This window comes from Diadema antillarum, unplaced genomic scaffold (genome assembly GCF_040938485.1).
Source record: "Diadema antillarum isolate AM-2024a unplaced genomic scaffold, OU_Dant_1.0 seq00001377_RagTag, whole genome shotgun sequence".
NCBI classification, from domain to species: domain Eukaryota; kingdom Metazoa; phylum Echinodermata; class Echinoidea; order Diadematoida; family Diadematidae; genus Diadema; species Diadema antillarum.
Window position 1 is genome coordinate 303,717 of NW_027272137.1, and position 121,896 is coordinate 425,612.

The window sequence follows — 121,896 nt, forward strand, 5'->3', positions numbered from 1 at the left end:
TTCATGCAGTAGCAATTCGCATTCATACCTAATGCTAAGATGCAAGAATATCCACTTCAATAATCCTGTTAGTCAGTACGTAAAGCCCTTAGACATCATGGACCTAACCATACATTTGGAATTCATTACCGATTTACCTCGAATATGCACTCTTTCTGATTTCTTTAAAAATGGTTTGAATGTAATATTATGAGTCAATACATAATGATTTGAAAAAAATATATAGTGTGCCAATGTGTGTGTGTGTGTGTGAGTGATGTTTGTCTATATTGAATTGTAACAGTTATTTTCATTGTAATTTAGATAGTCTAACAAGGATGGCTTTTTAGGGAGAAAAGGTTGCAGTTGCCAAAGTGCCAACCAACACGTTATTGTAATGATATATTTGTGTTAAAAAAAAAATCATTTCCAGATTAATGACATTAGCTATTACACAGATCATATCCGAGCTAAAGCAAGACAATCTTGGTTTATGTATGGGCGATGAAGGGGCAAGATTATCACATTACAGAAACGAAATATTTGCTTGGATTTATAACTGACTCAGCCCCTCGTAAACTTTTGATTTTTACAACGAAAATTTTATCCGCACAAGATCTTAATTTTCTTGAGAGTACAATTTTCATGTTTAGAATTCGTAGCAATTGTCTTCCTTAACTATTTCATAATCGTTTCAATCAACAATAATTGATTTATATTTTTTCTTTTATCAAATGTATATATAGTATATTGGTGTTAAGCGCTTAGAATCTAATTGTAATATAAATTCGTCATATTATTGTTATTATTATCATTATCATCATCATCATCATTATCATCATTATAATTATTACACTACTATTTCACTTTAAATTGTTCCATTCATGATTATAACACTTATAAACCTCAAACTATTCATTTCCCACTAAACCGGATTTGAAAACGCTTTGATGAAATAAAGCAAAACTTCTCTCCCTCCACTATATATTCTTTTCTCCTTGCCTTGTATCAGTCATCCACTTTTCTTATAGTTTCATGTGAATTTGTTTGATAATCGTTTAAACGTAAAAATAATTGTAAGGGATAATTTCTGAAAAGTCTCTCGTGTTCCTTTTCCATGATCTAATATTATTTAAGACGTATTATGATAAATGTATTTTGAAATTTGTAACTGTTGTTATCATGCCTTGAAATGGAAATACATGAATGAAATCTGGAAAGATAATTGAATAAAATCTCATGTTCGAATGTACTGATCAGACTTTCCGAAAGTTCGAATACGAATTATAAACTTGTTTTTGCTTGTTTCCTCTTCGATACGAAGGTGTATTTTTTTTCCTCCCAGTGGAAACTATTCATGGAAAAATAATATCATCAGAATGAAACCAATGCCTTTCACCTATTGCGAAAGAATGAATAGTCACATTCGACATGTAAAGTGCAGTAGGCAGTATTTTAGAGTTCATAAATCTCCCGCTCGGATTCGGTGCGATATAAAACAAAACATGTTAGCACTGTTTAAAACTCTTGTTTACCACAGGAGTCTTCAACTTGATTTAGCACCTGTAACATAAGTTCAAATAAAATGTCCAGCGTGCAATTTCTCTCCTTTTTTCACAGAGGGTTGGTCCACATAGCGTATGATGGCAGCTATATCAGAATGTATAATCTCTGGAATGAGTTTTCAGAAAGTGCTTGGTACCCAACTGTACTTTTTATTTACATATAATGAAGTGTTTAGAAGTATTACTTGCAATCACCACCGCCAATCATGAGCCTGCAGAGACGTGACTTTCTCTATGGCGATTACTGTCAACCAGCTGCTGCCATTTGTAAGCAATGAGGGAATGATCAGATTAGCCTCAGATTTGGCACACTCATTAGGCAAATTCTAGCCATGATTATTTATATTTACCAGTACCAAAGCCGAGTGTTTTGAAAAGCAAAAAAAAAAAAAATCAAATCAATGCAAATTAAAAGGAGAAAACTCCGCAGTCCCAACTGGACACAGCACAGCATGTGGTGTTTTTTTTTTTCCAGCATGATACACTCTCCAAGGTCATCAACGCACACGCGCACGCATTCTACTCACACACCCACACACACACACACACACACACACGCACAAAGAGTGAGAGAGAGAGAGAGAAAAAAAAAACCTCTCTGCCTATTTGACTTTTGCACACAGAATTTGATAAGAGGCGTCGAAATGAAATCCCATTAAAGTGTGATGACTGGCGCTCTGCTCCGATGATCGAAGAATTGGTGCTGCGAATGAGACAAAAGGGGGAGAACGGGGGCTCTTGTAGGTAATTGTTTCAACCAATCTAATTCGACATGCTTCGATGCTCTTTAAAACAGAACGTCCTCTCTGCCTGTGGATATACGACCTCTGATCATCAAGGATGACAATAATATACGAAAAATGACAGTAACCATGACCTGTTTTTTTAATGCATCGCATTTTACTGAAATTATCGCCTCTATAATTTAATTACTTCCGCCAATATTTGCGCAGTTGACGTTATTGCGATTGAAGTTTCTTTTCGCAGTAGTTCGTAAAGTTTCAGGACGCTAAAGAGAGGAAGAGAAAGAGAGAGAGGGGTGGAGAGTTAAGCTGCAAAATCTACAGCTACAAAGATATAAAGGTGTTTTGGTATAGATTAAAATAAATATGAATATAACAGACGAGCGAAGACTTTAGCGGACCACGAAAGGCATATAGTAGGACATAACCACACCTCCAAAATCCTCGTGAGTTTGTAATTCAAATATGAACATTCCCATGACATCTTTTTTTAAAATAAGAATTCATATATGTTCAATATATGAAGTGAATGACTTTATAAAAATATATATATGTCTTTGAGAGAGTGACTACATCATGACTCTTTAAAAGTCCTTGAAGGGTACACAAATTTATGGCGGGAATACTAGACTACATTCTGTACAATCTTAATTTGAGTTTGAGCCATGGAAAAGTCTCGGGAGGAAACAAAATTCTAGCCAGAAAATCTCTTGAACATCTCCAACCTAAGTTACTTTAGTTTGTGATCCATGATTTCGTTTGGCTTATTGTTACAAAATATCTGAATTTGATGTGATTATGTGTGGAGAGGATGTAGAATGTGAATTAAAAGCAGTTTTAAAGAAATAAAAACCTTTACATTATCTTGTCTTGACTGTCTCTAGAGTATATGTCTGTACATTATTTTCCAAAATGTTCGATAGTCCCCAAGCTATTAAAGTTCAGTCTTTATACTCCCTACTCTATATGTAATTTGTATTCTTTACTATCATCAGATTTGCACTGTATACCACATGTTCCTGTGATAATGATCAATACAAATGAAAGATGTTCCCTATCTATACGTTCCATTTCTTTGCATGTCACCTGGTTTCAGCGTTCGTGTAATTGCTAGATACAAAAATTAAGCATTGATAGTATAGACAGTAAGTAGGCCACACTTTCTAGACGTTGTCTGGTGTTAAATATTTCACGGATTTCTTTGTGCGACCCTCAACTATCCACAGTATATACTTCATCATGCATTTATCCCACGCCTATATTGTTCCCAACTCCAAACAAAATGATCAATTTTAAATAGGAATGATTTTCAGATGGGGACCTACAAGGTTTCTTTCTCAATCTGATCAAATCTTAAATAGATTTTTTATATGTATTTAATTAAATCATGATCATATTCTAATATAATCTGTTTACAATTATTTGTAAATATAACAAATTATTTGATCAGATTTTAAGTAAAAATCCCCCAAGTCCAAATTGATTTTTTACAGTACACATTGTATATAGTGTGGGATCAATGAATTTATCTTCTCCATAATAATTTCATGGTCCACAGCGCTATTTAGCCATTACTCTTCTATTCGCTATCCCTTATCGTATAGGCAAGTTTTGATCTGCCATTATCAAACTAATGCTGTTTATCATTTTGACACCTCACCTTACGCGCGAAGTGCTTTCGTTGCTGTTGTTTTTTCTAGCCACTGTACATTCTCCTGCTAATTGATATATTACAGGATGCGTGACTATCTCTCAATTACCTATGCACAATCCGCGGCTACCCTACATGCGACAACTTTATGAATTTCGTTTACACGTAATTTCCTGTACAAACACTATTGCTTGTAATCAATGAGGCTTCCGAAAGCAGCCAAAAATAGGAAAATCCAACCAAAGCAAAACGAAGTAACTAAACCCGATAAAAAGAAATAATGAATGGTTTCACTGAAGGTCTTCTTGATCCCGTGTTTGTTAAATGGCATACGCCAGCACCTAGACACTCTTGAAAGCCCATACGAGCTGTGCATCGCCGCAATCATACTCTGGGGTTATTTGCATGGATGTCAGGAATGAATTCTTGCAAGATGACTTCAAATAATGCAAGAAGATCCAGTGCTTACCTACGAACCTTTGCTTACAAAATTATTATTCAGCATGAGTTTGCGGTCGACATTTGCCCACATTGGACGATGAAAAGTCCACCTTTCCTTTTCTTTCTTTCTGCTATATCCAGTTTTAATTAGTTGTTCTCGCTGTGTTTCATGTCGTTGGCTGGAGCATGAAGACTTGCATCACATCGTCAATCAATTCATCCCAACTTGATTTTTAATGTCAAGGTTTTGAGCAAATATCAAATGTGTTCATACACACTATCAGTGCATTTTGTACATTTGTTTCGCTTATGTATGTACATTATGTAAGTATCTATATATCCATGCCCCCCAAAAATGTATATACAAACATATAGGTACCTACATGTCATTTTGTATCTTGTATGTATACATTCATTCGTATACGTAATTATATATCCACGTTTTATATATGTGTATTTATGTGTATGTATTGCATGTACATTTTCTTCAGAATTACGTTGCGAGTATAAAAGGCCTTTAGTTTTCTGACCGTAGATAACGAATATGCAATAGCGGCGTGATCAATTGAAACATCCAACAATTCACTGATATGAATCGTCCTATATAGTACCAGGTATATAATAATCTCGTCTCGGAAACATAATTTGTCTTATCTGGAGTGTATAACAACCCAAGAATGTACATCTACATCACTCAGGTATTTTCAATAATAGCATGAAACCATTGATACTCATCTTTTTGCAGAGATATATATATGTATATTTTCAGTGTGTGATGATGTCCAAAGGTGTGCCAAGTGCTTTTTTTTTTTTTTTGCATTGGCGTTGGTGGCGTTTTGTCGCTTTCCAGACGTTTACATTCCTACGAAGCATAATGGATACAAAAAAAGAAAATGAATGTTGCAAGTGAATGGTGAAAGCAAATACTTTGTGCACGAACATCTGATATACATTTTACTGTAAATGTCTCCCCCTCACGCATTTATCCATTCAGATACACCATTAAAATTTTATACAAGGCTTCAAGTATCTCTTTACTTTTTTCTTTTCGTGGGATGAGTCCATTTATTTCTAAATAGGTGCCTGAATTAAATCAAAAGGCCTACCAATACACAGCTGAACATTGAAAGTAACAATAGTGGTGTGTGTGTGTGTGCGTTTGTGTGCGTTTGTGTGTGTGTGTGTGTGTGTGTGAATCTGAATGGATACAAAAAGTCATGAAAATATCTAATGTACAAGTTACTTTTAAGTAATACGGACTGATAATAATTCAGCTGTACAAACAAATGATTTTGAGATGCGGTGAAACAATGAGCATCCTCCCATTCAAAAAGAAATATTAATAGTGAAATCTTCCATTCATTTTGTTTCCTTGTTTTTTTCTTGTCTTGTACATTCTCTCTGTTGGCCTAGAAGCGGTCGCATAAACACACATCAAGGAGTTATCAGACATAACTCCTTGCACACACACAAAATCAACTGCCGGTAAAGACTCAAAGAGACTATGCAACGCAATGCATGTTGACTTGTACTGATTCATAATATCCTAATTATCACTTATGTGGTAAAATGATGTCTAAAATGTGCCATATATAATTTTTTCAATAAATTTTCAACTGTTTTTCTTCATTTTACTTGGATACGCCAAGAAAAAAAAAAACCTTGTAAACCAATATTCTGTCTGTGACATAATCTGTCAATCATTGCTAAAGTATCAATATGCGCAACAAAGATATTCGAATGCACCTGTTTTTTACGGAAGTGAGCAGTACTTGCATGTTTCCATATAACTAATATAATCATGATGATTATTATGATTAACAAAGGACATTGAAGTGACATATGCATGTGCATTGCATAGGACCTTCAACCTTCGTGTCGGAAGATCCGACCTTTCACGAGACGGTTTTAGAATACCAAGTAGGCTAGATATTAAGCAACAACAACCAAATATCTACAGTCTATTTCATGATGACCTTACAATAGATACAAGACAAGATTAATCTGTGCGAGATCACGCTCTTTCTTGACTTGTCCATCAAATTAATTTACTTTGACGTTTACTCTTCGTGTCTGTATATCTCAGTCTCCTTCCCTTTTCCCCTCAGGTATTGGAAGCATTATGCAGTTACTATACAATAACACATGGACCACACGTGATCACTTACCAAACATAAATACACACACACACACACACACACACACACACACACACACACACACACACATAATCTTAACACAAGTGAAGCTACACTCATTAGCATTTTGTTCCGTGATGACCAAAGAGCATCACTCTGTTTCCTTTGGCGCCAAGGCACGCTGCACACACGCACGTTCTCCAGTCTGCGCGGCAAGGTGACTTGTTTGAGTTCATTCAAACGATGACAATTTTCGATGGTGCCATTCTTGCTTCAAACATTTCTAACATTGATCAAATTTAGATGAGAAACAGCAAAATCAATTTTTCTCACTTTGTTGGTTTCTGTGTTTTAACCCGACAGATAATGCACGATATAATAGTAAGAGATTAAGTGTATTTTAACGATATGGGTCTTCAGGCCATGAATAATACACTCGTTTAAATCTAGCAATACGTTATAAAATACACATTACACCTACAGTGGGTCACAGTGGAACTCACATGCTGATGCATGGCTATAGCTCCCTCTCTTCGTTTGTGATATCTGGCACTTAAAGGGTCATTCCAGACGATTTTCATAATTTCACATCATGTAGTAGGTAAATCAACATCTCCATCTATAGATTTGTTGAATTTATTGTCGTTCTTGAGCAGAGAAACAATACTTTTAAAGAATTTAAACAAATTACACTGAACAAGGATGATGACATACGAGGCTCACATATTTCAGAAATGTAGTAGTGTAGTCCATTACAATACCGCTTGCTTGCAAGTTCACCTGTGTATGATGCTTTCTTCTTCTGTTCTGCTTCCATAAGCCCCAACTCATGCATTCTTATGCTGACTCTGCTATGTCATCATCCCTGTTCATTGCAATTTGTTATAAATTTCGAAACTCTTCTTATTCTTCATCCCGTTATCATAAATTCTTAGACTCTGTCCTCAGTATAACTAATTTATAGTCATTCAAATGTACAAACCTCAACATCATCCGGAGGTCCCCTACAGGTGAAACTTTCACGACAGTGGCGGATCCAGAGGGGGCGCACCGGACGCGCACCCCGTCTTTATTTTATTTTTTTTAACAAAAGAAATAAAAAGAAAAAAATTGGGGGGCTCGTGCGCGGGTCTAGGGCAATTACCCCCTGGGCAATTACCCCGCACCCTTCCCCTGGCCCTAATCCTAATCCTAATCCTGAACCTAACCCTGACCCTAACCCAAACTCCTAACCCTAAACCTAACCCTAACCCTAATATTTACTCTAACCTTACCACTAACCAGTATTTGGCCGGGGGGTAATTGCCCTCTGGGGGTAATTGCCCGGATACGCTCGTGCGCACATTTAATTTTTGTAAAGATGCCTTCCCTTTTACGGAATTCCTGGATCCGCCCCTGCACGACTTAGCCACTTAAATCTTTTAATGATTTGATTTGATTGAAAGGTATCTTATCAAAAATCATCCATGGTGGCCCGCAGGCTGAATTATGGACGTTTCAACATAAAATGCAAACTACTAACTATTTTTCTAACGTGTTTGACTGATAATTTTGAAATATTTTACTCAAAGATTAATATCAATTTGAAAAAATACAAAAACTCTATCATGTGCGAAGAAGGGGGTGGGGTGAGGATATCCCCCATTCCATACCCATGCCTGTGCGTAATTCCTCCCCCCCCCCCCATTATAGTAAATTGTTAGAGGCATAACCAAAACAAGCTTATAGTCAAGATATTCTTTTTTCCATAACAGTTCCATAACATTTATTCGGCTTTGATAGTTTCCCCTCACTCTTACAGGACAGTCAACTAATTTTGTAAATGGACAGACCTTGTCTATTTGGAGAGCAGTCAGTGTCAGTAAACAGTATAAATGATGTTTCTGTGATATCAATGTGACTAACAAAAGACATGGCGAGGGAACATGCAGTTATGCTGAGTCGAGGGGAAGGTGCATTCCAATGTCTTTTGTTAAACATTTCAGTACTTAAGCAATGATTGACAGATGAGGTCATCTGAGGAATATTGGTTTGGAAGAATTTTGTTTGTGTGTGTGTGTGGGCGTTCCCAAGTAATCTGAAAAAAAAAAATAGAAGAAAAAAATCCTTAAAAGTATATGGAATGTTTCTCGTTTCACCTCAAAAGTGATGTTGAGGGTATCATAAATCAACACAGATCAACATGGATTTGGATTTCAGGAGCCCTTTAATCGTGGATTTAACGAAACTGATTTGTGCTCTCATATTCAAATCACCTCCAGCTGTAATTGTTCACTATTCAGCTATTACTCATATCAATAACAGTGTTAATTGATGTATAGTTTTCGAACTATTAAGGATCAAACATGTCAAAAGTTGGAAATGTTTTTTTTTGTAACACCTAATATACGCATTGCTTTCTTTGCAAACAGTTATCATTCATTACTTTTATTTTTTTTTTACTTTTCAGCTAGATGGGCAAGTCACAAATCATCATGAAATAAAAGGTGCAAACACGCCCATAACATATCTAATCTAGCGGTCACAACGAGGTATGAGAGTACACGGATTCCTGCATAAGGCTGAAATAATTGCTGTCTGAGGGTAGGTCCTATACCACGTGATAGAACACGCGTTTCATGACAACTGATGATGATGTATGCATTTGTTAATCTAGAAGTCATATCGAGATATACGGATTCCTGCATAAGGCTGAAATAATTCCTGTCTGAGGGTACCACGTGATAGAACACGCGTTACATGATCACTGATGATGAGAAAATAATTGCAAACAAGCGAGCGACATCATGTTTCATCATGACAACACGTGCTCAATGATCAATTCTCTTTGATTTGCAGAGTGATCTCAGACAAGGGTTGAACTTTTTGCCACATAGAACAATTATGGTTAGTGGGCTCTATTTTAGGCATGTTATGAAAATGACCCTGAGGACAGGGGTACTTTTTTCCTCGGACATGACTTGTTAAATAACGGCATATTATAAAACCTCTAGCTAGGAGTTCCGGCTCACAAGTTTCGTATTTACAAATTTCCCATGCTCCGTGCTTTCGGATGCTATGTAGGCCTACATACGAATTATGAAAAGCATCCTTTAATAATCGTACAGTGTACCTATAAAGGATGATTCATACATTTATGCTCACTATAGCATATTATACGAATAATTTATGAGTTGTGAGTGCATAGGGCACGAATATCGCACGAGGCGCGAGATAAGCCACTGGTCTATTCAACAAGGCGCGTAGCGCCGCGTTGAATAGACCAGTGGCGAATCTCGCGCCGAGTGCGGTATTACGTGCCCCAATGCACGAACAAAATCATAAATTATTCGTTTTATACAACACCTTGTCCACAATCACAGCACTAAATTAGTGACTGCTAACTCAGGAAGGCCCAAAAATAAATGTAATAATTAGGCCGAGAATTGTAAACCACCCTGTGTACTGCTTTCAAACACTCGTCATGATTCGACCACACAGTCACAGGAATCACAAACTCCGCAGGGTCTATACCCATTGTACGCTAACGTTAGTTAGATCGAGTTAGGCCTGACTGTTAAGCCTACCTGAGATGTTGGTAGATCTAGTACTAGGTCTAGACTTTCTCTATTTCCGAAAATAATTTTGTATAAAAACACAGAAAAATAATCAAATTACGGTTTCTCAACTTGAAATGAAGTCTTGATTTTGGGATCACTGTGGTCCACGTAGCAGATCAGAGTCAAAACTAAAAACACGGCAGTAGGTAGGCCGCAATACATGCAACTAGCTAGGTAAAGTAGCTGCGCGTACACAGTACACACGTACACGTTAACGTTGCAGTACTCCGCCGCGACTGGTCTGTTTATACCGGCAGCGCATCGCAGCGCAGCCGGCCAGCACGTACTTAATGTAGTTCGCTGGCGCTTTGCTGCTGTGAGCCACAGAACATTGTGAGCGGCCATGCATTAGTAGCCCCCCACGAAGCCGTGCTATAGTACCTTCGAGCCGTGCAATAGGCCCATGCCAGAGGCCTATTGTATGGCTGTCACAAGTACTCTCAATGAGTTTGGTAGGTATTTTCTATTGAATGTCATGTGACATGTTCTTGGCCAATCACAATTCGACATCATTCTGAGGTGTTGTTATAATCTTCATTGACCTTCATACATGAACAGAAACCAACACAACAATAATGTATGAATGATATTTGTGTCTGGACCGTCTTTATCTAAAACAACAACCAGTCGTCACGATCTCATCCCAACTTTCCTCTTTTCTCTCTAGTACACACACACACACACACACACACACACACACACAAACATTATCTCTCTCTCTCTCTCTCCAAATTTATATAGATGTTTATATGATATACATGTACACGCAAATGTAGATAGGCATACATGCATATTGTATGATAGAGAGACAGACAGACAGAGAGGAAGAGACACACGGAAAGACAGAAAGATCTATGGAATTAGTAAAAATTATACTCATCAACAATAATAAGTTTCATCGATGAAATCCAACATGCAATTATGAACATAAACACGCGAAATTACATAGGCCTGCATTCATACATAATTATGTATTTTATATGCATACATATTATACAGTATGAATGTGTATAATATAATACTGTATGTTGTGTTTGTGATATCTGTATGTGCATGGATGTATAATTAAAATTATTGTCGCTTTATATTCATACCGCCTTGCTTGTGGTTACGAAAACGGGCTCCTGCAGAACTCTGGATCTGATTGGAAATATCGCAATTTGGCGCTTCGCGTGCTTTCGTCCTTTCCTAGCAATCGTTTACATGACATGTCAGTGGTTATTCAAGTAGCTGGCGTTATACAAAAGCGATTTCTATTTGTCTATATTATTAACCTGATACTTTAATTACTATAATACTTTACATTGTGCACACATATATCTGAGGTTGGTAAGTTTAAAACACTCACTTGTAATACTTAAGTGCAATCACATTCGATGGTCACTCCTACTACGAACACCTCCATGTGTACAATTACTGTCCTTATGAATGCTATGTAGCATGTGTAGCTCTGTTTATACTTTAACTGCTAATTCACATTGTACCATTACACATATCTCTTATGTTAGTAAGTTATCTACAAAATATTTACAGTATCAAGTAATCACAATGGTCATTTGCTTCTATTACGCCTCCCACTAACCTAGATTAAGAACATATGTATTTTTACAATTGTTCTGAATTCAGTAATAGCCAGTACTTTTTTACCGTTAATTCCCAAATTGCCACAAAACATATAATTGTTTCCTTTATTTTATTTGATCATATGAATACAAGATCAAAATGATCAACTAACAGCTGTTTTACATTGGGGTGCGGCATGATATAGTTTTCTACATAGGGAATTACAGTAAAGGAAAAACACGAAGACATTTTGGTGAAATCAGTAACTCAATATCTTACATCTTACACTACGAAAGAGTGGTCAAAATCGTTACGTTGTTTTGTGCTCCGGCTGTTAGTATCTATATGCTATAGGAGGACTTCCACGTAAGTATTGTAGGTGCTCCTACATTATTTGCATGTTGTGACCCAATGAATACCTGTAAATTCATCTTCCTGTAAAAAAAAAAAGGCAAACATGGTAAATTATAATATATTTTCGCGCTTCTTCTAAACATAAGAAAAAATTAGTTTATTCCTTTAACCGTGAACAAAGTTAATGATTTTGAACCTTTACGACTTAGATTCCAACTTTTATTGCATTATTTTTTCGTTGATTATATCTCAATTGCTGTCCGTCTGTCTATTTTTTTTTTCTCTAAGTGTCTCGATTTTTCTCACTTTTCCCTATGTTCAAATCTCCCCTCGAAATTGACTTGTAAGATTCGTAAGCAACCATACAGGCATGGACGCCAAACAGCGCGGTTAAGGGCTCGATAAGGGCCCCGATCAGGTTTCCAGTCTTGCGTCCGAAGTAGGCGTGTAGCTCGGGCCACGGCCCAATTTGCATCTCATCCAACAGCCACTGTGCAATGAAAAGCATAGCTGTGTAGATCAAGCACACTAAAGTCACTTTGACATTTTGCGAGCCTGTAATACTTTGCCTCTGTACAACCAGCAGGAAACTCGTCAACACCCACACAGAGAAGATTTGGAAGATGGCATAGACAATTGTCAAGAATACCAAAATGGCCTCGTCTGTCTGAAGGTGACCGATGCGAGGTAGCATCCCGAACCCTGCTACTAATCGGAAGATGTTGATGGTGAATATAGCAGAGCAACTCAAGAATAGAATGCGATCATGACCCTTGACGAGTTTGTGGAAAATGGACTCGTCATTCCCAGCTGAAAACATCGTCTTACTTCCAGTGATGACGGACTGGTGATGGCAGAGGAGTAGGAGCGGTACGCAAACAGCCATATCGATACACCATATAATGCAAAGCTTGTTCTTATGTGACAAAGCAGGGATGTCTGCATTCTCGATGAATAGGCAGAGCGCAAAGTAAACCCCAGTTAGAAACACAGCCACTATCAAAGTGCACTTAGACAGGTGTGGTGTTTTAACATTGCCAGAGTTCAACAGGCGTTGTTTCTCCCCTTCTGCACACCAGAGTGTTCTGACTTTTGACAGCTTTCTGGTGCTTCCCTGTAAGTAAATGCAAATTCTCTTGAGCAGCGGAACTGAGGGGTTTTCATCGTAGTGCTCGAAGGAGGGCCGAGTCTCGGTCTTTCTGATACAGCATGGTGGCAGAAGGGAGTTCCACAACTGCAAAAAGAGCCCTGCCCCAATGAGACAGCACTCGCCGTAAAACTGAGTCATAATGACTTCATCTTTTAGCATCACTTTTCCGTATGTTCCGTTGAGTTTGCACGGGTAGTCAGGTGCGTTGATCTGAGAGCCAAGGGCACCCGCAATGGGGTAGATAAGTTTGGTTCCTGTGATCCACATTGTGCATCCTAGGGTGAATGCTATGGGGTAAGCAAATTGTGCCTCATTCACGAACGCGGCGTCGTAGTACACATTGAAGAAAGCCGTTGCGACGATTATCAACAAAACGTACGCAATATCCAGAAAAAGCTGGTTCACGAGGGAGATTGTCAGAATCGCCGACTGTGATGTATCGTCTTTGAGGCAGAGCAAAACACCGATAATCTGAATAGGTATGTTCAAGACACTAATGGTTCCGAATAGGTACATCACATTTAAAAGAGATTTGTGTGGTCTTGAGTAAAGAGAGCTATGCTGCCTTGGTTGGGGTACCATAATGATATACGAGTCTTCTCTCACTGTCGAAGGCGGGGATGATGTTGGGGTATGGTTGTCAGGCGCCAAGGCATTTACAGGTGAGTTACAGGTCTCACTCATTTCTTGGGACACAGTAATAGATTGGGTTGATTCGGAAAGGAGAGGCACAGATGACGTCATTATAGTCGATGGCGAGTGGGATGGTCTAGGAATGCTTGGCCGGTCGTTCTCCGCGGAATCAGCAGGAAGTAGTGGTGTCGTTGTAGATTCGGTGAGCAGTCGCCTCCCACTGTTCTCCAAGCGATCTTTCTGGCAGCCCGGGTCGGAAACGGTCTGATATTCGGATTCCGGGATGAGACCCAAGGTTCGGGCACAGTGTCGGCACTGCACGGGCCAGAAAACGCGTTGCTCTCTGTGGAAGCGTTCTCTGTTACGAATAGTCCAGAGGACGAAGGCAGCAAAGAGGAGAATGCTGACGGTGAGAAACCCTCGGGAGATAGCGTAGCTCAACTGTCCCTTGGTGGTTGTGTCTTGATTCCCGCTGGGTGAAGGGAGCACGGGCAAAACAGCGAAGACAACGCCTATGCCGACAAACAGACACCAAAACAACAAACTGGTGTAAGTCGTTCTCTGAACAAGTACGTCTTTCTTTCTGGTCGACTGCATTGTAGTTGAAAATCTACGCTGGACTGTTTGAGAAGAAGTCGTTGGTCTTGAATTGCTATACTGCTCTTTGTATCCGTAAGTCTGATGTTAGCAGAGAATCTCGTAAGTTTGTGACTCATGTTTGATAATTCTCTTCTTTTCAACACCCGATATGCCTTTTGTGTAGTCTTCAGAAATCATCTTCTACCCTATTTTGAGTCACACGCCACGTCGAAACCAAAAGCAAGATGTAATTCATTATGTGGGCTTCCAAGATTACATTATTATGCACAGCGGAAAACTCTTAAGTCACTTTTATGGTGTATGAATAGAGGGAAATCACCCGTTTCCTCCTGAAATCAATTGAAAGTTTCAAGTGTTTTTCCTTTAAATCACGACATGGCACTTCTATCTTTATGTCATTTTTTCATTCAAAAGAAAGTGTGGAATAATGACAGAGTTGTACATTTCACCAGTTCATCGACATTAGGGCGGAAACGACTTTGATGTGACAATTTATATAGAATCACATTTACAATTTGTGTGTTTTCGTGTGTAAATAGACAGAGGATTATAGGACAAAAACCTGGAGCACGATTATATGCGAGGGAATTCTGAATGTTTGGTAATCAGAAAATGGGGTGGGGGATTCTTGTATTAACGAGCCTTCGTACGTATTTCAAAGGAAAACCTTATTTAATTTTTCGGATTAACGAACTTTCGGAATGGAACAGCTTCGGAAAAACGAAATGTAACCGCTAAGAATGGAAGAAGAAAACACTTTGCAACGACTTAGTACTTATACACATACATTGATATGCACTTCGTATTACATTTTTGCCATCTATATGCAATCCAATATAATTAGATTACTTAGATTTAAAAAAATATGCTCAATTTCAGACAACAAGGTTGTCTCTCCCTTACCTTATCGCACAATTCTTCGTGTTGATCAGCTGTTGATGTTTACGTTATAAAAATAGAAACTCCGCAATGATAATGCGATGAGGTGCGGATGCGGGATTCCATGAAAGACAGGGATCATCTGATTGCCAGCTAGTGACAAGTGAAAACTGGACGCACGTTGTAATGTTTACATCCATATACCTTGTTCATGTCAATCGCTATCAAAAGATTTATTGACCGATGTTCTATGTAGCGTTTGTATTGTACAGCATGTTTGGGGTTTTTTTTTTTCTAAACGTGTTTCCACCACCCTGCACCACCCCGCACGCTTTCCCCTATTATTTGACTTTATTATGAATTATTATAAATCTTCATTAAAAAGGTATGTACAGTCAAAATGAAATTTAAGATGTTAAATATCATACTTCTCCAGAGTTGCTTTCTGTGTTTGAAACAATATGATAATGATGATTATAGTTATTATTGTATTACGCTGAATATTCATAACTCTTTTCAGAATACGAATGGTGTCGACCATCACTCAATTTTACAACATAATTGATTGAAGAAGCATTGGTAAAAAAAAAATGGATGACTGTTGAAATCATTGTGCTTCCAATAGATTTGTCAAATTTGAATTCTCCAGATATCTCTCTCTCCTTTTCTCTCTCTCTCTCTCTACACATAGGATCTATTATACATATATACACAGAGAGACATATATATATATATATATATATATATAGAGAGAGAGAGAGAGAGAGAGAGAGAAGGATTTATGTATGCATGTATATACATATTATATCAAAGCAAATTGCAAAATGACACAAATTGACAGGGTAAAAAGAACGAGTGCTACAACACGCATTTCCCATAGACACCTCTCGAGACTTGTCCTCAACCAAAAAAAAAAACAAAAACAGATATCAATATAGATCGTATAGGAATTGCAGTTATGGGAATTTATCATAAATTCATTGGAAAAATTATATGCTTGAAGTATCATTATATGTAGACCATCCCCCTGAGGTAACAAATGCATTTTTCTTCAAATTTCTGATAAACATGTGGATAAGATGTCACAAGGAAATAAAGTTATTACATATAAAAGGGTGTTCATAATACTCATTCATCCAATTCTTTTCAAAGTATTCCACAAAAACTGTTCATTGTTCATTGGAAATCGTAATATTGATGAGGCTAATACATTTTTGATAGTAATATCTTCAATCTTTTTACCCTTGACCTATATAAAGCACCGACTATATATAACCCCATCCCATGTTGTATCATAAATTGATATGTTTACTTACCATTAATTTGCATATTGGTAATTATAGTGCTCATTTTATCTATGACGCTAAAACTTATTTACCAATTATTGATGTTTCTTATCATTAACCAATATATTTTTTTTTATTTCTTTACAAGTAAAAGTTGATAATGTCAACAAATTTTGTAATTCATCTTATTAAAAAGACTAAAAATTGTTTCGTTTTAAATTGAAGATTCAGCTACGTTAACATTTGCAGTATATGTCAGTAAAACAGAAAATGGATTATTCATTACGCAATTAACAATTATAAGAAAAAATGTCATTTGTTTTCTTCAAGGTAAAAATCACAAACATAAAATTAGTAATCTATGGATTACTCGAGGAATCAAAAAGTGAAAAAAAAACTCCATGTATTGTACGTTTTTAATCCATCTGAACAAAATTTCAATGAAAAGAACCAGTATTGTAACGATCTTAACGGTGGAATGCGAGCATCGAAAAACTGAATTATTCTAAAGAAGTAGAGTGTTCAAAAGGAAATTTATATACAACCTGGAATATTACAAGAAAAATTGAAATATACAAAGAATAAGACAAGTAATTAATTACTTTACACTTACATATACTTTGTACAGGTACGCCCACTGTTCTCTACAAACATATTTAAATCCAAACTGAAAACGTATTCTTCTCCCATTGAGGATGACATAACTGCAATCCAAAATGATCAGAAAAAATTGTTCCTTCTCTGGTATGTGTTTGCTTATTGCTTGTTATCATCTTCCCTGTTTTGTTAATGTAGATTTCTTTTTCGAAGCGCCATGAGCAGCGAAAGGACGACCTGTGCGCTACTCACAAATAGCCACTATTATTATTATTCTTTAGGAAATTTGAATATTAATGATAAAGAAATGAGTAACCCGTCTAAAACTGCAAGAGTGTTTATTTCTTTTTTAAACAAATGTAAGTCATGAATTAGCTTCCAATAGAAGTTGTAATAATCAGCATTTGACACATCTCTCAGAACCTAATCAAAATACGATGTGTTTTGTTCCACAGATTCATATGAGATGAAAAGAACCAGCATTGTAACGATCTTAACGGTGAAATGCGAACATCGAAAAACTGTATTATTCAAAAGAAGTAGAGTGTTCAAAAGGAAATTCACATACAACCTGGAATATCACAAGAAAAATTGAAATATACAAAGAATAAGACAAGTAATAAAGTACTTACATATACTTTGTACAGGTACACCCACTGTTATCTACAAAAATATTCAGATCCAAACTGAAAAACGTATTCTTCTCACATTGAGGATGACATAACTGCAATACATAATGTTCAGAATAAAATTGTTCCTTATCTAGTATGTGTTTGCTTGTTGCTTGTTATTATCGTCCCTGTTTTGTTAATGTATATGTAGATTTCTTTTTCGAAGCGCCATGAGCAGCGAAAGGATGACCTGTGCGCTACTCACAAATAGCCACTATTATTATTCATTAGGAAATTTGAATATTAATAATAAAGAAATTAGTAACCGTCTAACACTGCAAGAGTGTTTATTTCTTTTATAAACAAATATAAGTCATGAATTATACAGCTTCCAAAAGAAGTCGTAATAATCAGCATTTGACATATTTCTCAGAGCCTAATCAAAATGCGATTTGTTTTGTTCCACAGATTCATATGAGATGTTTGGAACAGAACAAGTTTTAAAATCCAAAAAGATCAACAGGATATTGTGGCATTGATAAAATTTTCAACAAATAATTTTTGTTACGATTTTACTATCAAAACAATCATTAATTCATCACTCTCCACCATAGTTGTTGTTCTGATTTATCAAAAAAAGAACAAAGGCCATTTCTGTTGAAAAAATATGTGATCCAGTACTTAAATGACAAAATATCATCTGATTTCTCTTTTGGCATTTATCATGGCACCAACACATAAATAATCGTCGTCTTTAAAGGGACGCAGTCCTCACGAAATTTTAAAAAATATGTTGTTTTTGGTACCTCCAATCAACTACTTTCATCAAAAACAAACTTTCAAATCACCAAATAAGCTCGCACATTTAGGTTAAAAAAGTGTGACTCTGCAAATGAGCAAGTCTTGGCGGAGAGTCATACGTCATCGATGCACAACTCTTTCCAGCGGTGTTCTGCTCGTCATCCCTAGTCATTTATAAATACATGTTTACTATTTATTTTTATATTAATTGTATATATAAATAAGCTTGAAATATTTTGTTTGAAATAATAAAACCACATATTGTCACATTTTATGAAAAAATCAGATATGATCATTTTGAACACTTAAATTGGTTTTCTGAGGCACGGCTGTCAACTTGAGAGTAGGGCATCAATGACGTTGCACCTTTTGGCAGGCTCTTACACGATCGCTTGCAGGAATTATTTTTTAAAAATCGCGTACGGAGACAATTTTTGATGTCCACGCGTATAAATTGGTGAAAGGTTATATTTTTTACTCTTCTTAATTATCAGTACAGTGAAAATCTCAGGACTGCTTCCCTTTAATAAGTAAAGGAATGGGAAACGTATACTATATAAATTAAACCAGTTTTTTTTTCTTTGCCAGAATATTCTTTTACCATACGTAATGCCTTGATTTAACCCTATATTCATTAAATATGCAGTATTTTAGGGAAGTTGTTCTAAGCCAAACTAAATCATTATGTTGCATTAAGAAAAAGAAAATGGTAAAGATTTGTACACGATCGCCTCATATATTACACACGAAACCTCTATTGATTCATTTGAATATTACGTGATATAGTGGGGTAAAACTCATTTCAGTACAAAAACCAGTTATTTCAGGCCATCAGATGTAAATACACTAGGGAGAGCGAGTTTTATCTATAAATATCATCAAAAATGTTTTCCTTAATTAACATTTCTTAGGGAAAAAGTTGATTTCACAGAGCAAGCGAATAGCAATATCAAACATACGGAAAAGTTTTTCTCCGAATATGTTCCGTCAATGAAGCTGAGAACCATTCTAGAGCAGTTTGTGTCAAGTTCTCATGATGTATGTACGAATGTCGTGTCTACCATTGCTAATCTAAAAGTACAGCCAGTTATGTACACAAGTACATGCGGCGAAAATGCAAACAATGCAAATTTTCCAATAATCATGGAAGAAGTGCTTCCAAGGAGAGTTGATATAGCGGTCTTGAGTTTAAGATTTCTTTCCTGAATTTCTCCTTTCTTTCCCTTTCATGCCTCTGCTGTGTGTATTTGCCAATAGTTTTTATGAGGACCTACCCCCAAACGTTTTTGATTTTTTGCAGGTTCCCCAACATGTTATCTTAAGTTTGGCGTACTTTAGAGTCATTTTAAGTGTATTCTGTGATTTTTTATATCAAATATTGAGTGGATGTTTGATGAATGGATGTATGCTACAATTCTGATTCGTAGAAAACGTAGAGCTAAGTCATGCATCAAGGGTGCGGATTTGCCCCCAAAGATGCGCCAAACGTTCGTGAGAATGTCTCAAAAAGGTTTACGGTTATATCGTGAAATGATCGGAGAACTTCGTGGATTTGGCGAAACATATGCGAGACATTCTTCAAAGTTTCAGGGTCTGTTTGGGGTTTCACGAAGATTTAGCGAACATCGCTCACGTCTCGCGAAGTTCTTGAGCATAATATGTATAAAGGCTTTAAAGACATTTTCGAGAACAAATCACGAGCAAATCACGAACCAGCGGGCAGAAAAGGTTCGCAAAAAAAAAAATGTTTGAAATTCTCGCAAAAGTAAAAATGATATCTACGAACAATTGACGACGCTTCCGAACCCCCGCGTTCGTTTGGCTATCTTTTGAAGACTAAAACACGAATGTTGGATTTTGCCATTCTCAAATCGTTCTTGTGCTTCATGAAATCAGCCCTTCTAGAGCTTTCTAATCTTTCGTTCTAAAGGTTGTCCTACATAACCCTAAATTACCTGACCGTATATTCATCGTGTAGATGCAACACATTACGCTCTGTCCAAAATTCTATTTAAAATGGACTTGTAAGATTCGTAAGCAACCATACAGGCATGGACATCAAATCAAATGGTCTTCGGACCAAAGAACCTTCGAAATAACGAACCTTCGGGATAACGAGCTGTAACCATAAAAAGCCTACATCTTGAGACATGCTCAGGTGCATCGTGCCCCTGTATAAAGCTGATACGGACAGCGTGCTTTCAGTTCCGCGTCGACATTTTCTGCAGTGAGTCCACATGGCGCATCCTTCTTGGTAGTGCCATATTGGATGCTGAAACAGTGAATGATGAAGAGACTCAGTGCACCCTTTTATATCATTGTGATTATCCGTGCGTTCTTCCAATTTGACACACGATTGTCTTGCTTAACACTTCCGTGCTCCTTACGTTTCATAAGTACGATTTCTGAAAACGTACGCTTCACTTGCAATTCACGTACAATTATCCCACTCATTGTGTGCGACAGAAGTAAAGGTCTTACGTGCTCCTTACTTCTTCCTACTTCCAAAAAGGCGTACATACCACTTGCGGGCCTCACTTTTTGAGCAAGACACACCCACTCATTAAGTACTTACGACATACTTCCCCTCCGATTTAATTTTCACCCTGCGACAGCTCCACGCCTGACAGGAACTCGAGTCCGCACGATCTCTAAACACGCACGACGGGATGTAAGAGAGGCTTTACCAATGAGTATTAAAGCGCACGCAGTGCGCACTGCGTGCGCTTGCATTTTACTTTATCTTGATTGGCTGAAAGCCCACAACCAGTCAGAAATTCAACATGTCACATCTCTACGATTGGCGCCAAGACCCAGTCGTACGACTGGAAACTGGCAAGACTGTGACGTCACACTTCCAGTCTTAAGGTCGTACGACCAATCGGATCGTACAGTGTGCGGCGGGCTTAAGATAAAGTTAATCATTTTTTGTTTTCTCCGTGTTTCTAAATATCTCTATCTTTTCTGCATTGGTTTTTCAATAACTTTTTTGGTAGTTCCTTTTGAAACTTGCTCTGTAGATGTTGTCCATAAGGAGTCTGTGTTTGAAATTTCGCTGCGTACATCCTCTGTTTCTCATTGAAAAATACGGCCTCACAGGCAACAGCTCTCCCGCTGAAAGCAGGCTTTAAAACCTGTTTATAGATAAAATAAAAGACTCTTACAAACGCAAACGTTCCATTACACATACATCTGATAGAAATAAATTTCCAACAAAATATCTAACCTTACAATTACATATCATGTTACGAATGCACTAACAATCCTGTTTCCTTTACTATATCTATTCACATATTGCCACAGAACACATTGCTGAAATTGATAGATTAATGTCTGATTTTTAACAATTTTAGTGCCTCTACTATGTGCATCTACACTTGCGGCAGCACTATGGTCGTTCCTACGCTATTTATATGTTGTGACCGACAGAACACAATTTGAACGACAGTCAATGCAGATGCAAAATTGTTGTTCTTCCGAAGAAAACAAAGAGTATTTCTGCTCACCGTTGAACAAAATTGATGATTGTTCACTTTATTGACTGATTGAAGGAGACGGTGTAATTTTCATGATATTTCACCTTGATGATGTCTCTTTTTTCTCATGTCTCATGACTGTCCGTTTGTCTATCTTTTCTCAGATTCTCCATTTTCTGACCTTTCCTTCGTAAGGTTATCCGAGATGCATTACCTTCCCTTATGTTCAACACGAAATGAAACACTTCACGCTCTATCCAAATTTCTCTTCGAAATTGATTTGTAAGATTCGTAAGCAACCATACAGGCATGGACGCCAAACAGAGAGGTCATGGGCTCGATAAGGGCCCCGATCAGGTAACCAGTCTTCCGTCCAAAGTAGGCGTGTAGCTCGGGAAACGGCCCAGCTTGTACCACATCCAAGAACCACTGCGCAATGGAAAGTACGGCTGTGTAGATCAAGCACTGTAAAGTCACTTTGACTTTCTGCGAGCCTGTGATACTTTGCCTCTGTACAACCAGCAAGAAACTCGTCAACACCCACACAGAGAAGATTCGGCAGATGGCATAGACAATTGTCAAGAATACCAAAATGGCCTCGTCCGTCTGAAGGCGGCCGATGCGACGTAGCATCCCAAACCCTGCTACTAGCCGGAAGATGTTGAGGGTGAATATAGCAGCGCAACTCAAGAATAGAATGCGATCATGACCCTTGATGAGTTTGTGGAAAATGGACTCGTCATTCCCGGCTGAAAACATCGTCTTGCTTCCAGTGATGACGGACTGGTGGTGGCAGAGGAGTAGGAGCGGTACGCAAACAGCCATATCGATACACCATATAATGCAGAGTTTGTTCTTATGTGACAAGGCAAGTGTGTCTGAGTTCTCGATGAACAGGCACAGCGCAAAGTAAACCCCGGCCAGAAATACAGCAACTATCAAGGTGCACTTAGACACGTGCGGTGTTTTATCATTGCCAGAGTTCAACAGGTGTTGCGTCTCCTCTTCTCCAAACGACAGTGCTCTGACTTCAGATAACCTTCTGGACCTCAAGTAAATGCAGATTCTCTTGAGCAGAGGAGCTGAGAGGTTTTCATCGTAGTACTCAAAGGAGGGCTGAGTCTCGGTCTTTCTGATACAGCATGGTGGCAGAAGGGAGTTCCACATCTGCAAAACTAGCCCTACCACAATGAGACAGCACTCGCCGTAAATATGAGTCATGATGAGTTCATGCTTTACCACCACTACTCCGTATGTTCCGTTGAGTTTGCACGGGTAGTCAGCTACATACACCTGAGATTCAAGTGCGTCGGCAATGGGAAAGATAAGGTTGTTTAATGTGACCCATATTGCGCATGCCAGGGTCAATGTAATCGGGTAGACAAACCGTGCCTCATCCACAAACGCGGCGTCGTAGTACCCCGTGAAGAAAGCCAGTAAGATAGGGATCAATACAACGAACGCAATATCCATGAAAAACTGGTTCACCAGGGACGCTTTCAAAACCGACGATAATGACTTCTCGTCTATGAGGCAAAGTAGTACACCGATAATCTGAATAGGTATGTTCAAGATACAAATGGTTCCGAATAGGTACATCACATTTAAAGGAGATTTGTGTGGCCTTGAATAAAAAGAGCTATGTTGCCTGGGCTCGGGCAAAACTAACGTGTCTTCTCTTACTGCCGAAGGCGGGGATGATGTTGGGATATTGTTGTCAGGCGCCAAGGCATTTACGGGTGATTCTGTTCAAGCGGTCTCATTCATTTCTTGGGATACATTCATAGATTGGCTTGATTCGGAAAGGAGAGGCAGAGATGATGTCAGTGTAGATAATTGCAAGTGGCATTGTCTCGGAATGCTTGGCTGATCGATCTCCATGGAATCAGCAAGAAGTAGTGGCATCGCTGTGGACAGGGTAAGCAATCTCTGCTCAGCGTCCCTCGAACGATTTTCCTGATAGCCCGGGTCGGAAGCGGTCTGACATTCGGACTCCGGGATGAGACCCAAGGTTCGGGCACAGTGTCGGCACTGCACGGGCCAGAAAACGCGTTGCTCTCTGTGGAAGCGTTCTCTGTTACGAATAGTCCAGAGGACGAAGGCAGCAAAGAGGAGAATGCCGACGGTGAGAAACCCTCGGGAGATAGCGTAGCTCAACTGTCCCTTGGTGATTGTATCTTGATTCCCGCTGGGTGAAGGGAGCACGGGCAAAACAGCGAAGACAACGCCTATGCCGACAAACAGACACCAAAACAACAAACTGGTGTAAGTCGTTCTCTGAACAAGTACGTCCTTCTTTCTGGTCGACTGCATTGTAGTTGAAAATCTGCGCTGGACTGTTTGAGAAGAAGTCGTTGGTCTTGAATTGCTATACTGCTCTTTGTATCCGTAAGTCTGATGTTAGCAGAGAATCTCGTAAGTTTGTGACTCATGTTTGATAATTCTCTTCTTTTCAACACCCGATATGCCTTTTGTGTAGTCTTCAGAAATCATCTTCTACCCTATTTTGAGTCACACGCCACGTCGAAACCAAAAGCAAGATGTAATTCATTATGTGGGCTTCCAAGATTACATTATTATGCACAGCGGAAAACTCTTAAGTCACTTTTATGGTGTATGAATAGAGGGAAATCACCCGTTTCCTCCTGAAATCAATTGAAAGTTTCAAGTGTTTTTCCTTTAAATCACGACATGGCACTTCTATCTTTATGTCATTTTTTCATTCAAAAGAAAGTGTGGAATAATGACAGAGTTGTACATTTCACCAGTTCATCGACATTAGGGCGGAAACGACTTTGATGTGACAATTTATATAGAATCACATTTACAATTTGTGTGTTTTCGTGTGTAAATAGACAGAGGATTATAGGACAAAAACCTGGAGCACGATTATATGCGAGGGAATTCTGAATGTTTGGTAATCAGAAAATGGGGTGGGGGGATTCTTGTATTAACGAGCCTTCGTACGTATTTCAAAGGAAAACCTTATTTAATTTTTCGGATTAACGAACTTTCGGAATGGAACAGCTTCGGAAAAACGAAATGTAACCGCTAAGAATGGAAGAAGAAAACACTTTGCAACGACTTAGTACTTATACACATACATTGATATGCACTTCGTATTACATTTTTGCCATCTATATGCAATCCAATATAATTAAATTACTTAGATTAAAAAAAAAAATGCTCAATTTCAGACAACAAGGTTGTCTCTCCCTTACCTTATCGCACAATTCTTCGTGTTGATCAGCTGTTGATGTTTACGTTATAAAAATAGAAACTCCGCAATGATAATGCGATGAGGTGCGGATGCGGGATTCCATGAAAGACAGGGATCATCTGATTGCCAGCTAGTGACAAGTGAAAACTGGACGCACGTTGTAATGTTTACATCCATATACCTTGTTCATGTCAATCGCTATCAAAAGATTTATTGACCGATGTTCTATGTAGCGTTTGTATTGTACAGCATGTTTGGGTTTTTTTTTTCTAAACGTGTTTCCACCACCCTGCACCACCCCGCACGCTTTCCCCTATTATTTGACTTTATTATGAATTATTATAAATCTACATTAAAAAGGTATGTACAGTCAAAATGAAATTTAAGATGTTAAATATCATACTTCTCCAGAGTTGCTTTCTGTGTTTGAAACAATATGATAATGATGATTATAGTTATTATTGTATTACGCTGAATATTCATAACTCTTTTCAGAATACGAATGGTGTCGACCATCACTCAATTTTACAACATAATTGATTGAAGAAGCATCGGTAAAAAAAAAAATGGATGACTGTTTAAATCATTGTGCTTCCAATAGATTTTTCAAATTTGAATTCTCCAGATATCTCTCTCTCCTTTTCTCTCTCTCTCTCTCTACACATAGGATCTATTTTACATATATACACAGAGAGACATATATATATATATATATATATAGAGAGAGAGAGAGAGAGAGAGAGAGAAGGATTTATGTATGCATGTATATACATATTATATCAAAGCAAATTGTAAAATGACACAAATTGACAGGGTAAAAAGAACGAGTGCTACAACACGCATTTCCCATAGACACCTCTCGAGACTTGTCCTCAACCAAAAAAAAACAAAAAAACAGATATCAATATAGATCGTATAGGAATTGCAGTTATGGGAATTTATCATAAATTCATTGGAAAAATTATATGCTTGAAGTATCATTATATGTAGACCATCCCCCTGAGGTAACAAATGCATTTTTCTTCAAATTTCTGATAAACATGTGGATAAGATGTCACAAGGAAATAAAGTTATTACATATAAAGGGTGTTCATAATACTCATTCATCCAATTCTTTTCAAAGTACTTCACAAAAACTGTTCATTGTTCATTGGACATCGTAATATTGATGAGGCTAATACATTTTTGATAGTAATATCTTCAATTTTTTACCCTTGACCTATATATAGCACCGACTATATATAACCCTATCCCATGTTGTATCATAAATTGATATGTTTACTTACCATTAATTTGCATATTGGTAATTATAGTGCTCATTTTATCTATGACGCTAAAACTTATTTACCAATTATTGATGTTTCTTATCATTAACCAATTAATTTTTTTTTTACAAGTAAAAGTTGATAATGTCAACAAATTTTGTAATTCATCTTATTAAAAAGACTAAAAATTGTTTCGTTTTAAATTGAAGATTCAGCTACGTTAACATTTGCAGTATATGTCAGTAAAACTTATGGATTATTCATTACGCAATTAACAATTATAAAAAAAATGTCATTTGTTTTCTTCAAGGTAAAAATCACAAACATAGAATTAGTAATCTATGGATTACTCGAGGAATCAAAAAGTGAAAAAAAACTCCATGTATTGTACGTCTTTAATCCATCTGAACAAAATTTCAATGAAAAGAACCAGTATTGTAACGATCTTAACGGTGGAATGCGAGCATCGAAAAACTGAATTATTCTAAAGAAGTAGAGTGTTCAAAAGGAAATTTATATACAACCTGGAATATTACAAGAAAAATTGAAATATACAAAGAATAAGACAAGTAATCAATTACTTTACACTTACATATACTTTGTACAGGTACGCCCACTGTTCTCTACAAACATATTTAAATCCAAACTGAAAACGTATTCTTCTCCCATTGAGGATGACATAACTGCAATCCATAATGTTCAGAATAAAATTGTTCCTTATCTAGTATGTGTTTGCTTGTTGCTTGTTATTATCTTCCCTGTTTTGTTAATGTATATGTAGATTTCTTTTTCGAAGCGCCATGAGCAGCGAAAGGACGACCTGTTCGCTACTCACAAATAGCCACTATTATTATTATTCTTTAGGAAATTTGAATATTAATGATAAAGAAATGAGTAACCTGTCTAAAACTGCAAGAGAGTTTATTTCTTTTTTAAACAAATGTAAGTCATGAATTAGCTTCCAATAGAAGTTGTAATAATCAGCATTTGACACATCTCTCAGAACCTAATCAAAATACGATGTGTTTTGTTCCACAGATTCATATGAGATGAAAAGAACCAGCATTGTAACGATCTTAACGGTGAAATGCGAACATCGAAAAACTGTATTATTCAAAAGAAGTAGAGTGTTCAAAAGGAAATTCACATACAACCTGGAATATCACAAGAAAAATTGAAATATACAAAGAATAAGACAAGTAATAAAGTACTTACATATACTTTGTACAGGTACACCCACTGTTATCTACAAAAATATTCAGATCCAAACTGAAAACGTATTCTTCTCACATTGAGGATGACATAACTGCAATACATAATGTTCAGAATAAAATTGTTCCTTATCTAGTATGTGTTTGCTTGTTGCTTGTGACTATCTTCCCTGTTTTGTTAATGTATATGTAGATTTCTTTTTCGAAGCGCCATGAGCAGCGAAAGGATGACCTGTGCGCTACTCACAAATAGCCACTATTATTATTCATTAGGAAATTTGAATATTAATAATAAAGAAGTTAGTAACCGTCTAAAACTGCAAGAGTGTTTATTTCTTTTATAAACAAATATAAGTCATGAATTATACAGCTTCCAAAAGAAGTTGTAATAATCAGCATTTGACATATTTCTCAGAGCCTAATCAAAATGCGATTTGTTTTGTTCCACAGATTCATGTGAGATGTTTGGAACAGAACAAGTTTTAAAATCTAAAAAGATCAACAGGATATTGTGGCATTGATAAAATTTTCAAACAAATAATTTTTGTTATGATTTTACTATTAGAACAATCATTAATTCATCACTTTTCACCATAGTTGTTGTTCTGATTTATCAAAAAAAGAGCAAAGGCCATTTCTGTTGAAAAAATATGTGATCCTATACTTAAATGACAAAATATCATCTGATTTCTATTTTAGCATTTATCATGGCACCAACACATAAACAATCGTCGTCTTGAATAAGTAAAGGAATGGGAAACGTATACTATATAAATTAAACCAGTTTTTTTTTTCTTTGCCAGAATATTCTTTTACCATACGTAATGCCTTGATTTAACCCTATATTCATTAAATATGCAGTATTTTAGGGAAGTTGTTCTAAGCCAAACTAAATCATATGTTGCATTAAGAAAAAGAAAATGGTAAAGATTTGTACACGATCGCCTCATATATTACACACGAAACCTCTATTGATTCATTTGAATATTACGTGATATAGTGGGGTAAAACGCATTTCAGTACAAAAACCAGTTATTTCAGGCCATCAGATGTAAATACACTAGGGAGAGCGAGTTTTATCTATAAATATCATCAAAAAATGTTTCCCTTAATTAACATTTCTTAGGGAAAAGGTTGATTTCACGGAGCAAGCGAATAGCAATATCAAACATACGGAAAAGTTTTTTTCTCCGAATATGTTCCGTCAATGAAGCTGAGAACCATTCTAGAGCAGTTTGTGTCAAGTTCTCATGATGTATGTACGAGTGTCGTGTCTACCATTGCTAATCTAGTACATCAAGTACATGCGACGAAAATGCAAACAATGCAAATTTTCCAATAATCATGGAAGAAGTGTTTCCAAGGAGAGTTGATATAGCGGTCTTGAGTTTAAGATTTCTTTCCTGAATTTCTCCTTTCTTTCCTTTTCATGTCTCTGCTGTGTGTGTTTGCCAATAGTTTTATGAGGACCTACCCCCAAAAGCTTTTGATTTTTTGCAGGTTCCCCAACATGTTATCTTAAGTTTGGCGTACTTTAGAGTCATTTCAAGTGTATTCTGTGATTTTTATATCAAATATTGAGTGGATGTTTGATGAGTGGATGTATGCTACAATTCTGATTCGTAGAAAACGTAGAGCTAAGTCATGCATCAAGGGTGCGGATTTGCCCCCAAAGATGCGCCAAACGTTCGTGAGAATGTCTTAAAAAGGTTTACGGTTATGTCGTGAAATGATCGGAGAACTTCGTGGATTTGGCGAAACATATGCGAGACATTCTCCAAAGTTTCAGGGTCTGTTTGGGGTTTCACGAAGATTTTGCGAACATCGCTCACGTCTCGCGAAGTTCTTGAGCATAATTTATGTCGAGGCTTTAAAGACATTTTCGAGAACAAATCACGAGCAAATCACGAACCAGCGGGCAGAAAAGGTTCGCAAAAAAAAATTGTTTGAAATTCTCGCAAAAGTAAAAATGATATCTACGAACAATTGACGACGCTTCCGAAGCCCCGCGTTCGTTTGGCCATCTTTTGAAGACTAAAACACGAATGTTGGATTTTGCCATTCTCAAATCGTTCTTGTGCTTCCTGAAATCAGCCCTTCTACAGTGTTCTAGAGCTTTCTAATCTTTCGTTCTAAAGGTTGTCCAACCAACCTATTCAATTCAATTCAAACGTTTTATTTTTCACTTCTTTCAACAAAATGTACAAAAAATATAGATTCGACATGCGTTTGAAGGAATGATACATAGATAGCCTAGATAGCATTATATGCCTACATAACCCTAAATTACCTGACCGTATATTCATCGTGTAGATGCAACACATTACGCTCTGTCCAAAATTCTATTTGAAATGGACTTGTAAGATTCATAAGCAACCATACAGGCATGGACATCAAATAACAAGGTCATGGGCTCGATAAAGGCCCCGATCAGGTAACCGACCTTGCGTCCAAAGTAGGGGTGTAGCTCGGGAAACGGCCCAGCTTGTATCACATTCAGCAGCCACTGCGCCATGGAAAGCACAGCTATGTAGACCAAGGACGCTAGAGTCACTTTGACATTCTGTGAGCCTGTAATAGTTTGCCTCTGCACGACCAGTAGGAAACTCGTCAACACCCACACAAAAAAGATTTGGAAGATGGCATAGACAATTGTCAAGATTACCAAAATGGCCTCGTCCGTCTGAAGGTGGCCAATGCGTGATAGCATCCCTAACCCTGCTACCAGTCGAAAGATGTTGAGGGTAAATGTAGCAGCGCAACCCAAAAATAGTATTCGATCATGACCCTTGACGAGGTTATGGAAAATGGACTCGTCATTTCCAGCTGAAAACATCGACTTGCTTCCAGTGATGACGGACTGGTGGTGGCAGAGGAGTAGGAGCGGTACGCAAACAGCCATATCGATACACCATATAATGCAAAGCTTGTTCTTATGTGACAAAGCAAGAATGTCTGCATTCTCGATGTAAAGACAGAGCGCAAAGTAAATCCCGGCCAGAAACACAGCCAATACCAAGGTGCACTTAGACACATGTGGTGTTTTATTATTGCCAGAGTTCAAGAGTTGTTGCGTCTCCTCTCCAAACAACAGTGCTCTGACTTCAAATAACCTCCTGGACCTCAAGTAAGTGCGGATTCTCTTGAGCAGAGGAGCTGAGTGGTTTTCATCGTAGTACTCAAAGGAGGGCTGAGTCTCGGTCTTTCTGATACAGCATGGTGGCAGAAGGGAGTTCCACATCTGCAAAACTAGCCCTACCACAATGAGACAGCACTCACCGTAAAAATGATTCATTATGAGTTCATCTTTTAGCATCACTTCTCCGTATGTTCCGTTGAGCTTGCACGGGTAGTTAGCTAAATAGATCTGAGAGCCAAGTGCGGCCGAAATGGGTAGAATGAGTTTGTTTCCTGTGATCCATATTGCGCATGCAAGGGTAAATGTAACTGGGTAGACAAACTGTGCCTCATTCACAAACGCGGCGTCGTAGTAGAACTTGAAGAAAACGGTTACCACGAGGATCAACAAAACAGACGCAATATCAAAGAAAAGCTGGTTCACGAGGGAGATTGTCAGAACCACCGATCTCGGTTCATCTTCTATGAGGCAAAGTAAAATACCGATAATCTGAATTGGTATGTTCAAGACACAAATGGTTCCGAATAGGTACATCACATTTAAAAGAGATTTGTGTGGCGTTGAGTAAAAAGAGCTGTGATACCTGGGCTCGGGCTCGACCAACGTGTCTTCTCTCACTGTCGAAGGCGAGGATGATGTTGGTATATTGCTTTGAGGCGCCAAGGCATTTACGGCTGATTCTGTTCCAGCGGTCTCACTCATTTCTTGGGACACAGTCACAGATTGGGTTGACTCGGAAGGGAGAGGCACAGATGACGTCAGTGTAGTCGATGGTTGGCGTAATTGTCCGGGGATGCTTTGCTGGTCGATCTCCGCGATATTAGCAGATCGTGTAAGCAGTCTCCGCTCACCGTCCCTGGAACGATCTCTCTGATATCCCGGATCGCAAGCGGTCTGGCTTTCGGACTTTGGGATAAGACCCAAGGTGCGGGCACAGTGTCGGCACTGCATGGGCAAGAAAACGCGTTGCTCTCTGTGGAACCGTTCCCTGTTGCGGATAGCCCAGAAGGCGTAGGTAGTAAGGACGAGGTACGCAACTGTGTATAACCCTCGGGAGATAGCGTAGGTCAACTGTTCCTTGGTGGAAATGTGATTCCCGCTGGGTGAAGGGAGCATGGGCAAAACAGCGAAGCACGCACCAAAGCCAGCAAACAGACATCCAAACAACGAACTGTTGTAAGTTGTTCTCTTCACAAAAACACTCCATTTTCTGGTCGACTCCATTGTGCCCGTGAATCAACGCTGGACTGTTCGAAGAGAAGTCGCTGGTCTTGAATTTATAAACTGCTCTTTGTATCCCTAAGTCTGATGTTAGCAGAGAATCTCGTAAGTTTAAGACACATGCATGATAATTTCTCTTCTGCTCGACGCTTGATAATGAGTAGATATTTTCAGAGATTGTTTGTACACTATTTTGAGTCACACGTCATTTCGATACCAAAGGAAAGAGGTAATCACGGTTTTTTTTTGTTTTTTTTTATTTCCGATATCAAACATTTATGCACAGAGGAAAGTTATCTGGTTACTTCTAATGGTGTATCAATTGGAGCGAAATCACCCGCTCCCTCTTGAAAACGATTTCAAGTTTCACAAGTGTCTTGGCTAGGAATCACGAAATAGCACTTGTTGCGATAAGCTTTCCTCGTCATTATTGTCCAATAAAAACATGAAAAGCTGACAGAGTTGTGAGTTTCATCGGAGTTGACTAAATTTAAAACGAGAACGAAGGTGATATGCCAACTTATGCAGCATAATATAATCATTATGTACGAATATAATCGTACATGTACGCATGAAATATACATACATGAAGCTGAATCTGACTATCAGTGACAGGTGGAAATCTTATACGTTTGGATTTTCATTTCAATATGCCGTCAAAAGATTTAATCGCCATTGTTGCATGAAGAACTTTCATTGTACCTATGTTGATGTCCATGCAAACATTTTTTTTCTCCGAATATGTTTCTACCACCCTGCATCACCTTGTACTTTTCAATCCTCAATTGTCACTTGTACGCTGGGCCCAATTTTTATATGCTGAATTTCAATAATTCCTTTCTGAATATGAATAGTGTTGATAATCATTTATTTAAGTTTCGTTACATAATATAATTGCAAAAGTATACGTAAAAGAATGACTGTGTAGAAGCTTTTTATGTTTTCAGATTGTCAGATTTTCGTTTTAGAATTTCATTTTCGGCAATATTATTTTTGAAACTTAGCTTAATTTTGATTCCCTGTATAAATTTGTAGGTGCATATATTCCTTTTAGATGATATATAGCAAATCAAATTTTTATTCTGTTAGTATTGATATGAAAGGACAACGATGAGGAGTAAAATGTAATTTAAGATAAGTAGGCCCTAAACATGTTACTATTGATAGAATGAAATTGCATTTATGGAAATTGAGAATAAATTCGGAAAAACATATTATAGAAAGATCATTACATAGACCATCCCCCCAAAATGAGACAGTCACTTTTTTTTTAATTTGAGATGATTTAGCTCAGATATCATTAGAAAATACGTATTTTTTACGTAATAAGTGCTTTAAAATAGATTTATCGCGTTCGATTATTTTGCACGTACTTCACTGAATAATATTCCATGTTCTATTACTTTTATAGTGTAATATTGATAACAATGCAAATGATTTTTTTTTTTTTTGGATAAAGATCTTCATATGCATTTCACACTTGTCCTAAGGCACCAACTAGGATAATCTATTTGGTGCATTTATTCATAATAAATCTATTATTTTAGGTATGTATAGTTACAGCGCCGTTTTTACTTATGACGGTATGGATCATGTCTTTAATGATATGCGGATTATTTACCAATATTGTTTACTTCTTTACAATCAAAAGTTGATGATATTCAGATATTAATTAAGAAATTTTAGATAAAAGATTTGAATACTGTTTGGATTTGAATGAAGATTTAGCTAATGAATATGGACATGATGCTTACAAAGAAAATGATGCTACTAAAGCTTATGTAGCATATGCCAAATCAACTGATATTGTGAACAAAAAATGAACCATTTGCTCAAGAATAGCAGCGTATAAATAAGATTAGGGACATCTCGATCACTCGAGGAATTATACGCCAAATGAAAAAGCCCCGAAACTGTATAAATTGTGCATTTTTAATTCATTTGAACAAAATAAAAATGAATACAAAAAGTATCGTAATAATCTTAATGATGAAATTCGAACATCGGAAAATTGTATAATTCGGAAGTGTTTTAAAATGTTGGACTAAATTTGAAAACAACATGGAATTATGATAAGATGAATAAGATAGTATATAGAAATGACTTAAGTAATTCGAAAGGCAATTAATTTGTATGATATCAAAACATATCCTTACTTCACCACTCTCCACTTGATGTTGGCCTGATTTATTACAATGAGTAAAGATAATTCCATCTGATAAAATAGGTGATCCTGCTCAAAATACGAGTCATCGTCCTATTTGTCTTTTGGCATCTACCATGGTACTATCGTCTTCTTCATTAGGTATTAAAGGAATTGGAATATCGTATAAATTGTGTCATTCTTCTTTCTCAGAGCATTCTCTTGTTGCCACATTCAATGCCTTGATTTAACTTTATATTCATAAATACAATATTATTTAGGGGATTTATCGATCATTTAGGGTTTTTTTTTATTAAAAAAGAGAAGGCGGTTACAATTTGCCCAAAATATTCATTTTGATATTTATTTGAATATTTTCAAGATGTAAAATATCAATACTTTAGGTAGCCATGTTTACGTATAAAGAGTATTACACAATGCACTGTAAGTATTCTTAGATGTTTCATTCAATAGCAATTTGCATTAATACCCAATACTAACATGTAAGAATATCCACTTAAATAATCCTGTTAGTCAGTACGTACAGCCCTTAGACATCATGCACCCGGTATTTACAATTTATTACCGAATTAATTCGAATATGCACACTTTCTGATTTCTTTAAAAAATGGTGTGAATGTAATCTTATGAGTCAGTACATAATGATTTGGAAAAAATATATATATATATGTGTGCGAATGAGTGTGTGCGTGTGTGAGAGTGATTTTTGTTCATATTGAATTGTAACAGTTATTTTCATTGTAATCCAAATCATTTAGCAAAGATGGCTTATTAGGGAGAAAATGTTGCAGTTGCCAAAGTGCTAACCAACACGTTATTGTAATGATATATTTGTGTTAAAAAAAATCATTTCCAGATTAATGACATAAGCTATTACACAGATCATATCAGAGCTAAAGCAAGCCAACCTTGGTTTATGTATATGGGCGATGAAGGGGCGAGGTTATCACATTACAGAAACGAAGTATTTGCTTGGATTGATAACTGACTCAGGCCCTCGTAAACTTTTGATTTTTACAACGAAAATTTTATCCGCACAATATCTTAATTTTCTTGAGAGTACAATGTTCATGTTTAGAATTTGTAGCAATTGTCTTCCTTATCTATTTCATAATCGTTTCAATCAACAGTAATTGATTTATGTTTTTTCTTTTATTAAATGTACATATTTATTGGTGTTAAGTGCTTAGAATCGAATTGTAATATAAATTCTTCATATTGTTATTATTATCATTGTCATCATCATTATCATCATTACAATTATTACACTACTATTTCACTCTATATTGTTCCATTCATGATTATAACACTTCTAAACCTTAAACTATTCATTTTCCACTAAACCGGATTTGAAAACGCGATCTTCTGTATTTCACAATGGTCCTATATTTTTTTACCCTTTTCCTATCAATTACAGCAGCCAGACTTTTAAACCATTTCAAAAATCTTTGTAAAATATCAGCTTGATGAAATAAAGCAAAACTTCTCTCCCTCCACTACATATTCTTTTCTCCTGAATAGCATTGTATCAGTCATCCACTTTTCTTTCTATAGTTTCATGTGAACTTGTTTAATAATCGTTTGAACGTAAAAATAATTGTAAGGGATAATTTCTGAAAAGTATCTCGTGTTCCTTTTCCATGATCTAATATTATTTAAGACGTATTATGATAAATGTATTTTGAAATTTGTAACTGTTGTTATCATGACTTGAAATGGAAATAGATGAATGAAATCTGGAAAGATAATTGAATAAAATCTCATGTTCGAATGTGCTGATCAGACTTTCCGAAAGTTCGAATACTAATTATAAACTTCTGTTTGTTTGTTTCCTCTTCGATACGAAGATATAATTCTCTTCCTCCCAGTGGAAACTATATTCATGGGAAAATAATATCATCAGAATGAAACCAATGCCTTACACCTATTGCGAAAGAATGAATAGTCACATTCGACATATAAAGTGCAGTAGGCAGTATTTTAGAGTTCATAAATCTCCCGCTCGGATTCGGTGCGATGTAAAGCAAAACATGTTAGCACTAAAACGCTAAACGCTTGTTTACCTGTAGCATAAGTTCAATTTAATAACGTGTCCATCATGCAATTTCCCTCTTCTTTCAAAGAGAGTTGGTCCATATAGCGCATGATGGCAGCTATATCAGAATGCATAATCTCTTGAATGACTTCTCAGAAAATGCTTAGTACCCCGCTGTACTTTTTATTTTCATTTAATGAAGTGCTATAAAGTATTACTTGCAATCATCACCGCCGATTGTGAGCTTGCAGAGACGTGACTTCCTCTATGGCGATTACTGTCAACCAGCTACCATTTGTAAAGCAATGAGGGAATAATCAGATTAGCCTCAAATTTGGCACACTCATTAGGCAAATTCTAGCCATGATTGTAATTTCTGTTTACCAGTGCCAAAGCCGAGGGTTTTGAAAAGCAAAAAACAAATCAAATCAAATGCAAATTAAAAGGAGAAAACTCCGCAGTCCCAACTGGACACAGCATGTACATGACATACTCAATAACTATCTTGCTCCCAAATTGCCCGTTGCGACCAGAGCGACTTTATCATGTAGGAATGAGTGATGAGTGGCCACAATACAAAGCAGTAATATTGTGTTCTCGTATTTTCCCTTTCCTTGTAACTTTTACGTGAGACTTACGTTACTCTGCCTAAAAAGGGGAGGGGGGAGGTTGGTCACAATATTATTACAACGTGTTCTTTTTTTCAGCATGATACACTCTCCACTCTCATCAACGCACACACGGACGCATTTTAATCACACACACAACACACAACACACACACTCAAAGAGTGAGTGAGAGAGAGAGAGAGAGAGAGAAACCTCTCTGCCTATTTGACTTTTGCACACAGAATTTGACAAGAGGCGTCAAATGAAATCCCATTAAAGTGTGATAACTGGCGCTCTGCTCCGATGATCGAAGAATTGGTGCTGCGAATGAGACAAAAGGGGGAGAACGGGGGCTCTTGTAGATAATTGTTTTAACCAATCTAATTCGACATGCTTCGATGCTCTTTAAAACAGAACGTCCTCTCTGCCTGTGGATGTACGACCTCTGATCATCGAGGATGACAATGATATACGAAAAATGACAGTAACCATGACCTTTTTTTTTAATGCATCGCATTTTAGTGAAATTATCGCCTCTTTAATTTAATTACTTCCGCCAATATTTGCGCAATTGACGTTATTGTGATTGACATTTCTTTTCGCCGTAGTTCGTAAAGTTTAAGGACGCTAAAGAGAGGGAGAGAAAGAGAGAGGGGTTGAAGAGTTAAGCTGCAAAATATAAAGCTACAAAGATATAAAGGTGTTGTGGTATAGATTGAAATAAATATAAATATACCAGACGAGCGAAGACTTTAGCGGACCACGAAAGACATAACTATCATAATTATAGTAGGACATAGCCACACCTCCAAAATCCTCGTGAGTTTTTAATTTAAATATGGACATTCCCATGACATATTTTTTCAATAAGAATTTATATATATTCAATATATCAAGTGAATGACTTTGTGAAAAATATATCTCTTTGAGGGAGTGACTACATCATGACTCTTTAAAGGTCTTTGAAGGGTACACAAATTTATGGCGGGAATACTAGACTACAATCTTAATTTGATTTTGAGCCATGGAAAAGTCTCGGGAGGAAACAAATTTCTAGCCAGAAAATCTCTTGAACATCCCCAACCTAAATTACTTTAGTTTGTGATCCATAATTTCGTTTGGCTGATTGTTGCAAAATATCTGAATTTGATGTGATTATGTGTGGAGTGGATGTAGAATGTGAATTAAAAGCAGTTTTAAAGAAATAAAAACCCTTACATAATCTTGTCTTGACTCTCTCTAGAGTATATTTCTATACATTGTTTTCCAAATGTTCTATAGTCCCCAAGCCATTAAAGTCCAGTCTTTATACTCCCTACTCTATGTAATTTATATTCTTTACTATCATCAGATTTGCACTGTATACCACATGTTCCTGTGATAGTGATCAATACAAATGAAAGATGTTCCCTATCTATAGGTTCTATTTCTTTGCATGTCACCTGATTTCAGCGGTAGTGTAATTCCTAGATACAAAAATTAAGGCTTGATAGTATAGGCAGTATCTAGTCTACACTTTCCAGACGTTGTCTGGTGTTAAATATTTCCGGGATTTCTTTGTGCGATCCTCAACTACAGTATATACTTCATCATGCATTTATCCCACGCCTATATTGTTCCCAACTCCAAACAAACTGATCAATTTTGAATAGGAATGACTTTCAGATGGGGACCTACAAGCTTTCTATTCTCAATCTGATCAAATCTTGAATAGATCTTTTAATATTTATTCAATTAAATCGTGATCATATTCTAATATATATGTAATCTATTTACCATAATTTGTAAATATAAAAAGTTATTTGAGCAGATTTCAATTAAAAATCACCCAAGTCCAAATTGATTTCTCCTTACAGTATACATTGTATGCAGTGTAGGAGTAATGATATGCACGGCAGTTCTCTTCTCCAGCGCTCTTTAGCCGCTGCTCTTCTATTCGCCATCCGTTATCATATAGCCAAGTTTTGATCTGCCATTATCAAACTAATGCTGTTTACCATTTTTGACACCTCACCTTACGAGCGAAGTGCTTTCGAGTTTTTTTTCCAGCCACTGTACATCCTCCTGCTAATTGATATATTACTGGATGCGTGACTATCTCTCAATTACCTATGCACAATCCGCGGCTACCCTGCGACAACTTTATGAATTTCGTTTACACGTAATTTCCTATACAAACACTATTGCTTGTAATCAATGAGGCTTTCGAAAGCAGCCAAAAATAGGAAAACCCAAAAAAGCAAAACGAAGTAACTAAACCCGATAAAAAGAAATGATGAATGGTTTCACCGAAGTCATCACGGTACTCTGGGGTTATTTGCATGGATGTCAGGAATGAACTCTCGCAAGGTGAATTCAAATAATGCGAGAAGATCCAGTGCTTACCAACGAACCAGTGCTTACAAAATTATTATTCAGCATGAGTTTGCGGTCAACATTTGCCCACATTGGACGGTGAAAAGTCGACCTTTCGTGCCCTTTTCTTTTTGCTATATCCAGTTTTAATTAGTTGTTCTCACTGTGTTTCATGTCGTTGGGTGGAACATGAAGACTTGCATTACATCGTCAATCAATTCATCCCAACTTGATTTTTAATGTCAAGGTTTTGAGCAAATATCAAATGTGTTCATACACACTCTCAATGCATTTTGTACATTTGTTTCGCTTATATATGTACATTATGTAAGTATCTATATATCCATGCCCCCCTATATACAAACATATAGGTACCTACATATCATATTGTATCTTGTATGTATACATTCATTCGTATACGTAATTATATATCCACGTTTTATATATGTGTATTTATGTGTATGTATTGCATATACATTTTCTTCAGAATTACGTTGCGAGTATAAAAGGCCTTTAGTTTTCTGACCGTAGATAACGAATATGCATTAGCGCACTGTAAAAACATCGGTGTTAGATTTAACACCACGGGTGTTAAATCTAACACCGATCAAACTTCAATAAAGGACAACACCGACAGGTGTTAAAAATGCACTGTGATGGTGTTGAGAAGTGTTCACCTGACACTTCGTGGTGTTAATTTGACACTGTACCTGGTGTTATTTTGACACTGTACTGGTGTTAATTCAAAAATGGCACCACATGGTGTTGATTTGATATTTGTTGGTGTTAATATCAATGGTTTAACACCCGTCCAGCTTCAATAAGAGACCACACCAGCTGGTGTTACTTTGGTGTAAATTTATTTTCACATTTTTTCAAAAATCTAGTATTTTAATGTAAAATTCTTGATCGTCTTGTTTAAATTAAAAATCAACAAGAAGTGCAGTTACTAAGAAACTCTTCAAAAAACAGTTTAAAATTTGGAAATGACACCCGGAGGTGTTAATTTAACACCATAAATGAGCACCGAAAATTTAACACCACCTCGGTGTTCACTATTTAACACCGGACTTTTTGCAGTGCGGCGTGATCAATACATCCAACAATGCCCTGATATGAATCGTGCTATATAGTACCAGGTATATAATAATCTCGTCTCGGAAACATAATTTTTCTTATCTGGAGTGTATCACAACCCAACAATGTACATCTACATCACTCAGGTATTTTTAATGATAGCATGAAACCATTGATATTCATCTTTTTGCAGATACATATATATATCTTTTTTTTCAGTGTGTGATGATGTTCAAAGGTGTTGGTGGCGTTTTGTCGCTTTCCAGACGTTTACATTCCTACGAAGCATAATGGATACAAAAAAGAAAATGAATGTTGCAAGTGAATGGTGAACGCAAATACTTTGTGCACGATATCTGATATACATTTTACTGTAAATGTCTCCCCCTCACGCATTTATCCATTCAGATACACCTTTTTATATTACAAGGCTTAAAGTATCTCTTTACTTTTGCGTTTCGTGGGATGAGTCCACTTTAATATTTCTAGATAGGTGCCTGAATAATCAAAAGGCCTACCAATACACAGCTGAACATTGAAAGTAATAATAGTGTGGCGTGTGTGTGTGTGTGTGTGTGTGTGCGTGTGTGTGCGTGTGTGCGTTTGTGTATGTGTGTGTGTGTGTGTGTGTGTGTGTGTGAATCTGAATGGATACAAAAAGTCATGAAAATATCTAATGTACAAGTAACGTTTAAGTAATACGGACTGATGATTTTAGCTGTACAAACAAATGATTTTGAGATGCGGTGAAACAATGAGCATCCTCCCATTCAAAAAGAGATATTAATAGTGAAATCTTCCATTCATTTTGTTGCCTTATTTTTTTTTTCTTCTTGTCTTGTATATTCTCTCTGTTGGCCTAGAAGCGGTCGCATAAACACACACCAAGAAGTTACCAGACATAACTCCTTGCACACGCACACAATCAACCAACTGCCGGTAAAGACTTAAAGAGACTATGTAACGCAATGCATGTTGACTTGTACTGATTCATAATATCCTGATTATCACGTTAATGGTAAAAAAATGTCTAAAATGTGCCATATATAATTTTTTCAATAAATTTTCAACTGTTTTTCTTCATTTTACTTGGATACGCCAAGAAAAAAACCTTGTAAACCAAGATTCTGTCTGTGACATAATCTGTCAATCATTGCTAAAATATCAATATGCGTAGCAAAGACATTCGAATGCACCTTTTTTTTTTTTACGGAAGTAAGCAGTACTTGCATGTTTCCATATAACTAATATGATCATGATGATTATTATGATTAACAAAGGACATTGCAGTGACATATGCATGTGCATTGCATAGGACCTTATTCAACCTTCGTGTCGGAAGATAACCGATCTTTCACGAGACGGTTTTAGAATACCAAGTAGGCTAGATATTAAGCAACAACAACCAAATATCTACAGTCTATTTCATGATGACCTTACAATAGATACAAGACAAGATTAATCTGTGCGAGATCACGCTCTTTCTTGACTTGTCCATCAAATTAATTTACTTTGACGTTTACTCTTCGTGTCTGTATATCTCAGTCTCCTTCCCTTTTCCCCTCAGGTATTGGAAGCATTATGCAGTTACTATACAATAACACATGGACCACACGTGATCACTTACCAAACATAAATACACACACACACACACACACACACACACACACACACACACACACACACACACATAATCTTAACACAAGTGAAGCTACACTCATTAGCATTTTGTTCCGTGATGACCAAAGAGCAGCACTCTGTTTCCTTTGGCGCCAAGGCACGCTGCACACACGCACGTTCTCCAGTCTGCGCGGCAAGGTGACTTGTTTGAGTTCATTCAAACGATGACAATTTTCGATGGTGCCATTCTTGCTTCAAACATTTCTAACATTGATCAAATTTAGATGAGAAACAGCAAAATCAATTTTTCTCACTTTGTTGGTTTCTGTGTTTTAACCCGACAGATAATGCACGATATAATAGTAAGAGATTAAGTGTATTTTAACGATATGGGTCTTCAGGCCATGAATAATACACTCGTTTAAATCTAGCAATACGTTATAAAATACACATTACACCTACAGTGGGTCACAGTGGAACTCGCATGCTGATGCATGGCTATAGCTCCCTCTCTTCGTTTGTGATATCTGGCACTTAAAGGGTCATTCCAGACGATTTTCATAATATCACATCATGTAGTAGGTAAATCAACATCTCCATCTATAGATTTGTTGAATTTATTGTCGTTCTTGAGCAGAGAAACAATACTTTTAAAGAATTTAAACAAATTACACTGAACAAGGATGATGACATACGAGGCTCACATATTTCAGAAATGTAGTAGTGTAGTCCATTACAATACCGCTTGCTTACAACTTCACCTGTGTATGATGCTTTCTTCTTTTGTGCTGCTTCCATAAGCCCCAACTCATGCATTCTTATGCTGACTCTGCTATGTCATCATCCCTGTTCATTGCAATTTGTTATAAATTTCGAAACTCTTCTTATTCTTCATCCCGTTATCATAAATTCTGAGACTCTGTCCTCAGTATAACTAATTTATAGTCATTCAAATGTACAAACCTCAACATCATCCGGAGTTCCCCTACAGGTCAAACTTTCACGACAGTGGCGGATCGAGAGGGGGCGCACCGGACGCGCACCCCGTCTTTATTTTATTTTTTGTCTATATTATTAACCTGATACTTTAATTATAACTATAATACTTTACATTGTGCACACATATATCTGAGGTTGGTAAGTTTAAAACACTCACTTGTAATACTTAAGTGCAATCACATTCGATGGTCACTCCTTCTACTACGAACACCTCCATGTGTACAATTACTGTCCTTATGAATGCTATATAGCATGTGTAGCTCTGGTTATACTTTAACTGCTAATTCACATTGTACCATTACACATATCTCTTATGTTAGTAAGTTATCTACAAAATATTTACAGTATCAAGTAATCACAATGGTCATTTGCTTCTATTACGCCTCCCACTAACCTAGATTAAGAACATATGTATTTTTACAATTGTTCTGAATTCAGTAATAGCCAGTACTTTTTTACCGTTAATTCCCAAATTGCCACAAAACATATAATTGTTTCCTTTATTTTATTTGATCATATGAATACAAGATCAAAATGATCAACTAACAGCTGTTTTACATTGGGGTGCGGCATGATATAGTTTTCTACATAGGGAATTACAGTAAAGGAAAAACACGAAGACATTTTGGTGAAATCAGTAACTCAATATCTTACATCTTACACTACGAAAGAGTGGTCAAAATCGTTACGTTGTTTTGTGCTCCGGCTGTTAGTATCTATATGCTATAGGAGGACTTCCACGTAAGTATTGTAGGTGCTCTCACATTATTTGCATGTTGTGACCCAATGAATACCTGTAAATTCATCTTCCTGTAAAAAAAAAAAAAAGGCAAACATGGTAGATTATAATATATTTTCGCGCTTCTTCTAAACATAAGAAAAAAATTAGTTTATTCCTTTAACCGTGAACAAAGTTAATGATTTTGAACCTTTACGACTTAGATTCCAACTTTTATTGCATTATTTTTTCGTTGATTATATCTCAATTGCTGTCCGTCTGTCTATTTTTTTTTCTCTAAGTGTCTCGATTTTTCTCACTTTTCCCTATGTTCAAATCTCCCCTCGAAATTGACTTGTAAGATTCGTAAGCAACCATACAGGCATGGACGCCAAACAGCGCGGTTAAGGGCTCGATAAGGGCCCCGATCAGGTTTCCAGTCTTGCGTCCGAAGTAGGCGTGTAGCTCGGGCCACGGCCCAATTTGCATCTCATCCAACAGCCACTGTGCAATGAAAAGCATAGCTGTGTAGATCAAGCACACTAAAGTCACTTTGACATTCTGCGAGCCTGTGATACTTTGCCTCTGTACAACCAGCAGGAAACTCGTCAACACCCACACAGAGAAGATTTGGAAGATGGCATAGACAATTGTCAAGGATACCAAAATAACCTCGTCCGTCTGAAGTTGACCGATGCGAGGTAGCATCCCGAACCCTGCTACTAATCGGAAGATGTTGATGGTGAATATAGCAGAGCAACTCAAGAATAGAATGCGATCATGACCCTTGACGAGTTTGTGGAAAATGGACTCGTCATTCCCAGCTGAAAACATCGTCTTACTTCCAGTGATGACGGACTGGTGATGGCAGAGGAGTAGGAGCGGTACGCAAACAGCCATATCGATACACCATATAATGCAGAGTTTGTTCTTATGTGACAAAACAGGGATGTCTGCATTCTCGATGTATAGGCAGAGCGCAAGGTAAACCCCAGTCAGAAACACAGCCACTATCAAGGTGCACTTAGACAGGTGTGGTGTTTTAACAGTGCCACAGTTCAGCAGGTGTTGCTTCTCCCCTTCTGCAAACCAGAGTGCTCTGACTTTTGACAGCTTTTTGGTGCTTCCCCGTAAGTAAATGCAAATTCTCTTGAGCAGCGGAACTGAGGGGTTTTCATCGTAGTGCTCGAAGGAGGGCCGAGTCTCGGTCTTTCTGATACAGCATGGTGGCAGAAGGGAGTTCCACAACTGCAAAAAGAGCCCTGCCCCAATGAGACAGCACTCGCCGTAAAACTGAGTCATAATGACTTCATCTTTTAGCATCACTTTTCCGTATGTTCCGTTGAGTTTGCACGGGTAGTCAGGTGCGTTGATCTGAGAGCCAAGGGCACCCGCAATGGGGTAGATAAGTTTGGTTCCTGTGATCCACATTGTGCATCCTAGGGTGAATGCTATGGGGTAAGCAAATTGTGCCTCATTCACGAACGCGGCGTCGTAGTACACATTGAAGAAAGCCGTTGCGACGATTATCAACAAAACGTACGCAATATCCAGAAAAAGCTGAATCACGAGGGAGATTGTCAGAATCGCCGACTGTGATGTATCGTCTTTGAGGCAGAGCAAAACACCGATAATCTGAATAGGTATGTTCAAGACACTAATGGTTCCGAATAGGTACATCACATTTAAAAGAGATTTGTGTGGTCTTGAGTAAAGAGAGCTATGCTGCCTTGGTTGGGGTACCGTAATGATATACGAGTCTTCTCTCACTGTCGAAGGCGGGGATGATGTTGGGGTATGGTTGTCAGGCGCCAAGGCATTTACAGGTGAGTTACAGGTCTCACTCATTTCTTGGGACACAGTAATAGATTGGGTTGATTCGGAAAGGAGAGGCACAGATGACGTCATTATAGTCGATGGCGAGTGGGATGGTCTAGGAATGCTTGGCCGGTCGTTCTCCGCGGAATCAGCAGGAAGTAGTGGTGTCGTTGTAGATTCGGTGAGCAGTCGCCTCCCACTGTTCTCCAAGCGATCTTTCTGGCAGCCCGGGTCGGAAACGGTCTGATATTCGGATTCCGGGATGAGACCCAAGGTTCGGGCACAGTGTCGGCACTGCATGGGCAAGAAAACGCGTTGCTCTTTGTGGAACCGTTCCCTATTACGAATAGCCCATAGAGCGAAGGCAGCAAAGAAGAAAATGCCGACGGTGAGAAACCCTCGGGAGATAGCGTAGGTCAACTGTCCCTTGGTAGTTATGTCTTGATTCCCGCTGGGTGAAGGGAGCACGGGCAAAACAGCGAAGCACACGCCTATGCCGGCAAGCAGACACCAAAGCAACGAACTATTGTAAGTCGTTCTCTTCACAAACACATCCTGCTTTCCTGTCGACTCCATGGCGCTCCGTGAATCCACGCTGGACTGTTTGAGAAGAAGCATTCGCTCCAAAAAATAATAACTGTCCTTTGTCGTGATGTCTTATTTTGGCAGAGATTCTCGTAAGTTTAAGACAGCTGCATGATGACACCTCATAGGATATGTAGGAATCTTCAGAAATCATTCGTGCCCTACTTCGAGTCATATGATCACTTCGAAACCAAAAGCACACTGTAACCGCATCCTTTGATGCGGAGTTAAGCCATTATGCACAGGGCAAAGTTATCCAGTCATTTCCAATGGTGTACATATTGACTGGAGCGATATCACCCCCTTCTCCTAAATGGATTCATTCATGACGTCACTGTGTTTTGCCTCCAAATTATAGCACTGCTAGTTTGATTTTCCGGTTTTCCATTAAAGTATGAAAAACTGACATTTCCTATTTTCCACCGGAGTCAATTGACTACATGAAGAGGAGGCAAAGTTGACATGCCAATACACATGTACATATTAAGCTTTTACATTCGTATTGCTATGCTGCGTTGATGATTATGTCGTATGCACGAACGTACAAATATATAGAAAAAACAGGCTCGAAAATAACTCCATTCTCTATTAGCCCAGAATATTTAAAATCTTTAAATCTGAAATGCTGGTAACTCGAGGAATGAAAACATGATCCGAAACAAAAGGAAACATAACAATCCCTTCTGAATCGTAAGTTCCGATCTGGCCAACAAAAGATAGCCTCATTGGAAATTTCGACTTTCATTTTTTTATAGTGCCCTCGGATCATGTCGAGCCCTCTGTAAAATATATGGTATGTAAGGTTCAAAATCATGTACATTGTATGAGGATCTGTTGTATCCCAGTGGATAAGACAGAAGACTACCAAACATGGAGTCCTGGGTTCGAGTCCCGGGTTCGAGTCCCTGGTTCTGCCCTAGGTAAGACACTGAATGGTCACTAGTTCCTCGGAGAGGACTCACGCCGTCAGACCCACTGTTGTTTACTTATAGACATGAATTTTCTCCTTGCACAATTAATCATGTGTGTTGTATGCATGTGTGATACAATAGGAGATGGGATATTTGAGAATAGAGGTGAGAGACATTATGAGAGAAAACAGCAGAATATAGTTGGCTTTATAAAGCGAGTAAAATCAAACATTAAAAAATGGTTACAGCTCGTTATTCCGAAGGTTCGTTGTTCCGAAGGCTCTTCAGTCCAAAGATTCGTTATTCCGAAGGTTCGATATTCCGAAGGTTCGATATTCCGAATTTCATTTTCGGATCAACAAATCTTCGGAATAACGAACCTTCGGAATAACGCCACAAATGTTCGGATTAACGAACCCTTTTTCACTTTCGGATTAACGAACCACTAGGTATAGGGAATTTGTGTGTTTCGGATTAACGAACCTTCGGAATAACGAATCTTCGGAATAGCGAACCTTCGGAATAACGAACAGCACCCAAAAAGTTACAGAATTGAGTGGATTTCACTCGACGTGAAATACGATAAAAAAAGGTACAAATTGGTACGATTTCAACATGTTTTCACAGAATGGGGAAATGCAAATTAGTTGATGTAATGAATATGTCATTACCCCACGTCCCTCCCTCCCATCATTCTGTGCACAAAAATTGAAAATCATTTTTGGCAGATAATTTTGAAACTGCAATCCCGTATCCCTAGTCATCAGCATTAAATTTATTTCTTTTTTATTCATTTCCATAAAAGAGTTTTCTTTTACATGCATATAAAAAGTGATATAAAAACAAGATAATATGCAGTAGTTTTATACCGCTGAACATGAAAGGTAACAAAAGAACAGAAAATGAGGTAATAAACTGTAATACGAACTGATAATTACGTTGGAAATGGAGAGATCCTCTAGAAAACAAGGAGAGGCTTGCAAGTAATGAACCCGTTATAAAAGAATTACTGAACAAATACATGTATAAAGTCTAGAAATCAGGGACGTAATATGAACAAAACAAAATAAGTAACATCGAAAGCAATATATTGATATGTAGTGCAAACAAAATCACGTAATAGATTACCCATTCCAGACAGGGTGTGTGCTTGTGTGTGTATTAGTACGGTGGGTGGGTGTGTGTGTGTGTGTGTGTGTGTGTGTGCAGTGGCGGATCCAGAGCTGGGCGCAGTGGGCGCGCCCTCCCCCTCTTTATTTTTTGTTAAAACAAAAAGAAAAAGAAAAAAGGAAATGAAACCCGGAAGTAGCACCAGAAATATTCTTCCCGCCCCCCCCCCCTTTTACAGAATGTCTGGATCAGCCCCTGGTGTGTGTGTGGGGGGGGGGTGTGTGTTTGTGTGTGTGTGTGTGTGTGTGTGTGTGTGTGTGTGTTAGAGAGAGAGAGTGTGTGTGTGTGTGAGATGTGAGTCTCTGGGGTTGTGTGCCTACGCAGACTCTTTCGGTCTGTGATTTTTTTTAATGATTTGACGCGTGCCAACATGTACAGACAATGTGCAAACATGTACAAACAATGTATAAAAGACAATCGCAAAAACAAAACGAACAATGGACGAATGATAAACTTCAGTGTCTGACCACTTCAGTGGGATGATATCATTTCTTTATTAGAGAAGTGAAGTGCTTTTGGTGCATGGTTTTAAGTGCACAGAGTGCGATAAACTTCTGCAAATGGGACTGACTGCTTGAGATCTCCTTCTAAAGACTTGGCAAAGAATATAACGTGCGTTGCCAAAGGCCACTATTTTCGAGTTGAGTCTCGAATTTCATACCGTATAGGAAAGACACTGACTTATTTACATGACTTAGTACATGGTCTTAACCGCATAGCCACAACAGCACGACGGCTTGGATTATCTTATGAGATATTATTTGATTTGGGAAAACACGTTTAAGGCATAATTTGTCATTTGCAGATGAGGCAGCCACCAAAAGTGCTTCAAAATAGTTCTTAAATGTGAGTTAGGGATAGAAGCGACCAATGTAAAAATCTGAACCAGTATGATCAATGTTAAGTATTGTTAAATATACAAAATGTGAGCAACAGTTATAATGAAACTGTTTCAAGACTAAACCGTCTACAGTTATGGTTTAATGAGAAAAATAGTGATATATCCTTACTTTGTAGACTTTACTGCAAAAATTGTACATGACAGGATGTTGTGTGATACAACTGACCTGGATATGCATCACAATTAGTGATATCTCGAACATTTCTTAATTTACTGCTCCCAAAGTAAACAGGACCTTTAAAGTATTCCATACTTTTTTGTCCTTCTTTCCCATTTTAACAGAACTTGAACTATATTATGTTTTTGCTTTTTCAAACTGCATATAAGCATTCATTAAGATTTTGTTTATTGCTCAGGGGATTCATTTAATGATTAGGTTCTATTGCTCTCACTGCGTATGGTAGCTCGGGAAACGCTTTGGTCTCGCACTCCTTGTGTACAACCTGTACTGTTTTCCATTTTCCCCTTCATATTCTCTGTATCACGCCAATACTTTGACTTGACTCAACAGTATAAAGAATGTGTGCAGAACAAAAGAAAAAATAAATTTGTAATATGTATATGTATATGCATATCATAAACAGTATTATACTAAGTGTCAGGAATCTACTCTCTAAAAAAAAATCGAATGAAAATATTCACTCTTGAAGGTTTAGAGTAATCCCTGACGTCACTCTAAAACGAGTGAAAATGAACATTTTTGAACATTCCAATTTCACACTAAATTCACTCTTTTTTGTATTCGCTCCTTCAAGAGTTAAAATTTTCACTCAATTTTTTTTAGAGAGTAGACTACGCAGCATCCATCGGTAGTTTTTACAAAATCAGCCAAATGGTGGCGCTACAACAAGTTCTGCTATGAAGGTCTCGGTGTCTTAAAATTCATTCTCTATCGACAAACATTTAGGAAAAAAATATACATCAACTTAACATAAATTCAGTGTATTTTCGTGTTATTTAACTAAGAAGACCAACTTATTTCACTCCATAGTCCTGCTGATATCTGCAAGGGGATGGGGTTTCTCAGACTCAACTCAGAAGCCATTAAACAAAGAGTGTGGTTTTACCACTCGGTTTTTTTTTTTCACGTGTTCTCTCAATAACATTCTTTCCATGCAGTCCCCAAAAATCTTTAAAAAAATGCACGTGTTATTTGTAGAGGAATTCATCCTCATCAACAAAATCTTATTAGTTTTTAAAAGGTTTGTAAATGGTTTCTTTTCTTTTACATTTTTTTTCCAGATTCATAGCTTTGGTACCGAAAAGATGGGGATTGGGCTGATCCACCTGAATTTACGAGTGTGAGACCCGAAACGGAAATGACGACACGTTATGATATTTCGTCATATTCTAGAGTACTATGCGCACGAAACTGACACGCCCACAAACAGCCACTATGTATAATGACACACCTCTAATCACCTTCACACGCACCAAGTAAACGTACGAGGTATGCTGTGCACATATTTTGAATATGCGCTCTTTTAGTGTTTTGGACAGCATAATTAAGAAAATAGTCCATATAAGCAAGGACGAGTGACAGTCTAAAAATAATGATGATTATGAGTAATAAGGAAATAATAGAAAGGGTCCTAGCAAATCTGTATAGCATTGACGTATACGATTGGCCAGGACGTAAGGGTGTCCCACCAATCAGTGTGTTGCTGAATCGGTCGTGTGCTTGCAGCTCTTTCCTGTGATTTTGCTCCTGTGATATAGGAGTCTAGCAGTCTAGTATGTTAATCTGTTTCTATGTCAGTTTCAGTTGCACTTCTGTCTTTGAGTGTACTTGTAGTGCATTTTATGTATATTTGTTGTAATATCCAATATAATGAAGAATATCCACTGCGGACAATTAAGTTATCAATCATCAATCGTCATCATCAATCAATTACTCAGAAATTATACTCATCACGAAAATGAAGATGCCAAATCTTAATCGATAAGAAAAGCCCGAAGTTCAAACTCTTTTATAAAATTGTCTTTTTAAGATTCATAGAAGAACAGATGAATATCACAAAGAAATCATGTGACAAATAGTAAACTTTGTTCAAAGTTTCCCCGAGTCTTGTATACAGATCAATAAATGATTATTTCGTTTGTCATTTTGTCCGTATGAAAATATGCCAGGAACATTCATGAGTATGAAAACATCATGAAACTAGTTTCTCTCATAAACTTGAATGCAATAGAGCATATTGGTTTACATGAAGACGAAAGATTAGGTCGTCCTCGTAAGACCTGACCCACTAACATCGACGATTTGTCAATAAGCCAGTTCAAGGTTCCACTTTGCGCATGAGCAGAAAAAGGTCATTGTACTGGCAGACATGTTGGCTTTTAAATTCGCAGAGATAAGCATCTGTAATCTGAAATGATTATCAATGTAATCCTTACAAATGGTGCTTGCCTGCACATCCACCAAGAGCAAACCTGGTATTTGATAATGTTAATGGAGAAAAAAGGTTTGTTCAATGCATTCAATGCAAAACAATGAAATAAATGCTCCCCCAAGTGTTAATTGATGAACCATTCTGGTCTACTTGCCTACACAGGTTCACTTTTTTCCGTTGTACACAGGAGCTATCTCCGAACGGGCTTATTCGTCTGTCGCCATGATCGCAAGTTCAAGTGGTTGGGGTTGACCTGGGTTTGTAGTTACTGGTTTTGTTTTTATTAATCAGACTTGAAAGACGACTTTCAACAACACTAGTACAGTTTTTAGGCTGTCATGAAACAACTGTTACAGTTTCCAAATAATCACCATCCCTTGATCCGTTTGTCTTGGCAGTCCTACCCTAGACTTACTACTGTAAAACTTTGCGGTATCAGTAACACGTCATTGTAAAGACGCAGAATCCACGGTCCTGTGATGACGAACGAGCGCTCACACTCGTGTATGGAAATAAGTCATCGACTCAGTCGACATTCTAACTTTCAAATTGATATCACTTGTCCGAACATACATTTTACCTAGGACATATATAAGATAAAAATAGGTCAACTTCTTCGTTTATACACGGCCATGGCATATGTACCTGTGTCTCCTTGCTATACGATAAAACGAGATCCCAGTAATCCAACATTATGGCGTCGATACCCGTAAACTCTTCCTCCATTATTTTGCTGTGCTGTCTGAATACGTAATCGTTGCTATGGATACGTGATTCCAAAGTCCCATGGTCCCTCGCCTGAGACTTTTTCACGACTGTCACCACGCGGTCAGCGCCCAGCCGAGCGCGTAAGCGCACTATGGCAGTTCGAATTTCTTTCATTCTGTCGCGGAAGCTGTCCATAGTCCAGGAGCCATAATGAGCCGACATACTGATAAATATGATGTATTTCCGATCAATCACCGGAAGCATGTCCAAATGCTCGGGCTCGAAGACGCGCTCAATGCCGAAGAAATTAAACGGGGAAGTAAGCGCTGCAGAGAGAACATGCCTGTTGTACTTCACTGTGTGAGTTTCGTCTTCAGAACACGCGTAAAACGAGTTTGGCACCACCTTGTTGTCCAATTTTCTCTGGAGAACTCGGAACCACTGGCACGCTATGGAGTCCCCGAACATGATGATCTTATAATCTGCAAGACAGGTTTTAACGTGAGTGTGATCCACCCACGCCTTGTTGGCACAAATCAACGAGAACCATTGGTTGCCGAGCCAGTAACCCTCGGGAAGCGGCTGGGAGCCTCTCTCGTCACCTTCCCCACATGCCGTGTGGGGGCGCTCTCGTAGGTCCTCGTAAATCAGTGACATCAGAACTGTGGACCAAAATAACGACAAAATGAACCAAAGTGATGAACTTGTTTTAACAAGAAATGCTTAACGTGTTTCGTGGATTACATTTTATTTAATCAACACGCTTTCCCCAGTTTCAGTTTCATTTCGAATCTTACTACTAAAACAAAACTTTCTCTATCTCATCCGTTGGGCCTATTGAATAGACTTACTCAGTATGTTCTTTCCTGAATTATCATTAACCTAATAATCTTATACCAGTCCAACAAAAAATGTTGTTTGTTTGTTTGTTTGTTTGTTTTGTTTTGTTTTGTTTTGTTTTTTGCTTGTCTCCCTTGCGTTGAACCGTGTCCGAGTGCATTTGTCTCAAATTTCAATGTTCTTCCTATGATTTCTATTGCTTTGCATTAATGTTCTTTGCCGTTCTGTACATTGAATGGCAATCGTTTTTTTTTAATACACAGGTGCAATTACCTGCACAAAGGGGGGGGGGGGGTAATAGTGAAGGCAACAAGAGGTGTATCGATGATACCATGCAATGATTATCTAAATGATTATATGAATTCAACATTTTGATAACGGGAGAGAGTTATTGTAAATAATTTGCAATAGGAATGTAATCATACAGTCACTATTGTTGTTGGAATTATCAATGATACAATCGTTCTTATTGCAACTGATTGAAAAAATTGCTTGTGAACGACGAAACTAAACACTAATTCTTTGAATTGTAGCCGCAACAAGAGAAAAAAATTGTAGTCATGAATACTCGGATGGAACCTGAACCCAAGACCTCCTGATTATCAGACGGGCATCGAATCCTCTAGACTAACCTGGGCCTGATAGCCAGTGATGGTCTTATCCCTGGTGGCAGCTGGTACTGCATATTTATTAAAATCGGTGATATTTGTTGTTTTCTTGCAACTGACTGACGAACTGCCCTTGTCGACGTGAATAAAACACTGATTATGCAGCGTTAAGATGATAACCATGAAAAAAAAGTAGTGATTACGAAAGAAAAAACATTGGTATCTCACGACATTAGGGCATACACATGCCCATGGCTATTACTCAAACACTGAATAATCGGTGTTCATTTATGTCCATTACGCGCAAATTTTTGTTAATCAGATACAATATAAACAACTTGACGCAAGAATCATTGATTCTTATTGGAATCGTTTTTGTATTGTGAATATGACACTATGATTATAAAATTCATTCATGTTATCATCGCAGTGCTGTGTGCACTATCAGTAGCATACGGCGGCCTTACCTTCGCGGTAACTCGGAATTTCTGGTCCTTTCTTTTTGATGATCACATGACTGGTAGACGCCGGTGACGTCAAACGAGCTTTAAAGTGTATGCTGGGATAGATTGAGAGGGCGAGAGAGAGCGAGAAGAGTCATTCACACGTGAACCATCAAACTGAGTGACAGTGACCAATATTATATATATATTTATGAAATGGTATAATGCTGATTAAACCGTGATCTTTTGTAATCTTGGGTGCGTATTTAAAGGGATACTACAGTATTGGTGGAGATGAAAATTCGGCTTTTAAATTTTTGCAAGATACCAAGAAAACACTTATGATATAGTACAGAGCATACCATTTTAAGAGGAATTCAAAGTTTATTTGATGAAAATCGGGTTTGGAATGACTGAAACATCCAAAAACAAAGTAAAACAAAGCGATCGTAATAAAGTGTGGGTCCCACACTTTATTAGAATTACTCTTTTTTGGATATCTCAGCCATTCCAAAACCAATTTTCATCAAATAAACGTTGAATTCCTCACAGAATTACATGCTCTTTCATATTTCATAAAAGGTTTCTCATTATCTCACCGAAAAAGTTAGAAACCTTAAATTAGGTCTCAACCAAGACTATATTATCCCTTTAAGTTGTGGTAGAAGATGATAACAAAGGAAGTCGATCGCAGAACAAAAGTTTTCGACCTTGATCTCAGAGGCAGTGAGTAAAGAAATATACAAAGGCTAAACAGAGGTGTATGGGATAGAAATATGGAAACTTAAAGGACAAGTCCACCTTCATATACATAAGGATTGAGAGAATGCAGCAATATTAGTAGAACACATCAGTAAAAGTTTGAGGAAAATTGGACAATCCGTTCAAAAGTTACGAATATTCTAAGTATCTGCGCAGTTACTGCTGGGGGAGAAGACTACTACAGTGTATGATGTCACATGCGTACAACCATATAAGGAAAATAAAAATAGAATTTCACAAAACTTTACTTTTTGAATAAAGTGCACATTTCTTCGACTTGCTACTGACCTATATGTTAAGGGTAATATTATTCCCCCTGCTTTCTGAAAGAGAGAAGTCGAGTGTTATTTTGTTATGCGAGAAAAATGGAAATAATTATGTTGAATTTTCTTTATTCTTTCTTTATATTGTCGTACTCATGTGACATCACAAGCTATTGTAGTCTTTTCATCCAGCCGTGACTGAGCAGAAACTTTAAAAATTCATAACTTTTTAACGGATTGTCCGATTTTGCTCAAACTCTCACTGATGTGTTCTACTAATATTGCTACATTCACTCAACCCACATGTCTATGAAGGTGAACTTGTCCTTTAACATAAACAAAACAATGTATTACTGCAAAATAACCTTGTTTATCAGAGGTTCTAATGTATACTTATTATGTAACCCTGTATCAAAAAAAAAAGACAGAAAAGTCGCCAGACATGAGTTTTTAGGCAAGGACAGATTAAGAAAGAGCAGACTCTAAGCTTTAAAAGGATACATACCGCGATACAAGTAGAGGTTTCCGAACCTATCTAAACAATGGAAATAATGTGCACATTCTGGAAAAATGTTTACTGAGAAGAGCCTTTTAAATGTAAGGTCCATTCAAGCACTTAATCCTTATACAAGCAGCGCCTTGTGCAAAATGGGACAAAAGGGGAATGCAAAACTTCATAGTAACTGCGATGAACGAATTATCTGACTAACCTTAAATTGTGCCCACTGTCACGACTGTATCAGCACATTGTATTCATGGCTACTATCAAATTTAAATGCAGTAGCAGCATCTTTTCGAAAGTTATTACAGTTAAAAATGAAGAGTGTGTAAAGAAATTTTGAGAAATGTAAAGGGGCCAGTAGACCTTGCATAATCACACAACTCTACCAAAAAAAAAATTGTAGAAAAAACTGCAAAATTCACAATATTTCCCGATCCGTTCATTATGTTGAAAAAAAAAAACACTTTACAATATTATATAGGTAGATAGGTATTTATTTCCGTTAATAACATATGAAAATTACAGTTTAAAACGGCTGGAATGGCCATATTCAGCGGTGCCGCCATGACACCTCTGGTCTTCCATGAGGTCCAGTTACATAATAATTTAACAAGCCTTTACAATATGCAAAGAAATAGAATGAGACATAGAGATAGAATTGGAAAAAGAATGAAAAAATACAGAGCTTAAGGTTACAACAAACATACATGACATCACACAATAAAACATTACAGAACAGAACAGAAACAAAATAAACCCGGCTACCATGTCTCAACAAACAATACATTGCAACTGAGATTCATGAATTTGTACATATCCTTAGAAAAACATTCAAATTTAAGGCTGATCGAGCAGCCGGTGGTAGGTTATTATACATAAATGCCGCTCGTTATGTAAATGATCTTTTGAGAAAATCAGTATAAGGTTCGGGTAAACTAAGTTTGTTTCCGAAACGCAAAGAATAAGGATGAGAGAGATAATCAAAAGATTCAGACAGATTCAGAATTTTTAGGGCATTTATTATGATAAATAAAAGTGGTCCCAACAGTGAACCTTGCGGTACACCACAAGTTACTACTGCATCATTTTTGACAACACTGAATTTACAAGGGTTTTGCACTTCCTGCCAGTAAGGTAACTTCGAAACAAATCATTGGAAGAGTTTCTTATACCAACACTTTGAAGGTTTTTTTTTTTTTTTTTTTTTTTTTCAAAAGAATCAAATGGTTCACAGTATCAAATGCCTTCAGTTAATCTTAACGTCGACAAACACCGCACCAGTGTACTGGTGATTATCCATGGTCTGTAACCAGTCCTCTGTGACTTTAATGAGGGTAGAAGTGGTCGAGTGCTTCGGCCGAAAGTCAGATTGTTCTCGACAAAAGATGCTATGTTCACGCAGATAGCAATTGTTGTTGAACGATTCGTTCTAAAATCTTCGATACACAAGACAACACTGAGATTGGCCTAAAATTATCGGGAGAAGACTTATCATCAATTTTATGGATAGGAACAATTTTTCGCCAATTTCCACTGATTAGGAAGTATTCAATCATTCAATGATTTGGTTATCAGATATGTAAGAGAAGAGGCAATTTCAATATCACTTAATTTTAAAACAAAGGTTAAAATGCCATCCAGACCAATTGATTTGGTATTTTTCAAGTTTCTGAGTAATTTAATTGTTTCTTCTATAGATACTGAAGAGAAATTAAACCTGCTATTGAGAGATGTTATCGGAAGGATGGTTGTCATGTGGAATTTGATCAGCCATAACTGTTCCCACGTTAGCATAGAATGTATTAATTTCATCAGCTGTTTCCATACTCTTATTCGTTTCATTTATAACAGAATGATTTTTACCATCAGAAATAACAGACTTTAAAATTTTCCATGTTTGTGCAGGATCAACTTTTACATTAGAGAATTTGTCATTATGATAATTTCGCCTTGCCTTTCGTATTTCAAAAGTGACCTTATTTCTGAGCTTTCTATACTCTGACAAAAGATCATCATCCTTTTTCATATAAGCTTTATGCTTCAATCTATCCCTTTCTTTCATTAATTTATATATATCTGAATTCAACAATGGTTTATATCGTGATTTTACTCTTTTTGTTTTAACGGGCATATGTTTATTGGTAATTTCTGTATAGAGATCATGCCATTTTTCAACTGCATCATCAATATTTTCATAATCTCTTATTTTTTCCCCATGGTTGATTTAAAAGATCATTTTTACATTGATTAGTTTGGATCGTAACTACATAAGTAATCGAATGATCACTGTGGATAACTCCATGTGAAATGACCCGGTGTTTGCAGTTGCTCAGCATAATATGGCCGACAATAGTAGCAGATTGACTAGTAATTTCTTAATAGAAGAAGAATTGCTCTTTCAGAAATATAAGAAACTATAAGATTGACCAGGTTCACCCATTTCACTTCTTTTGAGTCCTCGTGTTGAATTAGGGCATGTGACTTTTTGTTGGTATTGTGATGCACAGGCCCTACAGTGGACTCCCGTTATAACAAAGTCCTCGGGACGGGCAGCTTTCTTTCATTATGTCGAAATTACGTTATAACCAAACAAATAAACAATAAAAAACATACAGGGGATAATGTTGCAGCCTGAATTTTTACTTCGTTGTTCGTTATGGTTACGGTTTGTCATTCCGAAGGTTCGTTATTCTGGAGAGTCGTTAATCCGAAAATGAAACAAAGCTCGTTATTCTGAAGGTTCGTTACGGACCCTATTTCATTGTCGGATGAACGAACCTTCGGAATAACGAACCATTTTTCATTTTGGGATTAATGAACCTTTGGAATAACGAACCCTATTTCATTTTCGGATAAACGAGCCTTCGGAATAGCGAACCCTTGTTCATTTTCGAATTAACGAACCTTCGGAATAACGAACCTTCGAAATAACGCCACAAATGTTCGGATTAAGAAAACCCCTTTTCATTTTTTGGATTAAAGAACCTCTAGGCATAGGGAATTTGTGTGTTTCGGATTTATGCGAACCTTCGGAATAACGAACAGCACGCGCTCGTTATAACGGGACCACGCACTGTATGACCTCTTTATAACGAGATATTTCACTTACTTATTGAACAGGAACTGCTTGCCCGCTATGAGCTGTTTTACTGGTAGCTCAATGCTCTCTGCCTGATGGAAGGCCGCTATGATCTTGATGTCACTGCAGGCGTAGTTACTGGGCTTGGTGCAGATAAAGGCACTGGCTCCCATTCCAGTCTCATTGGCACCGTAAAAACACACGTTGTCGTGCCTGAGGTGATTCAGCCCTCGCTTCACCACGCATCGGCCCTGACCGTTGGGCAAGCCTGGTTGGACATATGTCGCCGCCCAGGTGAAACAACCCTCTGCCGTCATGTAGACATCGGTCAGCCATTCCACAGCTTGGGCCGGGTGAACCAGAATAACTTCAATATCCACTTGGCCAGGAACCGCTGCGAGGAAAAAGGCTGAATAACTTCCGTTCTGGTGGTCTGCTATTCTTCCGATGCTCCGAAAATTTGTGGCGACAGAAATGGCGCGAACGTACCAAAAATCTCCGCCCGTACTTCTCGGGAGACCCATCTCATCGAAGGCGTCGATACGTATTTCTACCGTGTCCCCAACATGGTAGGCCGTATGCACGGGGTAGTACACAGATGTTTTGGCTGATGTAAGTGAGTTCGGATCGACCTGGGCAAATTCGGTCGTTGTGTTCTTGACCGTGACTGAGAAGAGAGTGTCCAGGACCAAGCTTTGATTCCAAACATCCTTGTGCCAATAGACAGGAGAATTTGATGGTCTGTATGCTTTCGGCTCGATGACCGTCAATTTACTGCTCTTCGTAGTCGTTTGTTTGAAGGTGATCTACAATTAACGCAAGAAACAAAGAATCATCCGAAGATATGAGGAATACCTGGTAAAATAACAAAAAATTCAATTTGGCTCCGCTGTAATGACCTTTTGTCATAGAACACAATGCATGTAGATCAAAAATAAAGAAAAGGAATTCATTTGAACCTGATTTGAACCTGATGAGTCATTATATCACTGCCACAGAGTGAATTATTATCAATTACAGTATTTTCAGTTGCTTCTTTGTGTTTGATGAGTGACTTCGTAAGGTGCTATGAATTCGCTCTGAGCACTATGGAAAGCCGAGTGTGAATGTCGGAGTGGAGCTACAAACTAGCTCTTTAAAACCCAGAATCATTTGTTTGCCATTTGGCTTTCCTTACGTTCCTAAGACTGCCTTTTCAGCATATAGTTAATTAATGTCATAACCCAATTATCATGTGTAGAAGAGTATAATTACACACACACACAAACACACACAGACACCTGACAGATATACATATTTATATTCCACATACTAAGAATCTTGCTATAGGATTGGTCAAGAGCTGATCACGTGATAAAGCGTAGTTTTGCCCATCACATCAACTGAGAATAAAAGTTCGTTACACTCTATGATGATAGTCATTTTGTTTCACTGATCTCTTAGTCTCCACAGTCCTAACGCTTTATATAACTTACAATTTTGATTACGCGCGAAATAAAAGTGCGTTGCACTGTGGTCCATCATTTGACCTGGGTCAAGTGATAGGCCACAGTGCAACGTGCTTTTATTTCGGTGCCACGCACGGGGCGCGGAGTAAATTCGTTGTTTTGTCATCTACGCGCATATACGTCTAAAGCAAACTACGTAGCCTAAGCCCTGAGGATACCCTAAGACAGCTAAAACAGTTTCAGATATGAAATAAAATGGGAATATCTAGGACCATAGATGTGGAATATAAAGCAAATAATCAACTTTTAGTTTCAGGCAATGAGACAAAGTATCACTTCCTCTGCGATCTGAATGTTTACGCTATATCTTTCCTCAGCTGCGCTTCGGAAAGATAGCTACATCCAGATCGCCTCAGAAGTGATAGTTTGTCCCATCACCTTCACCAACGTTGATTATTTGCTTAATATTGACAAATAGAAGACAAAAATATCGATAATCCCATTGACAGTTTACTTTTTGAGTTGTAAAGACATTGTTTCCCATTTGCAGATGAAACGAAAAACCCAGCTTTAGTGCCTCAAATACTTCTAAAATGTAAGTTATGGATAGAACAACCAACGTAAAAATTTTAATCATTATAATCAATAATGAATATTTGAATTAATCATTTATTTGCTTTAATTGTCAGATTAAATTTATACTGTGCTCAATTTGTTTGTTCAATTGACTTTGTACTTCATTTATGTACGAAAAAGAAATTCAGAAATAAAATCAGAATCAGAAATCAGAAAATATTAACTGTTGTTGAATGCACAAAATGTGAGCAATTATGATTTACTACCACCAATGCAGTCAGCATATAGACAAAACCACAGCACAGAAACAGCCCTATTAAAGGTGAAAAATGATTTGCTGTTAGCAGTGAATAAGCAACAGGTGGTATTTTTGGTTCTACTGGACATGAGTGCAGCTTTTGATTTGATTAGACACGACATTCTTGTGAATGTTCTCCAAACACATTTTGGAATAACTGACAGGGCATTGTCATGGTTTGAGTCCTATTTGAATGATAGGAGACAGAGGGTTCAGGTCGATTCCAGTATGTCCAAGGAGTTTGATGTACGCTGGGGTGTGCCCCAAGGCTCCTGCCTGGGTCCTCTTCTCTTTACTTTGTATGCTAGTAGGTTGTTCCATGAAATCCAACACAATTTCCCAGAAGTGGTTAATGTGTCATACCTATGCGGATGATACACAGCTGTACTTATCTTTTTCACCTACTGCAGCAGATGAGAATTATTCTGTGTCCATTATAGAGCGATGTATTGTGCATCTTCACAAATGGTTATTATCCAACAATCTTCTACTTAATGATGAAGAAAGAAAACCGAATTTGTAATATGTGGCACTCAACAGCAAGTTTCAAAACTACGCACTGAAAGCCTGAAAGTGATTGATGTTGATATTTATCCTATTGATTCTGCACGGAATCTGGGAGTGTGGTTTGATTCACGCCTAGCTTTTGACAGACATATCTCTGAAGTATGTAAAAATTCATTTTATCATTGTTTAATATTGCACATATTCGGAAGCATTTGACACGGGAAAGTACTGAAAAAATCATCCATGCGTTTGTCACAAGCAGATTGGATTATTGTAACAGTTTATTTTATGGCTTACCTGATAATCAATTAGGTAAACTCAACGGCGTAGCCAGGATTTCATCTTAGGGGGGGGGGGCGGTTAGTCTGCGAGGGAGCGAAGCGACCGAGCCCGAGCGAGCGGAGCGAGCGAGGGGGGGGGGGAGGGTGTGGGAGGGGGGTGTCCCCCCTCCCACGCTAAGAACTTTGTGCATTTTGATGTTGTAAATGGTGCAATTTGATGCATGTTTTTGCGCGTTTTATCGACGTGAAACAGTCCCACTTGTTTATGGTAGCAGTTTATTTTGATGTAGATTATTATTGAACAATTTGCCTATAAAAGGGTATAATTTAGATACACTTCTTGTATTAATTCTTTTCACTGAATATCATGAACGCGACTGAACCCGAGCGAGCGGAGCGAGCGAGGGGGTAGGGGAGGGTGTGGGAGGGGGGTTTCCCCCCTCCCACGGTAAGAACTTTTTGCATTTTGATGTTGCAAATGGTGCAATTTGATGCATGTTTTTGCGCGTTTTATCGACGTGAAACAGTTCCACTTGTTTAAGGTATATAGCAGTATATTTTAGTGTAGATTATTATTGAACAATTTACCTATAAAATGGTATAATTTAAATACACTTCTTGTATTAATTCTTTTCATTGAATATCATGAACGCGACTGAACCCTAGCGAGCGGAGCGAGCGAGGGGGGAGGGGAGGGTGTGGGAGGAGGTTTCCCCCCTCCCACGGTAAGAACTTTTTGCATTTTGATTTTCCAATGGTGCAATTTGATGCATGTTTTTGCGCGTTTTATAAACGTGAAACAGTCCCACTTGTTTAAGGTAGCAGTATATTTTAGTGTTGATTATTATTGAACAATTTGCCTATAAAATGGTATAATTTAAACACACTTCTTGTATTAATTCTTTTCACTGAATATCATGAACGCGACTGAACCCGAGCGAGCGGAGCGAGCGAAGGGGTAGGGGAGGGTGTGGGAGGGGGGTGTCCCCCCTCCCACGATAAGAACTTTTTGCATTTTGATATTGCAAATGGTGTAATTTGATGCATGTTTTTGCGCGTTTTATCGACGTGAAACAGTCCCACTTGTTTGAAGGTATATAGCAGTATATTTTAGTGTAGATTATTATTGAACAATTTGCCTATAAAATGGTATAATTTAAATACACTTATTATATCAATTCTTTTCATTGAATATCATGAACGCGAAAGAACCCTAGCGAGCGGAGCGAGCGAGGGGGGAGGGGAGGGTGTGGGAGGGGGGTTTCCACGGTAAGAACTTTTTGCATTTTGATTTTGCAATGGTGCAATTTGATGCATGTTTTTGCGTGTTTTAACGAGTTGAAACAGTCCCACTTGTTTAAGGTTGCAGTATATTTTAGTGTAGATTATTATTGAATAATTTTCCTATAAAATGGTATAATTTGAATACACTAGTCTTCTTGTATTAAATCTTACACTCTGAATATCATGAACGCTGTCTGTTCAGCAATCAAACAGAAAAAGCATGCACACGAGGCTGTAGATAGGGGCATATCCCCTGCCACACAAAGGGGATTTTGCGTTTTCAGACCTGAAATTCAGCGATCTGGTGCAAATTTTGGGTGCAATACTTTTTCATCGAAGTGTTAAAATCACGGAATTTAGCTCTTATTCCGAATGTGCACCATCTGTGTGTATGTATAAAGTCTAGTGAGGTAGAGCTTAGGGGAAGGGGGATTCCCCCTCCCGCTCGTGGAGCTTTTGCGTTTTTAGAATTGAAATAGAGCGATCTGGGTATAGCCACAGTCTACTTCTATGCATGGCGGGGGGGGGGGGGGGGGCGAGCAGGGAGAAGGCGTGGGCGAGTGTTATCTCCACCCTTCCCTTCCGATGGAGCTTTTGCCTTTTCAAGGTTGAATTTGAGATATCTCGCATACGCATTGATGGAATCAACATTTGGGAAATCACCCAAAAAAAAAAAAAAACTGATGGGGGGGGGGGCTGAGGGAGGAAAGGGTCGATTAAAAGGGAAAATTCCCCTTATACATGAGGGAACCTTGAGTTTTTGGAATATAAGTGATAAGTCTTGTGCACTCAGAATTATTCATAATTTTTTGTAAATCTAAAAAGTGTACTTAGCTAGGGAAAGAGACACAGAGGGGGAGGGTTTGGGAGGAGGATACCCCCTCCCAAGCACGAGAGATTTTGCATATTTTGAATTGAAATTCAACGATCTGGTGCACACTTTGAGTGAAATATTAAAAAAAAATATATCTTATTTGATGAAAGGTTGCAAAGGAGACCCGCTTCATGTGCATGCATATACAGTATACACGCATTTTTTTCCGCCTCCCAAATCCCCGGTCCAAATCTTAGGGGGGGGGGGGGGGCGACCGCCCCCATCGCCCCCCCGGCTACGCCAGTGGGTAAACTACAGAGCGTGCAAAATGCATGTGCTAGATTAGTTTGTAATTCTCCTCGTTTTTCTCATTGTCGTCCATTACTACGTGCATTACATTGGTTGCCTGTAAAGCAGAGAATCATATTTAAAACTCTGCTAATTGTATATAGAGCTATTCATGGTACAGCACCAGTGTACATACGGGAACTTGGAGAGTTAAAAACATCATTTCAAATATTTTATCATCTTCGAAGTTCACGGGATCAAACATTATTGAAATATCCATCGGGAAAATCAAAAGTTACTCTTGGTGACAGGGCATTTTTGTACGCTGCACCAAAATTATGGAATAATCTCCCTTTGTTTGTAAGACAAGCAGTTACAATCAATGAGTTTAAGGCCAGGTTAAAAAGTCATCTCTTGAAGTAATGTATTTTCTGTTTGAATTTCCTGTATGCATGTCATTTTGTAATGCGCAGTAGAGTATATTATTATAGTAGCTGCGCAATATAAATGTCCTTTATTATTATTATTATTAATTATAGTTATAGTAAAACTGTTTCTATTCTAAACCATCTACAGTTATGGTTTGGTGAGAAAATAGTGATATTTCCTCTTACTTTCGGCTTTATTGCAAAATCTTTACATGGGAGGATGTTCTGTGATACAACTGACCTACAATGTAATGTGGTTATGCATCAAAATACATGTATGTAATAACTATAACATTTTTTTTTAATCACTGCTCCCAATGGTAAACAATACCTTGAAGGAAAATAGTCCTACACATCCTACAAACTGTCCAGTTTATATTTCATTTGGTTTGATTTGATTTGATTTGATTTGAATCATTAAATCAAAATTTATTGGCTATTTTTGCATTAATGCACACACATTGTTGATAGAAAAATAAGTATACCGTTACATACGTTGTTTGCAAAGTAATTTTGTCTCCATTGGGTTTACAATGTTGTATAACAAAAGTGTAAACACGTATATAGATTAAAGGGACTGTACAGTATTGGTTGAGATAGGAATTCATGCTTTGAACATTCCTAAGTGAGAAAATGAGAAACCTCATATGAAATATGAAAGAGCATGTAATTTTAAGAAGGATTCAACGTTTATTTGATGAAAATTGGTTTTCAAATGGCTGAGATAAAAGTGATAATAATAAAAGGCGACAGGCCACGCCTTTTATTAGGATCTCTTTGTTTCACCTTGTTGTTTTTTTTTATATCTCAGCCATTTCAAAACCGATTTTCATCAAATAGACTTTTGTTACCCCTAAGAATTGCATGCTTTTTGACATCTCATAGAGTGGTTTCTGGATATCTCGCAAAACGTTAAAGGCTAAGCCCTCACCTCAACCAGAACTGTACACACCCTTTAATGGCAAGATTTGTTTGGTACCATCTGGTGTAGGTTTGTACAATGTAGGACATACGTGGTCAAACCGAAAGCTTTATTATCCTTGTTATCATTATCGTCATCAGTAACGGTAGACGGTGATTTGGCTCAGTCGCTAACAAGTCCGCCTCCGGATCCAAAAGACCTGAGTCAAGCTGATCAATGTTTTGTGTAATCATATACAGTCCCCTATCGATAGCAAGAGGCAAAACACTCTGTCCCTCGGATAGGACATAAACACTGTGTGAGAGTCACAACTCATGCACCTAAAAGATCCCTCTTCTTTCATTCATTGCAGTTCACAAGAGCAGAGTGCAATCAAAACTCGGTGGATTTGTCCCGCCAAACATCGCTAGTGCAATTGCAACCAATGGAAAACTATACGCTGGTGCAGCTGAATATGGGCTATAATCAAGCCATCTTCTTAGATTGAAATGAACCAGACAGTCATTACGCTATTACCCTTACATCCAGAATTGTTACTGGGTTTTTTTTTTTAATTATGCAATAGTAATACCAGCAATTTATAGCAGTACATATCCTTTTCATTCTCAAGAGTAAAGATGCTGGTAGTATATTTCCAATAAACCTTCGTAAATGCCCCTAAAACTGTCTATTACAGCGGACAAAGAGTGAACAAAGACGCTTTGTGTCCAGTGGCGTATCTGGGGGGGGGGGGGGGGGGCAAGGGGGCACGTGCCCCGGGCGCCACTCCTTGGGGGCGCAAAAAACGAAAAAAAAAACGAAGAAGAAGAAGAAAAAAAAGAATAAAAGAAGAAGAAGAAGAAGAAGAAGAAGAAGAAAGACAAAAAAGAAGAAGAAGAAGAAGAAAAGAAAAAAAACTCGCCCGGAAAGGGGGGGGGGGAGGGAGAATGGTGAGGGGGGTCAGAAAACCAAATCAAACAAGATAAAAACAAAACATGATGATGACGCGGACAAAATGACAATGTTTATTGTGTTCGCACAAGAGTTCCATGTTTTGTAAGCTGAAATACACAATTTTTCGGCTCGCTCGCTACGCTCGCTCTCCAAAATTTATCAAAGAGAAAAGAGAAAGATAAGAACAAAACGTGACGATGACGCGGACAAAATGACAATGTCTATTGTGTTCACACATGTCATTTTATATTTAGCAGGAAAAATGTTACAGGGAGCAGCGGCTGCAATTTCATTCGTTCTGAAGCGATCGCCGATTGGATCAAAAGAAGGCGCCAACGGTTTCGAACATACGGGGCCGGGGGGGGGGGGGGGGGGTGGGGGCACAAAAAACAAATAAAACAAGATAAGAACAAAACGTAATGATGACGCGGAAATATACAAATTTCGGCTCACTCGCTCGTACTAATTTAGAGTATTTTGCAAGTCCTCAGTTTGTTGGTATAAATTGTCATCTATAAGGTCGTCACTATATCTTGACTAGAATTGTAAGATTTAATGCGCAAAAAATGACAAGAGTTCCATGTTTTGTAAGCTGAAATATAAAAATTTTCGGCTCGCTCGCTGCGCTCGCTCGCCAAAATTTATTCAAAAAAATAGAGATAATAACAAAACATGATGATGACGCGGAAATATACAAATTTCGGCTCACTCGCTCGTACTAATTTAGAGTATTTTTTCAAGTCCTCAGTTTGTTGGTATAAATCGTTATCTATAAGCTCGTCACTATAGCTTGATTAGAATTGTAAGATTTGATAAGCAAAAAATGACAAGAATTCCATGTTTTGTAAGCTGAAATGCAAAAAAAAAAATCGGCTCGCTCGCCACAATTTATCAAAATTCATTACATTTAAATTACCCTCAAAAGACCCCTTTTAAGTGCTTGAAAAAGCATATCATGTGGACTTTGTTTAAAGCGTATTATATCGGGACCATGTGGAAGAACAAACATATTTTGAAAATAAGACTGGACAGGCAATCCCCCGTTTCTTCTGTACGTATATGCAATATATATGCAACTTGCAATGTGTGTATTTTTATATGAAGACGGAAATAAAAACAAACAAACAAACAAATAAAGTCCCTACCGGGATGGGGTTAGGGTTGAACCTTTTTTCAGAATTAGGGGCGCAATTTTCGCGCTTGCCCCGGGCGCCGTTTTCCCTAGATACGCCACTGTTTGTGTCACCTATAGTTCCATAAAATATTTAATTTCTGAGTTTTTCGTTGGAGTGTCGGTGTGTGTGTGTGTGTGTGTTTTCTGTATGAGTGTTTGTGTATGTGTGCGCATTAAAATAAAACAGGTTATCACCAACACGTTTTGTTTGTTACGCGACATTGATGACATTGAAGACAATAAATACAGGGAACGTCTTTTATTGTTTAAGGTGTTAGAACCCCCCCCCCCCCCTCCCAAGAATCCGGAAGTGGAATAATGGTAATTATGGGGTCTTTGTATACTTCACTATTTCTACAAAATGTTGGTCCAACAGCTAAACAACAAATTATTTCCAAGTTTAAAAAAGAAATATTTCCAAGTTATTTTTATCCCACAATCTGCCGGTATACTTGGTCATGTTGTTGATTTTTTTTTCAAAAATGTACTGAACATGGATACGAGTCAAATCAGAGCCAAACACATTCTACTATTTTGATACCAGAGGGCGGATTCAAGGCCATGCCCATCATCAATCAAGGACACACCCACCGCCAAAAGGCCCAAAACGGTGTAGGGGGGGGGGGGGCTGGGAAAGGGGGCAGGATACGGGTAATATCCGACAGGGTGAAAGACTGTTGTTGAGTCGGAATCAACGAGTGATGACTTTTACGCTACATTGCCGGTTTCCTGTGTATCGTTATTAAAATGACAGTCTTTACGGTACATTCTTAACACTTTCTAGACCACCTGCAATATTAAGTCTGAGTACGTAAAAGAGAATATACAACCAGCAATTCGTATATTTTCAAATAACAGCAAAATAGATTGATAAATAGATCAATATGGGCAGGGAGGTTTCCACCTCCCTGATATAGGTGAGTGACTGACTAGCTATACAAAGACTAACATATGAACATGTAAATGCGCCCCCCCCCCTTCCCCCGGCACACACTTGTGTTCTTATTGCTATCTCGTATTATTATATTTCGATGCTTAGATATACGTTTCGATGATATTTTACGTCACAAAATGCACGTTAATGTCATTGCACCGTAAAAATCACCGCAATTCAGTTGTCTTTGTTTCTTTGTTTCTGTGAACACAAGGTGGAAATGAATTCAAATCGATCTATCAAATGCTAAACTTAACAGACAAACAAATGCACAGAGTGACCAAAAAAAGAATCAGTTTCACATTCACAGTTTACAGCTCCTCAAATCACGCAAAGCCGCTAAAAGAAGAAAAAAATCTTTCACGTAATGATCAATGATAACTAATGAAGCTCTCATTTCAGGACACCTTGTCCCAGAGGTAATATTTGCAGCAGACACAAGAAGGAATTGGCCTAAACGTGGCAACTATAATGCAGAGTGGACAGTGTATCGGGACTACCACGTCCATACGAAACGATTTTCTTCAGTGATTTTTGTTTGTTTTGTTTGTTTTTTCGTTTGTTTAGCTTTTGACGCTATTTGAGGTGATTTTTTAGGTGATGCGAGGGTTTTTTCCTGATTTCATCTAATTGGTCGGAAGTCAAGTTAAGCCACGTCAGTATAGCGACTCAGAGTTGACATGGGTAGATGTGCGTTTTTTGGTCTTCCTAAGTACGTGTTCCTTTTCATTTTAGGAAACGTCTTTGCCGGTTAAAATTAGATTATAATGGAGCAGATAAAATTTGTTGCGGGCGAGAGAAATGAGTGCTTTGTGATACACAAACTTTTTTGTGTTTCATTTGTTTTAATTTGTTTTTGTTCAAGCTTATTTTTGAAAAGACTGATGAAAAATATCCTCTGCTGGAGATTTGGTTATAGATTAGGCCACGAATCTCGTAGGACAGACTGGTATTACGTCAGTCTCAAAGCTCGTAACATAACTTCGATTGGTACTCTTTGAGTAACGTATAGATAATGAAGATGATATCGATAAAATGTATTCTGATTAAGTTGAATTCTATCTTGTACTGTTTGGCGTGGACTTGTTAATGAGCTTAATCTGCTTTATAGCGATTACATCTGTTCATGATCGTGACGTTGTGATATTATCTTTGGCAATAAAAAATACAACTCTTATTAGATATTTGTTAGCTCTTTTTGATCAGGAAACAAACATGGACTCAAACCGTCTGGCGATCCGTTAAAGACAATGAACGAAATATAGATTATAGATAGGGCAATGAAAAACCCCAAACGCACAAAAATTACCTGTTATTGGACATTTATCCCGAAAACTAGTGATCGGTTACATTTTACCCAAAATAGGTAAAACATGACAAGGTGTGAATTTTTGAAAGTAACATGTGCATGTATAGCAAGAAGTTATACTCTATAAAGTAAAAAAAAATGAGAATAGTAACATCACAACATTGATCACAAAATAAATCAACTTGTTTCTGGGTTTTCCTCCTCGGAGGAGATTTTCAACCTCATTCGCTGACTTCTGGATGTTATTCAACGAAGGAAACTCAGTGACATACTGTAACATAATATAGTCACGCTGGTTCTTGTCGATAACCTCGATTGCCTTCAACCCGCTGCTGTTCAACATTAGGCGACATAGCGAGTGAAAGCCAGGAATAGGCCCCGTTATATCCTTTGACTTCTGAAGAACGGAGTGAGTAAAAGAAGCCTAAAATTACAACAAATTCAGTCGTGTTCTTAGTAGAACCGATCGTCATTTTAACTCACCCAGTAAGCAGCACATGAAAGCGACGCTAGAATGAAAACTGCGCATATTCTTGCAAGACAGCCCGGACAACCATCCACCTTCATTTTGCTTCAGATTTTCTACCCACAGTGGTCGGAACAAAGTCGCAGACAACCATTAGTCATGATAGTATGACTAGACTCGCCTCTGATCCTGCTCACATTATTTTTGTCACTCGCACATGCTCGCACATGACGTCTACACACTCCTATACCGCGATGATACTTCGAGACTCCCCAGGACTGCGGCTGAAATGACGACCCTTTTTTAGCATCAGTGCTCTGACGGAAGTAAACGCGGGAGACCCTTGAAAGGAAGTTGCGCCGTATGCATTCAATCATCGGAGTCGTCTTTCTAGGGCTCACACCTAGAATAAAATGGAATCTCCCAGACCCCTCTCAAATTCGCACAAAAAAGATACCAAAATAAATGAAGGAAAAATTTCATTAAAAATCAATGATGCTCTTTGGCATAAAACTGAACAGCTGCAGATATTGAGTGTGAATTCCTCTTCAAACTGCATTTTGGTTGGAATATGAAAGCTTTTCTGATGGAATTTGAAGGGCCTATATTCGATTGGGTGCATGTACAGAAAATAGGTGATTTTTTTTTTTTTTTTTTTTTTTTTTTTTTTTTAGTGAAAAGAACTCGTAGTCTGGCTTTGCGAACCCTTGGACAGAGTTTGAGCTGAAGAACCCCCCTTGGAAATTTGATGGATGAAAGGGTATATCTCACTTATCCAGGTTAGTGAAGATAAAACACTTTATTTCTCCCAGCAATTTTACAGAATTTTACAGAATTTTGAATTTTAACACACGCCTCTATGGGGAAATGTCACTGTTTTTTTTTCTTGCTTTTTCTTTTCTTTTCGATAAGTATGCAAGATGTATGTTTTGCCCAATTCCCTTTTTTTTCTTCTCTTTCAAGGCTGTCGTATCTTCAAGCTCAGCATGCTTATTTGACGACAATCTTATGTATTTACACTCCTAATACATGTGCCATAATTCAGTCTGATCACTCGATTCACTTTATCCCGAGTGGTTCCAAATTGACGTGTTCTCTTATTCTTTTCTTTAATCTGTATCTGTTTTATATTCGGATGTATACACTGTATGTTCTATTGTCTTGTAAACAAAAAGAAATGACTGTATTTCATTTGTGATATATATTCGATGCAGAAAATTCCCAATAAATTCATTTGAATTTGAATTTAAAATATTTGCCCGTGTGAGCCCTATACATAGAGTATGCATTATGATGCACACAAGTCAATGGGAAGTATTCATCCCATACAAGCTCTACTGGTTTATGTTGATCTAATCTGTCAAATCCCTAACCCCCCCCCCCCTGCTACCCCCCCCCCCTTCTACCCCCCACCCCCACCCCACCCCGCAACTCTGCTTAACTAAACGTTTTCTTATGATGTTCTTGTGGTACTATATCTTAGTACAAAGTAGTTGAATTCATGAATAATAAAGTAGTAGTAATTATCACACAACTTTGAATGATTGTGATATTTTGATGTATTTCTTTGTTTCGGCTACCACAGAAACAGTTCAAAATACATAAAGTTAATCTGTTTGATAAATCAAAGTCTTTTACATTACTTTGTAGACAATAAGGTGATGATAATACCCCCTTATACAAGGATAACTGCATGTTTCTATATATTCATCCTAGGGGATGGCTAGTAACCGATCAGTGGGAATCAATGGGAATGCTGAGGGATGATTGTTCCAATCCTTGTGGGATTTATTGAAGAGTACATTATGTATCTACTGTTGTGTGAAAATTATTTGCTTCAGAACGGTCTCATATTCAAGTAATGTGCAGATTAATGCCCCGTCACTGACCAGGGACGCTTACCTGGAAACATTAAACTGCACATTACTTGAATATGAGACCATTCTGAAGCAAATAATTTTCACACAAGAATAGATAGTGTACTCTTAAATGAATCCCACAAGAATTGGAACAATCATCCTCCAGCATTCCCACTGATTCCCACTGATCAGTTACTAGCCATCCCCTTTAATAGATATGTAGAACTATAATAAAAACTGCAAGAATTTTTGAAAAACCCCAATGTGCATCATTTTCAAAAGTGTCCCTTTGAGAAGCTTTACAACCCTTCAATGTACAATTTCTCATATGATGTAGGGGCCATAAAATACATTTATGATTTTTAAAAAATCGATTGGGAAATGAAGACCTGAATATAAGAACGACCCAAGTCCAATTTTTGGCCAAATTCAGTTTGACATGGGAAATTGTAGCTTATGGATGGACTCATCTTGTGTATAAATGATAATTACCCCCGGAAGTGCCTAAAATGAATGAGTTAAATCTTATATTAATGTAAGAATGAAGGACTTGGGTCATTCTTACATTATTATTATAGCGCCCTCTCTCATCCTTCTCTCATCTCTATAGCAGAATATCATGTATATGAATCAAAGAACGACCCAAGTCCATATGAATCAAAGAACGACCCAAGTCCACCACACAAAATGGTCTCTCCACAATTAATGTTAATGTTAATTGTCATAATAATATATGTTCTAATTATATACAATGTTGCCTTCCCATCACAGTTAAATAGAATATTATTGGACAAATAAACAAGATATGAAGTTTTTTTTTAGTTTACTCGAAAAGGTCGTTCTTATATTCATGTATACTCAAATGTGACCTCTACTTCTAGTTCAGTGGTCGCCGCATCTGCCTTGCGACGCAAGGTGGCGCTTTTCACCAGCTGTAGCTAGAGTCCATATTGAGCAGGGACTCTCTGTAGCATACCATAATACCACTAGTTATGATCCACAGATAAATCAGTCATCCATTTATACCAGTACGTATACCAGTAAAACAAAGTTTCACATTACTGGGTAGCAGATTTCCGCTAGTGTTGGAGCTGAACAGTAGATTTTTTTTTCTCGCCAGAGAGTAATGATTTTCAAATCATCTTGAAAGTTGAATGAAGCACAGACTTTAATTGCGTCAGTCATCAAAACTCAGAATGTGTTATAACATTAAATTCTTTACTCTTTACTTTTTTCATTCTTGCATTTCGATTACAAACACTCCTTGCACTAACTTTGCAAGTATATATTGCTCTGATAGTGCGAAATTTTTGTTGGACACAGGGCCGGCGGAGCGTTTTCAAAAATGAGGGGGCCCATTTCCGGGTTTGATGAGCTAACTAGCAAGCAAGCAAGCAAAAAAAAAAAAAAAAAAAAAAAAAAAAAAAAAAAAAAAAAAAAAAAAAAAAAGGGTCCTCAGCAGAAAAACATAGCCTTATTTTATACGCGCTCACATTTCAAGGTCTCTATCTATTTCTTTTTAGTGCCGCTTATGTACTTCCGGGTTTTAAAAAGAGTGGGGGGGGGGCCAAAGTGATGACACCTTATGTATTCCTTTGTATGGTGCACATAAGATGGGGGGGGGGGGGAGGGGCCCGAGCCTCCCGTGTTCCGCCGGCCATGGGACAGCGTTTTACTCACTATTCTGCATATGCTAAGTTTCCCTCCTCGGTTGACTTATCTTTATGTTATAAAATGAATCATAACATTCAAACGGTCTTCCATGATTACGTCATAAATAACGACGACGAGAAGGACAGCAATCAATGATGACGTCAATGATGATAATAGTGACATCTATGTTTGGGCATTACATTTGCAATAGAGGCCCTAAAGGGTCAGTTGTACAGTGGACCGTGTGAAACATTTTGGTTCGCCCTCCCCCTCCTTTTATATCCAATTAGAAAAACAAAAACAAAAACAAGCAGTAATAAACATGATGTCTTTTATTCTCAATCTTAGGTATCGTCTTTAAATTTCCATTTACGGTAACGACACATTTTGTATGGAGCTCACCGCCGGCGCCACGTTTTCAAAAGTGTGTGTGTGTGTGGGGGGGGGGGGGCACTTGCGGGTTTCATGAGCTAACAAGCAAAAAAAAAGGGGGGGGGGGGTCTTCAGCTCATCTTTCTCTCATTCCACTTCCGGGTTACTTCAGCTGACAAAGTCTTCAGCGCATTACCTGGCTCTAAGCTAAAGGATTAATTCTATTTTCTTTTTCTTTTTTTCTATTGCCACTTCCGGGGTAAAAAAAGAAAGAAAAAGAAAAGAAAAAGTGGGGGGGGGGGGGCAAAGTGGTGACACCCTATGTTTTCCTATGAACGGGTGCAAAAAAAGTGGGGGGCCAAAGTGGTGACACCCTATGTTTTCCTATGCGGGTACAAACAAAGGGGGGGGGGGGCGAGCCCCCCTGGCTCCCCGGTTCCGCCGGCCATATGCTGAGCATTTTGTACGGAGCGTGTTGACGACCAACAGCAGCGAGAGAGCTAGGTTTGGCCACTCATATTTTACATAAAGCTCAGTGAATTGGAGTTTGTAGCCAATGTTGCGAAATACCAGGGGAAACATAACGGTCCAAACTCGCTAAGGCGAAGGCTAAAAACTTTCGCGTATAGAAGGCGCATTTCTCATTATTTTGAGATGGCATTGTACAAACAGCTCACAGTGATAATAATAATCACTATAAATATACACCTCCAAGGAAAAGTAATCCTGACATCATGGGCGATACTTCATCAAGACATCCTTCCTTCATTGTTGTTTATATGTGGTATATGGGGCTATGTTCAGATTGTAGCTGTTACGAGGTCGTGTCAGATTTTGAAGTGAGCTATATGATTAAGTATAATATATGATTTTATTGAAAATCTTTTGAGATCTTACATAATGAAAATAATAACCTGTCGGTCAGCCTCATTGGTCCTGAAAGAGTCAGGATTGAAACACGGATAAATCATTTTACTTGCTAAATCTCAGACAGAAGTTAACTAAACATATGCGAAAATAATTATATGATCGAAATCAACCCAAATTCAAAACCATCTGATATCAACTCATCTCCAGTATTTACTATGATGTCATTATCATCAGCGTTTAAAACTGGTAAACGTGGTCATGTGATCACAATGGGGAAGTATTTCTCGTTCAGTTCCACGCATCAAGGTTCGGAAAACTGTAGGCAGAGTACGAACAAGGAAGACCAATGAATTAGACGGATAAGGTTTCTGGACGAACAGACATGGTGCCTCGGATGAAACTATGCTGATGATACAAATAGGAGCCAAACACATTGTGGCAGAAAAGGATAGTTGAAGTATCTTTAATGTTTCGGCGCCCTCAACGTCTTGCTAGGATCATTATACCATGAGTGGTATACGGTGAAATGAGAATACCGGGTACAGTTTGTTGGCTAATTACTTTATGAAAGAATCCCAGTAAAAGTATGTAAGCCGTTCTCTATCCTTGAAGACCATTGAAAACTTAAATTTCCATGATGCATACCGCAAAGTGACATACATAATTGTCACGTGATGCGACACGACTATTTTGATGTGCCCTTCAATTAACATTTATCAATTAATTTAATTATATTTATTCATTTTTGTTTTATTTATTTTACCCTGCAGGGTTGGCCTGTTCATATCCAAAGGCGCCCGGTAGTCACGGCAGTAGTACAGAACAGAGCCCCTGATTGAAGTTTGTGTGGTGCCTAGATAAAGGAATGGAATGGAATAAAATGAAATGAAATGAAATATGAAAATGCATAATACGGTTAAATATATCTATATAATTATGTAAAATTTTAAATCACAAATATCTAGAGTGGATTCTGATAATTATGATACAGGTACACGTAGATACATGGATATACATAGCACTGTTACAAATCAATTAATTCACTAAAAATGGCTTTACATCTTTTTTTTTTTGGTTTAATCCATAAAGGGATGTACATGTTTGAACATTTACAGGGAGTGCATTGAACAAGCTGGCTCCAATGTATGCAAAAGAATGTCTTTTATATTTTCTCCTTGGGCAGGGAAGTTGAAGGGGGCATTTCAAAAAAAAAAAAAACTATCCTATAATTACTGTACGTTTACAAATCAATGATTCTAAATAAGTCAGTAACAAGGAAGTTTGAGATATTAATCTACATTCAAAATCATCCTGGCATATTCATTCTGGAGTTTTTGTTTCTTATTTTTCACAGCATCCTCAAGATGTACTACAATACTCGATATAAGGTAAAATCATAGCAAAGTGCAGATTCTTCATTAATTTGAATTACAGTTAATGTTTAATCCTCCGTATACAACCTATTGCCTTAGAGATTGTATACAAACAATGGAAAAAATGTGTTCTCACCACGTCAAACCGGAGTCAAGCATAATAACATCCAAATATCCAACATTCTTTATCTTTTCTCAATGTGAGTACTGAATTTTGTTAACAAAACATCATTCCCAAAATATTTCCTATTACCAAATGCCATGACTTTTGTTATGTCTTTTGTTGGGAATGCATAATATTCATTTCTAACCATTTGCATAATCGTAATATTTTGAATTATAACTCTCATAATGTGATATTGCAATGATAGTATGTGTATGTGTGTGCGTGTATACGTTTGTCAGATTGCAACTTTTTCCCTTTACCTTGCCCTTTTTTGTTTTATTTTGTTTCGTTTTTTTGTCTTTGTTGTGTTGTTTTTTGCGTTGCACACACTAAGGAGGTCAAGTTTATGATAACAAAATGAGTCAAGAAAAGGTTACAGCTTCTGATGAAATGCATAGTTTTCCCCCATTTGGTGCTTCGTTCATTCCTTCATAGCAGGGTATTGTCATAATGAAGACTAAAACAATCTCATCAGGCGCTTTACGGGACGGTTTTCAAAGTGATGGGCCGACTTTATGGGAACAGGGACGTCGAATCGTTTTCAGGATGGGAGGCGGACATTTTGCTGCCACTTCCCTCCTAAAATCGCATGACAAGCAAAAAGAAAGAAAAAAAAATAGGGGAGGGGGCTCGACAGTTTTGACTGCCATTTCTCTTACACCAATATCGCCTGACACGAAAAAGAAAGAAAGAAAGAAAGAAAGAAAGAAAGAAAACGAAAGAAAGTAAGAACGTAAGAAAAAGAAAAAGAAAACTAAGGTACTATTATCTTATGCTTTAAAAAAAAAATGTGTGTGTTTAGGTTTTTTTTTTTGGGGGGGGGGGGGGGCGGAGGGGTCGCCCCTCCCTCCTGTTGCGCCGGCCCTGCTCATAATTAGATCTTAACTGTGGAATGTGAAATATTGGTATGAATGTACATGTAACTCCTGCACGAAATTCATGCACTGGTTTTATATGACACACACACAAACACACACGAACACACACACACACACACACACACACAAACACACACACACACAACACACACACACACACAAACACACACACACAACACACACACACACAAACACACACACACACACACAACACACACACAAAGAAACCAATCGTATCCACGTGATTTCGATGTTGACGTATTTGACGAGACATGACTTTTTTTTTTGTTCTTAGAATTATACTTCCAAGAATGGCCCGATGAACTATTAATGGTTGATTTATTGACTTTAAAGCCACTGTTTACCATTTGTAGATAAAAAATAAACAGCTTTAGTGCTTCAAGATAGTTCTTAAATATGAGTCACGGATAGAAACAAACATTGTAAAAATGTTAATCAGTACAATCAATGTTAAGTTTTGTTAAATATACAAAATGTGAATGTGAACAATGGTTTTATCAAAATCGTCAATCTAGAATAAACCGCCTACTATTATGGTTAAATGAGAAAATTAGTGATAACCTCTTATATATTATTGGCTTTATTGCAAAGCTTTAATATGGTATATGTTTTGTGATACAACTGAACTTTATGCATTAAACTCGATTTATTTTTAAATTACTGCTCCCAATGGTAAACAGTGGTTTCAAGAAAAGATTAGGCAAAAGCCCCAAAAACTTCTCTCATAGATATTTTGTTGCTCCACACCTTAGATGAATCCTATAGGCCCTAAATTGATATCAAGACACAATCGATACCTAACATGTAATTTCTTCATTTTTTGTGTTTTGGTTTCTATATTTACCACCGAGTCATACATAAACTTATAATAATACGCATATATAATGTTTTCAAGGAGTTCGATCTGAGGAATATAAAATTTTATAAATTCGATAATTCAATAGATGCATATACTCATTATACGCAACTATTGAGTGTGTGTGAATAAAATGGACTGTGTTCATAATTTGAACTCTCCACTGAAAGTGAAAACAAAATTAAAAAAAATATTTATAGTATTCCTACAGAATGATGGAATAAAACTCATATCCGTTGATTTTAGTGGAAGGAATAAAAAGAAGTCTTTCCTTACTATAATGTTTTCTTTGAGTTATCTGTAAACAATGAATGTATGTATGAATACAGAGGCCATATCACTGATTGAGATATCGATTCATGTTTAAAATGGGCAAGTGCCAAAGGTGAATGGGCGCCACGATTTAACTCTGACGTCATTAGCATGCAAAATTGCATCTCACACTGATTACCCCACACAGTAACATCAGCCAGCAGGTGAAAGGTATACACCGCGCGTGTGATCATAATAATCTATTCATCCCTTCATTTCACCTTTACACTCGTGCTTGCAGCTCACAGTACTGGTACTATGCAACCACCACCACTGCACGAAGAGAATAGGAAGACGTCGAGTACGGTATCTCCATCACAATTTCTAGCCATGAGTCTTGTGGATAAATTCGCCTTGAAGGTACGTAAGCGGAGCAGGATAAAACCTGATTTTGCAATTACTGTTCATGTTCCAAAGGTAACTGATCGAGACAACGCCAATGTGTTTACCTTGAAACGCTCTAGCGTAATTTTCTGATCGATATTTACACAGTGCTAGGGCATATTGCATTGGCTCACATGATGAGTGGCTGGGTCCGGTCACGAGTGCAGCTGGTATACACACACTCAATGAGTGTACAGCAGCCCGGGATTGTGGCGTCGTGATTCCAGAGATGTGTATGCCTATACCACCTGGTACTCTGGTGGTGATAGGAATAGGCCTACTAGTAGTATTACTATCCATGGCGGCTATCCATGTAATATAAGCTGTCCCAACTATAATCAGAGACATTTTAGACGTTCTGCTACACAATTATAGCTGATTGTGATAGTAAAATCGTGAGATATTACCAGCAGAATAAGAGGACATAAAATAGTCATTGTTATGACAATAAAGCATCACAGCTACACTATACTGTCATAATAAAGCATCAATAGTGATTATGGATGCAATAAAATGTTATCTCGTAGCTCAATGTCAACAGTCGTTGACATCGGCAAGAATCTGATTTATTGCGCAGTTAAACAAATCAAGCACAAAATATATATTTCATTGTCATCATCCTTATACCAGTATAGCTTCATGTACAAGCTGCTTCAAGGGATTTAAATACTACATCAAGGTCAAGGTCAAGGTGATAAGATTGTGTTTTTATTGATATACATGCAGAGTATTGACTGAGTAATTTTAACCTGGCCTTGCAGATAGTGTTAAGACTATAAATTACATTTATTTCAAGGATAGCTATATGGGATCGATACATTCCAGCATTTTCTAAACATTTTGTTGTGTAAATTTGATTTGGTATTGATGAACTCAGAGATTGTATGTATGCCATTTTGAGGAATCATTTTGTCGGTCATACTTAAACTTCAGTGTGTAAGTTATGATCCATCAACCATACCCCACACATTGATCCTACGTACCTCATTACCCAGCTGTATAGGAAGGGGTTTTGGTGTGGCGAGGAACATATTTTAAAACCTCCATTGACTTAATTAATTTTAAGGGCAAACACTAAGTTAATGAAGCAAAACAAAAGCAGTATTCTGTTGGATCTAGAGAAAAAAAAGAGGTTGGTCAGAGATCAGTAAAAAATTGACTGTCTACCTGATGCTTGCCTGCAAATGAACAGTCAGCCTGATTATGTTAGTCCCACGTACTTGCATCCTTGTTGTCACATTAAGTTCTCTGTTGCTGTAAATGGAAAATTCATATGTCTGTGCCTGGTGTACAATGAAAAAAAAATGGAAATTTTCATCTGAATCACATTTTAGCCTCCAAAAGTTGTAGTATGATATGGTTATCATGGCTTAATTATTCATTTAAAAGCCATTTTGGAAGAAATATTGATCAAGACTGAGTGGGTAAAGTACAATACCGATGACTCAATGTCTGGCCTCATTTTTCAGGATACTCACATAATTATGGCAGAGGTCATATTGGAATGCTGTCTCATCTAATTGCTTGTGACTGCATTTTACAGTAAGACACATACTGCGTTATAGTGATACTGATATGTATATCACTGCATGCTCAGCCAATCTCGGGAGAGATGGGGGGTTGCACTTGGTTTCCATATTCTCCAAATAGATAAAGGAGGATGAAAGATTCACCAGCCCTATCTCATTCTTCGAGGTAACTGCTCTCTTAGTGATGTCACATGTTTTCGTCAAAAGATTGTGGTCAGATCATAAGCACTTAAGCTGAATTGAGACACTTTATCCTCTATCATAATAATGATAGGGCCCCCTGGTAGAGCAGCTTTGGCAACACTGGAGAGGCTACCCTGGATAAATATAAAGACATCATTATATTATCATCACAGAAACATATCACCCTATAGTGGGAGCACTTCTTGTGTGTGCCTTGTTTGCTGAGAATTAGAAGAACGTCGAGACATGATGAAGTTTAACATCATCAAACAGGTCCTTTGGGGTCCCTGTGGATCTGTGAAGTGCTTACATACAAGAACACTAGTGTCACAAAAAAAAAAAAGTTGAGCAGAACTTATGAATTTGACCCCATCATACACATGTTCAGAAAATTGCCAGGGATGATCAGATTAAATAGGCCATGGTGTATAAGAATATGTGTAGCAGGGTGATAAGGGCTGTTTAAGGTTACAGGAGGGATGGTACAGTTTTGTTTGAGATGAGGCTTCAGATTTCCAATTCCAACATGTTTTGGTGATTTTGAGATAATGAGAAACCTCTAATGAAATTTGGAAGAGCATAAATTTCTAGGAAAAATTCAGAGTTTATTTGATGAAAATTTGATTTTGAAATGGCTGCAAGATATCCAAAACAAATGGACCCACCATTTATGAGGACTGCTCATTTGTTCTACTTTGTTTTTGGATATATGCATGTATCAGCCATTTCAAAATTGATGTTCATCAAATAAACATTGAATATCGCTTAGAATTGCATCCTCTTTAATAACATTAATTCATAAAGCAGTTTTTCAGTATCTTGCAAAAGTTAAAGGCTGAATCCTCACTTCAACCAATATGATACCATCTTTAAGGTTACCCCTGCCCCTCCTCTCCCCCCCCCCCCCCCCCAATAAATCTTCTGAAAGGGCTTGGCTTTGTGAGCAGGAAATATTGTCTCATAAAAAAGCAAACCCCCTCATGACTTTTGAATGGATTGTCCAGTTTTCCTGACATTACTGCATTCACTCAATCCACACATATTTAACCCATTGAGGACAGTTTGATTTTGCTGCAACATGCATTTCCCATAGATGCTTGCCCGTGTGTAGTCGGGACTCGTCCTCAACGGGTTAGGATGAATGTATCCTTTAATTCTTGCACCTACACAAAGTCACACAATTATATCATACAATGTACATGATGCGCACACATTTAAACATGCTATTCATGTACACACACACACACACACACACACACTCTCTCTCTCTCTCTCTCTCTACACATGTAGCTCATAAATGATGTATAATGTGCTTTACATACACTCACATCCATTCATGAGTACATGCTCAAGCGACATGTTTTGATTCACAACTGCGGTATCAAACTGATCAGCTGCTATAATAAACTGTCCAATCAGTGATATCATGTCATTTGGCAAGATTTCTTCATCTACCTGATCTCGAGGCTAATCCCCACATTGGGAGTGTCATAAGGTGTATCCGTCGGAATGTGCTTAATCTATGCCACAATCTGAAAGGGAAAAGTGAGTCGAAGGGATCAGCCCAATAGAGACAACACAACACAAGTCTGTGACTATGAGTTTCAGACTTACTGCAAATTTCGTTTGTAAATGTGTTGAGTGATACATTTTGAGCTAACTGAAGACAAGCTGCTAACATGTTTCTTCCACATTTTTTTTTTCAAATCAAATTTGATATATCGTAGTCGGGAAATGTTTTCCAGCTGTTACCCTGCTGAGATTTTGAAAAACATATTTTTAACAACATGATTATACTCAGAATACATAATTTTGAAAAGATGAAGCTAGCTTGATTTGTATTCACTGCTACCATGGTAAATGCATGCTAAATATATTTTATGCAGAAATCTTTCAAATTTGAAAATTTGCCAATTAAAATATGCACTCCCCTGCTTGATATGGACCCAACGAGAGAGGCTTTCTTGAAGTCAGAGAAGATAGCATTACTGCATGGACTCTGACAAATTCCAGAAATGGTTCTGAGCTAATGATTGGTGGTGTCTCTTTCACTCAATTAAACAGAATCTGGGTATGACTCACCACAGTATTTGTAAGCAGTGGGACTGAGGCAATGACCAAGAGTTCTAGACAGCTGTCAACTGACACAACCCCCTTTTACCCCTTCTCAGTTCCTCCCCAACACTTCTGAATGCAAGTGATCCGTGGCTAAGCACGTTTAATTCCTGTTAAACATTTCCAAAAAGTGTTAGCAAACTTATAGGCAGAGTGTGAAAATCCTGGCAGGGCTGGACTAAATTCTTCCATCAAAGCAGCTGCACAGATTCTTTTTTTGGAAAAAAAAAAACCTGAACTTTCTGGCAAAGATTGAGCGTTATCTGCCAAAGGTAGCGAGTCAGTATGTATCGATACACCATCATGTACCAGCTGGAAAAAAAGCGGGAGGAGCACGAGCGGAGACGCAAGGAACGACAACTGTCGGTGATTAAAAGGATCAATAACCGCGAATTGTATCTGAGACAACGGAGACTGCACGTGTGGGTAAAGTTTGCCCGGCTTGTTCTGACTTAGTTTATTAGCTTGGTTTTGTTATTCAGGGGGTAAACAAGATTGGGAGACTAGAGCAACATGAGTCCTCAGGCCAGAGTGTGGAATTGTGAAGCTAGCTGCCTGGATGTCATTGAAGTTTTGGAACCGGTGCTGGTTAAATATGCCTCTTACGTAAGATCCTGACTATCCTTATGATTTGGAGATTTCTGAAGGCAGCCTGGCTTCTATTTTTGGTTTTTAATGTTGTTGAAGCTGCATTCATATTGAGAAGAGGGTTATAAGTTGATTTTCATATCATTAGCAAGGACAGACTTGCAGTGTAAAGCAATTTGACTTTCATTGTTCTCTGTTGAATGGTTTTATTTGAAAAAGAACACAACTTCTGGTGGCTGTTTTTATAAAGCTGAAGTATACAGTCTGTGTTCATGGCACTTGCGGTCATTAATCCTTTGCGCATGTTTTTGCCACAGTATTGTGCCCTTTACTGCAGATTGCAAAAATGTCAGTTTAAAAATGTACTTTCAAGAGTTCACTAGCTATTTTTGTCAATCAAAGTTTGCTTCATGAATTAGCTTCATGGATTCATTAAGTATTCGTTGTTTTCCAGAGATGTAATTTTTATATGTCAAAGAATGGTTCATAGAATAGTAAGTATGACATAAATTGCTCTCACTCTTGTGTACCTTCTCTCACTTTATATGCTTGGTATGATTTTACCTTTTATATGTGTAGCATTGAATTTTCTTACTTACAGGAATTCACAAGATCGTACATGATTAGAACTTTACTGATGTCACATTGTATGCAGTGGTGTGTTTTGACAGGACAAGGGTCTGAGTTGCCCCTTTAATACTTGTGTCAGGAACACACACAGCTATGGTATCAAACCTTGAAAGCTATAAAAGGGACGTACACTTGTAACTTCCTGTTAAGCACTGGGAGGGAATAGTGAAGGTCAAAGCTGTCTGCAATTGTACTTTCACTGCTATCTTGAAATACAAAACACTCTAAATACCTTACAGTGAGGAGAATGTAGGCATATATAGTAGATTAACATTATTTCAAGATTTATATTCTAGATTATTTATCATTATTGTGTGGCAACCAAAAAATGACCTTGGCCAGCTTTTATCTGGCAATTCATGTTCAAAGTTACAACTATTAAAAAAAAAGTTTTTCGATGTTTTCAATATTGCTGTGTTGAGAACAATGCCTTGTGTGTGCACTAGATGTACACCACACCTAAAAATGATGTGCGTGAACTTTTGAAATCAAACTATTTAGGCTGTTTAGGATTGGATCAACTACAACGTTAATGTAGTCATAGACCAACAGTTGCTCTGCACAGACATGATCTGTGATGAGACAGTTGTGTTCATTTCAATCATTGCACTATAACCCTTGCTAAATTTCTATTGGCAATGGAACTATTTGCAGTGTTTATTGAAAATTTAGTGATTGATCAATGTATAAATACTACACTTCTTACAGAGTGAGAGTGTAATCACTTTCTAAATTGATGTACATTGTAAACATCACTTTTTTTTTTCAAGTTCTTGTTTGTCTTTTGCACTCTTAGAATTCAAAATCATATTCAAGGATGTAAAGGGTCGAGAATGCACACACAAAAAATGAAAGTTGAAGAGTCCTTCTTCTATTTAAAATTTTTTAGATTAGAAAAAACAGCAAGGCAGAACAAAAATAATAAGTATTTAAAAAGTATTTTAAGACCAAGATTGCAATGAACAATTGTAAGTATTGAGAAATGCAGATTTGAAGTACTTACAGTGTATAGAAGAAAAGTTTGACATCCTACTTTCTATGTAGTGTTTCATAAGCATAGTGTTTATCTCAGGGCTGCCAACTCTCACTCATTGAGAGTGAGACTCACTCATTTTGGTCCTTTCTCACTCTAAAACTTGATTTCATTTGAATGCATTTCTATTGATCTCACTCATTTTGACTCCTAAATTATAGCATTGGCCTATGGGAGTCTCACTCTCAACTAGTTTCCAGTGTTGGCAGCCCTGAGATCTTTTTCAAGAACTTTTCACATGGGCATTCACTCCTGAGTTCATGTTTTGAGTCTGCAAAGCCTAGGAATGGCCAAAGGTTTGAAAAAAGAAGTCCTTACCTTTTGGGTGAAAAATGCCTTTTGACTAACAGTCAATGCTAGAAACATTTCCAGTGCTGTTTAATCTGTAAAAACGAAAAGGCCTCTTGGTACATGAATGAAGTGCTTGTTGGTCAAAACTTCCCTGAGTTTCCTGTACAGTTTTACTGGCCACAGGCGACAAGCAGAGTGGTGTGTTAATTAGATTAGACTGGTGAATTTGTCTCTGGCAGATTCACCAGTTTGGTAGGAAGCCGAGGGCTTTTAATGGAAGAAGGGCATAGCCAAGGAATGTATGTGTTCTATTTTTAGGATGCTTCCGACATGTACACATAATGACCGCACGATATACAGCCTGTAGCCTGTTCACTAATTTCTATTGCAGTTTCGACTTGTCAGCTTCTCTTTGCTTTTGTGCTTGGTCGTTGGCAAATTTTCACCCAAAATGAAAAGAAAATGTGAACTGCCATTCAGACTGAACTTCAGTTTATTGTCAGTATACATATACATGTAAGTCAACCAACAATGCTGTATTTTCCTACAGCTGTATCAAAACATTTTATAAAGTTTTTCTTTTGTAAATACTATGTCATTATAAAGCTTTCCTAGAATGTTTTACAAACAGTGACCTAAACTTGCTTGGAGCTACATGTATCAACAGAAATTATGTCATATTTATGCTTAATACATTGTACTTCATCTCTGGTGGTTAAATTCTTGCTCAGTAATGTAAATTTAGATAGTGATGTGAAACATTTAAGTTACAAACGTATTGTAAGTTTACTATGAGAATTCAGAGTGAACATAATTCTGTCATATATCTCTACACTATGTCAATTGAAAGTGAAAGTTCAAAGATTTGTTGTAATGATAGAATGCACTATGAATGAGGATTTGGAATAGATGAACTTTCGTAAGGAAATATCTTTACAAATAAAAAACAAACAAACAAAAATCATGATGGACACTCTGTGAGGTCAGTTCCCCAAAGTACACACGTACTGTGAAACATATTTTAGCGGCATTAAATTTTCGCAAATTGGAGCCGATGGCCTTTTTAACAGCATGACATTTTCGTGAAGTGCCTCTGGTATTCAATGCATAATATGTACAGTAGTTTAAACAAGAGACTTCACGTGCATTTTAATTTCGCGAATCTTGGCTCTCACGAAATTGGTGAAATTATAATGCACGCGAACATTCCTCGTTTTCCAGTAATACTAGAATCGGTTGGTCAGGTGCATTCAAATGTACATGTAATTGTTATCTTGTTAAAGAATCTCCTGCTTGTATTGAGGGGCCCCCAGCTATAGTATGTATATGTTGGGAATCATTGGTTAATATCGTACAAACCAGAATCGGTCTGTAAATTAAAAAAATGGGCCAATTTCTAACTCACAAAGTAGGCATGAACAGCTGGCCTGGTATTTAAAGGGTGCCCATCTGTCACTTGTCATCACCAATGACAGATGAATACAGTTCTTTTCAGGTTTGTTTCTAAAATATGTTCTTGTTAGGAGTAATTTCTATAAGATGTAGAATTTACTTAATACCGTGTTCTCTAAATCAACTCATGAGAAAAAATGAAAAAAAAAAAGAGGAAAATGAACCCATGTTATATGAAATCCAGTGGTCAGGTTTCTTGATATATTACAGCATTAATCTGTTTAAATCAAGAATGGTTGCTTTAAAGCCACATGACATTAGGTCCAGCAAATATCACAATATCAATAATGAATGTCTTTTCCCTTTTGGGTTAATGAACTTTAATTTTTTTTTGATGAATGTTGAAAATGATAAGCCTGTTATAATCGTTTTCGGAATTACGAACCTTCAGAGTAATGTGACAAATTTTTGGATTAACAAACATCTATGTAAAAAGACTGTGTTTTGGAATAATGAACCATCAGAATAACAAAGCTAATCCCATTTCAGATCAACAAACCTCTGCAATATGGAACATCACCCCTCATACATAAACTACAGGCAAAATGTCAGAGGGGTTTTGCATTTTGTGATTGCATATATCTGTTTGCTTCTTCTTGGGACTTGATTATTCTCAGAGATCCATTTCAACTATGGTGTAAAAAGAAGAGATATTTTTGATGTCTAAGACCCAGCTTTGCCCCAAAGCAGAAAGAGTACACAATGTTATGTGAAAGTGATGACTTTTCCAGACATTGCGGAATATGCATAATTTATTTGATTCATGGAAATCACCATTCCGAATTTCAGGGGACTCTGATGGGCAGGTTACCCCAGTTTTCCATGGTTATTTGATCCAACCATAACATCTCGATACCTTGCTGGTCCCATTTGAAATTTGCGTTTGCACGACTCCATTCACTCTGCCTTTCTTCCCTCGTTACTTCTTCCAAAGACTCATTTATTCACTCTTATCGGTGAGAAATGGAGCTCCGTATTAAAATGATCAAGCATTTCTCCATCCTAAAGCCAAGAGTTTCTTCTTTTCAGGTTTGTTAGGATCCAAAAGAGAAATCTAACTCTGGTTGACACTTTAGTGTTTGACTTAGTGTTTAGCCTGTTTGACTTTATATACACCTACTAGAAATTTGAGGTCATCTAGCGATCCGCTTCGTCTCACATACTCTGTTACTCGCACCTTAGCCGGTGATAGGACATTTACTGTGTCTGCTTCAAAGCACTGGAACAATTTACCACTTACCGTTAGACAGTCTCCATCAGTCAGTGTTTTCAAAAAAGCCTTGAAAACACATCTTTTCAGTAGCAACTAGTTCGTAGCTTTATACATACTGTCGTACATGTTTTGAATTGATTGTAAGCGCTTTGGGCCTTGTGGGAAAAGCGCGCTATAAATAATAGTAATAATGGTATACATACACCACAGAACTTCATTGTATACCAGTAACCACCCTTACCTTTTTTTTCTCTTTTTTTTTGGAGGGGGGGTGGGGATGGGGGTGGGGGAATTGACTGATTTAATGTTGTATGGCTCACTCATGTTTGTAAGTATATGGAACATAATTATGAAAAAACAAACAAACAGTGAACTCAGTTATAGACACATACAGTTGTAAATGTAATACAAGCTATTTTTTGTAAATTTCACACCTGCACCTGCTTATGATAATCTCCCTATAAGATGTAGGAACTGATTAACCCCCCCCCCCCCCCCCCCCAGTCATGACTGCAAAAATATTGCAACTGTAGTGCAATTTTATATTGGTTTGTTTATTCAGATTTGTGTGAAAAGGGAGGTTTTAGGTAAAGATTTATGAGCAAGTCAACAGGGGACTTGTTGGCGCAGACATGTCACGGCATAGCCACTAGCTGATATCACTAAAATTCAGTTGAAATACATGTATATATGCTTATCACGCAGCTTCTTGCAATGAAGCCACTACATTTGGGTAATCAAAGAATACCTGGATATCACTGCATTGGCCTGCAGCCAGGAAGGGAAGAAGTATAAAAAGAGACTGACCTACTTGACATTCTTTGAACATGCCTCATGACATCCCAAGACCACTGGGAGCATTAGAAATTAATGAGTAGTACATGTGTATGGTACCTCTCAAATCTTTGGTTTCAGCATTGTATCAGGTAATTAGTCTGTAATTTGTCTATGTTTGCTCTTTTTTCATTAGGGAAATGTTAGCTGTTTTCATCTGAATCTGATTTCCTTATTGACCGATTCTGTGACGCGCTATGTGTATTATCGGCATGGGCAGCGCCATTACTGCGGTGTCCCAGCCGACACCCCCTCCCCACTTCCCCAACCCTCTCCCTACATTAGCACGCGCGCAGAATGAAAAACTGATGCATGGTTGTTTGTAATAGCAAATAGGCGTCTCGTACTGAGTGCGCGAACGCTTGCTAAATGCGCGAACCTTTGTTACAAGTGCGCGATAAACACGTTGCCCTTGGGGTGGGGAAGAGGGGGGGGGGGTAAGCTGGGACACCGCAATTTGAGCTAATGGCTGCGCCCAGTGCCACAAATTGTCTGCTGCCCTCAACGAACCTGAATCGGTCTATAGAGGATTAAGTTAATTATCATTTCAACATCGATGATAAGATTTTTGTTTTGTATGATGGTAGAGAGCAGGGGACTCATAACATAATGACATTTAATTTAGTGCTGTATTGTCCATAGATTTCTTATGTGATGTTTTGAAGAGAAGGCATCACATCCGACGTGTGGAAGTCTGATTAACCCGTTGAGGACGGACTGATTTTGCTACAATAAGCACTGCCCATAGACACCTGCCGGAGTATACTCTGGACTCGTTCTCAACGGAAGACTGCCAAACCATGTTACCAATTAACTCTTCATGTGCCATGTTCGCACACTCAACTTTGATAGTCAATGGCTTACCATGTTTGCATATTTAGCTCAAGTGCACAATCCCGTCCAAACTGATTAGTAAATCACCAAATGCCACAGTACAGACTGTACAATGAAAGCTTCACCTGTGATTCCATTCCTCACACAAATAGCTTGTTTTTCATGATGATTGAATAACAGTATTCCAGAGGATTTTTTTTTAAAAGTAAATTCTAATTTTCTGTTGCAGTTGTATGTGTAAAAGTCCTGCCCCCAGACCTGGAGAATATCATACCAGCCAATGGCAATACACATGATCACAGCTTGGTCATAAAATTTATATTACAGCAAAGCTTGAAATTTTCTCTACAACTTTGCTCATTGCATGTCTAGCATTTTTAAACGTTTTTATGAAAAGTTTCATGGCAATCAAAAACCAATTTTAATCTAAATTTTTTCCAAAAGCGCTTATGTGATGCATTGTGATCTCAAAATAATGTGGCACAAAGGGGGCTATACTGTGGCACACTTGGAGTTGAATATTGATAAAGAAATTTCACACACTCTGTAATCTTGCAAGGTCTTTTAACAAAGTGGAGGAGAAGTAATGTATAATCTTGCACTGGAAAGAAAATCGTTCAGGTTTTCTGAAGCTGAAATTTTCACTGCTGTTAATAACCATGTGGCTGGTTTCCTGAGACACCCGTGTGATAAGATTCTACTACAAACAGATACACTTAACCTTTGATCAACATGCTAACTGTGGCATAATGATTGTCGTTGAATGTTGGCATCGGGGAAAAAAGGTTGTGTCTCCTTCAGCACCCTGCTGCATTATGGAGGAGGTGATTTAGTCATACACGGTGCCAGGCATAATTCTCCTGTTGAAATGTAATCCACTTTATGCCGTGTGTTAACACCTTGGTTGTTTTAAAGGGAGGATGGAGTTTCTCCTGATTTAAGGCTTTTCGTGATCATGATTAGAGCAGTGAATTGGAAGCAACAGATAATCAGAAAAATTGATGTGAATTTCACAAATCTGAAAAATAAAGTGTTCGATATATCCCACTGTGGCTATAGGCTGAAAGGTAGTAATCATGTTGTGTCAGGTTGATTGAAGTAAATCATAAAAATTGAAAGTTATTCTGTATCAATAATACTTGTTTTATTTTAGTTTGTTTACATTTCAAGTGCAAAGATGAAGCAACCAGAAGAATGAACTCTTATTACATTTTTTAGACATTCCAACATTTACAATATTTTATTTGGTCTTCTGCATGTAGTTTACTTTGCTGCAGTTCATGAATGATAAATTCTTGTTTTGTACTGCTTCACTTTCTGGGAAAAAAAAAATTACAAGTGACCTTACACACATAGCAGATATTACTGCCAGTATAAATGGAAAAACTCCAATTATGTCTGTATACTTATGAAATGTTTTTGATACTTGGCAAGTCTTTGATTACCAAGCATTCGATTACTAGGTAATAAAAAGCAGCCTATTGGTTACGTGTATACTGTGATTATCATATGTTTAACCATAATTTTATTCAAGTCTGTACAAGGCAGTTTTTTTCTCAGTGTTCATCGTTTCTGCTTTGTTTCAGGTGGTGGTTGGTGTGCAGTTTGTGCTGACAGTATGGTAAGATTTATTTTAATCAGTCCTCCTTCTGTGTAGTGTGTATCCAAGACATCCAGTGTTTATACCTTGAAAAAGGAAGTTGTCATCTTTATAAGCAGTTTCGGAAAAAAACTGTTAAAATCAGAATACATAGCAAACAGGACATGTCAAGTGTATCGTGCCAAGCTTGGAGCATCAATAGAAGACCAGAAATAGGCACTGAATAATAACAGTCTCCATGTGACGAAGGATCCATGACCTTCATAACACACCATAAGCAGTCACATGAAAGAAGTGAATGTTTGGATTTCTGTTGTCTCTTAGTGATTGTGCAATCAGGCATGTGATATTTATCGAGGGATATAGAGGAAGATGAAGTGTGCATGATAATAGTCTGTTAATGGGAATTTGTTTGCAAGAATGATCAATCTTTTACTGTTAATGTGCATCTGTGAAAATTAATTCCTATGGATTTGATATGTGCTAATTCATACAGCAGAAGCTGGACTAAGTGTGCCTGAATATGTAAGAGATTAATTTAGTGCAAAAGTTATTGATGTGATGATTATATACCTCAATTACTGGAATAAGTAAAATTGTTGAAATTGTTGAAACTAGCTACGCTGTATAATGAGTTTCATATTTGTATATCATTATGTTTGATTATGTTGAAAAAAAATGTAAATGTTGCCATACGGAGAATGAATAAATCAAATCAAATCAAATCAAATAAGTGAATTCTCATCTTAAAATACTTGAGGAACAGTTTACAAATATTGAAAATAAAAGAGAGAAACACATTATTAGGATTATGGTATGACAATGAATGCTTTATGTAATGAAAACAATTGCTATGTCTCTTGCCCTAACCATCCTCAACACCTCCTCCTCATCTCCCACCCCTCTTCTACCACCACCACACCTCTTCCTCATCCTCAAACCCATCTTCCACCCCACCACACCCCTTCTCAAACTCCAATGCCTCCTCCACCCGCCAAACCCCACTGTCGATCTCCAACTGCTCCTCAACATCCAACCCCTCTTCCACCCCCACCACACCTTTCCTCAACCTCCAATTCCTTTACTCTCACCGTACTCCCTCCTCATTCTACAACCCATCCTTTACCACCACCGCACACCCTCCTCATCCTCCTACCCCTCCTCCATCCCAACAACATTCCATCTCAACCGCCAACCTCTCCTCCACCTACCATACCCCTTTCTCAACCTCTAACCTCTCCTCTGCCACCACACCCTCTCCTGAACTCCACACCTCTCCTCCACCCACCACACCCCAAACCTCTAACCCCTCTTCCACCCATTAAATTACCTCCTCAACTTCTAACCCATCATCCACCACCACAATTCACCTCTTGAACCTCAAATCCCTCCTCCAACCCACCACCTCTCCTTGACCTCCAACCCTTCCTCCACTCACCACACCCCCCTCCTCAACCTCCAACCTCTTTTCCATCCACCACACTTACTTCTGAACCTCCAACCTTCTTAACAACTTCTAACCCGTTCTCCATCCCAACAACACACCTTCTCAACTGCCAACCCCTCCTCCACCTGCCACACCCCCTCCTTAACCTCCAACCCCTCTTCCATCCACCATACCCCTTCTTAACCTCCAACCCCTCTTCCATCCACCATACCCCTTCTTAACCTCCAACCCCTCTTCCATCCACCACACCCCCTCCTTAACCTCCAACCCCTCTTCCATCCACCATACCCCTTCTTAACCTCCAACCCCTCTTCCATCCACCACACCCCCTCCTTAACCTCCAACCCCCTTCCATCCACCACACCCACTTCTGAACCTCCAACCACTCTTCCATCCACTATACCCCTTCTTAACCTCCAACCCCTCTTCCATCCACCCTACCCCTTCTTAACCTCCAACCCCTCTTCCATCCACCACACCCCCTCCTTAACCTCCAACCCCCTTCCATCCACCACACCCACTTCTGAACCTCCAACCACTCTTCCATCCACCACATCCACTTCTGAACCTTCAACCACTCTTCCATCCACCATACCCCTTCTTAACCTCCAACCCCTCTTCCATCCCCACCCCAGGGCATCAATGGGAGGCTGGATAGACTCCGGCTATGTCTACATGAACACCATCATCCTCATCACTGGTCTTATGGCTATCATGATGCCCGAGTCAGCAGAGAGTGTTCTTATGGTAAGCCCCAACATGAAGATTTATTCCCTGTATCTGCCATCTTTTATCTTAGTTCGCTTCTTTAAAGGCAGCCGAGCGTCATCCCTTATGGTACGTAAACTCCGAACGACCGAAGTTTGTGCATGCAATCGCGCAATGCCAGACTCGGTGCTATATCCATAAACGTGTGGGACAATGCTGCCACTGAGACGCATGTGTGTGTGTGCGTGTGTGTGTACCGCGAGCTGCGGTGATTGGAGGAGGGAGGCCAGAAGACGCTGGCTCTTTTGGCCTCTCTTCATGCACATGCGCACTGAGAGTGTGCGTCCATTCGGATGCTCTCGTGGCTCGCTCGGACCGCCATTTTGGGTTGGGAGATTTGTAGCACAGAGCTCTTGTAGCCTAGAGGGTTGTTCGCTGACCCATTGAGCCAGCGCTGTTCTCATTCGGGGGTCACTACATTTGATACAGAATGATGGAGGCAGCGTGTTGCGTTCGTCTCCGTGCCGCACAAACCACTCGCCACGATTGAGTGCCTTTAACACTCCAAATCCAAGAAACCATGTTTTTGTGGTTTGGTGATATATTGATATTTCTGTCATGATTTCTGCTATTTATTTTTTTTTTCCATAAGGCAGAGAGAAAAACAAATTATTCTGCTAATTTGAAAGCTTTGTGTTCATATCTTATTGTTCGATTTGATCACAGATTTTTGGAAAGCCTTAAAATAACCAGATTTATGACTGATTACGTTTGCAAACATCTTCTAAAGAAGATGGGAGTTCCTGTTCTCTTTCTCTAATCGGCAGTTTTTGTAAAATTCTGTTTGAATTTGTACAGATACAATGAATTTTACAAATTCCATCTAATCATTTTGGAATACATGATTTGCAGACAAATTCAGAGGTGCCATGTTCAAAAAGACTAGATGATAATTTCGGGGGGGGGGGGGGGGGGGGGAATCCCTTCAAGACTTGTTGGGTCAATACGACTGTATAGTGAACACTTTACCAACCTAAACTTTTGCTACCTGTTTGTTCCTTACCTGACTGGCAACAGATGCTTTAGTAATACTTGCAATGTGCACTGAGTTGTGATTAGCCAACCCTCCAATGCTGGCATTGCTTTACAGTGGCCCAGATTTGAAGGACTAAAGCAGGGCTCCACACTAACTTTTATTTTTGGTGGCCCAAAGGCAAACATCCGACCTTTTTTGGTGGCCCGATAAGGCCACCAAATTCTTCATTTCTGAAATTTTGGTGGCCGGACGTGCGTTTTTGGTGGCCCTGGGCCACCGGGCCACTGTTAGTGTCGAGCCCTGACTAAAGGCATTGTTCCACAGTATTGGGTGGTCCAAGGTGTAGTAAGGTCAAGTTTTGAAGGGGAAATAAAACTAACGTGTGTGAAAGAGCTTGGCTAGGTATAAATACATGACTGTGTGCGTCCACATTTAAAAGGTTATGTACATAACTGTTTTTCCTTCCTTCTGTTAAAGGCATAATTTACCTTTTGCAGATGAAACAAAATCCGAGCATTAGTGCTTCAAAATAGTTCTAAAATGTGAGTTAAGACAACCAATGTAAAAATTTAAATCAGTATAATCGATGTTAAGTGTTGTTAAATATACAAAATGTGAACAATAGTTTTAATAAAAAATGTTTCCAGACTAAACCGTCTACAGTTATGGTTTATTTAGAAAACATGTGACATCTCCTTATGTATATTTTAGGCTTTATTGCAATATTTTCATATTGTAGGATGTTTTGTGATACCACTGACCTACATATTATGCATAAAATGTGATATCTTAAACATTTTTTAAATAACTGCTCTCAGAGGTAAACAGGACCTTTAATGAGAAATGAATAATATCATGTTGTATGGTATAGCTCATCCTGTACAATGTGTTTTGGCTGCTAAAGTTACCTACTTACAATATTCATTAAAAATCTTATTTTCTGATTACGATAAAAATCAGGATTGAAATAATTTATAATTGACAAAATGGGCAATTATTTAGGTGTTGCATAGGTGTATTGTCAGTGAAGTATATTTTGTGACGTATGCTGCGACAAAGTGCTCTCATCTCGTCTAACCATGGTATTGAGAAGTCAATATGTTACTTTTATTTTTCAGTCATTTGTTATGAAGACAGCTATGAGAGAGGTCTGAATTTAAAGTGCTAAAGTGGGGGGGGGGGGGGGAGATCATTTGTCATTAGTCTTGACACCAGTTGTTATCACATGCCCTAATCCATCCTTATCATTTCCCAGACACAATCAGAATCAAGATCATATTCTTCCTGAGAATTTGAAATTAATATCATTTCATTAACCATTTCCTGTGCTCTAGTTTCTGAATGGTATTCTCATACACTATCAGGGCAAAGTGAAGTCCAGGTTTCAAGTGTTCAGAGATATTTGTGATAGGAATGTGAAGTATTAGGTTAGGCATGATGTGAATTGTGTATTAATGTGATGTGGAGAAAGAAGAGAATATTGAAAGAGGACAATCATATATGCCTCACTGTGATATGATAGATTGAATCTACCTCTCTTTTATCACACGTTTCATTGACATAGTGATAGTACAGTGTACAGACAATCCAAAATTCTACAGTAAAGGTGCATCTCTATGATTGTTTGTTTGTTTGTTTTTTAGGGGGGTGTTCAACCATTCATAACTCCTTGTTGCTCCCACCAAATCATGTTGTAATTTCAGACCAGTGGTGGTTGTTATTTATATCACTGACCAGTTGACCAAGTGGACAGACAATGCTAAATAGTGGAATGAAAACATTCATACATTTCTTTTTAAAATCATGACTATTGCAGAACTTTCCTGAAGGTTCTCTTAGGTCATTCATTGTTGCCTTAGTGATGCATTTCTCCTTAAAATATTTCTGAGCAGTCTTAGTATCATGAGATACTGTTACCACATTCCAACCCATTGGCTTGATATGGAAGTAGGTGGTGGGTAATGCTGAAGAATTCAAACTTAGTGCATCATGTAATCTCCTTATCATTGACAGTGGACTCGCTAATATTGTAAAAACTTCCCTTGCTATATAATACAAATAAAGAATTCAGTTCTGACTGACCAGTGACACATTAAGGTAAGTGGGAGTAGCCCCACTGTCACCATGACAACCACCAGCACTTTTCTCTGGCATTACGCCAGTGAGCAACCATTATCATTTAGATGACTCATGACATAGTATAAGAGATGGAGTTATACAACCACTGACTGCTGTTCACACTGACACGTACGCTACCATTGCCACAAATTGCAAAGACAAACCATGGATTGTGTTCACACTGACATGTACACTACCATTGTGAGAAATCACAAAGATAAAACCATGGATTGTGTTCTCACTGACATGCACACTACCACTGTGAGAAATCACAAAGATAAACCATGGATTGTGTTCTCACTGACATGCACACTACCACTGTGACAAATCACAAAGATAAACCATGGATTGTGTTCACACTGACATGTGCACTACCATTGTGAGAAATCACAAAGATAAACCATGGATTGTGTTCTCACTGACATGCACACTACCACTGTGACAAATCGTAAAGATAAACCATGGATTGTGTTCACACTGATTCTGCCTCCAACACAACTCAAAACATAAGCAACGCTTTTACCCCATAAAATATGAAATGAACTTACCTTTTCATTTTTTTTCTCGTTGTTTAGACAATATGTCTTCAAAGTATATTTATACAAGGTACAGAATACAAGTTTCATTTTCTAAAAATATGACCATTGCTTTTGAATAAGGACAAGATACGGACAACGTGATTTTTCATCACACGCTTTGTGTGCATGCTGTTCTTTTTCACACTGTGATTGTTAATTTGCCTGTGTACTTGCAATGATATTGAATAAATTCCCCCAAATCCGAAATAGATTGAGAATAATTACATGTCATCATGTGATTTCACAATAGAAGTGAGAGTAATTTTTCTTGTTTTGTTTTATTGCTTTGATTTCATATGAAATATGATTGTGACCTAAAATGATGATGGTGACAGTGGGAAATATGAGAAAAGGGTGATAGTAATAATATCAGTGATTGAGGGAAATGTAAGAAAGGGCGATAGTAATAATATCAGTGATTGAGGGAAATGTAAGAAGAGGGCGATAGTAATATCAGTGATTGAGGGAAATGTAAGAAAGGGCGATAGTAATGATATGAGCCTCTGATATAGTCATCCCAGGAGTCATTGTCAGACGTTCTCATGGTTCTAGGGAATATAGCTCATGCCGTGGTGAAATCATTTGATTCCGCACATGGTACCGCATGTGAAATCGTGGAAAGTGTGTTTAATCCAAGGTGGTACATAGACTCCAAGATTAAGACCTCTGATCCAAAACATGTTCCCTATGGGGTGTGTCTGTAATGTGAAACAGATTTTATCTAGGGGGGGGGGTGGGGGCACTCAAGTGACTAAACTGATAAGTTCCTGTGAATCGTTAGAATTAATTGGAAGGGAGAGTCAAGCACTGACTCATCGTAAGATCTCAATGTTTCACCTCATTCATGAGAAGTTGTCTTCAAGGCATGTAAATCATAGAATCGGAAAGGTCTGTCTTCAAAACCAAACCCTGCAATATCCGGTTTTTAAGTAGATCTCTGTCCCATGTTCATGTCATGATTTGGTAACTAGCATAAAATCCTTGAAAGGTTAAAGGCATCATTTACCATTTGCAGATGAAACAAAAACCCAGCTTTAGTGCTTCAAAATAGTTCTAAAATGTGAGTTAGGGATAGAAACAACCAACTGTGTAAAAAATGTAATCATTCGAAATTATCAATGTTAAGTATTTGTTAAATGTGGACAAAATTTATAATAACATTATTTCTAGAATAAACTGTCTACAGTTATGGTTTATCGAGAAAAATAATGATATCCCCACTTCAGGATTTATTGCAAAAACAAAAAAAAAAATAAATGGTAGGATGTTTTGTGATACAACTGACCTACACGTATGCATCCAATGTGATTTAGAACTCAAACATTTTTTAAATCACTTCTCCCAATGGTCCAATGCTAAACAATACCCTTAAAGTAGAAGTTCAATGACAAGTAGACAAGAAACAAAAGTTGTATTCATCTTTATTCTTTCAGACACAGAAATGACATTACTATGCAATGACTGTATACTTATCTAGCTATGACCGATATTGAGGGAAAATCATTATTTTTGCTGAATGATTGACTACAAAAGTGGTATAAATCCAGTGGGAGAGATGCGAGGCAATGATATAGCACTATTTCATATATTTGCAGTGATCAATGTTTGCGACCAGTATTTTTTCAAACATAAAGAACTTGATCATCATTGCTACTACTGCTTCTTTTGTCTTGATTGTTATGTTTGACTATTCATTTTTAAGTAAATTATATAAGTAGAGTGGAGTTTCCCTTTAAATGTCCTGTTTACCTTTGGGAACAGTGGTTCTAAGAAATGTTCAAGATATCACATTTGATGCATATGTGTAGGTCTGTTGTATCAAAAACCTCCTACCATAAAAAAATGTTTGCAAAAAACCTAAAATAAGGGAGATATCAGTATTTTTTTCTCATTAAGCCATAATTGTAGCTATGGTTTAGTCTAAAAACATTTTCATTATAACTATTGTTCACATTTTATGTATTTAACAATTAACATTGATTATATGGATTCACATTTTTACAGTGATTGTTTCTATCTCAAACTCACATTTTAGAACTATTATAAAGCATTAATGTTTGGTTTTTGTTTCATCTGCAAATAATAAATTATGCCTTTAAGATTGGCTAGGTGGCTTTGCAGTGAACCGTCTGTGGGAGTCTGAAGCCCGCCCACTATGGGCAAGCCATCTAATTAGAACTCTTCTAAATCCTGCAACGCTAAGGCATGCAATTCAAGAATGGGTAAAGGAAAGGGGATTGGGGAGGGGGGGGGGGGGGGTCGAGGTGGGGATGGGTGTGGGGGCTGATGATAATCATCTGTATGTGATATTGAATGAAAGGCTAAAATACCAAAATGACACACTATTACATGATCCTCTGCCAAATACCTAATCATATTGATTTGATACCTTGATTATATTTGAATGATTTACTTGCAAATTAGCCTGCTAGTCTGTGGATTAATGTCACAATACCTAGAAATTTGATGACTACGGTGACAGTAGTTTGGCCAAGTTATTCTGTCATTCAAAATGACAAGAATTCTGATTCACATAACAGGACTTTACAATTGCAGGAAGCAATGAGTCTGGTTTCCCATGGTAACAGCTGGGCAACAACCAATCAGCTGCAAGTATCTCAGTTACCATGCCAACAGCCATTGTTGAAACAGGTGTAACTATCTAATATGACATGATGTTGTGATCACCAACCACCGTTAGAAGTTACACAACCCTCCCTATCGCATATACCTCTCCGAATCTGAACACTTGTGGTGCTCTAATTTTTTTACCTCTAATTTTTGGGACATAAACTTCCGGTTATGAATGTGTAATGTGTAAATGTATGCTTTTGTGCACATTTAACGTCGAAATACTAGCAAGTATTGTAGATGTATCAAATTCTGTCTTATAATCTCACAGCCCGTTAAGGGTCGTTCCGTCACTTTACAGGCATGCTAACCTGGAAACATTAAACAGTACATTACTTGAATATCAGACCATTCTGAAGCAAATCAATTCTCACACAACAATAGGCATATAATGTACTCCTTATGAATACCACAAAGATTGGAGCAATCATCCCCTGCATTCCCATTGATTCCCACTGAACAGTTACTAGCCATCCCCTCTAAGCCCCCACTTTTTTTTTCTTTTTTTTTTCTTTTTTTTAGTGGCACCAAAAATTTGAAATATATAATACTGGGCCTCCTCACTTTGAAAAAGGCAATGCTGGCTCTGATTTTGATAGTTTCTTCCCCAAAATAGTTTGGTCTGCATGACATTCCTAAACTTAAAGATTAGCTCTACCACAAGGTTCAACTTTGGACTCTGAAAGATTTCTGATCTACAAGTATTTCTCTTTTTTCTTAGTGCGAAAGTATGTATCCATACCATACTGTGCAATTGAAGAGTTTGTTCGCAAAAACCGATAAGTCCATATTTGCCAAATGGAGATATTTTCGATTAAAGATCAAGAAAAATAAAGAGAATAATAAGAAAATTTTTGCTTCTTTTGACCATAACTTCAAAATGTACCTTTATAAGTGGTTACCAATATATCATTTAAAAGGTATTATTTTGTACTTTATGACAGAGCCCGTACTTCAAAATTTTCAAAAATGGACTTATTGGTTTTTGCGAACAAACTCTTCATGTATCTATAGCTTACTGTGCAATTATTTCAGTTGCAAGATGTATTCTTCAAGTTGGTATATGCAGGATAAATACGAAGAGTTTGTTTGCAAAAACCGTTAAGTCCATTTTTGAAGATTTTGAAGTACGGTCTCTGTCATAAAGTACAAAATAATACCTTTTAAATGATATATTGGTCACTACATATAGAGGTACATTTTTGAAGTTATGGTCAAAAGAAGCAAAAATTTTCTTATTATTCTCTTTATTTTTCTTGACCTTTAATCGCAAATATCTCCATTTGGCAAATATGGACTTATGGGTTTTTGCGAACAAACTCTTCATCTCTGCAACCATGATGCAGCTTTGCATAAACTTTTGTTTGTTGTAAAAATTATGAACTGTGCATTTCATCTAAATGAAAGTCACTATTCTGATTTACATCTTTTCTTTGTCATTTTTTTCCACAGATGTTAATATTTGAAATTCTGAGCATCCTGATGGACATAATTTTCCTGGGCATCTACTTCCCTACAACCCACTGTAAGTATAACCCTAGGCTGGTGGTAGCTGTCCTGACTTAAGTCTGGGCATCTACTTTCCTACAACCCACTGTAAGTATAACCCTAGGCTGGTGGTAGCTGTCCTGACTTAAGTCTGGGCATCTACTTCCCTACAACCCACTGTAAGTATAACCCTAGGCTGGTGGTAGCTGTCCTGACTTTAGTCTGGGCATCTACTTCCCTACAACCCACTGTAAGTATAACCCTAGGCTGGTGGTAGCTGTCATGACGTCAGTCTGAGAAAGACCCTAGATTTGCAATCAAGTGCGAATCTAGGTTCTTTCTCAGACTAAAGTAATGACAGCCTACCAGATACATTTGTAGTGATTTGACTGAAGAAATACTGTATACGCCATATATTTAGCGAGTCTAAATTTGCGCGAATTGAGACTCCCGACAATTTTGCGGGTGGTAAAATTCGCTATCATGGAGTAAAGTACTGAATGGAGAAATGTATATGTGCATGTCACATTCACATCGGGATCAGAGTCAATATTTTCGTGTGTCTTTAAGTTCGCGAATGGCACCCGACTCGCGAATTCGCAAAAATGAAAACCTCGCGAAATATTCGGCGTATACCAGTACAGTATGAGATTTGATCTGTGTGCACTGGTATAAACTCCCTGTGTACCACATTACTCTAGCACTGCAATGCATGAGCACTTTTGGAAAACATTTCCAAAGTCATTTGAGTTTTTATAGAATCTCTGTAGTTTGTAGTGAAAATTGCAAACTATGCTGTGATGTAAATTTCATGAAAAAGCTACGGCTATGTTGCTCTTGATGTATTCTATGTATATTGCGATTTATCTATTGGTTTGTGCACAGTGGTGCACTTGAGCCTAATGTGCAAAGTTGTCAAGTTGCTGACTAAGATGGGTTTGAAACTTGGCACACAACGAGAGGAAAGTTCTCAAGTTTTTGATCATCTTAACAGGGGTCGCACTTAACTTTTTTTTCAACTAGCCAGGCGGACTACTTAGAATCAATTTTGACACTGAAGCAATATTTTGGTTAGCCAGACAGACTAGTAACTTCAGAATTTTTCAATTTTTAGCTAGTCCGACGTGATTTTGGGTGGCCAATGGCCAGCGGACCATGGCCAATTTCGAACCCTGCTTAAAGGCATTGTTTACCATTTGCAGATGAAATAAAAATCTAGCTTTAGTGCTTCAAAATAGTTCTAAAATGCGAGTTAGGCATATAAACAACCATTGTAAAAATTTTAATCAGGATAATCAATGTTAAGTATTGTTAAATATACAAAATGTGAACAATAGTTATAATAAAATTGTTTCTAGACTAAACCGTCTACAGTTACGGTTTAATGAGAAAAACAGTGATATCTCCCTATATTTCAGGTTTTATTGCAAAATTTTTGTATGATATGATGTTTTGTGATACAACTGACCTACACATATGCATCAAATGTGATAACTCAAAAATTTTGAAATCACTGCTCCCAAAGGTAAACTGTATCTTTAACTAATTCCTGTCCAAATTTATTTTAAAATGCTCCAAAGATCAGAAGATTAAGAGTTCTCCAGTCACAAAATATTGGCATTGGATAGGTTTGTCTGGCTTTCATGATGACAAGTGAGATGTATGAAGAGTTTGTTTGCAAAAACCGATAAGTCCATATTTGCCAAATGGAGATATTTGGGATTAAAGGTCAAGAAAAATAAAGAGAATAATAAGAAAATTTTTACTTCTTTTGACCATGACTTCAAAAATGTACCTTTATATGTAGTGACCAATAAATCATTCAAAAGGTATTATTTTGTACTTTATGACAGATATCGTACTTCAAAATCTTCAAAAATGGACTTAGCGGTTTTTGCGAACAAACTCTTCATATGTACTAGTCTTAGTACATCAATGTGCCAGGTGTCTGTGCATAAAATGTGATGCATCATCACAGTACACATATAAAGTTGGAGATCATTAAAAGGATAAAAAGAAAGAAGAAAAAGAAAAATGCATGGAAAAACAATTTTGGTAATATAACATTACAGGTTTCTGACTTCCAATCTTCCTTCATCTTAAAAATTTTATTTGCAATGAAGTAGGGCAAATTATATCAATTTGAAACATAGCATTGTGAGAATTCATATCTGCCCAAAACCCCAAAATGATTTTTCTTTCATTTTGTGACTTTTGTGATGAGGCATCACAGATATTATGTATGTTTAGACATATTATGGTAAACATGTGACATATGAATTGAAATATTTATAGATTTGAGAATGAAAAGAGAAATGGAAGCAAAGTGCCCAATAATCACCCCTCCCCCCCCCCCCCCCCCCCCCCCCACACACACAGAATAAAACTTGTTTTTCAAAAATTTTCTGAGGGAGCTTACAGAGCTACTACTATTGGAAGGCGGTAAAGATTTTGATTTTGATACAATGTAGTAGGCAACTGAGGGTAGGAGTAAAAGGAGTATACCGCCCTCTTGTGATATCTGTCAGTCAGTCAATTTCAGCTTCCTCATGGATATCCATATCTACAGCTGGATGATAAACCAAGAAGGAGTGCAGAGCCTTGAATTTTTTTCTTCTGTCAATTCAATTCAGTTTTTATTTTCCACTCATGGGGTGTTCCACCCCATGAGTGGGATGGAACTTGGTCCTCTGTTAATCCTTGTCTTTTTTGAGGATTTTTACTTGTCATTATGTTGACTTTGAAGCCTTTTTTTTTCTCCTTCAGTCTTTTTCTTTGTTTTTAATAGCTTCGTCTTTAATTGTCTTGTGCATCTTATTTTTTCTTACTCTAATCTTTTCTTCTCTTCCTCCTTTCATTCCACAGTCATTGTCTATCACTTTTGTTTCGTTTTCTATTTGTGACTCGGCGTGTGTTTTACGTGAAGAGTTTGTTCGCAAAAACCGATAAGTCCATCATTAAAGATTTTGAAGTACGGTCTCTGTCATAAAGTACAAAATAATACCTTTTAAATGATATATTGGTCACTACATATAAAGGTACATTTTTGAAATGATGGTCAAAAGAAGCAAACATTTTCTTATTATTCTCTTTATTTTTCTTGACCTTTAATCGCAAATATCTCCATTTGGCAAATACGGACTTATCTGTTTTTGCGAACAAACTCTTCATGTGTTTCTTTCTCATGCAGATATTAAGCAGCATGATACTTCCAAACCAGTTAGAATTTAAAGGACAAGTTTACCTTATACATGTGGATTGAGTGAATACAGCAATGCTAGTAGAACACATGTATATCAGTGAAAGTTTGCGGAAAATCACATAATCCATTTAGAAGTTATGAATTTTTAGCAAATTTGTATGCGCAGTCACTGCTGGATCACAGTTTGTAATGTCACATGCATACAGCAATATAAGGGAATTATAAAGAGAATTCCACAAAAATTTCATACTCTGAAAAAAATTACACATTCTCTTGTTTGTTTCTGAGACATATGCTAAGGGTAATGCTAAACCCCGTTTACAGTGCGGGGCTGGGCTGAGCCGCGGCCGAGCCGTGGCCGAGCCCAGCCTCAATTGCGGGGCTGAGCCCCGCAATTTTGTCCGTTTACACTGCCGGGCTCGGCCGCGCTTTTAATTCAAGCCCTTCAATATGTTGTCGTAGTGGCGCTCTGCTTGTAAACAAACGCAAATTGGTATAGTCTGGTTTTCAGACCCTTTGCCAACTGGATTCTGTGGCGACTTGTCGCCGTTCGGGCAAAGGCCTTTACCGAAGGAAAAATCCTTTGCAGGACAAAACCACCTTAAACTATACTAGTTTTCGACATTGAGGGGGCTGATATCCTGAATAGCAAAATAGTACGGGCAAAGGGCGGTTTGGAAGCCAGACTAAAATTGGCCGCGCATTTGGCCCAATTTGCATTTACACTGAGAAAAGACCGGGCTCGGCCGCGGCTCAGCCACGGCTGAGACCACCTCCAGAGCGTGGCCAAATGCACGGCCAATTTTGGCCCCGCATTTGGCCTTTTGCACGTTTACACCGAGCCGCGGCCGAGCCTCGCACTGTAAACGGGGTCTTATTCCACCTGCCTTCTGAAAGAGGCATGTTAAGTGCTCTTTCAATATGTGAGAAAAGTGAAATATGTTAGAGTTTCTTAGTTTGCATTTTGTAGTCATGGGTGGAGTAGCACCAAGGAGGTTCAAGAGATGGAGTTACAACTGACTATAATTATTCAATCAGCTGTCAGTGTTCTATGGATGGACAAAAGAATTCCACAGGTGCATTTGTGCCTTTGATGTTCGATGCTTGAAGCCGCCATCTTTCTGAGCAATCTGAAGATTCATTTTTAACGCTAATATAATATCGGGTGTATGCTGCTCGTTTATATGTCAAATGCAATGAAATTTCACCTAATGATAAAGCATATAAAACAAAAGTCAATTCCGTTCGAAAATATGTGCAAAAGTGTAAATCTGAGCTGTATTTTGTGAAAGTGTTTGAAATTTTACCCTCATGTAAAGCCGGTTTTATCATTTTTCTCCTTATTTCCGCCAAATGAAACTAATATGGTATCATCTTCAAGTATAGTTCTTTATCAATTAATATGTCAGATTAGCGTACAGACACGTACAGTCGAGTAATTTTGATATCTATTTCAGCAATATTTGAGCAATTTCTATTCGCACACCCCCGTGCCTTTACCATTGTCTACCACCCATCGTTTGTAAGTAGGGATAGCGAAAAGTAATTACCATCACAAAGACATCTTCGTTGGAAAGTGGCTGGTGATTATTCAATGAGACACAAGTCAATTGTCTTTGCATCTGAGCGGCAGATCCAGTTTGACACATACTTCAAATATTTTTGAGTGGCGGCTTCGAGCATGGGATCAAAGTGAATAAGACTGTTTTGACTCCATTTCTCAAACCTCCTTGGTAGCACAGAGCAGTCCAACACCAACTGTAAAGAATATTGAATCTTGCACCTGTCCTAATCATTGTGTTTTCCCTAATAACATTGTTGTCTCTTTTTTTTCTTCTTTCTCCTTATCTCTCCCTCTTGGTTGCAGGTACAGACCAGTTTGTGACAAACTGCTCTACCATGAAATTTGGGGCAGGGTATCCTTTTTTGTGCCATATCACACCACTCAGATGTTATTGAATAAGTGAAAGTGATAATGCAAAGTTGAAGAATTTAGATTTAGGAATTAAAAAGCAATGGACCTTGCAGCTAATGCTACGGAGGGGTCAACATTTCTTGTTTTTAAGTGTACACTCCTTATTTACAGTGAATAACAAAAATTATATGAATGAGTCATATTTTCATTATCTGATTAAAAATTTATATAGTTGATATGGCATACATATCAAGTGCCTTTTCTGTCGGGGCTTTGCTGTTTATGAATTATTGTAAACCATTATCTTGTGCAGAACCTGTGTAAAGTGAAATTGAAATGATCGTAGCCTGAACAAAAAGTATGTGAGATTAATGATTACTGGTAGTGTAGTGATGCAAAGTGACTATGCAGCAGGCATGAGCAGAGGGTTATATGCAGTAATCACATTTAATTTTTTTTCCTGGTAGTTTGGAGATAGAGATAGTGCTGCATTTTTTTCATGTTTGATCAAAATAGAGCTTCTTGCCGACACATTGTTACATGAATCAAACAGTGCCACCGCAGTTGAAGTTTTTACAGACATATGCTGTAGGGAGGATTACGGTTTGCAAGAATCACTGATTGAGCAAATTGCCAAATGCAAACTAACCCAGAGTAATATAAAAAAGTTATAGAGATGATATTGTTTTGTCCTTAATGATATTTCTTCATGTAACATTCAGCATGTGCATCTTGAATCTACTGCTCAAGCCGGTAGCGATATACCTGCTGTTCCGCGAGTACAATCGTCGGGGCGGAGACTACGGCGACCTGAGCTTCCCGAATCCCACCGTGCGGGGCTACGAGAACATCGATCAGTCAATCCCCACCAACAACCAGGTGGAAGAAGCGCACCCCCCAGCATCCCTCGACAAACCCTACACACCCCTTCCTCAATAGGATCTATCGTCTCTCCGCATCTCACATTAATCAGAATTTTGGTGAGGAAAGAAAAAAAGAAATCATCCTCTTCTCCCACTCCTGTGTTTCTTTTTGGATGGGACAGATTGGTCAGTAACAAGACCGGTTGGTCAGTGTTAGGACTGATTGGTTATTGTTAGGACGAATTGGTCAGTGACAGGGCTGGATTGGTCATTGGTGATCGGTCATTAGAAGGTGGTATGTGTAGTATTAAAGCTGCTTGGTCAGGTACAAAATGATGTGTTGGGTAAGCTTTGCAAAGGGATTTGCCGGTATGTGAGTGAGATTACTGTACAATGTGAAAGGACTGGGGGTGCAATGTACAATGAAAGAATTTCACAAAACTTCTGTAGATTCCAAGCCAGTTGCAAAGAGTCTCCTTGAAGCCTGCCCTCTTGAGGACAATCCACCACAGGCAAGGTAGTCTTTTATAACAACACTCCATTCTGTGATCTTGGTCATCGTATTTTCTGTGTGAGAGAAATTTAGTTGATATGGTTGATGGGTTTTTATGCTGCTTCAATTTTGAAGAAAAGTTATTCCATTGTACTAAAATTTGCAATGTAGGTATAAAGCAGTCATATCTTGACAGTCAAAAGTTTGAGAAGATTTGTTTTTGTGAGTGTGTATACAAACAGTAACATTTTCAGTTTTCAATTCCCTTCTGGTGTGGAATGTACAATGCTGACCGGGCTTAGACAATGCAAGTTTTGAGGGAAGTGCTCTCCATTTGAAAAAGTTGTGAAAACATAATAAATCATCCTGAGCATTTTAGACATTGAAGAACAGTACAAGATATTAAACTCAAGCTTGCTTTTTAAATGCCATTGTGTGTACCTCAGCCATTGTCTGAGCAGATCTGTCATTTGAAACTCAAGAGAACCTACACCATCTTCAACAATGACTAGAACAATGACATTTTTATTGCTGATCCTGAAGCGTTTACTTTGGTTTCAATGTCAAATAGAAGCTTCCTGCCTATAATATGTTGAATGTGTAACATCTGCAGCACAAGCAAGTATATAATTATGATATACCCTTTCATGAATGTGAAAAGCAAAAGCAACATGCCTGCTGAAAAAAATCAAGTGAGTTTCCAAAACATTCTTTGAGCAACTTTACGATGGGTGATATTTTAGATAATCAAACTATGATTTTTTTTTTTTTACAAGTAAGAAATTTCTTGTTTTGCTTTGTTTTTTTCCAGCTGTTATATGGCATTTTGCAGATTATTCTTACCTTCAATGATTATGACTTCATCGGGTTAAGGTGATGCGGGGCACCATGTACGCTTGATGAAGATATTGTGCATCTCATTCTATTACTTTTTACAGGTTTCGTCATTTGTGTAAATACGCTGATATAGTTCGAAGTCCCTTCATCAACTTAGGGTAGGCAAGCTATATTACTATGTAAAGCCCTCAAACTCTGATGTGTATGTGCCAAAATATCATTAGAATGTGACTTAAACTGAAAGTGAAACAAGTCAAGAAAAATTCTGCAGAAGGGGGAAAGCAGAATTTGTGTCAGATTTCAATCACCTTGTGAGATATGATGCCATGCCAACATGTTTGTGCTTTTCCTTGTTCTACCCCGTACCCCTCAAAAATTGCTAAAAGCTTTCTTCATCAGATATGCTTTAGATACTGTGTATTCCATGCATGTGTTGCAAGTCTGTATACAATCAAAAAAGGTCACACTTTATATTCAACATTTTTTTTTTGCATATTTAGATTGAAATTATTTTCATAATAGCCCTGATCATCATAGTTATTGAAATACAATGTCATGTATCTACTTAAAATATTTCAGGTTGGCCTATAGTTCATCATGATAAAAGCCTTGATTGCCTTTTTTCCTCACCAGCTGCTGAATATGTAGAGCAGACAGTGTCAAAGCAGCATTTTTTACAATACTTGCATGATTAGTTCACGGTGACTTCAGCTGTGATGCAGAGAAAAGAGCAATGCTGCCCTCTATGTTCTACTTTGTCCAGTCTGAGCTGCTTCCCTTCTATGATTACTAGTATGCATTCAAGAACTGATGCATGCAGATGGTTTCTCTATTCAATTCAATTCAATCTTTATTTCCGATTCAATATACAGTATAGATAAAAAATACACGTAAATATGAGCACATTGTGCAAAGGTGCAAAAATACAAACAAAAACAATGAAAACATTGACAAAACAGGAAAGTATTATGAAAAAAAAATAAGGAAAACAGATAGAATATAGGTACAATAAGAACAAAAGCTCATTGACACTGTGTATGTGGTTAACCAGAAAATGGTATGCGCGTAGAAAGCCAGAATAGGCTTGTTATGTTGCACATACCCTGTCATATAATCGTTATAAAAACTAACTCGAATGCTATTATGATATGTACCTAAAATCATCTTCAGCTCATCTTCCACTCATCTTCAGCTTCTACACAGTCTTAACCCATTTACTGCTGACACATTGGCTGATCCTGTTCAATGTCATTGAACTGAACACGGTTATCCAACTCTGGTTCTCTTAAAGGGATGATGATGTAAGTTTTGGTTGAGATGGGGATTCAGCTTCCACTTTTTATGAGATAATTATAAACCCCTCATATGTAATATCAAAATGAATACAATTCTAAGAGGAATTCAAAGTTTACTTGAATGAAAGAGCAGATATTCATTAATCTATATGACTATTTTATGAAGACTGAAGGGTCAGCTAGATTCTTGTTTGACAATTCAAGGCTGAACTCGCTCTGATTAGCCACAGGACATTGACATTTCAGACAGTGAGAATCAGAATCTATACTAATCTGTCAGGTCACATACAAGTGAAGTCCTTCTTGAAAATAGAGAGTTAGTGGTCAGTTACAACAGTCATCTACAGTTGAAGAGTTTGTTTGCAAAAACCGATAAGTCCATATTTGCCAAATGGAGATATATGCGATTAAAGGTCAAGAAAAACAGAGAATAATTAGAAAATTGTTGCTTCTTTTGACCATAACTTCAAAAAGGTACCTTTATATGTGGTGACCAATATATCATTTAAAAGGTATTATTTTGTACTTTATGACAGAAACCGTACTTCAAAATCTTCAAAAATGGACTTATTGGTTTTTGCGAACAAACTCTTCAGTTTCTCAAACATTATCATTATTTTTTTGTGAGATGTCAGCTTCAAGGGTTTTGTTCTTACCTGTTTTCATGTTACGTACATCAAGCTCTATGCTGCACGTACTTAGTGTTCCATCGTGTTGATATCAGATATTTAGATAGATTTCTTGTTTTCTTGCATCGCCTATATACCTTGCGCAACAGTTGCAGTTAGATGATTACAACAAAAAAAGAGAAGAGAATAGTAGATAAGTTTAAGAGGGAACTAATAGAAAACCTGGCAAATGTCCACATTAACCACATACTGTATATCATGTTGGTACATGTCTAAAGCGGGGCTGCCAACTCTCGCGCAATCAGCGGTAGACTCGCACAATTCACCCAGTCCTTGCTGTCTCATTCTGACAAACAAACTATCATGATGAAACCCCAAGAATAGAAAGGTAAAAACCCCAAAACAAAATGTCTCCAAAATCCCTGATATTCTAAACGTTCCATATGCCCAAGCAGAAAGTTTGGAGATTTTCCCACAGGTGCACCTGTTGTATGTATGTGTAGAAATCATGACTGTGATAAATATGCACCAGATTGCACTGTCGATAATGTAAAATGGTCCAAGCTGTCTACAGGGGGAAGGGGGGGGGGGGGGGGGGGGGGGGCAGCAACCTTCCATACCCCCCCCCCCCCCCTTGATCCCTTGCGCTTGGTCCCTTTGCCCCCTCACAGTGTCCCACTTCAAATTCTCACTCAATATAGGCAGCCCTGTATCGTTTAATTGAAGTAAATTTTTTGTCAAGTTCTGGTGTTGCTGTAACTAGTGTATAAAGTGAACATGAATTAAACAGCTATATGTTACCTCACAACTCTGCCACTTGACAATAACTATCAGCAGTATGTATAAAGGCACATCGGTTCTTTGTAATTTGCCATGTTCACATGCCCAACTCAAGTGGATGACTTGCCAACTTCGCATATTCTGCGCACACACGCACCCAAGCACAATGCGATTGGTACATCGCAGTATGCCACAGTACATTGAAAGCGTCATAGCCATAGCTGTGTCATTACATGTATGTTGGCGAAGTTGAAATTTTCTCCACTTTCGCCTATTTGGTGACACGGCACTGCTGTACTGCATATCTGGTGTAAATGCTTCTTTAAAAAAGCTACATGGCTTTGATAAATACTGTAAAACATGATATATTCGCGGCATGAAATTTTCGCGAATTGGAGCCGACAGCCTTTTTTGTGGCACGAAATTTTCGCGAATTGCTACTGGCATTCAATGCGTGTGCGTGTAGACAAAAGCTTTCGCGTGCATTTTAATTTCGCAAATTTTGGCACTTGCGAAATTCGCGAAATTAAAATGCACACGAAAATTCCTCGTTTTACAGTAGAATGTTTTCCCTAACTGGTACTGCTTGCAGTCTCCGAATAATGTGGCATATGGGGGGTCTGTGCCGTGGTACACAAGAGTTACACAGTTACACAGATATGATACTGGCTGAATCTGCTTCTCAATAATTGATGGGCTACAGTAAATGCGTAAATCTTTGCGGTACATTAATTTTCAGCTATTTCGTGCTACTTTTGGCTAGTGTGAATTCTAAATCCCACGAATGTATCTGCCCAATTTTCTCTGCACATTTTGAATGGGTTGACTGTTGTGCAGCATTAATTGAAGAACCTGCGAATATGTTTAAGAGCTGCTCATTTGATCATTGCAAAAAGGTAATCGCACAAAAATATTGGCATTTACAGTATATAACCCACATGATTTCAAACCTCCATTAGCAGTGCTTCCATGTTAAGACAGAAAGAAAATGGCACTACACAGAATCCAGGCCTAATACAATATCAGTTTCCTCCCAAACATTGCATTCTAATATTTCTCCTCTTCACAAATATTACTTGTTGGTCATACTACTTCAAGTGGATGAAATCAGCAGAAAAAGAATCACGGTTCCTTCACATTCTTGCATAGAAAATGTTCAGTTTTAAGAGTGAGGCATATAGCTATTCTTGAATGTTTCCCTTCTTGTTTTTACTTAAGAAACTAAATGTACATAAACAATTTCTTGGAAAAATAAATAATATATTTGAGTCAAGAAGAGAAAGAGTTGGCAGTCAAAAGCATTATGTGTATGTGAGTTGTGTCCAGACATCCCCTTCAAAATCCCCGTCAGGCATTTTGTTTTTAATAGTCATGTTAAGATTAATGAATGCTTTTCGAAACTCATCGTGAGTCAGTATCTGTAGTCTCAACATTTGTAAGTCTTGAGATGGTCATTTAGGGCACAAATTGTGCATTTGTGTGGTCAGTAACAACTTGATGTAATATGAGAGTCTCGGCGGTCAGTCTATTAAGTAGCCTGAGACTTATGCTTTATGCCAACAGAAATAGGATGTTTGTGAAAAGTTTTCTGCGGATTTGTCTCAGTTGTATCATTATCTTACTTCATAGACCACTTCCTCGTTGTCCAGACTGTGTGTTATGTGTTGATTTGACAGCCATGAAGGCATAATATCACATGTCCTTATTCCCGATGAGAAAAATTGTCATCTCCTCTGATGACTTGTCTGTTTGGTTTGGAAGAGTTTGAATCTTGTGTGTAAAGTTGAAGACATAATGTGATGAAATTGTGCAGAGGAACACATGTCCAGAGCAGAGATTGTAAAACTAGACCAAGGGCGATGTGCCATGATTTCACTGGGGAAATACCTGATGGTTTCGTTTTGTGATGAATGTGATATTGTGGTCAGTTGGGGGAAAAGGAAACAGATTTTAATATGAGTCAAACTTTAAGGAGATAACAGTCAGATTTCTTTCTTTAGGAAAAATCAGAATAATAATATTTGTAAATATTAATAATTGGTTAAATGTATATCAATAGATATAGATACAGAATAGTACACTGAACTTAATCACCTTAGTGTCCTTTTAGATTAGTAATACATTGTCTATTTTTTTTTCTCAGTTCAGTTCAATTCAATTCAACAAATTGTATTTCCAGTCAACAAGATAACATCATGTTAACATAAACTGAGCAATATAGCAAAATAAATGTCATCTGCATTATACAGGGCTGCCAACTCTCACTCATTGAGAGTGAGACTCACTCATTTTGGTCCTTTCTCACTCTAAAACTTTATTTCATTTGAATGCATTTCTATTGATCTCACTCATTTTGACTCCTAAATTATAGCATTAGCCTACGGTATGTATGGGAGTCTCACTCTCAACTAGTTTCCAATGTTGGCAGTCCTGATTACAACAGTATGACAGATTTTAAAAGTAGTGTATCATATGAAAATAACACAAGTACCAAATATGTAGCCAATAATGAGAAATATTTGTTGGAAATGAGAAATCCACTTTAGATCAAGGTAGTATTTATGTGCACTCTGCTGGTAGAATATAGATTATAATCAAACGTGGTCAAGAAAAGATTTGAAAAGAAAAAAGAAACCACACAGTAACATAAGTACGTGTATGCACTGATCTACTAAGGTATATGATTCCCTTCCAGATTCTGCGGATGTGTTATGATGTATATACAGAATGTTATTTGAGAGCAAACCGTTTCTTTTCTGGTGTTCTTTGTCAAATTTGTAAGAAGACGTCTTTTTCTTTTCATTCAGTGCACAGTTTCCGGCACAATTTTTCTGAGAACTTTGGAGATTATTGGAATACAAATTGTGACTTTATTGATAGTGAAGTGTCAGTTGGTTTCATCCATTTTGTTTATCTTTCTGTGCTGAAAGCTTGTATATTTTTACAAGAAGTGATCGATTTCTCTGTCAGTAGCATTAATTTTTTTTTATTCTTGAAACTCAATGATGTCTCGCTCAGTTAGGAGCATAATTTACGTCAAATCACTGGAAAGATTATGTAACATTTCTAAGTAGGGCTTCTTATTATTTACAATTTTTTTTTAAAGAAAATGAGCCATTTTTAGATTTATGCAGTAAGTAGATATAATTGAAAGTCCTTAAGTTTTGTTATTTTGTTCTTCTCCTGAAGTCCTTAGTTATTATGCATTTGAGGCCACTGTTTCAGGAATCTTGTTTTCTTTTAGAATATTATTGACGCACATTTTATTCTTGTTCAATTAAGGGAAAGTCCAAAGGCTTTAAGTTGCATGCGCCTTGCACGTTTTACTGTTTGCACACTTCCGGCAGATTTTGGCCAGTTCATTCACACAGACATATGTCGTCACAACCTCTCGCTATATTAATAACTCAATTTAGAGAGTCAGTTGTTAATTGGCAACATTTGACTCGTGTCTCACGTCATCAACCTTGTGTCCAATATGGTCATTTGACCATGCACAAGGATTTCTTTTCTGTTTTTTTTTTTAGGTTAATCATATTGTGTAACAGTTAATCCAACATGGGTGTGTTTGTGTCTTAAAACAGTCTTTGTCTTGACCGGCGAGTGGACAATGAGAGGGTCACTCTTGACGTGTGGTCACTTTAAATCCTTGGATAAGGGAAGAGGGAAGTAGAGAATTAATTTGTTCAGTCTTCTTCGTTCCCATAATCTCTCTTTCTGTAATTTAAATCAGAGAAGGTGAATGCTGCCCAGTGACTGCACTAACAGTGTTTGTCCCAAAGGTCAGGGCAGTTAACCAAGTAATATTAAGCTCCATTTTGCCACTGTGAGTCAATAATGATCCAGAATTTGAAGGAGATGTTATTAACCCGTTGAGGACAGTTTGATTTTGCTACAACATGCATTTCCCATAGACGTTTGCCCAAGTATACTCAGGACTCGGCCTCAACAGGTTAAGTGCAGACTATGGACATTGAGCTTGTCTGAGGCCTATAGAAAGTATGATATGAAAATGAAAGACTTTATCAAATTCATCATGGAATTATACAATCATCTGATATTATTCTTAGTGTTTTGTTTACTTTGGCTTCAAAGAAATAACATCACTAGGTCCTGAGGGTTTCAAATGGAGTTTTATTGATGTATGGTCATTCAATTTTGGCAAGTGCATGAATAGGAGTAGTCCATTGTGACCACTTCATTCTAACTGTATTCCTTCGTTGGGTAACCCTCATTAGAGAGTTAAATACTGAGTGTTCTAGTACTTTATTAGCAACAGAAAACAAGACAGTAGTGTTGTGATGACTTTGTCTGTCTATACCTGCTCATCTTTCACTCAAATGACCCTCGTGTTGGTCACAGGCACATGCTATGCTAAATGTTATTGAAGTGTACTACAGACCTTTGCAGCAGCCATAGCGTTACCACCAAACAACAACTTAGTGCGGCTGCCTTCGGCGCATTTCTTGACGGGACACAAGGAACATCTCTTGCTAGCTTGACATGTACTGTCCGTGGGATGTAAAAACTGATGCAGAAATGATATGCACTTTTCAGCGATTGTCAAATGGATCACAATTTTTGGAAATGATGGACATATTTTGGTGGTTTTTTTTCTCAAATCTATTTCTGAATAGATCTAATGCTAAAGGATGTATACTGAGAAGCTGCTCTTTGTATTTTCACATTTTTCAAACTCGAAACTTGTACAGTATATGTACGAAGAGTAACTGTCATAAGAGAATTGTAACAAATTATATTAATAATCTGTCATCTTTTACAAATCTAACAAACCAGTAGCTTTTGGGATATTTCTGTGTTTTTTATCTATTTGTTTTTGTGTGTTTCATCATGTGTGTTCTGTATGCATTTTCTTGGTCCAAGAATATTCAATGTGCGAATAATTTAGACTTTAAACTTGGCAGCAGTCTACTTATTATTGTATAGAAGTGCACTAAACATATTTGCAATTGGTCACAACTTTTAAGAGAGAGAGAGAGAGCTCGAAAACTCTACAAAATTGTGGCATTTCATTCATAACAAAGTAATTCTTATCTTTGCCATACGATTATGTTAGATTGGCTATCTGTCTTGGAATGTAATCAGGTAAAAATTGAGGATGTTCTCTCACCTTAAAATAAAAAAGAAATGTACATGAGAGAAGACAAAAATTAGCATTTCTAAACAACAGTCTCATACAGAAACCAGACACAAATATTTATAGAAGTTCAGTTCAAATACACAAATATAACAAAGACAGCTGTAAGCTATTTTTTATTTTGATTGGGTCAAGGGAGTGTGTTCATTCAGAATCTGTGTCTTTATTAGCGTCTCTTAATGTATTTATAACCAATGTGGTTTTTGTTAGATTGTTTGTTTCTTTTTGCAGAGGTGAAAATGATTTTACAGTTAAGAACTATCGCATGAACTCAGATTTGTAGTAACACGTTGGTAAAGAAGATGTTTTTTTGTGCTTTTTTTTCTTGAACTGGTGTACTGTTTGGTGATGATTTGATATAATCTGTTTCATGTAAAACCAGCATGATATGCTAATCTTTGCAGGGGGTGTGAAAAGGAGAGAGTTACAGAATGCACAGTGACCTCTGTTTTTGCAATGTGGAGGTACCTCACTGGCTGATCTACCATTTTATTTTCTTAGAAGTCACATGGAAGTGAGGGGGAAAATCTGTGACTAATTTTAGTTGCAATATTAATGCATGGAGAAGTGTGAGCATTGTATAGAAGTACTAATCTAACTTCAAATGCTGTATGTCTTTCTATAAACAAAAAAAGTCAAATAAAATGGTAATTAGGTATTTCTTTGAAATTACTTGGAAAAAAAATATAAGGATGCGCACTTTTACACAGGATTGTAGGTTATTATGTGTCTCGACACCAATTTAAACTGTGTATTTCCATGAATATCTAGACTTGTATAAGATGTGAAATCAGTATTGAACAACATTTGGCAATTTTTAAAGTTGAGATGGTTGTCATTGCTAATTACCAAGTGATATTGAATGTAATGTTTGTGCATTGAAAGACTTTACATCTACATACACACGCTTATACCGTCACACACATATCATTTGGTACCCTTTAACCATGAAAGATAGAGTGCACTTACTACGTATAACTAATGTTGAAATACTCAGTGGCAAACCAGCATACTTACAGTAATGTTAACTTGTGTGCCACTAAGCGTAATTGATTGAATCATGAGCAGGGTAAAATGTGAGCTATGTTTTATGTACAATGCAGAATGTGATGTTGCGCACCAAGCATAGATTCTACTTAACCGAATTTATAATCACATCATGCCCCAAAAGGTATTTGTGTGAAACTACTTTTTGTTGCTTGCAATTGTCATTCAAAGCATCTGTTTTGCCATTTTGAAGATCATATTTAGATAAATCTTGAAAAGAGGCTTTTTTCAAATTACAGCCAATTGATTCCACAAGATACTTCTGATTCTTCACAATGACGTGATTTGCGTATTGTTTGTCTGTATTCAAGTATTATTCTTCAAATTAACAGACAGTGTGTTTGATTGAATAATGTGCACATAAATACTGGTGTGTAAAAGTCTTTCATGATATCATCTATCTTCATTCCTCAATGCATGCCACAGCACCACCCACTGGACACATGTGCAATATATTGACACTGCGAGAATCTTAGCGTACCATTTAGAGTCAAAAATCTTTAGTGAGTCAAAATGATGGTAGTGTCGGTAGAGCAGAAACTATGTAATGAAACATCTTCTGAAGTGGGCTTTGAATTATTTCAATGTATTCCCCCTTGAACTAATTCTTTCTGTTTTCCAATTCTGCAAAATAAAAGTATAAAAAAGTAAGAAGTCCTGATTAACCCACTCACTACAAGGTGTTATTAAGTCTCAAAGGTTTATAACCTTGATTATTTGGTTCCAGTATACAATAGGCTTAGCATAAGGTCCCCCCCCCCAAAAAAAAAAAGGAGTTATATCGGCGTAATGTGACTGACCCTAAAAATGTCCCCAACCCTAGAAATTAAACAACAACAACAAATTCTTCGCTATCATGATCATGATAGCACAGTATTTAGATATTGATAGTACAATCATTCTTCAATCAATCTTCGCCATCTTTTCCCGTATTTCACCGGTTCTCATTTGAGTTATTATTTTTTTTGTACTTCACCATATGTAGTCGTACAGTGTTCGCTTTACTGCAAATTGCGGCTGTTTAAAAAAAAATACAAAAATTGACCTACCTACCCTATTTTCATATGACTTGTTACACCAATATGTCTTTTTTTTTTTTGGTAGGGGAGGGGCTAGGTACATAAAATAAAAAAAAAAAAAAAATCTGTGTATGAGATGTGCTGTTACCTCTAAACTTTTCATTTTGTCTGCCCGGACACTCGGCTTAACTTGCCATTTTTTTTTTTCATCAGCATTGAGTTATCCTGCCAAGCTTGATCTAGCGGTAGAAGTAGCAGTAGCATACCCACTCAGGCATGACAATGTCCCTCAGTGTGACAGAAAGGCCAAGGTGACACAACATAAATCACAGTGGATCGGTCATCTCTTTTCTTTAGCTCTTTGAGAAATCATGCACCAATCTAATATTAGAGAGACATGCACAACCTTGTCACTTTGACACCTCCATTGGCACATGGCGTAATTTGCATCCCGGTATATGTACAATATAGCTTCCAAAGAACTGCAGTTGGGATTACTGCAACAAGTAGTTACATGTAAAGAAAGCATGCGCTCTCCAGAGCTTGCTCCAATTGGTGAACAAAATACAGGAAGGGTTGATCACAGTGTTTTGAAAGTGATTAATGTTACTGACTTCCTTCACAGGTTTTAACGTGATGGACAAGTCAGAAGCAAAGTAAATTTAAATATATATATATACTGTATATATATATATATCAAAAGCTGAAGATCACTTAACAGAAACTGCAATTGACTCAATTGTTATCAGGACTAGAGAGAACCAGTAAAAAGTTTGTGAAGCTCAAGTGACTCGGTGATTTGAGAGCTTATATTCTGATCTGCATCCAGAAAAAAAAAAAAGGTTTTGGTCAGTGTCTCTGAGAGAATATTGGTCATGACAAAACAAGTCATCTTCAATGGGTTAAACAACTGGTGTAAAAGCCTAGCCTCAGCATAAACTTGATCTCAGACCTACGACAATACTACAATGAGGTAAAATGACAACTTTGAATTATTTTTGGTGTGGTTTCCCAGAATCATGCTCCACCAGCCATCACTTTGACTGTACGGAAGTGGTCAAGGAAGAGGAAACGAGTAATATTTCTCGTCACCTGCTAAGGGAAAGATGGTTTAAGAGGATTGTTTTTGTACATATCGTATGGTCAATTATGGATATTTGTTTTAAAAATATTATACATAGTCGAGCACTCTCTGCTAAAACAATTTTCTTTATTCATCTCATGTGGTTTCCTGGAAACTAATGAATTATTAATGAGACCAGAGAGAATGAATAGCGGAGGAGTATTAGGTAGTTTGATCTAACTCCGTATTCCGTTGTGTCAGGCTGCCATGAATGGCCTCGGCTCGGGTGGAACCACTGCTGCCTGGTAGATGATGGGTTCAAGTCCCGAGCTGGTTCCTTCTCTCTCATGAATGTGGTCTCTTAAAGGTACAGATCAAGTATGCAATCTTTCTTAAAACAAGCAGCTGCAAAAATACAAACACCCACTCAAAAAAAAACAAAAAAAACACACACACACACAAAGACACACAACTCAATCATGTATGACTAAGGGAGATTTCAATGGTGTATGTTTGCATGGCCAACCACTCGAAAAGCCCTTGATGCCAAATTAAGACATCTGCATGTTTGCACCGAAAGCTTTCTCATTATAAACTCGCTCCATGGCGATTTTCCAACTGGTCCAGTACGTGTTGTCATTTGTGTGTTGTAATTTTTGTCGTATCATAGGAAACTAACGGAGCCCGACGTTAGTGCATTGGATAATATGCTGTGGCAATTCCCCGTAGAATTAATTCATCACACACACATGCACGGTTCCCACAAGTATTAAGGTTACCTTATGGTACTCAGAAGGAAGCGTAGCAATGGCTAAAATTGATTTCATGTTAAAACTTTAGGGACGCATCGTATTGAGATACAGGAGGTCCCGTTTGATATGATAATGGACAATTGTGTTTAGACACTGAATGTTGACACATAAGTGATGGGATTGTTTGTTTGTTTGTGGAAAGGTCATTTCATATGAAGAGAGGTAGCCATGTCTGTTTGGATGTGTTGTGCACTTTCCCAGGATTATTAATTGTAATTACTTTTTATTTTTGCAGTTCACCTTGCCTCATGCTAGTAGTGGCTTTGGCCTCGGCACTTCAGAGAAGTCCTGGGTGGTGTTTCACCAAGTTGTTCTTAGGCTAAGAACGACTTTGATTAAGAACGACTGGTTCTTGCGCTGAATTATTGAAATTCTGATAAGTGTAGCACATCAGAACATTTTCCAGTCGTTCTTAAAGTCATTCCTAACTTTAAGAACGACTTGGTGAAATACCTCCCTGGTTTATTGAAAAGGAATAGACTTTTAGGGTTGATTTCTTCTTTTTTTGTATAGTTTCTTGACCAGTTCTTTCTTCTTTGCATGTGTTGTGATAGTCTGCTGTACGTTTCCTGATTCTTGAAACTTCAAAATGTCAAGAGTTCATTTTCAGAAAGCCTTGTCAGTTTTAATATAGAAATGCTTAAATTTGTAAAGTGTCACAATCTTAGCTCTTTGTATAACTTTTTATTGCACTTTTTCAGGTCAGTAGCAAAATATTGTAATATTCTGAGTGTAAAGCTCACCTCGGTTGTATAGTGTAGAAGAGGAACTGTGAATGTACAGTTGGCATTGTATGTGTTAAGAGGTGTATGGATGGAAAGGAGCCCTCTCTTGTTTAAAGTCAGATCACAATCTATTTACTAGTATATGACAAAGGTTACATTGAAGTAGGTTGAACGAAGGTCACTGTAAGGTCAGTGTGATATCTTATTGGACAATTGTCATTAAAATTTGTTGGGAACATTTATAGGTAGCTGCTGATGTATTGAGCAGATTTTATTTGTTTTTTTTTCCAAATACAAACAGTGTCCAGTAAATGATCTTTTCTTTTTATTGTAGAAGTTTATTGCCTGTAGACTTAGTTGCAAATCATACTTGTGTGATTCTGTTATTTTGGTTAAAGCTGTGCATGTTTCTTTTGCTTGCAATGTTGTGGAGAGGGTTGTAGATACATAGATATATTATATATATGAAGTTTCCATGTTCGAACCGATACTTTTTCAGAAACGAGTACTAAAAGCAATGTTTCAGAGCTGTAGACTACATGATGACTATGACAATGACTGAGCTGTGTAGTGATAATTACTTACTGTACCTATGTATATGGAGGAATAAAACTTATAACTTGTAAAGATTTAGACAACCTGGTGGTCATCTTTTTTTTACAC

At 37.6% G+C, this 121,896-nt stretch overlaps 2 protein-coding genes across 2 annotated transcripts; one reads left to right on the forward strand and one right to left on the reverse strand.

Moving 5' to 3' along the window:
- Positions 1-52,052: 52,052 nt before the first annotated feature.
- LOC139708840 (NXPE family member 3-like) lies at positions 52,053-70,444 on the reverse strand. The gene is made up of 4 exons (XM_071620800.1): positions 70,361-70,444; positions 58,712-59,487; positions 54,127-54,191; positions 52,053-52,855 (listed from the first exon to the last, which is right to left on the reverse strand). Exons 1-4 carry the CDS (start codon positions 70,442-70,444, stop codon positions 52,053-52,055), a joined length of 1,728 nt encoding a protein of 575 aa, XP_071476901.1.
- Positions 70,445-78,877: 8,433 nt separating this feature from the next.
- On the forward strand, positions 78,878-108,557 carry LOC139708853 (type-1 angiotensin II receptor-associated protein-like). Its single transcript, XM_071620812.1, has 6 exons — positions 78,878-79,063; positions 91,376-91,410; positions 93,472-93,583; positions 101,360-101,432; positions 106,465-106,513; positions 107,235-108,557. Exons 1-6 carry the CDS (start codon positions 78,962-78,964, stop codon positions 107,449-107,451), a joined length of 588 nt encoding a protein of 195 aa, XP_071476913.1. The 5' UTR covers positions 78,878-78,961; the 3' UTR covers positions 107,452-108,557.
- The last annotated feature ends 13,339 nt before the right edge of the window (positions 108,558-121,896 follow it).

Bases quoted from the DNA above. Each gene is read 5' to 3' on its own strand.
- LOC139708853 (XM_071620812.1), top strand. From the start codon at position 78,962: ATGCAACCACCACCACTGCACGAAGAGAATAGGAAGACGTCGAGTACG. The intron at 79,064-91,375 runs GTACGTAAGCGG...GCTTTGTTTCAG, and splicing joins TGGATAAATTCGCCTTGAAG to GTGGTGGTTGGTGTGCAGTT. The intron at 91,411-93,471 runs GTAAGATTTATT...TCCCCACCCCAG, and splicing joins CAGTTTGTGCTGACAGTATG to GGCATCAATGGGAGGCTGGA.
- LOC139708840 (XM_071620800.1), bottom strand. From the start codon at position 70,444: ATGAAGGTGGATGGTTGTCCGGGCTGTCTTGCAAGAATATGCGCAGTT. The intron at 54,192-58,711 runs GTAAGTGAAATA...AATCTATCCCAG, and splicing joins AAGCAGTTCCTGTTCAATAA to CATACACTTTAAAGCTCGTT. The intron at 52,856-54,126 runs GACCAGAAATTC...TGTCGTTATTTT, and splicing joins TGTGATCATCAAAAAGAAAG to GGTCCACAGTTCTGATGTCA.